Consider the following 116,337-nt stretch of genomic DNA (forward strand, 5'->3'; position numbering starts at 1 on the left):
GTTTTGGCCGAAACTAGAACAGAATCCGAAATTAGGTTTCGGTCGGTCTCTATTGTTTAAAGGGTCCAAAGTTCGAACCCCGCATTACGGCAATACCAGTTACCACAACTCACTGTCCATTAGAAATGAGTTATTTTAAAACTCTTAAAATGCCCCCTAAAATTTAATTATGTAAATAGGTACTTGGGTTTAACGTGAGCAGATTTTTTTTTTAAATTAACTTATTATGATAAACAAAAAAGCAATAACAATACGTTCTATTTTATGCAAGTACCCACAAGTTACAAGGTGATACTTACAATACTTTGTTGATAAGATAATTATTTGTGGCAATAATTTGTAAAATAAATACAACAGTGTGACATAGAAATAATAACAATGCATATGTGTGATAGGTACCTAAATACATTACAATATAATATAAACATGTTTTTTTCAAACCGATGAGTAATAAATGGGTAGGTACATACGTATTTTGTATTTTATTGTGCGCATGTGCGCGTACTTTCTGCGCGCTACCTACTTTTACGCACGCTACAAACTTTCCAAGAAAAAGATGACGGAAAGCGACGTTGCCAAGTTTCATCACCAACTATGGAAAACGAATAGAATGGAGTGACGGTTGATTTTATTGTCTATTTTGCATGGGAAATTTTGTACCTGCACCTGCCTATTATACTTTCATACTTAATATATTATGTATACCTCTTTCTACACAGTGAAGGGAGAATCAGACAAACCGTCAATCGTCATTCTCTCACAAAATTTACTTGTTGCAATTTATGCGATAAAATGATAAAACATTAATTTTAGCGGGGGGGGGGCGACTAGTGAATAATCGAAGAAGGTCGTGGCGATGGGTCGTGGGGATAACTAGGTGCAAATATTTATAGTTTTTATCGTAAGAATTTTTTTTTCAAATAAACAAACTTGCTGAAATAAAATAGATGGATAGGTAGGTACTGTAAATTTAACAAAGAAACCATTGACGTCTAACTATTGATTACTACTATATCATCGCTATCAAGAATGCATGAGTATTATTTGCAATGATTGTAAAATGGGAGTTTTAGCCCCAATACTTATGTATGGAAGTGAAACATGGAACTGGAAGAGGAAGAGTGAAAACCGAGTAACCGCGGTCGAAATGTGAAATCAATGTATGACAAGGTTCCGAATGATGAAATCAGGCGAGAGTGTAAATCTAAGTCAGGTATAATTTGATAAGATTGTTATGTACTTACATAGTACGTATTGTCATTTAGTTAGCTGGTGGTAGGAATTACGTTCTCCGCAGGATGAAATATACCTAGAGTTCTGATGCATTTGGCACTTAACCATCTGGTAAAGCCCCTAGGACCAATATTAACATCTTACGGAATGCAGAAATCATGTATTTTTATTGAAAAGGGTCGTTTATAGAAACCATATGCTTAAGTGCGTGAAAAATATACTTTGGCATGAATCTCAGGATGTCGCGTAGGAAGAATAAATGTACCAATTTTTTGTATCAAACCTACCCCTCCAAAGGATCAAAACTTATATTATATAAATCCATACTTCCTTTGAGGAGGAATTAGAAATGTAATCTCTCGTGGTTACTACGTCGCTTTGACGTAATACTTAGTTTTAATATACACGGTATATTTCAAGTGTAACAGTATAATGACTTTTTGTTATGTCTTTTAAATAATAAAATTAATATACAACATCTTCGTGACTTCTCAATTGATCTGTTGGACTTCGAATATTCATTCTCTGTGTGCTACACTACATCGACACAAAGGTAACACCATTACGAAAGTGTCTCTGAGATGGGTTTGGTCGTGTAGAAAGAATGGGAAAATAGGTATACATGTATGGCGAGAATGAACCGTAACGTTAGGCGAGGACGACCAAGGAAGGCATGGCATGATCAGATAAACCAAAATCATAAGTCTGGTCCTGTTAAAAGCAGGCAGAACAAAGGGCATGTGTGACAATATACATAATATATGAACGTGGAAGAAGCTAGTAATTTATGCCAGGATAGACGTCTGTGGAGGTCCGTTCTCTCTGCCTACCCCTGCAAGGAAATAGCATGATGGTAAGAGTAGGTAGCAATAATATGTTATGACAATGGAAGAATTAAAAATTTAACCGTGTTTTAGTTTAGTAAAATATCTATGTATTTTACTAGTCGTTTTTTACAAATAAATTCAATAGTAATAATAATTTTCAAGTTTCTTGACTTACATTTATCAACAATGTTTTGAGTTCGTCCAAATTTTTGTAGACAAGGACTGGATTCAACTCCCCAGGGAGCTGTTACTATTAACATATTACAACAGAGATGAAGAACATTTTAGAGAAAGGAATATAGAAGCCCAAGCATCCACAGGGCTTATGACCTGTCATTGGCTGGTTTAAGTGGCCACCTAGCACACAAATTATTAATTTTCGCTTCAATACCCATACATTCTATCTCTTTACCTAAACATTACCTATACATTGTCAATTTAAAAAATACTGTACCTATATGAGGGCTTGATTTATTACCGTTCATGCACATTTGTTGAAATATTAACTATACAGAGCCCTTGAGGTAATTTTTACAAAAAAAGCGCAGCAAAAACTATCAAAAATAATACTTTTTTTAAAAATGAATAAACCGCTAAGTCTCTATTTAGAGGCTTGTCAGCAGGTGGCATAGATAGGATATGGAAGGAGGTAATAAAAAATACACCAAAACACCCAGACCAATTGAGAAAAAATCTTTCTTGGATTTTTTCTTGCAACTGGCGAAAATCGAACCCGCGACGCCAGTTTCACAGTTGACCGTCAAACCAATTGCGCCACGTCCTATTAACTTAGATCTAAATTTGTTGCAACAGAAAGGGAATACATTTTTGAGAGGGGAATATGGAATTCTAGGCATTAAATTTAGAAATCCAACCGGAAACCGACAGTCTGCAAATATTTGAACATGCTCAAAAGACTGTTGAATTAACTAACTGGTAAAAGAAGTATAAAAATTGAAAAATCGTTTTCAGGAGTTGTCTAGTAGGTGAATTGGATCAGCCGGATGAATCTCACCTACATGACAAAGGTTTCAGCTCTTTTACTTCACAAAAGTCAACAGATGGAGGAGTTGAGGAAATGTCGTTGTTTTAACATAGGCAGAATGGTGAATGTTACATAGTGTGTAAAGTGGCCACTTAAACCAGCCAATGACAGGTCATAAACCCTGTAAATGCCGAGACTTCCATATTCCCTTCTCAAAAATGTTTTCGATCTGTGTTGCAACAAATTTATATCTAAACAACTCCCTAGGAAGGAAATCCAGCCAGTCTGCAAACATTCGGACAAACTCAAACATTGTTGGATAGTATGATAATACCTACTTATTTTAAATTTGCGCTAACGCAGACGAAAGGAAACAAAACAATTTTTAAAATTTGGTAATTTTTATAAATATGTATTATTTCTTTTGAACTCCATAAATAAGGTGGGATAAAAAGGCCTTCAGAAATAGTGACCTCCAATGAAGGTTTTTAGTTTTTGTAAAATGGAAATAATGCGGGAAAAAAGCGACTAAACGAAAAGAGCGATACCCTTGAATGGAATGGATATAACACCTCCACTACATGTTTTAGCAGCAACTATTTTTTACATGAATCATCATAATGTCCTTATCGGCAATCAATGGTAAATAGGCATTGAACCGATACTCCAACAAGGAAGATCAGTGCTGTGGAAAATTGGATATAAAAAATGATTTCTTACACACATTTAAAATTAACACATTTAACTGTATGAGTACAGCGAAGTTTCTCTAAAATGTATGAAAAAAATCAATCAATATGGTTTTTTTTGCACTACAACAGGCCAAGAGGCCCAATAATTACAATTGGTGAATTAGGTATAGGTAACTCAGCCTAAGTTGAGGCCATCACAGTACCCGCACAGATGTATAGCTTATATACAGAGTGTTACTTTTCTGTCCTAATAATATTACATTCTAAAATAACTTTGTTTTTAACCACTCTTTTTTTAAAATACTTTCTCTAGAGCTTATTATAATGAATAATTTGATTCAAATACTATTAATTAATTTTGAAAAAAAACGTTATTTTATGTCCAACTAGTGGTATAGTGGTTTGCGCGTTTGACTACCGTGCATGAGGTTAATGTAAAATATTTATTGATAGTGACTTTTCAGTGTTTTTGTTGGCAATGTTTCTTGTTTATGGAAATCTTTTTAATGTATTCTTTAGAACAATATACTTTCTGTGTTTTTTATCAATGTGAAGATTATTTATTTATTTTTATTTATTTATTTATTTAATTTTACAACACGCCCAAGGGGCATTTACAAAAAATATACAGTTAAGTACAAACATAGTGCGTAAAAATTTAAAAGATAAACAATGCTTTTTTGTATACATTTAGAAACAATAAGAAGCATACTGCCATGCAAAATAAAAAGTGAAACTTTACATAGTAAAAAAGAAAAAAATTATTTTATATGGATATAATAAAAGTAATTGAATTAAAAAGCAAATTGTAAATAACTTCTAAAGAATTCAAACAAAAAAATATATACATTTTCATATACTTATAAGTATAAAAAAAAATGGTATCAACAAATTATTGTTAAAAACAAATAATGAAAATTAGTTAACAGTAAGTATATATGTGAAAATAATATAATATACGGTACACAAAAATATTTGATAAATTAATATCAGAAAGAGATAAGATAATAATAATACACATCAAAAACAGAGAAAGAATTGTATGAAAAAGAAAGTTTTATTACGACATTAATAATTTGCTTCAAACAGTGCATTTAACAAGCAACAATAATAATAATAATAATGATAACAATAATAATTACTACCGGGCGGTTTATAGCAATGCGGTTTCTCCAGTTCTGCGTCGTAGTAAATATATTAGACATTTATAATAATGTCTATTTTTCATAAATTTTACAGCATTATAAAAATATTAAAAAATAAAGACTCATAGCAATTATAATTATCTGCAACTTATTTCAAAGACAGAAAAGATTTATTTACCATAAACATTTTCTTAGAATTACGTCAGCACTTCAACAAAGCGATTACTGTCAGATGAGAATTACCAGAGACCAGAGGGTTAATATGTAGGTAATATTGGACGAAAACTTATAAAAAAGAATTGCATTTAAACATAATGTATTCATAAAATCATTGCTTACTTAATTGTTTATTTACATAAATTGGTACTTGAATTACATCACAGAACAAGTTTGAGAAATATAACTTTTTTTAAATAATTTTTCGAGCTAGGAACCTTCCATGCGTGAGTCAAGCGTCTTGAACACTACACCACGGAGGCCGCATGGTTTGAACTACTTTGAAACGTCACAGGTTCTTGAGAATAATAACCAATCAATTATAGTTTTGTTATATTATGTTGTGAGAGATTTCCGGTTTCCGGGTGGCCATATTTTTCAACGTTTTGTTTATTTTGATAGCGACGGGGTTCTACTGTTAAATGTCAGTACAACTGAAAAAATGGCTAAGTTAAATGTATATGCTATATTAACATACATATTTTTTAAACCACTTCTTCAACTTGATAATTTTATATACACGATAGCAAGATAATCAGTCAAACGCTTCACTTCTATAAATCGATCCAGGCAAGTATTTTTGGTACCTACAGTAAAAATCAAGTTTAAGTATGCCGTGGTTTAGAAAGTAAAGAGCTTTTAAAAGCCCCGTTTTATAAACCGACGGCTTGCATGTAGACAACTTGTACGTGTCCAGGCAGATGGAGAATACAGTTCGGTGTGTGAAATAAAACCAGAATCCTAAAAGAGTATTTTTGTCTCGACGGCGTATTTCATTTTCCTTAGACTGGCACCTGAAACGTATGACTGATCACCATATAATTATAGTATATTATAATTTCACCACATTACCTTTCTGTGACGGACGATCGAGATACACTGCATTTGGTTTAACTATGCAGTGCCCTATGCATCATCGGGTACGGATAAGGATTTGATGATGATGATTTAGACAAACTAACAAACACATAGACAAAGTCACACCGTTTCTCCGTATGGATAGGAAAAGAGAATAAAACTCCACTTTAATGTCTTCGCGTAGGTACAGACCTCGCTTCCTCTACATTCATACATCTCATGCACGTACGAAGATTATTCCGATTGACTTCTCCGTCTCCGAGTATTTGTTGGATTCGTTCATGACATGTTTTTCTCAGTATTCTTCGTTTGCTGCATCCATCAACATTTGCATCGTAAATCCTCTATCCACATCTCGTGTCAAAATATGCCATTTGAAATTAGTTAACTACATCTTGGGGTTCGAACCGTCAGTAGGATCGCAGTGAGTCACATCTTGCTGGAGGGCGTGATTCTGCGAATGCCCAGTTGCATTCCACCGGCAACACTACTGACCAGTCCAACTTGTTAGCGTCCGCGTCGCGAACTCCAGGCAATGGGATCACACTCATAACGGTGCCGGTGTGATCACAGCAGATAACGAAAGGATGAAAGGCGAGTTTCTGGCGCCTCTAAACCAGAACCAACCAGCTAAGGGAAGGTAACCCCGGCAGAAAAATCCACCAGAGAAGGCAACGGGAAACCACTCTGGTCATCTTTTCCCAGGAACCACTATGGCGAGTACATCCAACTAGCAGTTGTCCTGGCCTCGGAGTAGCGCAGGACCGAGATGCTTTCGCTGTAGTGATCTCCAACGTCGGAAGGACCTGATAAGAAGACCTAAATACAGTTGTTATAAGAGCGGTGATTCTAATTTTTGAAATACGGATATCCTGTAAAATACGTCACAGTTGAGCTAAGCTGAGAATAATCAGCAATATAGCAACAGCCATGAGCCATGACACTCGTCCGAGGTTTCTAGTTCTATTTCACACACATAACTGTATTCTTCATCCACCCGGACACGAAACGTAATACAAACTTATTTTTCAGAACCTGATGGTGCATAGAGCACTCAGCACTGCACCGGTAGGTACACCAATCGCAGCGTGTCTTGACATTTTTGTTAGGATTCAGATGGAATGTCTTGGGACTATGAAATGTTTTAGTGTAAAAACAACTTTTAAAAAATGTTTTAACCGCGTCAGGAATCGAACCCGAGACCTCTTGGATGGCTAAATTGACCAAGAACCATTGACCAATGAATACACCCAGAACACTTTCAAACCAAAATAACGCGCACAGTGAAAGTTATTTATTTATGAAATAATTCTATTAAAATCTACGTATTTTTAGTTCAATGTAAAATTTATTTCAATTCTTGCACGTTTTTAAAATTATTTTATAAACTAACAACATATTTCATACCAGCACTTTTGCCGATTGGGAATATTTTGTACAAATAAAATATGTAATTTAATATGTTAAGAAAAACGATATATTTTGTTATAAATAAATGTAACTTGTATATTATGTTTTATTTTGTATTAGGTATGGTAAAATATGAAGGTACTGAGGTGAAATTATATTTTGCAATATAATAAATATTATAATTTAAATTGATGAATTTGCAACGTTGTCAGATCTAACACAGAGAAGTATTTTATTATAACAGCTGTCTGGTGGGTAACGATTTTCCTCGTTGCGGGTATTTTGCGGCCATTTTGACCTTCTTGGAATGGCGTCGTTTCTAGAATCTTTAGAGCGTGATGAAACGAACAGCTGGCATGATGTAATTGTATTACTGTTTTTTTTTTTAATATTTCAAATAATGATATTTCCTACATTTATGAAACTGATACGAATATTAATATCATAATCGATGATGTGCAATAAATGAGACGCGTTACAACCGTGGAGTAGATGGCATTTCAATTCGAAAGTTTGAATTTTGAATGCACCAAAAAAATAAAACTGATTGTTAGTGTTGTAGCTATGGCAACGAGTTACGCAGAAATATGGATCAAAGAAATATATCTCTTTCTGATGTAGTTATCTTAATTACGTATATCGTAATTTATTATTTCTTAACCTAAAACTTCTAATTGTATGAGTCAAAATGGCCCATACACAACTTATTTTTACAAACTATCCCATCAAACTATGAACATCAGTCTAATATTGTTGGCATTCCCAATTTATGCTAATAAGTCAAACGGGGTTAATATATTGCGAATGTTTTTTTTATAGTATCCGTAATAATGTTTATGATCATATTTTACTAATAAACAGTATCCAAGGACAAAAGCTCTGGGTCATTTTGACCAGTATATAGTATGAACGTTGGGCTTTTTTTGTATTTGTGTATAGTTAAAATGGAATATGATCAATGTGAAAGAATTCATAAGTGACCCGCTAAATGAAACGGTGATGATGAATATAATGACAACGAATCTGAACGCGAATGTTTGTAAAACTCACTTTGAAAATTAATAAAATGTAAGAAATGTACCGATAATTGTGATTTTTCACACTAATATAAGGCCTAAATAGACTATTAGTTTTTTGGTTTACAAATATATTTTAACGATTATTGCCTTTCTGTTTTATACCTTTTGATCGCAGAATAAAAGAAAACGTCAGATAAAAAATAATAATGCTGCAATTAATTAGCAATATGGTACGATCATGTCAGACTTTACATTGTTCAAAGTATTTTATTATTTTTCTTATTTTTTCAACATAGTTTATCAAATTTCATTGGTGTTCTGTACTTTCTTAAATAAATAAAGTTTAAAATGAGAAGGGAATTTATTCATGTTTCTACCATACACACTTACTAAACCACATAAAAATATATTATGAGAAAAACAAATAAAACCACATACAATTATTAATGTAAAAATGTCTGATATATTTGTATCATGCCAGCTGTGCATTTCATGACGTCATACACACGCAAAATTGATTTTCTATTATTTTGTAGAAAAATTGTATTTTTAGCGAATTTTGCGTAAATGTTTTGAATAAGTGTACGTTTTTTGTTTTTAAATGAAAAACTATTTTTTTAAATAATGTATTTAAACGTATTTTATTAGGCACTACTTTAAATACGTTCGCGGAGTAATTTGGGTGTGCGATGGTCACTATAAATACCGAAAAAGATGGCGGCGCCGCGTCATTCGCCTTCCAACCGAGCCCGAGTTAGTGAGACAGTTTGTGTATCTTATACTGATTTCTTTGTTCTTTGTGAAAGTTTTATCCAAGCCACTTTGGAGGAGCTGTTAAGGATACACAATTCAGGTGTGTTGAACTGTTTATAAGTTAAAATATTGAAAACGTGAAACTCATTCCCGCTTTTCAATCTTTAACTAACTGTGGCGCAGTTGCTATATGCGCATTTCTACTCTATTTGGTCCACTTTATATCCGGATCTAACACAAAGGATTCAATCTGCGTTCTAAATCTTCGATCGTCGGATATTACGACACGGAGAGGCCACGGGTCCGCGTTCACAAGATGGCGGCCGGAAGTAATGGCGCCCTCTCCACCGCGGACGCCTACGTCACTACCTCCCGCTCCAAGACAGAATCCCTCACCAAGTGGATTTCTAGCGTGCGAAGCAAGGCCGTGAAGGCCCGGAAACAGAAGAGGAGCGAGTTGAGGAGAGTGGCCATCCTGTCGCTGACCTTGCGGACTGCCGAGGACGAGCTGATGAGGAAGCAGAGGGCGCGCGCGCAGCGCTGGGCGCGGCTTCAGGCGTCACTCAAGGCGGACTCGACCAGCCCCGACGCCACATCCGGGACGCCCGACTCCGGCGACATGTGGGACGAGGAAATTAAGAACATAGATAATTTTTTTAACAATTTAAACAATGTAAAAATTCCCGAAGTTTCCAGCTAGACTCTCGATATTTTTCTAGTCACCTTTTAATAATTTTACTGGTATGTTGAATGCCAAATGACTGCGCTGTGAATTAAGAGACTATGTAGGATGTTTTTTTGGCTTCCAGTCTCTACCTCGGGGCCGGGTGGGCGCGAGAGACGCGGAGGGACCGCCGACAGGCGCCGACGACGGTTTGTAGCCAAAAGTATCATTCGCATTTATATTCTATCTGTTTCAGATAATTAGTTAATTTTGAAGTATGTTTTATGTACTTTAACCTTGATTCACATTGAATCCTTATTGTAAATATGTTAAAAAAGAATAAATTTTTATACTCTGAAAAATTGCCTCATTTATTATGAACACTTTTATCTGGTTGATTTTAAAACTTTTCATGGGTGATGATGGAGTATCACCGCCGACGCTGGTCTCCGGAACTTGGCCGGCCGCTGCGCACCTCCCACTGCCACCGCCTCGCCCGCACTGCCCGACAGAGCTGATAACGTGAGACAGATGATAAATTACGAATATGACCTTACTGTACACAAATTAGCTATGCTAAAAGAAAATGCATTTACTCGTAGCACAAATGAATATGTAAAATGGTTAGATGCAGGGGTTAGGGACCATAACATTATACGATCTGTTTAGAGTGGCGTCACGGCGGGCCTCGTGGTGCTGTACAGCACTGCCTCTCCTCGCCGCTACGCTGACCGCTCCACGCCCGGAGCCACGTACGCTTTGTCCGTTTCGTCGAGGTGGCTCTCACGATCAGAGTAATGTAAATAAGTCTGCAAGTATTCCTCTTTAATTTGCATATCTCGTAGATATCATTCGGGCATTTTGCCTATCAAGTCTGCCAGTCGCAGAATGTTTTTGTGATTCATTGCAGAGTCTCCGGATTGTTGCTGTACTTAGACTAAGTTCATTTGGACGGAAAACAAACACGCTCCAACTGACCGCCAGTAGTAAGCGACGGCCACCCCGCACGCTTCACCCGACTCACGGTTTACTAAATAAGTTGAGGTAAATGTTCTTGATGTGGTTGTTGCGGAATAATCTTTCGGTAGGGCTTATGTTTTTTGGTCGTAGGTCATAAACCATCCGATGGGGAAACCTAACCGGGTAGGCGGGACGGGACTCCCGCATCGTTGAGTACCAGGTGCGGGACTGTCAATCTCCGCGGGTCAAAGGTTTACACATTTTTAGTAGATTTAAAAATATAAGAAATATCTTAAATTAGCCAGCCCGCAGAGGCTGTTAGGTTTTTATATATTTTTATTCTCGACAGATGCGTGCCGTTTCCAGGAGCGATATCGTCTTTTGGTCGTGGCCCACCGGTTCGCGATGATCTGTGAATTAAATGGAATCTTACATTGTAATATTTCGTAAGTTACACAACATGGAAGCAATCTTATAACTATAATTTGATATAATTTTTAGAATTGCCTGTAGAGGCATGCTTTGAAATTCTTAATGACTCCTTTCAACAGGTTTCTGCGTAAAGCAAATTGTTAAGTGCGGCAAAGGAAAGTTTTATAAAATCTAACAGGAGGAATCAAAACGAGAAATAAAGTGTCGAAGTGGAATTAAAAGGGCTCCAATAATGCCAAATGGCGTCGATTAACGCGCACCAATAATACAATCACTTCAACCCCGGCAGTCCAGTTTTAGTAAGCTTTATTCCAGTGTTTTCGTGTTCCAAATCCCTTAAAAGGGACAGTATGTTCTGTTCTTAATTTCAGAGAAATAGTGCAGTATGGGGTTAACCATCCCGAGTACGTTCCAGTTGTAATTGACACAATCTGTGAAGGATTGAAAAACAAGGGAGAAAACATACGATATAGTAATGAGAAATTTTGGCCTCGGAGGCCCGTAAGAGATATTTATCATAGAAAAATGAATGGGTAATATGATGTGGATAGTAAGATTTTTTGTTTACATTTTCTATGGATACTTTTTTGTTCCACTAGGAACACGATGTGTTATGCTTTTTCATTACAGAAGCCACACGTTTCTACTATAATCTAAAACATAGACTGGATATCGCGTCGTTCCAGAAAAATATATTTTACCTTTTTGCCGAAGAGCACGTTAAATCGAGGACTGGCAAAATGCTGAGTGATTGTCTCTTTTCTGATGCGCTCACATTTAATCACTCGCTCCAGTAATTCTCAAGTTCGCATAGCAAATAATGACTCACGGGTGTAGCAGCTTGTCCGACATTGAGGTTTTGATGTTGTCCCCATTTTAAGCTTGCGGAGGCGGAAATCCTACAAACACTAGAACAAACTCTAATCTATGACCATTATGTAATATATACAACGGTACTCTTCCATAAGAAGTAAGTCTATAAATGTCAAATTTATGTACAGTTGTTTGACCATTACTGGCCTGAATATGTTAAATGCCCGTATTGGGCCATGTCTTTTAACAAAAATGCTTCCAGAAGGTGTTAAAATAGTCTAAAATGTGAGCGGAGTTGAACATAATTTTACGTACAAAGACCCTGCTGCAGTTTTTTTGATGGTCCGGTGTAGTACGAACGCTTCATCTCGGCCCAAATGCGGCACACTAATTCAAATTTGACAGATTGACTCGAATACTCTGGACTCCGTCGCTACATAATGGGGTTTATCCCCCGCGGATTGGATTATTCTCTTAATAGTTTACAGGTGCGGATATTACCCCAGTAAATCTATTGATGCGGAAACAAATATAAAGACTGATATATTTCCCAAGAAATAAGTTCATCATAGCGGGTAACAATCTATAGTGATCGAAAAAGCGGTCTGCCCCATATCTGATAGCAATTCAGCAAATGCCACATGGAACATAAAGAAAATATTTTTAAAAAAAAGGTTGTACAGTTTTCGTAATCTGAGTTATTTTATTTATTGTAATGCTAGGCGAGTAGAATTTGAAGTTGTCAGTCGCAGATTTTCCCGGTGTCTGCTTTGGGTGAAGTGCGGGTTGATACACGAATGTCTCCCCGTACCGTCTGCTCCCACGGACTTTCCTACACTCTGCTGCTCACCTGTCTGAGGGGTGCCTGCTGCGTACTTTGAGGTTATTGTATTAAGTATACACATTTATTTTTAAAGAATTTTGACCCCTTGCATGTGGGAAAAATGTATGCGTAATTGAGACATTTTTTATTCCCATACCAGTTTGTTTGGTTTGGTGTTAGGGCCCCCTAATACACTTTAACTGCAGATCGAGACAGTAGCGCCGCACTAATGCGACCAGCTGACATTACTAGCGAGAGAGAGGGTCACATGCCACATGTGTCCTGACACGTACTTAAGAGGGAGACGAGTCTTTTGGAGCCATTTGATTCCTGCACTCACCTCTTTGCGGAGAAGGGAAAACTTTACTCGATGCTAATAGGAATGGAGCCACTTCTACTGCGTGCTATTGAAATCAAATAGTGTTTATATATAAATGGGAATGCGGAAATCTTGCTATAACTGAATCCACGAATGATGCCTAAAAAAAATCTTTACAAAATTACTGGAACATGCTGTTAAACAATATACATACATCAAATAACTATATTTTCCCTTGGCGTTTTCTGAAAAGGATAGTACTATATTATCTAGAGGTAAGCTGTGGAATCTCACATTTCGTTGATGAATGTTCAAAATGGAAATCGATTTTAATTAGTGTGTTGTTGTTTCAGCATTATAAATACGTATTAATTGTTTTGAAAGAATATTACTTGCATTCATCACTTCATCCACACATAATGGGATCGTCAACAATATAAGATTAGTTAGCTGCGAGTTCAACTGTATAACTGCCGACAGGATGAGGGGGTATTAAGTGCGTGAAGCTGAGAAGGTTGTTCAATTACCGGGACACGCTTACTGTGCAGTATTGAATGGTGCAATTTTTGTTTGTGTTGAAAGTTAAAATGTGCAATCAAGTTGAGCTCTTTCCGATAGAAAGCAAAATGTATTTTCTAGGGTAAGACAAAACATTTTTTTAAAGTTCAGAGACAAAAAAATTATTAACTCAAAATTTTGTAGTGTACTTTTTAAAATTCATTTGTAAAAGTTTATGTACTAAAAATAATTGAAATAAATGATAACCGCTTGTTGCAAAAAAGAATGGCAACAAGCCTTTACAACTTGTGTTGAGCTACTCTGAATGTAGCTGTTTAATAAACAGTGTTAGGTCATGGGCAGCCCGGCTGCCTTTAGTGTTGTATTTTTTCAGTAAACCCTACAAAAAGTCATAAATATTACCTATAATCTACAGTGGTCAGTCAAAACACGTATGCCTTACACTGGTGCTTTAATAACCAATTCAAAATTACAAAGATAATGGAATTATAATTTTGATTTACTGATAATGAGTATACACATCAATATAATGAGAATACATATCACGATAATGAGAATACGTATCAAGCAAAGTGCACTCTTCTGTGAATTGGTGTTTTAAAAAGATGCAAGGATTCATGAAATTTGGTGCAAGGAATTATTGTCTGTCTCGTTATTGGAGGCATTAAGTGGTGTTGTAATTATCGAGAGGTGGCAGAGGTTGGGATATTTAGACCTTGAATAACCCTTTCCCCGGGAGATGACCATGATGGACCGTAGGAGAGAAGCTGGAACTGATACAATCGGTTATTTTTGCTTCGGCAAAGTATTAAAAAAAAAAAACCCTATGGCCGCAAAAAACTAGAGCGGCAATTAAATGTTGCAAAAAAAAAAAAATAGCGACCGTCACAAAAGAATTAGTGACCCATTGCAAAAGAAAAATAGCGATGGAATGAAGTTGCAAAAAAGCTGGCAACGGGTGTAGCATTCTTTTTACAGGAGTGGTCCGGATTCTCTAGGATGATCTTGCCGGGAGTGGAGAAGTAACAGCTTCGGGATGTGAGGGCTGTGGTATTCATTCAGCCGACCAGAGGTTATGAAGATGTAAATCTGAAAGCTTAAAGAAATCAATTTCACAAGCAGGTTAGATGGATATATCTTTCGGAAATTTAGGGATTTGTCAATATTTTGAGTTCTCACTGAAAACTCATTTTAGAATGGTTGTCAGAATTCGTTAAGAAAATGAAAGTTTTTTTTTCATTTTTCTTCCTTCTATTTAAGAATTTTAAGTTAGGAAATTGTAGGGCACCGGATACAGCCTTTTTAATTTACAGGATTCTGGTGAACAGTACCCGACCTTAGACAGCTTCCAGTAGTGGACCATCCTTATAAGGTGCAGTGGATAATTTTCAAGATACTGTTAGATTGGCATTAATGTATTTTATGAGGAAGCGATCATTGCAAAAGCGTTACTAAATGTTTTGGAAATGAACATTTTTTCTTGTGCTGTAATTATTGTGCGCTGCGTGGATAGCGATTTCGAAATGCAATTTACTGGGGGCAGTCATTTGGAAATGAAATGAAAAGGAAGATAAAACCAAAATCAAGAATTCCATATAGGGCAAGAAAAAACATGAAAGGGAATTCATTTTTACTTCACTTTTAAAGAAACAATTTTGAATCAAAATAGTCATGGTGTAATTATGTATATCCTGGTGATTGAAAGAAGACACTGGCTTGGAAAAGGTTTTTTTTAGAAGTTCTATTAATTTTATGTTCTTAAATTATTTTTCCTTATTACCGCTTTAGCGTGTTTAGGGTGAATTTGTTGTATTTTTCGGCCCATTTTAGGTTGTATAACATCGATTGAAAAACGGATATGCAAGCCTGGTTAGTGTATAATGTTTGCTTATGTAGTCTTAAAAAACAAGAGTGGAAATGAAATGCTGCTAAATGTAGTGCTTATGCGAGCATGGACCTTTGTGACTTGTGGTAAAAGAAAAGCTGCTTTTTATTTATATGGGAAGAAAAAAATAATTTCACTAACCCAACTGAATATTTGCATTGTGGTTGTACCTATACACTAAGAAGACTATTGGGATTTGGCTACACGTATGTTTGTAAGCATAAATATTGTAGTCAAAATAATGACGATTTTGCAACAAATAGAGGTTTGTTATGTTCTAGTACTGTTGGTATTAATGAATTAATTGGAATGGAATTGGACAAAATAACATTTGAACCATTAGCCCCAATCTTAAATGGATAATACTTCTCATTTGCTTATAGTGTGTGAACCCTCTTCCGCGTACATCTATGGAAGGTGGGCTTTGTTTGATCTTTCTGCTTTTAGGTAAAAATATCTCCTAACTAGAAACTATCTCATTTGGATGGCATTTAAGACTAGAAACTGGAACTGAACTGTTAACACTACTATTATTGTGCTTCCGATGCTTGTTGATGATTTAAGGCACTGCTAACCCTTATCTGGATTTATTAAATCGGGCTCCTCAGTGTAATAATTATGAATGTCTTAGACCTGTCAGTGGGCAGTGGATGGATTTTTATTTCTCAGGTGCGTCACAAATAGTAATGGCATTTTACAAGGAGACATGAGGTCATTAGCCTAAATGGACTCGGCTAACACAAAACTTCTTGGATGGCAGTGGGTGTATCTGTAGATGTATAGTAGATCATTGATGACTTGAAACAATTAAGTTAGTGGGGGAGAAGCTGCAATTCCCAGATGGCATGACGAATGACTAGCTTCTTGGGCGGTGACAGCAAAGTTGCATCATGGTGCTGGCGAATTTTGATTGCGATGTACTTTGCTGGATGACCTGAGCACCATTAATATAATGACAGATGACCTAAGCTTATTGAATGGTGACTGATAACTAAAGCTTCTTGGATGGCCATTGATGACCTGAGCTTCTTGATGGTGAATGATGACTTGACCTTGGATTGTGTATGATGACCAGAGCTTCTTAGATGGTGACTGATGACCCGAGCTTCTTGGATGACAACTGATAACTAGGGCTCCATGGATGGCGATTGATGACTAGGGTTTCACGGATGGCGATTGATGATAAGAGCTTAGATGGTGACTGTTGGACCTATGCTTAATGAACAGCAGCAGTATACCTCTTGACGGCGTCGACAGACCTAGGCCTCCTTATATTGTGCAAAGGCAGTATAAAATTCTTAGTGATTGTCTAAGCTATCTGAATGGCGATTCATTACGGATGGCAGTGGACTTTGATTACCTCTGACGATGGTAGCAAACTTTTTTCTGATGGCGGCGGACCTGTACCTCTAGATTACAATATCAGCCGTGTACCCAAACTTGCTTTGTAAGCGGCGGCGGACCTGGTCTACCTCTGACGGCGGTGAACCTCAACTATCTCAGATGTCGGCATACATCCACTAACTCGACGGCGGGCCTCTACTACCTCTGATGACGGCGATGGGCCTGGACTATCCCTGATGACAGCAGCGGACCTGGATTACCTCTGATGGCGACGGCGGACCTGGACCACCTCTGATGACAGCAGCGGACCTGGACCACCTCTCATGACGGCGGCGGCGGCGGACCTGGATGACCTCTGATGGCGGCGGCGACGGACCTGGACTACCTCCGATGATGGCGGCAGCGGCGGCGGACCTGGATTACCTCTGATGGTGGCGGCGGACCTGGACTACCTCTGATGACGGCGGCAGCGGCGGACCTGAACTACCTCTGATGGCGGCGGCAGCGGCGGCGGACCTGGACTACCTCTGAAGACAGCGGCGGCGGACCTGGATTACCTCTGATGGCGGCGGCGGACCAAATCTCTTTAGATGCAGCAGCGGACCTGGACTACTTCTGATGACGGTGGCGGCGGACCTGGACCTATTTAGATGATGGCAGCAGCGATAAATCTGAACTAAGTAAGCGGCGGTGGATCTAGATATCTTTAGATGCGGCAGTGGACCTTTACTACCTCTGATGACGGCGGCGGATCTGAACTACCTCTGATGACGGCGGCGACGGACCTGGACTACCTCTGATGGCGGCGTGCGGACCTGGACTACTTCTGATGACGGCGGCAGTGGATCTGGACTACCTCGGATGACGGCGGCGGCGGACCTGGACCTTTTTAGATGATGGCAGCAGTGATAAACCTGAACTTAGTAAGCGGCGGTGGATCTAGATATCTTTAGATGCGGCAGTGGACCTTTACTACCTCTGATGACGGCGGCGGACCTGAACTACCTCTGATGACGGCGGCGACGGACCTGGACTACCTCGGATGACTGCGGCGGCAGCGGACCTGGACTACCTCGGATGACTGCGGCGGCAGCGGACCTGGACTATCTCGGATGACTGCGGCGGCGGCGGACCTGGACTACCTCGGATGACTGCGGCGGCGGCGGACCTGGACTACCTCGGATGACTGCGGCGGCGGCGGACCTGGACTACCTCGGATGACTGCGGCGGCGGCGGACCTGGACTACCTCGGATGACTGCGGCGGCGGCGGACCTGGACTACCTCGGATGACTGCGGCGGCGGCGGACCTGGACTACCTCGGATGACTGCGGCGGCGGCGGACCTGGACTACCTCGGATGACTGCGGCGGCGGCGGACCTGGACTACCTCGGATGACTGCGGCGGCGGCGGACCTGGACTACCTCTGATGACAGCGGCGGCGGACCTGGACCACCTCAGATGGCGATGGCAGTATAATTGTTTTTACTGATGACCTTAATTAAACTCTTAATTAGTGGTGACAGACCTGGATCTCTTTGGAAGACTGCGGCGGGCCTGGATCACAACGGATGGTGGCTCTTACGTTTGCAGTGGAAATTACCGAGGTGGGAACAGCGGCGGCAACTTTCTGAGTAGCAATGGCACACATGGACTGTTCCAGTGGCAGCGACTGGTTTTTTTGGAGAGTCTGTTCATCTTGTCTACTGTTGATGACCTTCATCTATATAACCCAGATGTGTTGAACTACCCTTTTTAAGCTATATCTTGAGCTGATCTTCTGCATACTTAACTCCTAATGATGACCTAAAATTTTTAATCGAGACTTGGGCTATAATAGATTGTGACAATCAACGTTTTCGATTCTCATTGATGCCCTGAATACCAATAATACCACGGATTACCAATAATACACCGGATTGCCAATTGCCAACCTAAATGTTATAAAGATGACTAGGATTTACTTTTATGTCTTAATATTGATATGACCTGGATTTCTATAGGCGTGAATTCCCATTGATGCCTTGATTTTTTGTTGATGTCTTGGATTCTCAATGACTTGGATTTCATGGATGATGACATGGAGAAACAATGATATTTGGATTCCTACGATGACAAGGACGAACAATAATTGATGATGCCTTTTTCTGAACACTGGCTATTTTACTTGGCTTTGCTATTATGATCAGTTTGGGTCTTTCCTAAACAACCGATGATTACCACCCGGATACCTAAGGAGACTTGAATTTTCCCAGCGTTGAGGACTTTAATTCCCGATTCTGAACTGGATTTCCAAAAATGACTCGAGACAACCAATGATTGATTACCCGAATCGCTGTTTTCTCTGACATTGCTGAAGAAAACTTTTTTGATGACACAATTTTTTTATAACTTTTTATGATGACCTGGATGGTTTTGATGATCTCTATTCCCAATTGCGACTATTATGAAATTTTATGATGACTGTCTATTTTGATCACTATGGTCTGGACTACTTCTACTGATCTGAAGACCCCCCCGACTACTTTCGATGACTCGGATCAATTTATTGTGCACTACATACACACCTAGGTATTTGTGATACCTTCGACTCCCAATAAATGCCCCCTTCTACTTCTAAAAGCTCCAGAAGCCCTGGATTACGATGGATAAACTACCTATCTAAATCAATTTTAACATGAGAAACTATAAATATAAAGTCGTATATGTATTAAGCCTTATCACAATTGTTAAAAAATCCTTACTCTTCAATTTACAAAAATATATGCACCATGCTTTTAAATAAAACAAGTCTTATTATTGAATACACCTGTGTCGAACAACCTTGATTCGAATCTTGCTTTAATTGGAACAAAATATAAGATAATTCCTCAGGTTTCTGGCACGAGTTGGTAACTACAAATTGTAGAAAATTGAGATAATTTGGTAACTGGCATTGAATAATCTTTATTTTATAAAAACAGGAAAATTCAACTTGTGGTTTTATTTGAATCATTGATTTGGGTTGAGCTTCACTTAAAATCACGTTGACAACCAGTAAAATGGCTACCAACTCATAACGGGGACCTCATGATAAATGGACGTTCAAACATATGCTTAACTCGAATTCTATCAAAAGTCTATATATTAAGTCCTGGCTTTGCAAACAGGCAGGAAAAGGAAGCACAGAGGAGCTGTCCTGCACTACCCGCGCCAGAGATGTTAACTCCAGAGTGACAGTCGGCATTGGGTTGGAGAAGATATCTGGTTTTGACTTTCCCATGAACCCCTTTTGCAACCCCATTCTACTAGCTTAATTTATTCAATACTTGGAGTTAGTCCAAATGTTGGTAGACAAAGACTGGATTCACCCCCTGGGGCGTTATTTAGATTTAAATTTTGCAACAGACACTTAAACCAGCAAATGACATGTCATAACTGTAAATGCTCGGACTTCCATATTATGTTCTCTGTTATATGTTAGGCTTTTAATTTTTTATATAGATTTCTTCTTGCCAACCAATAAAATCAAAGGTAAGGTGGTTAGTCTGAGTGATGAAATGGATATTGGTTTGGCCGGATATCTGATATTCGGTGAGCCCCTATCCGGCTGCCAGATATGGAATTTCAAAGGCATTGTTGAAAACAAAACTTAATTGGCATAAAATAAAAAGGGGTTAAGCTATTTTTAAAGATAGCTTATCGATCGACGAGCCGCATGTTAACATGGTTCATAAGTTCATTAATGAAATAATAATTATAATAGTTTGACCCCCCTGCCCTTTATTTTTTTCATGCAATTATGTTTTCAAATAGTTTGTGATAAGCATTTTAATTTTATAATAGATAATTTGTATACTGAACACCAACAAACTTTTTCCATAAATAAAGTCAATTTTTCAACTAATGAGAGTTACTTCCCTTTTCCCAAACACAGTCGATATCAGTAAATCAATTTAGTGGCGTTGGTTTCATAAAACTTTTGCAGTTTAATGACTTTGGTATCTGTCTGGTAGTTACCGGTTATCCGTTTCATCTCTAGTTAGTTTACCTTCTAACAAGGTATTTTTTCTTCGTCTGATTATCGTCGTGTAAAATATAACACCACTTATATCAAAAAATATTTTTTAACCATTGTTTTTTCGAGTGATTAATATTATTTTTTTAATTTCTCAAGATTATGTTCCAAAAGTTTAATGTGACCTTATTTTTCAAAACTCTGACTTAACTTTTTTTTATTGAATTAGAGTTTTTTTCATTCCTCCTAAAAACTTGCATAATACAAAATATGCAATGTTATAATGTAAGCGATGACAGACAGAATGTCATGGTAATATGCAAGAATTATTTATTTGATTTAATGAATCACAATGAGGAAGTTCAGTGGTTTTTATATATATATATATATATATATATTTACTTCTTTGTTAATAAGACTATTGAACTAAGTCAAAATTATTTTTATGTATTGTTTTATTTTATCATCGCAATGATTTTTTAAGTTCTGTAATTTTGAAATTACTTTGCCCGTAACATCACAAAAGTTGTCATCGATGAGTTGTACTGCCATTTAAAAGTAGGAACCCCTAGCTGTCAAAACACACTAAATGTTGAAAATAAATGGCTACTGGGAAATTTGTCACAACACATAGCAACGCGATAATTGTTCACAAAAACTTATGACGTTTTAGAGTTGTTCATTTTAATTATTTTTTTCTTTGAAAAACTTTGCCATACAACTAAATGCCTTTATTTTTTTATAAAGGTATATTTGTTTAAGTTTCAAACATATTTAAGTATAATATATTTTTGTTTTTATTGCCCTCCAAGAACAAGAGAACCTCTTCTGCTTAGATAGAAATAAATATATTTTGTTATGTAAATTGTGTACCTAAATGTTTTTTTAAATATAGGGCCTTACTCATACATTTGGAATAAAGCTCTAGGCATTGTGATAGAATAAGGACAGTATTCCCACCCACTATGCTTTGGCATAACTTTATAGCAGGTTTATAAGTAAGGCCTCTTAGATAATGAATAAATAATGGACAATATGTTTGGAAGCAATCCGAAATGTCTTCGAGAATTCCTTAATGGTAAAATTAAAAACCGTTTTGAGATCGCACACAGAAGAAAAAAACAATTAAAATTATTTTTAATTGATTTAAATTTGAGACTGTAGAAATGCGAACATTTATCAAATTGTGTACATACATTTACCCTGTCAATTATTATTATTATATGGGAAAAGATGTGAATGATGAGTTACAAAAACCAAAACTTCTTCTTCTTCGTTTTTTAATGGCCTTTTCACCTCTCAACTCGGGTGTTCTGGCCAGTGTCGAGTTTTTTGTTTTTTTTTATTCATATTTACACATGTGTTACGAGTCGTAGTACTATAATATATACAAGTTAGTATTTAATATAATATATACATTTAATAATATAACATATTTACAGCTTATCACCATTAATAACTAGATATTTACATAAAATTTTAAATACACTTTTATTGGATGGGGCCAGGAGATTAAGAATATGAATAGGGAACGGGATGTTGCTATCGGAGAGGTCGGATAGGAACTCAGGATAACAATCATTAATGGGGTATCCAAAAAAAACATGATTTAGATCTTCCTCCTTAAGCTGACATTCCCACATAGCAGAGTCCCGGACATGGATTCTGAACATGTGAGAACCATTACAACAGCGACCAATACGCATTCTTCATATGGAAGATGTCTCAAGTTTGTTCAGAATCACTTTGGAAAACCAAGGCTTTTCTGTTACATTTGGATTCAATTAGAAAACCAAAACTTCAATTATAATTAACTTTACGACATGCCTTTATATCATAAACACAAAACACTTGTGCATAAATAAAAATATATCAAAACAGTGCCAAATATACAAATTGTCAAAAAAGAATCACATTTAAACCCATAACTTTAGTGTACATAAGTTGATTTGTTAAGTATTAATTTAAATATACATTTACAATAAGTTTATTTTGAAATAGACACGGCCTTATCATAAGTAAAAATTTCTGCCACTATGCCTTGGCATAACTTTATAACAGGTTTATAAGTAAGGCCCACAATATTTTTAAGAAGCCTTATTTTACAAAATTATAATAACTGAAACATCCCTTTTCTGTTCTTTTATCTAAGGGAAGTGTGCCACATGAGGGGCCTTACTTAAAAATGCCTAGACATAACTTGATGTAATTACGATACATTTATTGCACAATCTTGATTTATATGTTTTGTAGATGTGTGGATCAATAGTAATAGTCAATAATAATATTATGTAAGCATTCCAACCGTCTATGCACTCTGTAGCTGCAGGACGTATTGTAATCCAACCTTTGTATGTAAGTAATCAATTTTTTTTTTTTAAAGTGTGGTTAATTTAATATTGTCAGTATTTCTATTAAATCAGAATATAAATTTATCTAAAACACGTATCAGATTATTAATTACTTTCTATTGTTTTATGGTAACCATGGCAACAGAACACAATCACAAATAAAATCTGTAGTGATTGTAGAGTTCAACTGTTTGATTTCCTGTGATTTACAATATTTGCAGCTTTTGAAATGGATAATCCTGAAGAATCGGCATGGGTTTTTGATTCTTTGGTTGGATTTTTACATGGCCCAGTATGGAACGCACCTCTTCAGACATTTATCGAAGAAAAATCTTTAAGTAGGTAGTAAAATATAATTTCAATCGTAAATACAAAAAAATATACAAATACTTGAACAAAATTAAACTTATTTTTAAAATCATAGTCATTGAACACAGTATTTTTTTTTGTAGTTCTTTTAGAATTTGTTTTCAATGATTCCCATCTTGAGATCATTGATTTGATAGATTTTTTTTTCTAAACAAGTGAAAATCAACAAGTAATATAATTGAAATAAATTATTATTGTCAACTTGTAGATAGGAAAGTTTATTTTCCTTCTTTTAAAGTGGATTGAATAAAGACTTTTACCCATAAATCTTTTTAAAGAGTTATTTTTAAAATTTTGTTGGCCAGTTCCAAGCCAAGCCAGATCAAGTCTAACAAGCAATAAAATATTTTTAAAAAATCCAGAGCAACAAATTTTGGCTAAACAACGAAAGACAGTGATATTTTGTGGCTAGTTATGATCAAAATAGGAAAGGGAAACCACATCATCGGCGGATATTTAAAAAGCTTTAATCCCATCTAGCCTACATCTTAGATATAGCAAATATTATGTTGTCCTCAACAATTTGAAAAAAGAGAGAAAATCACGATATAAACACAAATCATGATATAAACAAGAGATAAAAAATGTTATTTTTTTCTAATATATTAACTAAAACAATAAAGATGATTTGTTTTCAACTTTCTTTTCCTTCTATAGAACAATTTACACTTAGTCCATTACTAAATTTCAAATTTCCACCGACGATACAATTTGTCTATTTTTTTGGCAGATTAAAGGTTTGTTTTTAGAGTGAGTCAAAATGAAATCATGTAGAAAATAATAATTATATATTATGTTCATAATGATTCTAGCATTTGAACCATTGGAGAATGGAGAAATTCCTAACAAACAAGAGTATACTGTCATCCATGAAGAGTATAAGAATTTAGTAAGTTATTTTAGTAAATCATTATTTCATATTTTAAGCTCACTTGTTTCAGTTCAGTATCCATGCATTTTTTGAAATATTGATATATATGAGTGATTTTATTTAACTTTGGCAGGAACCTGTTTTTAAGAGAATCACAATATCTACGTAATTGATTCTGTACTTATGTACCATATGTTATGATGCCACCAAATTTTCCACTTTCTTTTCTATGATTTATGTATTCAATCCTTCTTTCCAAGATATTATTAATGTAAAGAAATCATATTATTGTTGCTAAATTATTATGGACTCATTATTTATATCCTCATTAATCGGGTTGTGGTCCTGTGGCTAGTGTCTCGGACTCACGGACCGAAGGTCCGCGGTTCGAATCCCACTCTACCTCAACTCGATTCCATTTTCTAATAGTGAGTTATTTACAACTCGTTGAAAATGGCCCTCAAAATTAAATATTTGGGTAAATCATAAGAACGCAAATATTTCTTTTTATAAAAAAAAAAAAAAAAAAAAAAAAATTTAAAAACTTTAATTATATACATATCCAGATTACATTTCTATGAAATTTTTCATTTGATTGGCACCCAAGTAAACATAAACAGAGACGATGCACTTAAATTAAATACAAAGTGGTTCCTGGCACTACATTAATGTATTTACGGCCGACTTCGACACGGTTCAAACTACTAGTGCATTAACACATCATTTTCTACACAATACATAGTTTACCGTGAAGATGGCTTTGCAACAGTAGCCGAGACCTTAAAACGAATCATCTAAAAAAGACTATGCCGTACCAAAGATAACAGTAATCATGAAAATCTACCTGCCTGCAGACACATGCAGTTTTATGATAGTCAGATTTCGCAAGTTACTATGAGAAATGCTTAATTTTTGACGAATGTCACATTTTGCTGATTTAAAAAATTTAGTCTGTGAAATGTCGCTTGTTTCTACTCGATTTTTGACATTCCTCATTTGTTGCTGACATCTAGCCACCAGATACTCGACACATTTGACGATAGTCCTGGGGTGGTATTCCATAGCTCTCGCGATCGTATTATCTCGCGTATTTTGTATGTAAATACGCGAGAAATTCTGTATTCTCGTGCTGCGAGAGCGGTTCAGAATAGCAACCCTGTTCGGCAATAAAAATCGAGTGTGTTTGTAGGCACCTTTAAGTTTTACATTGCTTATCTACTTTTTCTTACTTATGTTTGAAGTGGTCTATGTTAAACATTTTTCTGTTTTGTTAATACTTAATTTGGTAATTTTAATGTGGTATTTCATTCAAATTAACTGCTTTGTCATAGATGAATGAATAAATAGATAACCATTAAGAATTTTGTCATGTATTTTTTTATTTTATCAGAGCCGGTATAGGTTGATTGGCACAAAAACCACACTTACTTACAAGGGACGGGAGAATAACTTGCTCGTAATAATGTTCTGTCTCCGGCCAAATGAAGAATAAAGTTCAGAGTGTGAAATAGAACCTTGGATGAGTGTATTTGACTCGATGGCTACTCCCAGGTAAAAATCCTGAAAAAGAAAATCGAGTGGAGATAAGTGCACCTCGGAGTGTAGTGGTTGGCGCATTCACCTACCATGCTTGAGGTCTAGATTAGATTCCTGTCAGGATGGACCTAAAATGTTGATTTTAAAGGTGGTTCTACACTACAATGTTTCATAGTTCTTGGATGGGCACCTGAAGCCTGATCATCTTTCCTTTTATGTTACAAAAAATATCAAGATACGTTGCAATTGGACTACCAATTCAGTGCTCTGTGCATTACTGAAATGATGATAGATTTCAGCAAGTTACGGGGCATTCTTGATCCCGTTATACCCAGCGCTGCATTCAATTTATCGAACGAATGATTTGAATATAGGTAGATCTCATGCTGGGTTCGTACATGGAGGACATGGGTATAACTCCAGAACAGTTTGAGGATGCTTGCCAGCTGTCCCGTGAGGGGGGCGGGCTGCCTCTCCACTTCCACCAGCGCCTTTTCCAGCAAATTTGGGCAGCTAATGACTACAATATATTTACAAGAATGATGGCCCAGAGAAATGTTGAGCTTCAAATTCAAGTAAATAAAATTCCATTCAATATGATTAAATTTATTTATAAAAAAATAGAACTATGATTTCAAAAAATTGAAATATTTTAAATCCTGCAACATTTACAAATGGCGGCCTCCGTGGTGTAGTGGTCAAGACGCTTGACTCACACACAGAAGGTTCCAGAAGGAAAAAAAAAAAAAAAAAATGCTTTTTCGTCAGTGTGTATTCAAAGACATTGGGATGATGAGGGTCTGAGCAACATTTTTTTCCACATTTAAGCCATAGATAATGGATTTATATTTTCAAAATCTTAACCTCCTAACTTATTATTTTATTTTTTAATGTTAAACATTAAATATAAATGATTTTGCTCGATGTTAACAATAATACAAAATGGAAAATAAGCTTTATTGGATTACAATATGTACTGTCGGTTTAGGCTCTCGAGCTGATTGAGCAACGCAATGGGTCAGTTCCTAATTCTTACACACATACCCGGAACTTAACTCCAGAAGAAGATGACCAAGACGCTGTCATCATGGAGCAAGTCAAACAGTAAAATATATCTTTATTATTTTTTTATGTTATTAAAATATTTAGGTAACACTCGTGTATGGAAGTAAAACATGGAACTGGCAGAGGAATGATGAAAGCAGAGTGGATGTGGTCGCTTAGACGAATGTCAGAAATCAACGAATGACAGTGCTACAAATGATGAAATCAGTCAAGAGTGCAAATCTAAGATTGAAAAAGGGTCACCAAGATGGTTTGGTCATGTAAAACGAATGGATAAAAATAATTTTGTGTACTATTCATCATAATAGGTAGTGACGTCTGAAAATAAGCTTTTTTCTGTACATACTGTTATAAAATAAAAGCCTTAAAAAAATATTTATTATTTATTTATTTTTTTATTCACAGCCCAATCCAAGTTGTTCAACTCTGTTCTACAGTACACCAATGAAGACATTTGTAAAGGTTTTTCTATATCAGCATATGAATAGGTTCCTCTTTCAAAGCAGAGTAACCATGCGACTCTTCTCAGAAAATGATACTGGACGAACATGAATATAATGTTGAAGGTATCTCATTTTAAAAAGAGTTAAGAACTCACTTAGATGGTTTGGTAATGCAGAACAAATGGATGACGAAAGAATAGTAAAACTCACTAGATAAATCAAAATATCAAGTCTGATCATGTCAAAAACAGACACAACCCAAGGATATATCCCAGCCCATATCACAAGATATATGAATGTGGATCAGGATAGACGTATGTGGCGGTCCATCCTCTTTGCCTACCCTTACGAAGAAATGGTGTGATGGAAGTAGTGGTAGATCAAAATCCAGCATAAAAAATAACTTCAGATTTATAGTAGAAATTCATTCACAAATTATTTATTTATTTATATTTATAGAGATACAGGTACGAACTCCATATGGGACTGAAGTTCGGTGTTGAATAGGGACAAATAATATGCAATAATAATATTAGAGTTTAAAAAAATGGATACAAAGTTGTGTTAGTGTGGAGTGAACTTTAGACTTCTGATCCGGAGAAAATTTAGCAACACAAACACGGGACCATAACTCAACTGTTGCATTTTTGGCGGATACATAAGTAAATTGCATTTTTATTTTATAAATTCATTATTTTGATTGTTTAAAGGTTGAGTTTGGACGAGGTGGAAGACAATGCAGCTTTAGAAGAAAATACCACAGAAGTTGAACCATCTATAGAGGACATTCATAAAGAAAAACAGTCACTAATGTCAGCACTAGATAACTTCCAGAAGCGAGTCGTCAGTAAAGAAACTGTGGAAAGCGATAAGTTTATTAAGTCGGAGCAAAAAATTAAACAAATTACAGAAACATCACATGAAAGTATTAGCAAACTTGCTGCAGTAGTTAAACCTCTGAAAGAAGTAAGTTTTAAATAAAATAATACAATGTGATTCTTTTTGACATCCACACCTTACCGCCTACTAATTTTCAAATAAAGATGCCTATTGTTGATGTAACGTACGCGTTACCACGTGTTTGTGCGCTGGTTCGTCACCCGCGTCTGCCGCAGTCAAGCTTCCCGGCGTAAGTGGGAAGCTGCCCTCCCAGACAGAGTCAAAGACAAAGTCGGAAGGTAGGAGCACAGCTGCGCCGACCGCAAGTCAACCTCAATAGCCCTGAAAAGGACTTTCCACCCGGTCCAAGTGGTGTAGAGAGGCGAAGGCAGTCAGCAGGCAGAGCGGAGCGAAGAGCGAGGTGCAGGAGGGCAAACAGGGCGGAGAACGGAATAAAACACGTCTGAACTGTTCAGAGTTAGGAACTCAACAATTTTTTTTTTTTTTTTTTCTGACTCTTAACTGACATGAATGTTTCCCAACCTGAAGGGCCACTGAATTTAGTTTGGTGTACCTGCACTATGTGCATTACCTCCATTACAAAACTGAAGTTAAATATTTCAAACTGAATTTATTTCAAAACTTATCACTTTCATAGGGAAAAAGACTAGAATTAAAAAACCCTATTCGAACTGTGAGACAAAAGAAAAACAAAAATTTATTCTGTCGGTCACACGCCTTATAAAGCGATGCGCGTCGGGCCCCGTGAGTCAGCCGTCCCACCCGCGCCGGCTGCCTGGGAGTGGTGGGGGTAGTTCTCCCCCGCCACTCACTACATGCCGCCGGCCGCAGGTGGCGTAAATACGGGCGCTTAACGCCCGTACGGGCTATTTCGTCGGCAGCCGCGACGCGCACAACATGATGATCATAATTTTTATTTTACATTACATTCTTTATATTTTACTAGCTATATTTTACCCCGGTAATACTGAGGCCAGGCTTGAAAGTGACTACTTTATCTTTATTGACAGCCTAGCACTCAGTTCTGTACATTTACCGGGGATTCTATCTAGTTATTTGATTATATATTTGCATTTTTTATTGTTCTATATTACGCGTCCGGAACAGTTGATATATATTTTTTTCATTGTAATTTTTTTTATTCAGGATAGAAAATAAGTATCCTATTTTACTTTGCACTCTCCGGCTATCCCCATTTTAAAAAAATATATCAATCAGTCGCTCCGTTGAGACGTGAAGGAAAAACAAACTTTTACATTTATAATTTGGATTTTATGCAGCGATATATTATATCCTCTATGATTTTATGTATACTCACCCTGCTTTCTAAAATAATAATTTATATTTTAGTTGGACAATAAAATTTCTACCATTGTCTGTTTTGGATGACTAGCAAGATTCATTCTGCACAAGTCTCGAATGAGGAAGTTCAGTGTGCTTTGGGATTGTATTAATTTTAATTGAATTGTACAGCGAAGTTTCTCTAAAATGTATGAAACATTTAATACAAATGAACCACTTTAAATGACGTCACAAGCTCTTCTAAATCAACCAGTAATAGAGTATTGTGTAGATTTCCGGTTTTCGGGAAGCTAACCCACAAATCAGGACAACTCACCGAAGAGAAAAAGAAGAGAACTAATGACATCACGCACAGAGTAATGGAAAAAAAACTTTTGAATATCATAGCGATGATAATTATTATGGTAAATAAAAATAAAAAACAAAAAATTTGGCGTTATTTTTGGATAAAAAAAAAACTACTGAACTTTCTCATTGTAAACAGCTCGTAATCTAGCACTAGCTAACATTAATGTAATAAACTCAATCTGGCAAACCTGGATTTTACGTTTTTCAAGAAACCCTTTTCATCAATGCCAAGCATGTACGCATAAAAATACAATGAATGTTTGGAGATGATATTTGAAATAATTAAAAAAATATATTAATCCGTTTATTTATTTTCTAATTGTATTTACTGATAGTAATTTTTTGTTTAAATTGTACAACTGTAGAGGAAGCGAGGTCCGTATATGAAGACGGAGAGATATGGCATTCTATCCAAACATTTTCAATAACTTAAATTCAGCAAGTTATTGAACTCATGTGTGTTTCAGGATGTTGAACAACGTCAGCAATATCTTAAACTTCAGAGAGACAAGCTTCTAGCACTCAAGAAACAAATCCGTGAAAAACAGCTAGCAGACTCCAGCGAGAATGAGTCTTCCAGTTCTTCGCGCCCTAAATCTTCTCATAGTGCCCGCTTAGTCCTATCAGGAGAGCAGCCTATGATGTCCCAAGATTCCTCGCTCCAGTTAAGAAAGGCTTTGGCTGAGCGTCTACGTTCCGAAGTGGTTGAAAAGTCTTAGGAGTACTAAGTTGTTCTGTTTGAGCATCATGGTTATTCATAATATAGCTTACACCGGTGTATATTGTATAATCATTTATGTAAATGCTTTATCAGTAGATATTAGAAGATATTAATTGTTTGAAATAAGCCAGTTATTAATATAAAGATTTATGTAATTTATTATTAGATGTGTTTTTAAAACTTAACTGAACGTAATGTGGCTTCTTCTATTCTATTTGTGGACTTATTTAATAATTATTTCCGCTGTAATAATAAACTTACTTTGCTCAACATGAAAATAATGTGATTGCCTTTACCATTCAGTCTAAAAAAAAATATTCAAAGTATAGTTCACTGCTAAGAGTTGTGATCCTTTGTTTGGAAATTTTACACTAAAAAGTTTGCAATCTTCCCAGACATTTTTATTCATTAGTATTCTTCTCCAACCCTACCTACTTATTAACAGTATATAGATTTTTTTATTTTATTTTTTTATTCTGAATATACCTTTTGGTACATAAATCCGTATCTCCAAATCTTCGCCAGACTTGTTATTGTTAGTTTGACTATTCAAATTGGTTATTTTATTTCTGGCTCTATTATTACAGAGAGCCATGGTAAATTAGATCACCGACCTTTGTGATCGTCAAAAATTATGTATTGCGTTCAATTTCATTTTGTCTTTCTAATTTCAACAGTCGCTCTATTTTCGTCTTTGGTGCTATATCATTAGTAAATCTAATATTAGAGGTAAAATCTTATTTTTATCATTTTCTTCTCCATAAATGTGGATTAATTTAGGAGATACATTGGCACACAACATGGGTGGTCATTATCATCGATCATGTGCTACAAACTCAAAATGCGAACATACTTCTTGTCTTGCTAAACATACTCGTATATGAAAATTTGTCTAAATCTAGAGACTATAAAAATAGAATGGAAATTTGGTTTTGTATTCTTACTAGAAATTTTATTGAATAAATTATCACAAATGACAAATTATCAGTCTTGTTTCATACTTTCCCAGATTATATCATTCAAATATACATTAGAAACATTATTTAAACAACTGACCTGCAATACCACTGCCAGTGTCATCCAAAATTAAAGAAAAGGGCAAGTTATAACCAGTGCTCAGTTGATTATCTCGGTGTGTAAAATTGAAAAGGTTTGGTCGAGATGTGGAAAGTGCAAAATGTGAAAAAAAAATGATCATAGGTAAAACACAAAATATTAAAAAAAACCGTGCCTATTATCATAATCATTCCCAAAATGAGTATTTTTTGGGTGATTCGTTCCGACGTTTTGGCTACCATTACAAGAGCCATCTTCAGGGTAAACTGTGCGTTTTCTTAGAAAAAAATATGTGTTTATGTACCAATAGTTTGTACCGTGTCGCAGTCGGCAGTAGGCACATACCGTGTCATTAACCATGTTGAGTTTAATTTCAGCCCATCGTTTTTGTTTGTGTTACTATCATCATTCATCTATTCGCACCCAATGGTGCACAGGGCACTGCACTGGTGTTCCAAATGCACCATATCAAAATCTGTTATATGAAGGTAAAATTATCAATCTTATGGCTCAGTTACCAGTCCAGAGACAGTAAAATATTAGTGTTGCAAACCACCTTTTAAACTAATATACATTGCTTGCCAGGAATCTAACCTGGGACCTCAAGTGTAATAGACGAGCACGTAAACCACGACACTACCGGGCGACTTGTCTCCACTCGATTTCCCTTCTCTGTTCTTCATCCATCCAGACACGGAAAAAACACCTAGCACTGATTGGTGATCTTGGTGATCTTCAGGAAATTGTCGACAAACTGCAGGAAAACTTTGCTCGTCTGGGTCTAAATATCAATACCAAAAATACCCAGATTATGTGCAAAAAATCGTGTCCTGACTCTGATCAGCCTCTCTATAATAATGGGTAGAAGATCGAGAAAGTTGACAGCTTTTAATACTTGGGAGTTCGCATAGCTGAGAGTGATAGCATGCACAAAGAGCACACAGTTGCTGGAACAACTTTTAACAGGATGCGTGTTGTCTGGAGCTCTAGTCTATACTCAATCAAAACGAAATTCCGATTATTCAACTCTTGTATATAGCCAGTACTCCCAGATGGGTGTTAATCTTGGCACTAAAATTCTAAACACCAAACTTCTGAGTTTTGAGAGTAAGTGCTTGAGGAGAATATCAGACATAAGGTGGTCTGGTTTCATAAAACTAACATTGAAATCTAAGAACAGATGCAGCAGCCTTCTATAACAAACGTTTTGAAGATGTGGCGGTGCACCTGACTTGGACACGTGCTATGCGTGCCTCAGAGGAACCTAAACCCTAGTTGCCTCTTCTTTACACCTACGGGCTCCCGTCGCCTGGAAGGCCTTTGATGATGATCTTTTGGCTTTATGCAGTGAAACTAAATGACGTGGGATCGACGTGGGAGGAGGTGAGAGTGCTGGCTGGTGGATGCCCACATGATCCACCTAGGAGCGAATGTGGTAAAAGAAAGAAGAAGCACTTTGATTCAAAATCAACAAACTAAGAGGTAATTATTAGATAAATTAAACTAATTACTCAGTAAATGGTTTAATTTAAAAACAGAAATAAAGCGACGAATAATGAAGTTCTAGAATATTTATTTTAAAACATATGTACACTTCATTACTGTTTCTATAACATAATTTAAACTATGTTATTGACCGTTAAGTTATCTACCTACTGATAACCCAAAAGTGTCAAGATATTATTGTAATCTTGGGAAAATACTTGATGTCGCACTTTTATTAGTTGGAATAACCCTGAAAAGTCCATACTTTTATGTATTAGTATCACCAGCAGTTAGAAATATTTGATGGGGTTTGAAATTATGAAAATTATATAAAAAACATAACAGAAAATAAAAAAAAAGAACAGAATTAAAATTGTGTTAGTACCTTCCTGAAGGAATTCTCAACATAATGAAATGTCAACATCCTTTCCACAGCATAAACATTGATATGTTGGCTCTCCGTCAAGGTACATTAAACAACCTGTGCTACAAGACATCTATCGTAGATAAATAGACCTAAATCAATCATCCAGAAGAAGCGGTCAAATAAATGTCTCTCCTTTTTCGATACCCACTGCTAGGGAAATAATGTTCTTTCTTATTATGCTAATAAAATTATAATTTCAACTGTGAAAAAGCTTTTAATGTATTTTAAATAAATTGTCAACATAATAAAGAAATTCAGTACTATTGGAAATTACACGTGGAAAAAAAAGTTGAGCATTTAATTGTACGGTAAAGTTTCTCTAAAATGTTCAAAAAAATCCATCAAAATGATTTTAAACTACGTGACAAGTTCTTAAGAATCAATCAACTCTAGAGTGTTGTGATAGATTTCCGGTTTCTGGGAAGCCAACTCACTAATCAGCATAATTCTCCGACTAAAACTCATGACGTTACGGGTGGAGTAATTAAAAAACACAAAACTTTAAAATATAGCACTGATAATACAATACAAATAGACTAAAGACAGTTATTATAAGCCCTGTAAATTCTTAAACTACCTTTTTGAAAAGGCTCTCCATCTCTGTTGAAATATCAACAAAAAATCTTTATAACTACCCTACTGAATTAAATCAAAGATTTGGATATAAAAATATATCATGTGCTTTAATTAAAAAATTTAACTAAAATTAATAATTAAAAAAAAAAAAAATTCATCATTAAACTTTATAACTGAATATGACTGTATGTTATATTGTGAGGACTCAAATGAATATTTTTATGTTCTTTACATTCTACTGAAGGTAACGATAACAAACTATTTCCGTCTTCAGTTCTGCTGTAGACATGCTGCTGAACAGTGTGCGTGGTTCAGGGAGTGGGCTCCAATTGGCCTTCATTCTTCTAGGATTTGTATTAGTTGAATCACGTAAGTTCTTTTTTATTATCACCTTTTAAAAATAATCATTTGAGTATACTTTAATATAAGTAGAACTTTGTTGATTTGAGTGAAGTTAAAGTTAAAAATCTGAAACCTTTATTGTTGTAAAGAGAAGAGAACAAATGGAAGAATTGAAGAAATATGGATGTTCAAACATAGGCAAAATGGTAAATGTTACACAGTGTGTAAAGTGGCCACTTAAACCAGCTAATGACAGCCCTGTAAATGCCTAGACTTCCAAATTTCCTTATTTAAGGTATTCTCCATCCCTGTTAATAAGCCATATTGATATGCAACTCATTGTCCTCATTGATCAATAAGACAATAAGTGATCATTCAAAATATTTTTGTCCTTTTTTATTTTATTTTGTTTTAAACTATGAGAGAAATTCAGTATCCGGTGGATATTCGGCTATCCGGCTTAGGGGCTTGTTGAATATCCGGTATCCGGCCAAACCACTATCAGTTTAATTACTAATAACTAATAATTAGTCATTTATTTTTGGATAGTATGGTGATCTTATTATTGTTAATAATAAGATATAATATACCCTCGCTTTTCAAATTCACAATAAATAAAAAAAACATCACATAGGTATACATAATGTCATATCCCCAATTGATGCCATTCTCTGGATAGAAAATATTTTAGTTTCTTCTTCTTCTTCTTGCCGTGCCTTGTCAGGTCCTCCTGATATTGGTGATCACTATAGCGAAAGCATCTGGGTCCTGCGCTACTTCCGCTGCTAGGACAACTGCTTATTGGCTGTACTCGCCATAGTAATTCCTAGGAAAAGATGACCAGAGTGGTGTTCGATTTCCTTCTCTGGTGAATTATTCTGTCGGGGTTACCTTCCCTAAGCTAGTTGGTTCTGGTTTGAAGGCGCCAGAAACTCGCCATTTATCCTCTCGTTATCTGCTGTGATCAGACTGTTATGAGTGTGATCCGATTGCCCAGGGTTCGCGACGTGAATGCTAACGAGTTGGACTAGTCAGTAGTGTTGCCGATGGAATGAAACTGGGCGTTTGCAGCATTTTATAGAATCACACCCTCCAGCAAGATGTGACTCACAGTTCGAACCCCATTTCAGTTTATGTATTTATTTATTTTTTATTAAATCTTTTAAATTAAGATTTGAAGAATTTCGTTGTTTACATTCATTGTTAATCACAATCATCATTCTCTTTGCACCTATTGGTGCATAAGGCACTGCATACACTTCGAATAGTCGTACGCTTCTAATAGGACTATAAAATAATAAAAACATATTTCATGTCAACCTATAACCTCTTGCAAAGTAGAGAAACGCGCTGACAACTAGACCATGAGCCAAACTTTTTTTGATCACTAAGTAAATGTCACAACAATAAACAGTTTACTTTGCATATCAAAAGCATTTATTATCTGCCTAGCAAACTGAATAGGAACAATAATGTTAAGGTCAGATTGATGAGTAAAGTGTTCATTAAAAATAATAAATAAAGCATTCAATAATTTTATAGATAAATAACATGTTCTACCACAACGTTTTCTGTTAATACAATATAATATTTATTTTTGTTTTGAACAGAAAGTCAGACTTGTACAAATCCTAACAATGAGCAGGGAAATTGTGTTGTGATTTCATTGTGTCCTGAGCTCTTGAATATACTCCAGAAAAAACCCCTTTCACCAGCGGATACAACGTTCCTTAGGCAATCTAAATGTGGGGAAGAAAATAGGAAACCTAAGGTAATAAACCACTTAAAAACAAAATATACTTTTGTTTTGATGTTGAGAAAAAATGGTTCATTTACACTATATATTTTTTCTGTTGAAGGTTTCGGTATTTTTTAATTAATTCATTATAAATATAAATAGTACAACGTCACATAAACATAATTATTTTTTAAATATTTAAAGCTGTAAACCAAAATTAAAATGATCTATTGTACATAAATGTATGTCACGACACCATATTTATTTCCTACAATTTATATGATAATATATTACTTTTGAATATTCTGTTTTATTTAACTCATTCAGGAGAGAAAAATTACACTAATATCTCAAAAATTTTCAAAATGCAATGAGCCCGCTTTAGCCTCAAATGCATTCAAAGTTTACTTTTTTTTTCTTTACAAAAAAACTTATGGCAAAACATGATAATATTGGCCGAAAACAAGTTTAATATTTGCAAATTACAACGAAATACCATCATCGGTGATACTGCAATACAGCTAACCTGTTTTTTTTTACAAAAATGTTTTACTCTAGTAAATTTTCTATATGGACTAAGAGCTGTTAGTTTTAAATTGTTGCTGTTTTTACTTCACGGGAGACTAAGTAGTCTGAGTAGAATAGATCTACAAGAAGAAAAAGAAGCTATTTTTGCTCAAAATAAATTCCTAGTACCACCCTAATACGATAGTGGATTTAATGAGTTATTGATTGCAAAAATAACTTATTCGCGATTGCGGTGAGAATATCAAAGCACATGCACACACGATCAGTTCAGTTGTTATTATGGGGCTGGAACAATATCGGTACCCATGGTAGGCATTGCAACATTTTAACCAGGACCCAGTAGGTAGCAAATAAATTTGAACGCCTCACCCTAGTATATGTGCTATTTATATATGTGTGTACACATAGAGTAAATGTGGCGTAACCATAAACATCAGGTAGTACTGGAATACATACAACAAAATTTAGTAAAGTATATTAAATGAATGTATGCTTTACACCATTGTTTATGTCATTATTTCCACTGAGAGATTATATTATTTTATTTTGTATGTTCAATTCCAGGTATGTTGCCCTAAAAAAAATTCGCCCATCCAGACTATTCCCAGCACTCCTAGTCCACTCATTCCCCAAACAAGAATATGTGGGGAGTATTTGGAACCTAAGATCAGTGGTGGGACAGCAACTGACTTGAATGAATTTACGTGGATGGCACTTCTAGAGTACACAAAGGGTAAGTGTCATTTCTTTTCCTATGCCTTCACGGGGAAGATATTATACATATGTGTAAGGGCCAAAAGTCAATAGAGATTACTGACATATTTAGGATATATGTATGTTGGAGAAAGTCTAAAGAAAAGCAACTAAGGTAGTAGTTTCTTTACGGAATAAAACATAGGAGCTTGGTTTGAGTGCGCTAGAACAGTGGAAGCACAGAGGATAGAACGCCATATCACTGTCTCTGCATTCAGACCTCGTTTCCCCTACATTCATACATCTTCTCAACAAACTGAGTTATGAAGCAATGGAACAACCTTCCCGAGAACCCTATCCTATCCTCGGTTGGTAAACAAAAACTGCCTGGACGAAAACATAAATTTATAATATTTTAAAATGTATATTTTACGTAATACAGTACATTAGAGGTACACGCATCAGCTTAATGCTGCTACTGTATATAACATGGGTGGCCAAAGTTTTGACCACTACTGGCGACCTGTTTTTGAAACTTTTGACAGTGGTCTACTAACACTGAAAATAATCATTTCAATCAAAATAAGTTTAAGTTGAAAATAAACATAGATAATACCAATACCAAATCAACATCAAGTTATTCTCTTAAATGTTATTAATGATGACTTCGCACAAACTTAAAAATAGTATACTAAAAAATACATTATTTTATTTGAGTTTTATTAACACACGCAATATGCTTATTATAAGCTTTAAAATTTGTAAATATTAACTATTTATGTATCATTATTATTTATGTATGCTGGAAACATGACATTGCATATTTTCAGAGGCTTATCACAATTTGGTTAATAGCTACTTATTTACATTTGTAAACATGCTGCCGAATGATTATCTGTCAATGCAGGCTATGTTTTGTTTAGACTACTTTCATTGTAGAAAATGTAGATTCACAGAGGAAAGTGGATCCAAAAAAAGCTGTCAAATACGCTGCACATCTCCAAACATGGCTATTTTTTTTCACAAAGTAAATTTCCACAAAAAAAAAAAAAGTGAGCGACTAGGAATAAATACGCAGTCAACTGGTCAGCTACGGTCGTCTCATTGGCCACCCATGATACATAATAATAATTATTTTAAAATATATAATGGATGATTATAATTTGTAGAAATTTTACGAAGAAAGGGAAGTTGAATAAACTTCCTTTCTGATGTGCCGATATTTAACTCATCTCTGTTTAGGTACATCTTCATCATCATATTGATTCTACCGCTACTTGAGGCTCTCAGTATCAAACATGGCCAAATGACCAACAATATTTTTCAGCATTTATTATGGCCAGTTTCAATTTAATTTTAAAATTCAATTTATGTCTTTGTTCTTAACAAGAATTGTTTATTTCTTTTACGTAATGGGAAACGTTAATGTAAATATATGTATTTGATTATTGTAAAAAATTGTATTTAGTTGTAATATTGTATTTTAATTTGTTATTAATAAAATAAAAAAAATGTTAGTTTTGGTACCTACTCATAATGTTACATATGAAATGGGGTCCCTGCTGTTAAAAGAAAATATCATAATATGGAAAATGCTGAAAAATGCCTTCTGCAAACTTTATTACTTGGGACCTAATTTATACCGACAGTTTTGGTTTACTGGGATTGTAATATTATTTATTAACTATTAATTGTGGATTGTGGGTAAAAAAATAATCATCAGGATTTGAATTTTTTTTAATCTAAACTAGGTTTTTTGCAATGCATAATTTTCCAAAATGTATTTTTTTAGGAAATGTCAAAAGCTTTAAATGTGGAGGTGCTTTGATATCTTCTCGATATGTCTTAACAGCAGCCCATTGCATTAGGGGATCCGGTATTACTCCAAATAATAAATTGTAAGTTATGATTCCTCGCTACATATTGTTTATTCATTATACATCAATTAGAAATATTACGTTGCAATATAATTAATGCAGGTTAAGTGATGCCTTAAGGGTTATAATATTCAAAGTTTATTACCAAAATAAAAAAAAAATGTAATATAATTATAATAAATAACAATGTACCCTAATTTGAATTAAAAATATTATTAATTTGTCCACCTCGTGGGTGGGTGTGGTGGTTATCACATTTTACTCCCATTCATGAGGTCTCTGGTTCATTAAGGTCGACATTAATATTTGTTTTAATGTTTTTTTTATTGAAATACTTCACATTCTGAAGCTTAAGACCAATGCCAGTAAGACTAATTTTGCTCTAATCGGTGATCCTAACAAAAATGAAAAAGAAGTCTAAATCTAGGTCTCAATGTGTCAAAATAATATTACAGAACAGGCGTACGGCTCGGAGAATGGAAAATTACTACCAATCCCGATTGTCTGGAGGGAGAATGCTCAACTGACCCGGAAAATATTCCAGTTGAGAGTGTGTTAGTGCATGATGGATATGTTCCCAGTTCAACTGACCAGCTGCACGACATTGCTCTTATAAGATTATCGCGTCCTGTCGTATACTCTGGTTTGTTCAGTTTCTAATCCCAACATTTTGGAGCGCATGTAATTACATGCACTGATCAACTACTAATGAACTAGGCAATGCAGACCATTTGTTCTTCCTGAATGCAGGACCAATTTACCATTGATGATGCCTGTGGGGAGGATGATTGGTCTGTTGAACAGCCTACCGAGAGAGGTGGATCTTTTCCATGCTGGGATTACCAGTTTAAGACTCTTCCTCTCTAACAATGTATATGTATTAGTGATTTAGTTGTTTGTGTTTATATTAGTTTTAATGGACTATATATTGTTGTGCACTTTTTTTCACATATTTTTGTAAATACCTACACTCATATGTACATCATTATGGGCAGTTGTGCTGTATTGTATATTTAAATAAATAAATCGAAATAATTAAAAAAATCTGGCATGTCCCATTAAAGGAGGCTTTGTATATTTCTGTACCTACTGCAATGGCATCTTTGGCAAGTAACAAACAATAACTTATTGCAATAAAGGAAGATAAATTATAGTTTCTTTTTTCTCTTTTACTACTCATTGAATTACTTTTGTTGGAATTGATTACAGTCAAACTCTAGATATCTGGATTAATAAGTTCCAGGCGTTATCAGGATGTGCAGAAAATCCAGATTATTGTAAACTATTCAAATTCAGGCAATATTTTGAAAGAAAACACAAAATTTACTCTCTTTTGAAAAAATACAGCGATTTGGAATCACATTAAAAACTTACTTAAAATGTCCAGCATAGTTGATTGCTATGACAAAGAAACTCGGTAACATCTTCTTTTTTTACTTTCTGATATTTGGCAATCTGATTGAATCATTCATTTAAATTATGGTAATCTGGAAGCATTCATTTATAATCATATCTAAATTGAGTTGGGATAAATGCAATTCTACTGTATATAATATATACAATACTTTTGATAATCTATTCAAGCTAGACGCATTTTACTCGTGACTCACAATAATTGTACTATTGGCATTGTATTAAACAAGGATATTATTTTCTAATATATAGAATCACTGCTAGACATTGAGCCATGATAGCAAAAACATTTATATAATTTTTCTTCTTAAATATTTATTTACATCATTTGAAAAGCAAGTTTTGTTTAGAACATGTATTAAATCAATATCAATAAAATAAACAGTCGAAACAGAGTTTGATTCTCCTTGTTAATTGAGGAGAAGAAGTGGTCTCCTGTAAAATATTATTTTTATCGGTTACAATGTTTTGGCGAGCATGGCTCGATTTGAAGCTCCCTATGATGCATGCATAAAACTAATAGATTGTTTGAATTTTCTAAAATGTTACCGCTTAAATATGCAAAACATATTTTTTTTTAGAATTCATCAATCCAGTTTGCCTCCCGCTGATTAAAGAATCTGTTGCCAACAAGGTTTTCACAAGATTAAATGCTACAGTGGTTGGATGGGGACAGACAGAAAGTAGTAAGATTTATTATTATTACTTTACAATTCATTATCATCATTTCCCTATCCGCACCAAGTGGTCCATAAGGCACTGCATTGGAACTAAAATTGCAGCGTATCCGGATTACTTTTGTAACTAAGAAGGTAAGATGATTTGTTTAACGCTTCAGTTGCCAGTCCAGGAATAAAGAGCAGGGTAGCATTTTAAAAATGAAAATCCCTTCCAGGACTGAAACATGACAGGAAAGTGTAACTACCACCAAACCAAAAAGTAGATTTATCTCTATTTGATTTTAGGAATTTTTCCTAAGAGTAGCCATTGAGTCTAAAACACTCTTAAGGGTTCTGCTTTATAGGGCTTCTGACCTATCATTGGTTGGTTTAAGTTGCAGTATAGAAGAATTTTACTCTAATTCCCATGCACAGTCAATATATTTTTTTCACGCTTAGGCTTGGAAAGGTTCACAAATTTTGGTAACCTAACTAAAATTTCAATCAAGAAATCAAACAACTACACACGCATTAATAAAGTAGTAGATAATATTACGTTTGTTAATAAACCATTATTATTATTATATCAAATATACAAACATGATAGTAGGTTAGTTGACAAAAATAAATTCAACTAAAAATAATTATATATCCTGTTTGTCTTGTTCCAGTGACATTCATAAGCTCAGAGTTGAATAAAACATAATATTATTACAAGTAATAGCCTCGTTATTGCTATTTATTTATTTATTAACGGACATTGTCCATTTATAAGGTTTAAATATTACAATAAAAGAACAGTTTAAAACATTTAAAAAAAGAAAAGAAGCATTGACAAACATAAGGGACATCGAGACAAGATCTGGACTATTTATTTAGTGCTCGTTTAAATCGTTGTAAACTTAAACCAAAAAAGTCCAGATCTTGTCTTGAGTTAACAATACGACAAAGGCGGGTCATTGGAGAATTTAGGCCATAGTTTGTTCTATGCTGATCGATGAACAGTACTTCATTGTTTCTCAATCTACGAGTCGGAATATTGAATTTTACTTGTACCAGTAATGATGGAACATCGATTATACCATTTAGTATGCCGAACATATACATGGCTATTATTGCTACAAAAATAAAAGGGTCAATAGCACCGAGTAATAAGTACTATTGATAAGAAGATAAATTGTGTTTATTCTATTTTTTTTAAATATGATATATTTTAGTTACATTTGATACACAAGTTATTACTATTTTGATATACATATGTACATTGAAATTTAAAGAAGTTCAAGCAATTTTTTTATCTAAATTGTTGCAACTGAGAGGGAAAACATTTTTGGGAAGAAGATATGGAATTATAGGAAGTATGAAATTTGAAGTAAGGTTCTAGGGCACAGAAGTCTGTCATGTTTTTTTTATAACCGTCACTCATTGGTTCTTTCATTTCGTTCATAAACTCAAATCATTGAATGTGTATGTGATTTATTTAAGTTTTTTTTTACAGCAACAGATTCTGATGTAAAACTCAAAGTGAATGTACCTGTGATAGACGGGTCTAAGTGCGCTAAGCTGTACAAGAGGGGAGGAGTGAACCTCGCCACCACGCAGCTGTGTGCTGGGGGAAGGGAGGGTAAGGACGCCTGCAGGGGAGATTCGGGAGGACCACTGCTGGTCTTGGAAGACAACAACTGGTACGTCCTTGGCATAGTCAGCTTTGGGCCTGATCCCTGCGGACAGAAGAACTGGCCCGGAGTGTACACAGATGTGTCCAAGTATGCAGATTGGATATCAAGAAACATCAGGGATTAGTAAAAATATTTTTTTAAGTATTAAATCTTTTTATCACCTGCTTGTATGTCAGCCAAAATATTTTGAAATAAATTTATTTTTTCAAAAACTTTGAATGTTATTGCGTTTTCTTTAATCATTCTATTTTGTTGCTGTAGTTAGTAAATCAATAAAGAGGAAATGGAATAAGTCATTAAATTTTTTAACCACTAATAGTTTTATGATTTAAAAAAAATAAATAATAATTGACCTGGAGGTCGGGTTCCCGGTTGGCAATCAATTTTTTCATGGGTGGACAGATTTAGGAAAAGTTTCAATGTACTACCAAGCCCACGAGTACGTCAGCGAACTGCCAGAACACCCGAAAATATTGATGAAGTGAGGCAGTCATTTTTTCATTCTCCCAGGCGTTCGGCAAGCAAACTTGCAGCTGCTTTGGGGATTTCCGACCTCTCTGTGTGACATATTCTTCACTCTGACCTTAAATTTCATCCCTATAAAATGGCTGTAGTGCAAGAGCTTTCTCCACACGATATTATTGAAAACCCGACCTACGGGTTCGACGGCAAACGCGCGCTGCTCACCGGTCCACTGCATGGCGGTTACTCTGCCATCATAAGAAAAAAGGACTCATCTAACATTTTTTTTTTAAATGAGTTTAATACACATTCGGAATCAGAAAAAACATATGCATCTACTAAAATAACCACAACCCTATTATTTTCACTAATAAATGAGACCTACCTGCAATAAGTCTTGAAGATTACTAAATATAAAAGGTTGTTCTGACTTATATAATTATAAAAGACTGATTAAATACTTGGTTTTGTAAAAGATAGGTAATTGACTTTTTTTTCTTCTATTCCGTTTTTAAAAACATCTGAAATTAATGTACCTACCAATTCAATTAAATTTAAGATGGGTCTACCAGGGATCTACTGGTAACTTCAAAGTTAACTGATTATTAGGTCGGCGTTACTAGTTTGAAAGGCAGTAAACGGCCAGTAACGTCTATTTTATTTAGTCGAGTAGAATCTATTGGCATATTAACACTAAGAAAGAAAGACATTTACTTAATTACTAAATAAAAAGCGTGTTTCTAGCCAGAAACGTCTTTTCATTGCAGTCATATTTTCTTGTATTTTTTTTACTAAAAAGAAAATGTTAATTTTTAAATATATAATGTAAGATTTATTAAAATTAATATATATATTCCTTTAGGGCAAACCATAATACATACTGTCGCATGACAATATACTTAATTTTTGTAGTATTTTTCACACAGCGAATTTTTCAATTTCTAAGTTACAAAATATTTATTTTCTCCGTTTTTTGTAGAAACGTCTTTCTTTATTATGACGACAGTACTGATGAGGTGGCAAACAAAACTTCATAACCCCCTTTTTTAATGAAACCAATTTCACTCTTCTACAACCCCCTCTCAAGGCTTGGCGCTAAATACCAGCAAAGTTAGCTGCCGCACCCCGCAATTATGTACTTATTTCATAAATTGGATTGTAATTAGGAATAAAATGATAAATCAGTTCCGTTTTTCACAGTTTCACCCTTTCTCCTCTGCAAACACGAGAATATTCTCCATCATAAATGGATACTTCAGACATAATGTGAATATGCTCTTGAATTGGTCATGTCTTCTGTCGCCCAATGCCGAACAGCAAATAAAACAATAATATTCCAGTAAAACAAAGTTTATTATTAATTCTTATTAATATAATCTACATATTTATAACATCAAATCAATTTTACATTAAAATTCATTCAATAGTGACTAATAAATATTTCACGTTGAAATATTTAAATACAATTTAGTGGTGACCGAAGCATCCTTTTCACTAAAATACTAACTAATAAAATAAGAAATAATTTAAATTACAACTTTCCAACTCAGAGAAGAGACATAACTGCACTTAATCCAGCAAATGATTTGATATCGGATATGTAGTGAACGTAGGTACATATTACAATAAGCGGTATACATATGAAATAGCTATAAAAATATTATTTAAAAAATAAACTGTATTCATATACATAAAGCTAAAATATTCACCGAATCGACATTTTTGAGAATTATTAAGTAAAGGGTAGATCAGGAATACGAAGGTTCTTTGCAAAAGGTAAAAAAATATCCCTCTAATTAGAAAAATTAAAATAATAATATATGCAGCCATAAAGGGAGTGGAAATATATCTTCAAATTAATTATTCAAAAGTGTTATTCTATTTTGGGATTTCTCCATATAAAACTCCGCGGCAGGGTGAATACAAAACTTGTCATAAAACTGACACATACTTCAAATTTATATTTTTTAAATAAACATTTAAATTGACAACTTAAGTGTGATTTTTCCCATTCCCAACTGTTGCAAATATTTTCTAACTTACATAAGACAGCTTTGCAGGAGGTTTTTGACCATAAAATGTTAAATATGTGCAATGAATGTATTTCATGTGAATGTAGAATAATTCGTCCACCTTTCAAATAGATTTTTCTAGACCTCAAAACACGAAAACAATAATATATAAGTAGTATTGTTTATAACTACATAATGTCTAGCAGTTTTGAAAAACTGAATTATTCTAAAGAGAAATGTGTTTGATGTTAGATGCCTCTATTAAATTATAAATAACTTTCTCGCTTAAAATATATACATAATATTAGAATTATCCTTAGTCGCATACAAAAACAGATGAAACTCGAGCCACTTCCAAATTTTAGCACCAATGAGTAAACTTAGTAATTACCTATATGTATTGATTTCAGGGCTGGTATTCCGAACGCTCTCTCGCAGGGGTAGAGAACACGGTGCTAGCGCGATTTTTACACATTAATTACGTGCTAGTAATGCTTTCTCTACCCCTGGGAGCGCTGAGAATTGCACTGCTGGACTATTCTAAAATGATAGATGCATATAGCGACAGCCGATAAACATTGAGATGTGAAAATTGTTTATGCAATCTGATTAAGAATTAAATACAATAATGGAAAAAATTTAAGCGGAATAAAAATTGTTTTATTTAATAAGGTTTTTTAGAGATTAAACAATAATATATTAAACAATTGTTCACTACTTGATGAAATCATGTTTTTATTGATCAAATATGGTGATTCATACTGTAGTCACAGTTCGAAAGTTTTGTTCTGATTATTTGTCTCCTGCTTTTTACAAAAGTTAGGTTAGATAGAAAATCACGTATAGAATAGCGTAGACATTACTAAATAAAAAATATAACAAGTTTTTATTGCAAATATCCCAAATATCGTAAATAATTGTATGGACTTTAGCTTTAGCTAAAACAATAAAGAAAAGAAAAATGAACAAAATCCTCAATGTCATAAGCAAAAGTTGAATGGTGAATTTAGTGATAGTAAATATTTTTGGAACATTTCTTGCGAAATGATAAATGAAAACTCTTTCTGTTGAGATGTCACCTAACCAAAATACGCACGTATCTGCAAAAGCAAATAGTGATTTAATGTGAAAGATTTTGACAATCTTGCAAGTCAAAACATCGAAGTCAGTTATGTTACGAGAATAAAAAAATAAAAAAAGAGTGCATAAATAAAACAGTTGTTTTCTTTACCATAAACTAACGATTCTTTTTTTTTGACTCACGAGATTATGAAATCTTTTTGCTTAAAAAATATTATGCCAATTATACTGCCGAAAAAATACATCATACAAAATACAGAATTTTCCGCAGGCTTCTGTGTCTTAGGGTCAGCTGCGCATAAGTTTTTAATCAATGTGAATAATTGTAGCGTTTTCGTAAAAATGGGCAAAACGTGTTGTTTTATCTTACTTTTTTCAGGAAAACCATTTTGTCCATTTTGCCAAATACACCTCAGGAACCTCTTTTTACATGAGGGATACGTTCCACACAACACCGTGTGAAAAAAGAATATTAAAAAGAGTAACAATGCTCAATAGGTTTGCTCTTATAAAAATTAATTCAGGATTTTAAAAAAATGTTTACTATTTATTGTACTTCAACTTTTTTTTTATGTGACATCAAAATACTTTGAAAAAATAGTCATAAATATAATAACTATCATATATCATATGCCAAGTAAAAGAGCAATGTAGGGCATTACAATAACTTATTATTACACATTGTTAAATTAATGTTCAAAAAAAGGTTCTAACAAAATTTTTGGGTCGTGTTATTTCAAAACTGTAAAACGACGTTCCAGTATATTTAACTTAAAACTTTTTTTAGTGTAGCTGGCCCTAGGACAAAGATATGTAAATTAGAATAGTATTAATGAGTAAATATTAGTAATTCCACCATATCCCGGTTAGAACATTGTGCCGTATTAAAAATGCCATAGCTGTTTGTAAAAGAACGGATACAATTGCAAATTCCGGACTGATTATGGAGATAGAGGTCCAGAGATCCAGAGTGATATAATACAATATTCACACAATTTTCGTCATTTGATAAGTTTAATGTCTAAATTAAGAAAAATTTCATTGTTACTGTGTTTTGAGGTCGAGCATCTAAAATTTAAATAAATTCATCCTTAAGATAGGCATACTTTATATATATATACTGCGGCCATACTAAACATGGTTCTGCGGGGAAAATCCCATTTAATATGTCATCCCATTAGAATATCATGCATCTTAAAATGAATACAACAGTAAAACCTCATTTTTACATTCCTCAATTTGAAATATTCCCACTTTTTATGCCAAAATGTTTGTGTTCCATTTATCTACTTACATTCTAAAAAAAATATTCCCGCCAAATTATCAAATTTTTACATTTTTCATCACCCCAGTTTTACGTTGAAATTTTTTTGAAATTCATTCTGTGTCAAAAAATCTAATTAAGTCGAGGTAAAACCAGTACCACATGTGGCGTGTACATAAACTTTAAAAAAGCAAATAAATAAAACTTTTATTGCCCGCATAATTGTTGCGTGTACCGTCAAATTGTCTTAACCCCTCGAATGCCGAACTAGCATGACGCGAAATTTACCTCAATGCCGAGCATTCCACGTGCGATTTTAGAGAGAGTTAGTAGAAACTATCGAAATACTTGCGCTGTAGTGATTGTATTACTCGGATCTATCCGTCAATACAACCAATAATGAAAAAATACTTATATTTATTATTTTATTCCTGGAAAAACACTTTTTACAGCACAAAATCAAAGGGGGCTAGGCAGTAAAGTCGCCATCAGTTGTACGAGGTTTTTATCATTGTAATCCCGCCAATAAAGCTATTTGATGACTGGTATTCATTTGTCGTGCAATCAAATATCAGCCTTAAAATCCATAAAAACAAGGAAAATAAGGCAAACTTTTTTGAAGATTTCCATGTACTGATCTCAGCTCCGGCAGTCAACGGGAATCAATATTTATCGCTGAGATCCGAGCTTTGACATTCTAGCGGTTACAGACTATTTTTAAATAAATTCACTCTTAATGTTGTTTTATTAGTGACTTTTATAACCCAATGTCCTTTAGGGTTAGTTTCCATTAAATCCTTATTGGTTTTTTGAACAAAAAATGACATATTGACACTGTCTATATCAATAAATTGGAATGCAAAGTATTTTAAAAAGTGGGAATAGAAGCATTATCAGAGGTTATAAACAAACTGCGAAAAGTAAAAAAGCTCTTATAAAAGAGTGAAAAGATTTGCCCAAATCAGAATGACAATTCAATTTAAATTTTAGGGTTTTCTGTGATGCCATAGTAAAAAAGTAAAACAATATAAATAAAAAACATAGAATGTATTTTATGCAAATTCAAAAAGCATTACGCATTACAATATTAAATTTCAATGCAATTGATCAATTATGTGTTTACGTAATATTATGTTATAAAAAATAACTAATTAGATTTTAATCAAATCATTAAAAACAGAGAATAATATTTATTATCTCCAATTTTGTCAGTTTTAACAATAATTGCAATTTTCCTAGCAGTATTTACAATCTTTTCACATTTTCCCACTACAGTGGTATGTTCCTTAGTGTAGAAAATTCATTTAGACTTTTTATAATTCCATTTGTTTAACTCATTTTTCATTTCATTACTTCGAGGTTTTTCTCAGTTTTATACTTTTTTGTTGCTCCCTTGAAAAACGTGAAAAAGGGGTTTTACTGTATATGTTAAAGAATTGAAAATTTGCTACACGCGGACAATACATGGCGCATCTAAAGAATTAAGGGAAAGTTAAAAATAAAAAATTCATACAAGAATATCTTAACAGTACACAAGTGTTTAATTTCTTTCAATTAAGTGAAATCTATGTTAGCTGGTTTAACTGAAGTGACTATTGCCAAAATTGTAAAGCCAACTCGAGACTTATACTCGCTTCAGTATTTAGAGATTGGACAAATAATAAATATCAGTCAAGCGCTGATGGGAAAATATGCCAAGGGTATGCTTCTAAACTATGTGCCATCAAAGTCAGCGTCCAAAAATAATTCCAGCAATGAAAATAAACCAATTAATTTACCATTGAACAAAAAAGTGTTCTGATTTAGTCTTTCGAAAATAAATACAAAAAAATAGAACTGTGAACAGTTACGACAAGGCAATATAAATAAGAGCGCAAGATTTAAAACGCTTCTTTCGTCATTCAGTTCATTTTATAAAACGATAATACGCAACACAAACATATTTAAGAGTGAACGATTCGATACTATTTACAAGTAAATAAAATCCGATAAGGGGACATGGATACACATTAGGATTATTCACTACCGTATGGAAACAGATATAGAATATTATATTTACAAAGATAGATTCAACACGTGACACTCTATTACCGTTGAATTTGACAGTCTCAAATAATTGGTATATCAGCGAACACTATTCTAGAACCAGATCCGCAGAATGTTTATATTACAGAACTGTAGCAGTAAGTATTACAAAGTCCTTATAAAAATAACTTACTCTTTTAAGCCTTCGCAAAAGTTAGGAGGGATATAAACATTAAATAAACGTCCAAATTAATAATAAGCAGCCTCGTCATCTTAGCGTGTATTCACATGTCTATTTCAAATTACCCATCCGTCACTTCGCTGGCGGTACTTGGGTGCGGCCAACCGACGGCAGCTATTTAACCGTTTCACAGGCTAGATAGTTTTGTAGTGAAATTACCGTTTTAACGTGTCTTGGATATGCAGAAAACGGTGCAAAATACAAATTAGACGACTGTTAAATAATGGATAAAGCTATTGAAGATGTCCATTACTAGAATAACGCATTGATAATTTATTGTGCTGCAATTTATCTAAATCTGCGAGACAATTCTCGCACCGTGTAGTAACTAAATATACATTACACTCTGATCATTCATACGAAAACTAGATTATAAATTAGGATTTCGAATGATTTTTTTGTGGATGGAAAATCAAACACAGTTTTGTGATTCAGTATGATTGGCTTTAATTCTAGTGACGGCTGATTCATGTAAAAAGCGGGGACGAAATTCGCCATGGAAATAAAAGTCACTACACCGATGATGCGTGAGGCTTGAGTTGACATTCAGGGATGATTTTTTTAGATTATTTAAACATAGGTGCTTATGAAGATGCAAAATAAATATTAGATTTGTAAATTTGTTGGAAGCGAAAGAATACGGGAAACGTTGCGAGGAGATCCAAAGATGATAGATCAGTGCTTCCCTTTGGACGCACAGTATACTCTTGTATGTAACACGGAGACATTCGAGTCCTAACACAGACTCAGTTTCTGCATTACTCGTGCTGGGTCTGTACAAAGCTTTCCTCGGAGGAAACGATTTACGGGGAGTTTCATTCCAGTTAGGAGAGGCGAGGCCGCTTGGCATCGGGGCGTGGGGGGCTGTCGGCGTCATCGGGGGGCGTGGGTGCGTCTTCAGCGCTCGGCGGGGGCTCGTCCGGCCCACCCGGGGGCTCGCTGTCCCCTGACACGGACAGCTCCTCCTCGGAGTCAGAGTCGCCCTCGTAGTCAACCAAACCCTGGAAATAAAGCAACTGTATAACTGTACTGCTGTCTTTCCATGATTAAAAGATAATATTTAATTTATCGATAGACTATCAATCTTAGCCAAAAAAAAAGTTTTTATGTATCGTACTGTGTCTATCATAGCTATGATTTTGTACTGTAATTTTTAAATCCCCACAGATTTGAAATAATGCAAAAAAATTTTTTTTTTTAATTTTGGCTTAGTTAAAGTCTTTTAACAAATAAATAAAAACCAATGAACTTCCTTATTACATACTGTAATTTTTACCATGTGTAAGAAAACATTTTTATATCCAATTAATAATTTAGAATATTCACATAAATAAAAGTATACGAAAATTAAATGAAATATGAAACCAAGTTGAAATATTATTGAACAAAACCATATGAAAATTGAAAAAAAATCTAATTGCCTAGTTAAAACAAAATATATTTCCATCATGTGATGTGATTCTGTTCTGTAATATAGCTGAGAAAATTGAGTCAGTGTAGAAATGACGTAACCCACAAATAGGTATAAAGGGGTCCATATGTATGACTGTATGTTTTCTGAATAAAATAAAATAAAAATAAATAAAAAAATACCGAGATGTGGTTTGGCGCACGTTAACTGTTCATAAATAAATTTAAACAAACTATATATATATACATGGCTAAACACACTCTATATATATACATGGATAAACTTTGAGTGTGATTATCTTAGTTCCAGATGTTTGTGGATTTTGTTACTTCTGCACTGAATGACTCAATTGAGAAGTTCAGTGGTTCTTTTCATTTTATTTTTAAGTATCGGTGCTACGATTTTTTTATATTTGTGACGTCACAAGTTCTAGTTGGAGAGTTCTGCTGATTGGTAGAGTTGGCTTTCCGGAAACCGGAAATCTATTACAGCACTCTATCATTGGATGATTCTTAAGAACTTGTGATGTAGTTCAAAGCAGTTTATTTTTATTTGAATTTTTTTTTTTAAATTTCAAACATTCAAGAAACTTTTCTATACATTATTATACATCAAATTCCCCATAGCACTGAATTTATTTATTGTAAATATTGTTACGAGATTAGTTATTCCAACTTCATAATATTTCAGTATTTCCATGTATACTAAAAATGTGATTTTTACTACAAAGCTTACACCCTGTTTTGTGTAATGAGCAGTCTTTTCAAATACATATTTTTTTAACATTTATGAAGGATTCAATTGAAAAGTTTGTATTTAATTTTGCATTATTACTAATAGTTTGTTGTCTCTTTTTCAATATCATCCCTTTCTACGCCCAGTAGCGCAGCATTGGTAAACCAAAATATTACAACCACCTGTTACATGAATGTAAAGTGATCAGTCTTACGCCTCAGACTACCCTGCCGGAATCAAACCCGGGACTTCAAGAATGGTAGACAAACGCGTCAATCACTAAACAATGAGGAAAACTTATCTCTACTCGATTGACTTATTCAGAGTTTTTACCTGAGAGCAGCCATCGAGTCGAAAATACTTGTGCATATGGTTATGGGTCTATTTCACACACAGGACTGTGTGTGATGCCTGGACAGAGAATAAATATTACCTTATTGAATATTTTAGGATCCGGTAACTGAACCTCGGGGGTAGTAGTGACAGGAGGTAAAGTGGGTCCATTCACACTGCTAACCACTTCACTCTTCTTATCTATTAGTTTACCTGAAACACAAATCGACATTCATTATACATTGTTGTTTAAACCTTTTGAACCCACGGGGTCCAATACAGACTACCTATAATGACAGTTACAATGACATCGACATATTACACTGTAAATACTGTAGTTTTATCAAGTCTGTTACAGACATTTTAAATTTATCTTTTGCTTAGCTTTACATACCTACTACCTGTATCTAATGAATTGTTGGTTATGAAATTTTAGTTATAAATATAATGTTAGTGGAAACAGAGGAAGATTAGAGGAGAGTAGGGACAGCACTATATTATGTCTACTCTCTTTTATATATATATTTTTCTTTAATTTTTTATTATTTTCCCTCACCTTCTATATTCATAATGAATGTGAAATCTGTAATTGTCTTCTTACCTAGTATTTTATCAAAAAACCTGTACGATTTTTATAACGAATAATAAATAAATAATACAAGGATTAGACGATAATAGATACATAATAAATATTTTTGAACAAGATAAATTTGTAAACGGCGTGTTTAGATTTGTTGTTCCTCTGTGTGTAGGTTCCAGTGCATTAGATGCATATTTTGGTAAATATGCAGAGCTACCCACAGAGGCTATATAAGACGGTGAAATAATATCTCTTCCCCTTTGCTGCTCTTACTTCTCCCGCTACTGAAAGCTTCCGAAACAACAGTTGTGTCCCTGCACCTTGAGTAACCTTAAATCTTCCAAGAATAAATTTCTACATAGAAGTGACGCCTTTCATTATTCGGTTCACAGCTACAGAAACAAAAGAAGGAACCTTTACACGGCGCATTCACCGATTTTCATCAACCTAAGTGATTAAAAAGGTGAGTAGATTTTCACGATCACTGTTATAAACATGAATATTTTTTGGATGATCCCGAGAAGATTGGACTCATTCATCTTAAACATTCAGAGTAAACTTTTACCAAAGTTAAAACTGAAGATGGCTTGTGCAACTGTCTCCAAACATAGGAATGAGTCCAACCTACAGAGGACCACTCAAAAAAACTATACATATGAGGCATGTTAAAATAAAGACGGCGTATACTTTTACATTTCGAGTAATATGTAATAAATGTTTTTTTAGTACTTTTCCCAGACTGCAAGGACAATGTATTATTCTAGGGTGTTTAATATGGTTATTGGTCTATAATTTATTATTTCCCGCTTTGAATATTGGTACAATAGATCCTATTTTTAGATTATCTGGAAATTTACCCTCTTTAATACATTTGTTTATTAAAAAGCAGAGGGGGTGTAGTATGTCAACTTAAATAGATAGTAAGATTCTGCTAGTTCTTCCATCAGGACCGGATGAGCTTGTAGATTTTAAGGAGTTTAATATTGATTCTAACTCTTTGATGTTTGTGGGGTTAAATTTTAACGTGTTTGGTGATTTAATCATAAACGTATTTACATTGAATATCCCTTTGAATTTTTTTGCATGACAGTTACATTCGAAGAGTTCTAAATTGATGGAAGAACACTTGACAGGTGGTTGGGTCTGAATAAAAACATGTGGTGACTTTGTGAGATCCCTGTCTTTCGGCTCGCCTCTCGTAAGTGAGTTCCGGAGCATTCTTACACAGACTTAAAAAATCTTAAGTACTTAAAGGCCAGTCCTTGGTTCATACCTTTGACAAAATTTTTCATCAAACTCAGCTTTGTATGAAGGGGTGGAAAAAAGCATGTGAGACTCGGCAATTAAGTTTTTCTAGCAAGAGTTAAGATTTCTTGCAGGCCAGTTCTTTCTTATCCCTACTGTCCCACACATGTATTTACATAAAAAGTATCAGTTTTCAGTTTACCCCAGTTGCATTCCTAAGATAATGGCGATGACTTGGATAGCCACAGATTTTGCACTTTAATTCAGCATATTTGAAGGAGTCGAGGAGGGCGGTCATGTTTGCATAAGTCTTCTTCATGTGAACTTATTTATTTATTTGACACTTTATATACAATATATATACATGTAAGGGCGGGCATATTGCCTTAAGGCAATTTCTTCCTACCTACCCAAACGGTTCAGTTTGAGAAAATTATAAATACATGGACATATTGATTCTTACAATTTTATACAAAAATTAAAAACAAAGATTAACAAAATAAAAAAAATAATTATATATACTATGAAGAGAGGAGAGGGGATGGGAAGGAAAGAAGAAGGATAAAGGAACAATTTAAATATTTAGATAGTGACATTTCAATCTTGACTTAAATGTCTCTAACATTAGTGGGTAGATTATTCCGCAATCGAGCGGCTACTACTGTGAAAGAGGAGGCAAGAAAATTAGAGCTATGACAGGGTATTAAAAGGGTTCTCTCGTTACTAGAACGAAGAGATAGTCCGTGTTGTGAAAGAGGTTGGATGAGCTCTCTCAGATAAACAGGCGAAGTGGGATTATTTAAAATATTGAGAAGAAGTGATAAAGCCTGATACTGAGCCAGTGTAGTTGCGTGCGATACTCGGTTATGTGGTCAAATTTCCGAAGATCAAAGATATAACGAATACAAATATTCTGCAATCGTTCCAACTTATCAAGTAATTCAGAGTTAGCATCTGGATAACATACATCCGCATAGTCAAGGAGTGGAAGAAGTAAGCTCTGGACTAATGTTTGCTTAACATTAATTGGCAAGAAATTCTGTAATCTTTTAAGTGAGTGCAAACTGCTATAAAGTTTACGACTAACTTTGTTAACCTGAACTGTATGACAAACGGGAATAGGAAGACAATGATTGCCGTTGTGTAGTTATGCAGCTTATAAAATAAGTCTGGAGGAGTCTAAGAATAGCCTCCCCCAAACTGACAATGTAAACTCTAAAAAATGACCTATCGCTGTAAAGCAAGAGCTAATCGGCCATTTTCGTGGTGATTTTTTAACTCAGCAGGTGAAAATAAGAATAAGCTATTTTTGAGCCCGAAATATTTTCATTACTGGGCAGTGTATTGACTTATTTTAAATTAACTGTTTTTTTTTCTGTAACGTAAAGGAGACTGCCGTTCTTGTTGCGAAACTTTTGTCAAAAATGAATGAGATACTGCCATTTATGCTCCAAAACCTCAGCTCAAATACAGGTTGACGGGTTACCTATAGAGTCTAGCTGCGTAGAGCAGTCCTGGGTGGTCATGAAGGAGTCCTCCTCCTGGAACCAGAGCTCCTCCTCCTCCTCCAGCTGCCGGGCGTCCCTCCGCCCCCGGCCCCCGCTCGCTCCGCGCAGGATACTGGGCACCACGCCCTCACCGGGCCCCCCTGCGCACACAACACACGATATAATAATGAAAGTCAATATAATGGAAAAATAAAAGAGCATTATATTGAGAGTAGCAACATACCTCTGTCTCTATCTTTGAGTTTATCTTGGAGTTGGTCGTACTTGTCTTTGAGGGATTTAAACGTTTGAACGTAATCCACATCATCTAGGATCTTGCCGAAATTCTCCACAACGTGCGAACACAGGGCCTTTATATCTTCTCCTTTGATAAACTCAAACAGTTCTAAAATTGCCGAATCTAATAAATTATACCTGGAACAGGAAATTCAAAGTTATCGATAAATATTAGTTGAGAAAAAGTATTATGCTAAATATAGATATACGGTATTATGGTCTGTGTAATCCGAACCCACTATAAACTGAACCTCCAGTAATCGGAACCATGGCATCCGGTGAAGGGGGAGGGAATGAAATAACTAAAGCTGCCTCCAAAAACTTGATGGTATTTCGATAATGCTCCTGGCTTCCAAATTGCACCCATTTGGTAAGTGATAATGGACGAATTACAGTTACGTTTCTTTCTACTAGCCATAATAATTATACTCCACGCAATGTGGAACTTCATCAGATTATGGTTTTGCCCCAATTGAGTGAATTTCGTATCAGAATCATGCAGAAGGTGTTCGTTCTTTTTTCCAGATTTTTAAATCATAATTAACACATGTAATATTATAGAGATGCCCTTTAGCTCTATTGCACAGAACAATAGCATTCCAGATTTTAGGTTGTGGTTTGCGCTTGCAATTCTCGACCTAAGTACCAACGGCTGTATTGCTGTAAACTGTAGCTAACTTCATGATTAATAATTTACCGTAGTTATGCAGAAAGCAGCCAATCCACAGTTTTGAAAAAAGTATATATTAGTGTTATCGAGTGCAGTAAGGTCGATTCTATGTTCTGCTAAAAACAGCCAGACCGCTTTCATATAAATAACTGTAATAATCCACCTTCTGAAATAAATATCGATCACAAAAACGGCATTTCTCAATTTGCAGAACACACCCACAAAACTAAAATAAAATCTTACGCTACTTTAAAAATCATTAAAACCGGTCAAATACATAAACTAATGTATTCATTGTTTATCATTTGTCAAAGTCAAAAACATTCCAACTGTTGTGTGGATTTGATTATTCACTATTTTCATAAAGGTGCTATTATCTCAGTTTCAGTTTTCCATGGCTGGCTGCTTTCTGCAAAACTACGTTCAATTATATAATGGTTTTTGTCCAGGTGGGAGACTCTATAAGCTGGTGGCATATTATTACTCTGAGATCACAACAGAGTTGGAAGATGTTTTAGAGAAGGGAATATGGAAGCCAAGACTAACAGGCCACAGGGCCAAAGCGGCTATTGGAACCAGCCAAAGACAGGTCATAAGCCCATATCCCTTTCTCTTCAATGTTCTCTATCTCTGTAGTAATACATATCAAGAATAAAGATGTAATGTATCCTTACCGTCCATTATTTCTAAGGAAAGCATCTATAACAGGTGCGAAGAGATTTCCCTTAATAATGTATCGGTTGTAGAAATCATCCTTCAGGGCGATAATTTTCCTCATGAAGCGAAGCGCTCCGAGCACCAGGAAGGTATGCGTGGACCTCATCAGCACCAATATCCGCCGCAACAAATCCTGAAACAAAACTGCTTTAGTAATACTAGGACAAACATACTGAGTACTGAGACTGGACCACGGTGTGATTTAATATTACTGACCCATTTCACACCGTGGCAAAAATTCACATTCACGCCATGATGAAATAACAGAGGGTGGAATGACATTGTGTTATAATTATTTATTTTATACCAGGCAAAACATGAAGCCGATTAACCTACTCGATTTTCTTTTTGGAGAATTTTTACCTGAGAGTAGCCGCTGAATAAATTAAAAATAAATACAAAAGAATATAAGAAAAGTCAATCCACCTTAATTTAAGTGTAGCATGTGGAAATGGGCCATTCTCTGACAGATATCATGCAGCTGGTTTTTTTATTTGGAAATTCTAGTAATAATGAACAGACATGAAAACATCGTTGAATTGACTAACTGGTAAAAGAAGAAGTATAAAATTTGGAAAATTGTTTTCAGGCGTTGCCTAGTAGGTGAATTGGTTCAGCTGGATGAATCTCAACCACATGATAAGATTTCAGCTCCTTTACTTCACAAAAGTCAACGGACGGAGGAGTTGAGGAAATGTGGATGTTTGACTATAGGCAGAATGGTGAATGTTACACAGTGTGTAAAGTGGCCACTTAAACCAGCCAATGAAAGGTCATAAGACCTGTAAATGCTTAGACTTCCATATTTCCTTCTCAAAGTTTTCCCTCTGTTTTAAATTCCCTCTGTAAGAAATTTAGATCTGAATAACTCCCTAGGGAGGAAATCTAACATTTCTGTCTGCAAACATTTGGACATACTCAAAACATTGTTGGAGACAGTAGCCCTGCAAATACTGTCATAAAGTATATATGAATGTTTTGTTTTATTACTAGGTTTAACTAAATAAATTTTCAGTCAAAATGTCCTCCCTAAGTGTGAGGGCTAATAGTCGATGGCAGCACCTACATAGGAGAACTGGCCACCGTTTTCTTCAAACTCTCCAAATATGGATCTCGTCTGCTACAGGCCCATGTTCTCCATTACTGATTACAATTTGTACTCCAAGGTATTCAAACCTGGGCTTCCGGAGGGCAATCTTCAGCTCTAATAAACTCAGGTATGAGAGTTTTCTTCTTTCGATGTTAACAGCTCGCCAGGATTAATCCAGGAATGTTTGGGTTTAGGATTGTTGTAGAGATTAAGGCAAGCTTCAATACGGCCATCTTTGTTTTTTTTGGCTAAGGTTATGTGGGACCCTTCCTTTCTTTTGAATCTTTTACATCTCACATAAACAATCGGAAATTCTTTTTTAACACTCCTAGCTGCTCAGCTAGTTATTTTTGCATGTGCCGAATTCTACAATACTAAACTTTCACTGAGAGTAGTTGAATCAAGTTACACCCTTAGTTGCATTTTTTCCTGATTCAAATTCCTACAAAATGTAGTATCGGATATGCTCTTTAGTTGGTGCCATTTTCGCAGCTACTGAATTAATAAATATTAAGCGCCTGTCAATTCGAGCTGTCAAATTTGAAAGACCTACAAGTACATAACCCCCCAAAGAGCGCGGAAATATTTAAAATTTAAATATCTTAACGGCATTTAAAAAATATTGGAAAACTCCTTATTACATCTATTACAAAAATTAAATATTTACATTACTCGGATCTGAATAAATGATCAATATACTAGCACGATTCAAATAATAATAATAAAGGTGTTAGTTGGCTTACCTTGTTGAGGATGCAGTTCTTGATGTGGAATGAATGGTGCTCCACACAGAAGGAGAGGAGTTCCAGCACCAGCCCTAGTAATTGTACCGTGTGGTACTCTTCTCCCAACGGCTTCTCTCCGCACGTATTGGACAGGAGAGGCGCTGCAATTACAGAGTAGTTTCTTGAATGTTAATATATTGACAGAGATGGAAAATATTGTTTAGTGGGGAATAAATATGAAGTTAGGGGAATTGAAAGCACCCGTGTATTGTGCACACCCCTGACTGTCAAATCAAGTCATCGAAAGGGTCGAGAGTATTTAGTATCTGGTAGTACACATAATGGAAAATATCAGCTTTTAAAAAGAGCTGGAAGTGTTGCTAGGATTAGCAGGCACCGCTTTTAACAGTATGGAGACTGCCTGGCAATTAAATATTTACTCAGTGAATGCCGCCTATTTTACGCGTACTTAACACCTATTCTCCTCTACAGATGTAAATTGTAACACAAAAATAGGGCCTAAAACAGCAAAATTTTGTGTTACGAGAATATGTCTGAAATTTTTTTTTGGTGTGAATGAAAAAATATGGATCCAGCAACTTGCCGTGACAACTGTCATCTAACAGGAGCAATATGTTTGGCTGGGCTGGTTTACTCCAGATGCCTAATACGCGCCTACTTTACAAGGCATCAGCTTCTCTAGTCCTGAAAGTCCACGACTAACTGTTCGTCGGTAGTTCATGTCAGACCTACAGGGCGCAAACCTGACGGAACAATGCGCAGGAGTCGGCCGGGGGCAGTTTTTGGACACCATATGCTCTAACTAGGGAGCAGACATGAAAATAAGAAGACATTTACAGGGCTTATGACCTGTCATTGGTTGATTTGGTAGATTTTTTAGTAAACCCGAGTAAACTTTCTTCACACACTGTGTAATGAGATTTACACATAAACTTAAACCAGTCATGTCAATGGCGAATCATAAAACCTGTAAATACTTAGACTTCCATTTTCCTTTTTCAAAAAGGTTTCTAATCCCTGTTGAAATATCTATCAATCTTTATTTATTTATTTATTTTTGCACCACAACAGGCCAGGAAGCCCAATTACAGTGGTGAATTACATTACAGTGGTGAATTACATTACAGAACACCCAGGCTTGAGAAAAATCACATTTTAATTTTTGTGTTCTCACCGGGAATTGAACCCGGAACCTTTTGTGTGTGAGTCAAGCGTCTTGACCACTACACCACGGAGGCCGCCGATAATCTTAAAAATAACATTTAGTTATGGTGATTTTAACGGGAGTTGGACAAAGAAGACCCATGTGCGTAGCAAGAGTCAAGGCCTTTACACTATGAGGGTTGCCAAGTAACTCAAAATTAGTTTAGCAACCTAAAATTTTCTCTCTGTCAAAACATCAGATGATCGAATTACATAGATTTAAATAAAATTATGTTATATATATATAATAATAGTTGAAACGTTGGTCTTCAGTACAGAAATTAATATATAATGTCACACTGATCATTTTACTCCTACTCGATCCAGATATAACTTACCGATTAGTGTCTGAACACCGTGCATGTAAAAGAAGTTAAGGAAGTCTGTTTTCTCTGACTTGTTGGCTGCCGAGAGCATGTTCTCAGGATCCAGAAGGATCCGGAGTACTCCCATGAGCTGAACAGCGCCTCCGAGTTCCGGATCCCGGTCTCGGAGCATTTGCTCGATTATTATATTCATTAATAAGTGATCCTGAAATAATAAGAAAAAAAAACACATTTTTACAAATAGGACAATAATACAATTAAAATTAGTTGAATCATGTATAACTATAAAAAATATACATAAAGAAGTAGAAAAACTTAACAGTACATTCAGGCGCTTCCTGGTAGGTGAATCTCACCCGCACCAATAAAGCCAAAAATCAATGGATAAATGAATGAATCAAAGAAATGTGGATTTTCGAAAATGAGCAGAATGATGAATGTTACACAGTGCGTAAAGTAGCCACTCAAAACAGACGGATTGTGGTCCAGTGAGTAGGGTTGTGGACTCCTGATCAGGAGGTCCGGGGTTCGAACACCGCTCTACCACAACTTGTTTGACATTTTCTAACACTGTTATTTATGCATTGGCAAAAATGCCAATAAAATTGTAATATTTTGATGATCATGAGAATGGAAATATGTATTTAATATATTAATACCCGTATGCAGAGACAAACCTTAAGCCGAGGAAAGTACATTCTAATTTCAAATGCAGAAAATAACCCGAAGGTGAAGACAATAGAATGTACTTTCCTCACCTTAAGGTTTGTCTCTGCATACGGGTATAAGACTAATGAACGATAATATCGTCGCCGTTCAGGCAAAAGCCACTGACCCAAAAAAAAATATTTTGAGAAATTGCAATTTGACGGTTTGGGAGACCGAGGAAAAATCCGATTTTTGTGTTTTGGAGGTTTTATGTACAGAACATAATTCATTCGTGTCTTTAATAAATTTCATTGGTAACTTTTTCCTTCTGATACAGTTTATAACACCCGGGAGGTTTTTAATGAGGCGAGGAGGCTAAACTTTGGTTAAGTGACTTGCTCGGTTTATAATCCGGACGATGCAAACTATAAGAATAAGAGTTAGTGAAAGGCAGGAAATCAAGAAGAACACCTCTGTTTTTCACTAACAAAAGAACATCATTTTAAGCTTCGTTAACTAAAAACTGGAATTTTTAGGGTTAGTGACTCGACAATATGTCCTGTAAAGGCCTAGACTTCCATTTTCCCCTCCCAAAAAAAGTTCTCTATCTCTGTTGAAATATCTATTAATCAAACATAATTTGTAATCCAGGATTTGGAATAAATGTAAAATTTCACTTTACCGGAGAGAGGGTAAAAATCCACAGAAAAATAATTTTCCTTATTAAATTATAATGGAATGAAAACCGGTATTATAATGACACTTAAAACAGAATAATCTTTATTCATATAATTGGTACATTGTTTTATTTTGTAAAATATTAATACCTCTTGTACCTATTACGCAATAAGGTATCCCTACCTACATGAGACCTTCCATATATTATGTATTCGTAAAAAAAAAAAAAAAACATGATGTCCCTAGCTATTATTCTCATTTTAATATTGGGATCCCGAGTCGGAAATACCAAACACGTATATTTATTATTACCGCCTTGGATAAACAATATTAATACCTATTAAAATATTGCAAAAAATAGTTAATCACAGGCCAATTAAAATCTCCCAAGTCGACGATTACATCTGGGATTATATTTCTATTGTATTAACCCTTTCGTCACGGTTTGGCCTCCTGGCCTGTTGTGGGGCAATTTTTTTTATATAAATGTAAAAATTTACTCTAAAAAATATAAAATGGTGCATTTTATGCATTTAATATAAATATGTGATGACTGCAAACGATTTACCGTAAACGAATATTTTATACAGTATTTTCCCACACCACATTAATGAACAATCTTTAGATGCCATCAATCTCAGTGTACAATGGAAACAATCTTAATTTGACCATTGTTTGAGAATAAATCAAATAAAAAAAAGGGGGTTTTTACCTCATCTGTATTGTTCGCTTGCTGTAAAGTGTGATCCCTGATAACCGACGGAGAAAATTCCACAATGTAGGTCAGGATGTCTATGGAAGCCGTCTTGGTTTTTTGGTCCTCGATGCCGAGGGTGATTTCAAGAGCGGGCAGGATCCCGAGTGTTACTAGGGTCTTGTAGAATGTTTCCTTATCTTGCGGTTGCAAATTCTGAGAAAAATTACAGAATTCTTTCAAAAAGAGCACGAGATCTCTCCGCTTCGTGTCCGGAGTGCCCTCATCCCGCAAGAGTTTGAATACATCGGTGAGGAATCTCTCGTCTTCTTCTATAATCTTTACAATTTCTACTTTATTGAAAAATATAAAACTGGAAAGGTTGCTCAGTAAGTTTTCTTCGAACACCGAGGGCGTGGGGAGAACTATATCGTGGATATACTGCACTCGGTAGGTTTGGTGGATCTTGGCCAACAGCTCGGGATTCTTGATGGGGATGGCTTCCCGAAATTTAGCGAGCTCGCGTAGGTACTCGCGGTGACGCTTGGGCTGCGCTACTCCGGGGTCATACTCCAGGCAGCCCACCACGTCTAGGATCGTGTCCTCGGCGAACATGGTCTCCAGGAGAGTGTTTTGGTTGAGAAGAAAGATGCTTTTGAAGATTTCGTACAGGTGATGCAGGCCTTCGGTGTTGTCGAGGTCTTCACACATGTGGAAGAGGTTTAGGAGTTTGCGGATGTAGTTATCAGCCTCGAGCGCCACAGTGAGTTTGTCTTTGCGAGGTGCGGAGTGCAGGTTGTCGCTGATGACCTTGCTGATGTCCTCCAGTCGGGAGAGTTCGGCAGCTGGTAATTCTACAGGAGGGCAGTTGTCGGACATGTCCTCCAACCGTTCATCCTCTGACTCGTCCACAATGTCCTGTGTGACCTCTACAGTCGGGTCCTTTCCCTGAACCTGTTGACATTTAAAAAAAATGATTTTTTACTTATTTTAAATTTTAAAAACCCATTATAGTTTTACATTCAATCATAAGGTCAAGTCATGTTATGTCTCCAATATAAATTTTGAAGTAGTCAGGTAAGCCATTGTAATGTAGTCCCAAAATAGTATGCATACGCGACAATAGTACAGACATAAATAATAAGTTCATTCAAACAAAAAATTATGTCAAACTATATGGTATTTTAGCCATTTTTAGTGGAATAATTATAATTTAAAAGCAATTAATGAAAAGAAAAAAAAAATTCTCAAGTTATCTTAATCTTAAAATAAATAAGGAAGGCTGTGAGAATGCCTGAAGTCAGAACACAATGTGCAATTTTGTAACTAAAAAAACAAATGCATATTAAACAAGATGTGGAGATTACAAGTGTCTAGAATGTGCCAATTATTTCAATTAAAAATCATCGATTTTAAGAAAATATAGAAATGATGTTTTACAGTCATAGACGGTAAACACACCACTGATGACTTACAATATTCAAATAAAAAAATCAGTTGGATATTCTAAAAGTATACAATTTAACCATGTACAAACTCCTAGGCTTGACATATGGTTGGATCAACCAAATATGTGTATTTTACTAAAACATCCAATGTTTAAGTACTCTCAAACACCAACAATGATTTGGATGTGTGCAAATTTTTAGATAAAGGTCGCCTTTTAACTCCATAAAAATCAACAGATGGAAGAAATGTGGATGTTCAAACAAAGGCAGAATGGTGAATGTTAAAGTGGCCACTTTAACCGGGCAATGACAGGACATAAGTCCTGCAAACACTTAGACATTCATATCCCCCTTCTCTAAAAATGTTCTCCATCTCTGTTGTAGTATGTTAATTTATCGCTTGATAGCAGGGGCGAAAATTTTGGTCTACTATGTGGTAAACAAATTATAGCTGAATTGCTACTGAGTTCAATAAAATTAAATATCCCAACTAGAAACCTCAGACAAAATTTACTCTTTCATATCGATAACGATAGAACTAACTATGGTTTTCATTACCCTATGCCCAGAATTCGTAGGTCTGACAACAAACATACCAGTCTTGATTTCTTTGATAACAAGTTGTCTTATTTCATACGATCACTGAATCATATTCAATGAGGAACTTCAGCCCTACGGGAAATTGGATACAAAAAATGTTTTCTTACGCGGGATAAAAATTAGAGCATTAAATTGTACGGCAAAGTTTCTTGAAAATGTACAGAAAAAATAATAATAAATATTTTGATAAAAACGCACTACTTTAAATGACGTCACTGGTTCATGTGAATCAACCTATAATCTAAGAGCTATGGAAGATTTCAGGTCTGCTTGTCGCTTCTGGACCAATGGGAAGAACTGAATGACAATAAGCGGAAATGAACCTCTGACGTTACACGCGGAGTTATTTCAGAAATACAAAACTTTGAAAAATCGTAGCGCCGATAATACGATATATAAAAATTAAAAAAAAAAAAATTGACTTAGTTTAACAGTCTATTAACAAATATTTTTTTTTTAAAAACCACTGAACTTCCTCATTATAAACACCTCTCTCCCGCTTCCACTCCCACCAAGGCTACTTACTATATACCATTGTCTTTCTACTTTCTTTTATAATAATTTTCTATGTATACATATGTTATTTCATTTAAATACAGTATACATATGTCCTTAAAAATGCTCATTGGGCATATATATAAATAAATAAAGTCCTGCGCCGCGATTATGAACGCTATCTTCATCGGTACAAACTAACATCGATATGTATGTACGAAATTGTGTATATTTGTATGGAAATTCAAAGTATTCTCGTCAGTTACATGTAATTGAACATGTTTAGAAAAAAAAAGTAAACATAAAATATTTTTTATACAGAAAACTTAATTTTACTTAGTCGATAAAATTAAAGATAAATTTTAACTTGCCATTAGAATACGGACCCTGGCCACAGCCAGTGAAACGGGGAAACAGTGTGATGATTGTTTGTTTGTTTGAAATTAAAATAATGATCAAAGGAGTATAAAAATGAAACATGATTTTGAATAATTACCATTAGGTGAGAGAAATTACTAATAATAAAGAAATTACATGATTAGTGTGTAAAGAAAGGTGGCCTCCATGGTGTAGTGGTTAAGACGCTTGACTCACACACGGAAGGTTCCGAGTTCGATTCCCGGAGAGAACATCAAAATTGTAATGTGATTTTTCTCAAGCCTGGGTATTCTGCTCTGTAATTCACCACTGTAATCGGGCCTCCTGGCCTGCTATGGTGCAAAAAAAAAAGAAATCCTATGAAAAGTCAATGTAAGACAGGAGTCAGGGCATATCGTCGTTGCGCCAGCAATATCTGTTAAAAATTTTATGGTGATATTTTAAACAATGTACTTTTTGATGATAAATTCTATTTTTTTATAATGAAAACAAAAAGTAAAAATAAGAAATTTTATTTTAAAAAAATATTTAAGTATAAATCGTCTAAACAAAATTGTGTAATCTTAATAAGGAATTAAAAATGCTTTTAAAAATTAAAAATAACTTAACAGATTTTGCTGGTGCAATGACGATATTGTCTATATATATGTACCCTTAGAAACCTTGAATATGCTTTTTGTATAATTCGGGAAAGGGGTTTTTACTAAAAATATTGTATCAACGATAATTCACAAACTGAAGATGGGGAAGCATGGTAATTCATACGATATTTTTTTTTTTAATACGAATTTATTAGACTGTTTTTTCAAGATGGTATTCCATTATGTTATATAATAGTATTATTGATGGCATTTAAAAATTATTGTGCATGTTTATAGTATTAACACATTTTTTCAATTACCCAAGTTTATAAAGTCTGCCTTATAGTCCCTAGTGCAGACATGGGGAAAAATGGAGCATCTCATTGGGTTAACCCGCCTGTTCCTGTGATATAACTGGTGTCGTAAATTGCACTAAATTAACCTCGGCAACTACTATAAATATGACCACATTTTTTGTAATCTTCCAGTAAACCTCAACGTGTAAGAAAAATATAACATATTTAGATATATTAGATAATTTTAAATAAAATATCTTGTTCATCGGGATCTCCGAAAATGACAAAATATTGAGTACCCTAAAGACAAATATTATTTAACATTCATTTGAGAGAAAGAGATGCAATGTAATTATATCACTAAGCAAGACACACATATGATTTTAATAAGATGAAAAGAGACAGTAATTACCAGGCAATCATTTCCTGACCTCAGGTACAGTGACCCGAGGGTATTTTTTCACAGTATTTTAAAGGTTGGTGCGGCTCCCAATGTCTCTAGATAAAAATATGGAAACTTTATTTCCCTATTATATTTGAATTTTTGTAAGTTTTCCATTTTTAATGTATATTGTTTTTAAAAAAACAAATAGATGAAGAAAAAAATAAATTTTTGGATAAGTATATTTTGGATAGGTAAATTTTTGAGACAAATTTTGAACTAATATTTTGTGTTTTTTTTTTTTTAAATTTTATACTTTATATAGCAAATGCTGGGCATTTCATTGAGACTGATGGAACATTTGATTCCAGAATTTAACCAACTTTGAGTTGTAACTATGTCATCAGAATTCATACAATAGTAAAATATTTTTTTAAAACAAGATAAAGAACCATTTTATTGTACCGCTTTCAAGAAAAAGACAAACAGCGTAATTATTATATGGTGACTGAAGGGAAACTGGGAAATCCCGTTAATAAAATAAATTTATAAAATACCTTTGTGCATTTGAAGACAAATTTATGCCGAACTACTTAATATTAATGAGAGATTTTTTTGTGTTGTAACATGTTGTAGCATGTAACATTGAATACATATGTTATGTTTAAAAAAAATAGGAGTCTAGTAACGGTTGTAGAAAAAACTAAATTGTGATTGGTGGGACATAGCTTTATCTGGCGGGATTTATAAATAGTAAATATCTGTAAAGCAATAGTTTCCATAGACAAATAAGTTATTATTTATTACTTTGAAAAATATTTTTGTATAGATTTCTTTTTGAAAAAATGTTGAGCAATGTTATTATGAATTGGAAGTGATAAATGGAAATTCAAAATTTACATCATTTCACTTTACGTGGAATGCCTTGTATAGAATACGTATATAAATAAGAATTTGTGGCTTTCGTTGACCTCATGTATGCCCACACCACGTCTAGTGGTTGGTGCGTTTGTTTTTACCATGCATGGGGTCTCGGGTGCAATGCTATTCAAAGTTGACACGAAATATTAATTTAAAAATGTGTTTATACTTAGACCGCCAAAGTGTTAAGATTAATCTCACGTGGCAAATGATCTAGATACGCTGCGACTGGTGTACCTAAATCCAGTGCCGTAGGGAATGGTGATGATGATGATTTAAGTTCATAATTGAAAATAGAGTAAGCACAGCAAAATAAGCACCAGCTCAATAATGATTGAATATACTTAATGCGTCAGTATTGGGTGAAGTTAGCTGCCCAAGGCCAACAAGTCAGGAACGATTGCCAACATTATAACGTATGTATCCTAGAGCTCATTATAGGTTATTAAAATTTTACATAATATTTTACTGTACACAGATTTGCTACTGATTGAGTAATACTTAATAATTCTTGAATGCATTTTTAATTGGATTGATATAAACAATATATTGAGTATGTCCAAATGTTTGTAGACAAGGTTGGATTTCACTCCCTGGAGAATTATTAAGATTGAAACTTATTGCAACAGAGGGAAAACATTTGAAGAAGGGAATATGGAAGTATTAACTTAAAAATGCTGAATTTCACTCCCTGGGGAGTTCGGCGGGAGTTAAAGGCCTCAGTGGTGTAGTGGTTAAGACGCTTGACTCACACACGAAAGGTTCCGGATTCGATTCCCGATTAGAACACAAGAAAATTAAATATGATTTTTCTCAAGCCTGGGTATTCTGCGCGGTAATTCACCACTGTAATCAGGCCTCCTGACCTGTTGTAGTGCAAATAAAAAATATTTTCTAAAAATACCTACACAAAATTTTAAAAATATACATATAAAGCCACAGGAAGTGAATTCCAACAAATAAACATTTGGATATCCTCAAAATATTGTTGATCCAACTAACTGGCGTTAAAGAAGTATAAAAAAAAAAATATTTTCACATCACACAAACATTTGGATATACTCAAAATATCGTTAAATAAATTGGGCTTAATGATGGGCAAATAATTATCAATTAGTAAAAAAAAAAAAACAAATAATTATGACGAAAATTTGTCATATTCTTATGTAAGAATGGAGTAATTTTAGCTGAAGTTAATGTCTGGCTTGCAGCAGTTCTTAGGTGTCAAATTAATGTTTGGCAGAAATACGATTTTCATAATATTTATATCAATACTCATTTGTTACATATACATAAAAGGTTAGTTCTAGTAGAGATAATCAAATATGTGGGCAAGATTACACAAAGAAACATTAGACAACAGCCAAAGTATTTCAAATAAATAAAAAAATATATATATAATTGACTGTATTAATTTATTGTTATTCTAGTTTAAGTTATTTGTTTAAAAATATTTTATTGGTGGCAACATTATTTAAGGAAGATCTCTTTGCCAGCGCAGTACAGTTGTTTTAAATTAATTTGTCAAGACAACAAAAACTATTTTTTATTTACTTTGATTATATGAGTTGATAAATATTAGTATGTCCACCAAATTTTTTTTTTTTGTAATTTGTTCTACAAAATGTAGAGAAAAAACATATGATCATTTCAGTACTGTTCAAATTAAAATATATCCTCATTATTACAATAAAACTCACTTCAGAAGCTAGTAGGTCCACATGGACCCTGTGGTTGATCGTTGTGGACATACCTGTGTTTGATATTTATCAACTCATATATAAGTTACCATGAGATGAAAGTTATAATATTATATTGTCATATTAATCTATTTTTAAACCAGGAAAAAGGGCATCAATAAAAATTATGTCCAATTCATTGTTACGTTGCAATATTAAAATTGTTTTGTCACCAATTATTGCGGTTGTTTTGATTGAAATAAACACATAATCTCGGTGAATTTGAATTCAGATGAAGAAAGTATAATCAATACAATAAATTGTTTTTTTATATACCAATTGTTTGGTTCCGAGAACAGCAACAAAATGAGTTATTTTTGTGAATTGCACAATCTAGAAATATACAAATAGGATATTGTAATCCAAAAGAGTAGATAACAGATCTATAGCTGTGTACTGTAGGCCGATGTTTGAGGTTAAATTAAACAATCATGTTTACATACAAACTAGAGCTAGGCATACTGTCCATAGTAAAACAAAACTTCACCTTGAGAATAGTGTAGTATTTGATAAGCGATGTAAAGCGTAACCTCTAGCGCGCCTGGTGTTCGGCGGCGGAAGGGAACATTGCGCAATGTACTAACCTGGCAAATCTTCAGCCAGATCTCGTCGCAGCCCGCCTTCTCCTGGAAGCTGAGCGCCAGGTCGAAGTTATCCCCCTCGGACCACACGATGAGCGTGTCCTGCTGCTTCTGGTACGCCGTGTCCTGCTGGATCTTGCTCTCCAGCAGGATGCTGCCGTCCGCCTCGGCGCGCACCAGCAGCGACATCCCGCGCAGCCTGTCGACGAAGCACGACGACACATGCCCCGTGCCCCTGTCGTCCCACTGGCGCTCCGCGTTCAGCGCGTACAACTTCACTCTGCGTCGCGTATCCGTCATATTTCTATTCACTTTATCAGAGGCCGATAGAACTGACGAAGGATCACCTGATCACCATCACATTCGCGCTCGCTTCGTGAAACGATATCTGTTCGTTATTAACGCTTCTGTCATAGCAGTTTGGGGAGACGTATACAACGCCGCGGCGTTATTGCACACAATGGAACATTACGATAAACGGAGACGTATACATTTTACTATCGCGATCGCGCCGTTCCGCGAAATTTCGTTTGATTATATTTTCTTATTTACATAATGATACAGACCCGATTTATAAAATCGACGTGATTTTCCACACAACTAGACAGCGAAAATCTGAGATTAATTATCGCGAATCACAAACACTTCCAGAATTGGCACAACATCCCGGTAAAGCGGTTTAGCGGGTTTAAAGAGGGTGCCGCGGATACGGTGAAAGGGTGGACGATTGAGTATTTTAATTTTGCGATTGTCAATCGGGTTTTTATTATTACAATCGTCAAATTGACGTACCTTCAGCGAAGTACAACATCAATTATCGCCATATTTGATTCACAACAACGCTTGATGTGCGGGGTTCACGAGTCTTTTGACAAAATTGCAGTGGCGATGGAGGGAAATTTAAAAAACTCATTTTTGTTTCCTGCTTTTTTTATTATAATATTCACGTAAAAATAATAAAAAAAATTGAATATATACTATTAAATATACTTTCGATTTATTCGCATACGGTTTTTTTAATAAGATATTGACAAAATGCACAAATTTCTTCAAAATACAAAAGTTGTCAATTCGCGAATCATAGACAATAAGACATACCTTTGAAAAAATTACGCAGACGAATAAAGACTAAAAAATCAAAAAATATATATTTTCCGATTAACAAATATTTTAAGTCCTTACTTACTATATGGGGCTAATGATAATTTGATAAACCCCTTCTAATATTGTCGCAAAAATAAGACTTATTATGGTACGGACATAATGAAAAACAAGAAACAAAACGAAAATTGAGTTATATTTATAAATATTATAAATAATATGAGTGAACTTTAATAAAATTAACATCGTAATTTTTTGAACAATTTAGATGCAGTTATGAACAGAATTATTTTTACGCTCAACAACTATAACATAAATGAAACGTGCATCATTAGTTTCTGGAAACATAAAAAATCAATCGCTTCCTAAGGAACAAAACAAGTAGGTAATCTTAAATAGGTGCGAAGGTTTTCACGGTCACAGTTATCAAAATATTTCTATTTTGGGTGATACCATGTGTGTTGGATTTGTTCCGACGTTTCGGCTACCATTGCAGGAGCTAGGAGGAAGTTGCCATCTTCAGGGTTCCTGCAATGGTAGCTGAAACGTCCAAACAAATCCAACACACACGGAATCACCGAAAAAAAAACATATAGGTAATCTTACACAGCATAAGAGAAAATGTTCTTTTTCCATGTGATCGTTAGCTCTGATAGTAATTTAATGAATACAACTACATATTTTTCAATAAGTTGTAAATATATTTGTGAAACCATATATTTAATTTAATCTTTTTAAAATAAATGTTTGTTTCGGCCGAGTTATATTACAATCAACACAACGAGTGTTACAATTGATACCACTTGGGTGTCAAAATAAAGATATATAATAAAGATGTATTTTTGAAAAACTTTATATTTGATTTTTTAAGCATTTTAAATTCCCCTAGAAGAAATTATGTTTTAAGTAGAAACCTAAAGTGCAGTGCATTATTTGATTTTTTATTTAACTGCATAATAATAGTAAATACCGCACATCTGATAAAAATAGAGTAGTAACTATAAAAAACAGAATTTTAGTCAAGTATTCAGAATAAATTAGGTACAAGAATTTTAAATGGTAAAAATTGACACAATCACAATTTAATTACTAAATAGCTGTACGACAAACGTACACTAACACTATTTTAATGCCACCGTTTGCAAACATTTGTTCTTGAGTTATGATGTTATTTTACCGGTTATGCGCTGTGTATAAATTATTCAAACTATTAATTTCAGTTATCTTATTTTTCTGCCCCGGTTTTCTAAAGCATACTTACCTACTTCTTACGAGCCGTGTAGAAAAAAAATGCACAGCCATAAAAACGTCGCTTTATTCGGCTGCCATTTGCTGCATTCTGTCATTTGTCTAATGTTATTGAATAAGTGTTTTATTATTTTTCAAAATTTTTGTGCATTTAATTGTAAATATTTAATAAGATATAGTTAGTTAAAGGATCCATTTACTAATTTATGATGAGTGAACAACGATTTGTAGCGTATTTTTGAAAATGTGGGTGATGTTTTTGGCTTATATTTTATGGTTCTAATGTACTTTCTTTTCAGATTTGTGTGAATTATCATGGCTGTCGTACAGTTTTTAGTGAGTTTTAAGCTAATGAATCGTTCGCACAGATTTATTTTCTTTACTAACCACCGCAAGCTTTCCAAATCTCAAAAACGACCTCTCACAATGACAGATCTGTCATGTCAGGCTAGATATTGCTGATTGTAGTAAAAAAATAAGTTTTACGTCGTTATTTGCATCTAAATATCACGCTTAAGGATGCATCGAACCTTAAGAATCAATAAAAATCAATAGGTAGAAATTTTATTTGCGTGTGGTCATTGAGTCAATATGTTAAATTAGAATAGGTAACTCCAATTTAAACAACTGCGGAAACCGTTGTAATTCTTTAAATATTATTGTATCGAATAAATGTTATTGTTTATATTTAGTATATTTTTTTTAGTTTCAAAAGTGAAATGAGTAAGGATGAGTACATTGTGCTTCAATTACTGACAGGCTTGATCGGCCTCATGGTTTCCTTATAGGTTTTTATAATGGATACATCGGATTCCCGTTTTACCTACATGTTTAATCGTTCGACGCCATACCGCTTAAAAAACGTATCTGAAGGAAATGTGGATAGATTTCCTTGTATAAAAAACAATTCAAGATAACAAATAAAATTTTATTGTTGTTTATTGTACCTTAATTTTGTTTTAAACATTTCTTTACAAAAATGGTAACATGTGTTATGTATTCTTATCAGACAACTAGGCGTACTCGTTTACGCATATTTTGTACAACATTGTTCTCATCATTTGCGATATACCGAGCCTTTCTTGCATTCCGAGTAGTAAGTACATTCAAGAGGTGAAGGAAAGACCAAAAATGAATACATGCTACTTTTGAACATAGTTATGCAGAAAGCTGCCAGCCATAGAAAAGTGAAACTGAAATAATAGCACTTTTGTGAAAAGAGTGAATGAACAGTTGGAATGTTTTTTACTTTGACAAGTAATTAATAACGCTTACATTGTTTTTTTATAATACAAAAAAAAATACTATGTATTTGATTAGTGTTAATGATTTTTAAAGTCTAAGATGTGTATTTTGCCGAAAACAGCCAGCCCTAGTAAAACTCCCATGTATGTTGTGTTATTATGCATTAAACACATTATTTTATATTCATATTACGGCACTTCATTGCAAAGAATCACTTATAATATGTGTAAAAGGAATACAATATTGAATGATACTTAATTCAAACTTTAAATGTATGAGGTGACATTCTATATTAAAACATGTTTTATATTACAGGTATTTAAAAAAAAATACATTTATAAAATTAAAATACTTATGCATTTATCCACTTGAATTTATTTTAGAGAATTATATCTCTAGTGGCATTAATCTTCTCGTCAGTATATATACCTTAAGATTTTCCTAGTGCTGTTTTGAGAAATGTTGCTTTTGTGATCTTTTTTGATGTATGGGAGCGAAGTATGGAATCGGAAAAATAATGATTAAAGTAGGTTGAATGCTGTCAAAATGCGATCCCTCAGGCGAATTTGTGGTAAAACGATGTATGATAGGTGCACAAATGTCGAGATCCGTGAAGTGTGTAAGGCTGAGACATGCATTATTGACAGAATCAAGAAAGGGGTGGTGCGTTGGTTTGGACATGTAGAGCGAATGGACAGCGAAAGAACGGCTAAAAGGATCTACGATGCAAATGTTGATGGATGCAGAAAATGAGGAAGACCGAGAAAGACATGGCACGATCAAGTCCATCAAATACTTGAAGATGGACATGTCAAAAGTAGGAATAATCGGCGTGCGTGCATGAGATGTATGAATGTAGAGGAAGCGAGGTCTGTATGCCAAGATAGAGTGTTATGGCGTTCTATCCTCTCTGCCTACCCCTACGGGGAAACGGCGTGATGGTTTGTTGTTGTTGTGGTTGTTGTGATCTAAACCATTTTCAGGTGATTATTACTGTTTTTTTGTACAAAAGCGGCGTGTTTTTTTTTTAGAGAATTTACATTTCTGCATATGATAACAGCAATATCTTATTGTTTAAATATAATGGACTGGCTGCTTTCTGCATAACTATGTTATATAGTTACACATTATTAAATTCATATTTTGCAACAGGGATGGACTAGGATAGGAATTTCGGAAGTCTAGGTAATCTAGGCATATATACATGCCATAGGCTGGTTTAAGTGCATTGTTAAATTAATGTTTGAAAAAAAATGCACTGTTTTATTTGGAAACTGTGTAACGCAAAAGTCCAGTGTAATGTTTTTGATGTCATCAAAAATAAATCTTCAAGTATTTGATGGACTTGATCGTGCCATGTCTTTCTCGGTCTTCCTCGTTTTCTGCATCCATCAACATTTGCATCGTAGATCCTTTTAGTCGTTCTTTCGCTGTTCATTCGCTCTACATGTCCAAACCAACGCAGCACCCCTTTCTTAATTCTGTCAATAATGCATGTCTCAGCCTTACACACTTCACGGATCTCGACATTTGTGCACCTATCATACATCGTTTTACCACACATTCGCCTGTGGGACCGCATTTCGACAGCATTTAACCTACTTTCATCATTATTTTTCCAATTCCATACTTCGCTCCCATACATTAGAGTCTGAAAACCATAGGTGCATATATAATATTATTGAGACAGCTAAGGGTACTACAACACATTGAATTTAGTGCTCTGCTTATTCAGACTAAGAATAGGTCATAAGAGAAGTTGTAATAGTAGAATCATGCATTGAAATATGAGCTACTAGTTATGAAATTACTTTGTAGTAATCTTGCGCTGTTATTTTCCAACCCATTATGATTTTTGTAATTTTTATAGGAAACTCTGTCTTCTTCGTACTTCCCACCTTCGTTTTCAATTTTTCTCTTATTACTAAATTGAATTAATGAATTTTTTTTTTCAGAATGGATGATTGGGGCCAAATACTAATATCATTAAGTAGTAATTATAAACCAGTCCACTGCCAGCTCTCTACGCGTTTTAGGAAATAATGAACAATATTGCATTATGTTTAACCTGAGCACACCTGGAAACTTAGGGTGAGTTACATAAACAAACTGCTCTTGATATTCATTGCCCTGCGATTCTTTCACACTTAACAATTATTTAATTACTTGCAGGTACAATGGCATCTCCCAACTGTCTGATGTTCGCTGTACCCCTCAGTTTGAAGGTGGAGTGGAGCGCCCACTTTCCTCTCCCGGGGGCAAGTTGCGAGCCTTCCTTCACAGTGAGGCGCAAGCCAAAGTCGGAGACAGAAGTGCCAAGAAACCCACTACTCCTCGATTGCACGGCGAAGACATATACACGTTCCGAGAATCAGACAGCATAAACGCCTCTAATCGACTGAGAACGTCGGACAAACTAGATCCAGTTATCATTAAAAAATCAGATTTGCACAGATCCTCTATCAAAATGAACGGATCTATGAGATCCAATAATCTTCTGCATAACGGCGTACACGGTTCTGATAAAGTGGACAGTAATATGCAACCAGCGAGAGTAACAGTGCGGCAGAATAAAGACCTGTTCGCCAACTACCCCTCTCGTGATCTCAAGGGCTTTCTGGATGAAAAGCGGCCAGATGCTCAGGAAGATACCAAACACAGTATTATTAATAGTTTAAGTACGGGAACTTACAGTGGGAAGGGAGGGTCATATCAGGACTGCCGGATAAATGAAGCCGTTGTCAAGAAAGAAGTGGTATGGGCAGAAGAAACTCCAGTGCCATTATTCAGTACTCCGCCCAAATTTATACCAAATGTTCTTCCTAGGAAATTGCCCTCAGGTGAGATATTTGACTCCATAATCTATTTATACGTGGAACTTTCTTAATTTATTAATTTAAGAGGAAACGCAGTCTCGCTTTCCTTCTTACAGACGTGTTCACGTATTTTCTCCCTGGATTATGGCACTAGAGCAATGATTTTTTTATACACTATAGATATTTAGTGTTGCCGTGTTTCTATTGTTTTTTTTTTTTTGATAAATTGTTTACTATGTAAACTAGAACCATCCAAAAACCCTTAAAAGCGCCCAGTTTATCTGCTTTCTCCGTACGTACGGTATACAAATATGATATTTTTTTAAAACGCAAAAGGTACCAACACAGAAAATTTCTTTCTAAAAATAAAACAAAAACTATTTATTTATTTGATGCACAAAATACACAATTTTATCATAGAGCACAATTATAATTTTTCATGTCCCGACTTGTTAGAAAATTCCGTGTTAAGTCGGGACTCTTCTATATATAAATCATAAACACTTATTAACATATTAAACAATATACAAAATAATCAAAGCAATATACAAAATAATAATAGAAAAATATAAATAATAAAAATTTATACATGTCCAAAAATAAAATGCAGAAAAGTTATATAATAATACATGGCAATATGTTATTAAGAATTTATAGTAATTTTATAATTCAATTCGGTAATTAATTGATAGTAAAAATAAATACAAAATAATACAATAAAGTATAACATCAGTTCAGTTTTGAGATGCGGAATATGAGACAGCGAAACATTGATTTTGTCAATTTTAGTAAGCATTATCAGGCTGACGTTTAGTTGTCTTTTTCGCATTGTATTGGGTAGGCATTTGCGAGCGAGTGACAGATACATGTATTGTAGATTCCTAATCAATAAGAAATAATAATAATAATAATAGTTGTAATGTATATTATTATATTACAATGTGCAACTGTGTGACCAATTTCAAAAGTAGATTTATTTTCGATATATGTATTTCATTTACATTTTTAGTATGAAATATTATAAGTTGTGTATGATTAGTCATTTTATGTTATGTATAATTTTTATGTGACAACATTTACAACAACAGTATTATGTGGAAGCCTCTAACTGGACTTCTGATATGTATTTATAAAATAATTGTATAGTATAAATTTATAAATGTCTGTTGGCTTTCCAATGAAATATTTTTATTTTTTTTTAAAAGAATGCTTTATGACAAATTTAGCTACGTTAGTAAATAATTGTATGTGACCACTTACCGTTTTTTTATGTCTACCGGTTTCGAGACGTTCCCTCTTTGTCAGGACCCTAATTACACTAATACGCAAATCCCACTATACACCTTCACCATAGTAGCAGTTGCACAAAAAAAGAATAGTCAGTAAATACAAATATTTACTAACATTTAATGAAAAAAGTTTTGACACAAAGTTAATGCTTTAAATATGAGTAGTAGTTGTTAACATACCTATATGTAAATATTTTTCTGTCCCAAAATGAGTTTGTTGTAACTCCTGGGAGTACAAAAAAAAAATTTGTATGATTTAATAAATAAATAAATAGTTATGTTATTTTAATTTAATATTACTGAAAAAAGACTAAAATTACGATAGTAAATTGTAACCTAGGCTTAAAAAAATAAATTTATAATGAATTTCACAATTTTGCCTTAAAATCATAAAGAAAAAAATATTTAAGATAAAACCTTGTATAAAAACTTTAAGGTTGATGATCGAACCTGTGGGATCGAAAGAATTCATGACAGTGAATGTAGAGTTTCTTGTTATTTTTTTCTTCAGGCAAACCACCTCCGAGTACGTCGCGCAGTCGCCGCGGGCGTGGCCCCGCTCTGCATGAGGCCCTGCAGAGGATAAGGCCGGCGGAGTGGGCGGCGCCCGGCAGCGCGCTGTTCGCGTGCGGGACGCTGGAGGAGGCGGCGTCGCAGCCCTGGTCGGGGGGCGCGGCGCTGCAGCCCTGGTTGGAGGGCGGCGGCGCGGAGGCGGGCACGGGCCGCGCCGAGCGCCTGGCCGCGCGCCGCGCCGCGCTGCGCCGCCGCACCACGCAGCTCACGCACTTCGCCGCCTCCCAGCAGGCAGACTTCTTGCTCCATCACGGTGCTAAGGTAGCTATGGCTGCACTCTTGTGAGGAACCCGTTAGACAATTGAACATATCTTTTTTTATTTGTTAATAGACTTTCAAAATTAGCCAAAAATTTTTATTTAAGCATTGTAATTTTGAAAATCCCCAGCTAAACTTTGAAATTATGCCGCCCACGACGTCACGAGTTTAAGTCGGTGAGTGTTTACGACATTTAAAAGGTGAATCATGTACAATTCTAAAAACAAATTATTTCTACCTGCTAAACGCCAAAACACACTAAACGTCAAAAAACATGGCTACCTCGGAGACTGGAAATCCGTTGCCGGTTGCCACAACAACATGATATCACTACTGTAATTGATTGGTTGTTGTATACACGTCGTCACATGAAGCTGTGATGTACATTTTTATTGAATTTTTTATACATTTTTAAAAATTATGTTGTATCCCAACTCAACACAGGGCTGTTGGCCTCGTGGAGTTAGGGATATGTTGTTTTAGATTTTTTTAATATGTATCTTTGTATGATGAACTGAGCTCTTGTCTGTCTGTGTTATTATTGTCCCATCAAAGGTTGGTGGAAACTTGCAAATCTAAATAGTAAACTTACTACAACTATGCTCTAGGACCCGCTTCATCTGCTTTAAGATCTGAGAGCTTGTCAGGGACAAATGGTGTTAAGAGGATTAGAGTTTTTGCATATGATTGTACCTACTGTGTATTATGACAAAAGGGAATTCCGCGTGAGTTTAATTGGGTCATGTTAGGATCAGTGTTAGGACTTCGCCAGTATTGTCTTGATAATTTGATGATGATGTGCTTTGGAATGTGACTTGTTTTTCTTTCGTTGTTTGAGTGCGTGTCGTATTAGGCGAATTCGTGAATGTTTCCTAGATGTATAGGAGTTTTTTGTGGTTGTTTATTTTGTAATAAATACAATCCATTTAACAAAATAAAAATTTGACAGATGATGGATCGCGGGTTTATTCCAGCGCTTTTCCATCTTGGACCCAGGTATAAGCGTGGAATAAGTAACTATGGTCGCTATCACAGCTTTATACTAAGTATAACTTTATGCGAGGTTTAAGAATTTTTATTATACCATCCTTATTCTACCACTATGCCTAGGTATAATTTTATACCTGGTCTATAAATAAGACCCTACATGTCTTTTATCAATATTATTATTATGGATAACGTATATAGTGCCATTTTTGTGATGTAATCCCTCAAGGGTGATTTACATAGATTTATAAAAAATATTTTTTTGTATTATGGATAACTTATACAGCGCACCTGAGATCCAAATAGTCAAGGCCTTTGCAACAAATTCATTCAGGCCCGCAGGGCTGATTATATGAGAATTAACTAGCATGCAAATAGTCATGTTATTATTTTAAATTACAGATTCTTCGCTGTTCAATGTTAATCACTTATGTAACCAAACTTTTTGTGTAGATATTGAATACATTATATCTGTTAATTTTGTGCGGTTTTGGTAGCATTATTCTAAGTGACAAATTCTTCTTTATCGCATTTAGATTGCTCTGAACAAAACAAAAATTGTGAGGCCCAAATGGGTGATATTTCAAGGTGCTCAAGATCCTAACCAACCGAGGCTCGAGGCCCATCAACTGAGGCTCAAAGGGCCGAATTCCCTCGGATGGAACAGTTGGCAATAATATGGATAGATACTCAAAAATTCTGGTTTTTTTCATTATAGAAACAGCAAACAAGGTCGAAGAATGACAATTTCCGCATTGGAGGTCCGTTACTAGATCGAATATTATCTTCCCGCGGCAACACCACTCTCCTCAGCGCTGCAGACCGCAAAAAGATCAGGTAATCAAGATGTGGTGTTATATTCAACAATGAGCATACATAGACAAGTGCTGTATTAATCCATTACACTCGAATGCCGCCATAGAAGCGGCGAGCGTGGTAAGCCCCATTACTCGAGTGCAGAAATCTTATTTCTCAATATTTTTCACGTATAAGGTTTTGCAGTTTACAATATTATTTAAGCGAGGATCATTTAAGCACAATGAAATAATAAAAAGAAAAGAGAAACAAGTTTTTCAAATCTGGCATATTGTTTTACTTTGAATCCTGCTCTATCACTTCTTGAGTCCCATTTTCTAATAGCGAGTTATTTACAACTCATTGAAAATGGTGTCAAAATTTTAATATTTTGGGTGAATCGTAAGAATGCGAAATCTTTTTCTTTAAAATAAAAATTATTATGGAGCACCCCTGAGAGTTCCATTTCTCAACCTTGTCACGTTTGCCAGGACGGGCTGCAAGCTGGTGGGGGGCGCGGGTTGCTGCAGCCCCGGCTGCGGGGCCCCCAGCCTGGCTTGCGCCGCCTACTGCCCGGAGCACATCGCGGCCAGCCCCGACCAGCGCCTGTTCTCGCGCTGCACGGCCAAGTTCAGCGACAACACGCAGTGCCGGCTGCCCGTAGTCAACGTTACGAGCCACCTGCCCCTGTGTCCGGAGCACGCCTGGAAGAGGGTATGAAAAAATAAACTATTGTGTTACATTTATTAATCATTAAAAGATATTTTATTTTTGGTTGGCTGGAAGGTATATCTTTTAGCAGTAAGCCCCACCAAATTGCACCTATTTTTGTACTTTAAGTTTCAAATAAATAAATAAGTTTTATTTTTGGGGTTTTTTTATCAATTATTAATTTTTTTCTTTTTAAGAAAATCTCTTTAAAAAAACTAGTGACTATAGTCCTTAAAATGTAACATGATTAGAATGACAGTTGTCTATCAACATTAATATATAAAATCAGCTTTAAAACTAAAATAAACCTAATTATTAACGACGTTCTTACAAGGTTACATCATTTTGCAAAAATGTTAGAGATGGGACAAATTGATCAATGTAAATTGATTGAATAAAAAAATAATTCATTTGATGTTGTTCATGAAAAAAGTATGAATGTCTCGGTTTTTAATGAATAATTGTGTAAAACACACTATAATAGGCTTTTTTTTGCGTTTTTTATATCAATTTTCGGAAACGGAGTTTTATGATTGCGTGAAATAACTGATAAAATCTATTTGATCAGTGATCAGTAATTTCCCATCACTTATGAAATTAGTTTGACAGCTGTCATTCTAATCAAGCTATATTTTAAGGACTATAGTGACTAATATTTGTATATATAAATTTGAGATTTTTCGAGCCGATGTGAAGAGCTGTGGATTTATTGAGTGCGAGAAGCCATTTATTTATATAATAATGATTGATTTTTTAGGATAACTACAATAAAATAAGCCAAGAGTTAAAACCCAAGAAAGCACCCCGCAAGAGACCCAAGCCATCAGCCATGATCCGACCGCAAAAGAGAAATCGCAAAAAAAAGAAGCCACCGCCTCCCGAAATAACGCACCCGCCCGTTCTACAAACACAGGGTAATTCCTTCTTCCTCTTACTCTTATCCACACTAACGCAGTTATCTGATTGCAGAGTATTTTGGCAAAATCATCAATCCAGCGAAACTATATTTGATGTAATAGTGAAAAAGACTTTCAGTATACCTTAATTCTGAATCTTCTGAAAATGCAAAATATTAAGACGAAAATTAGTTAATAATATCGCAATTCAAAGTTCGTTCTCTAAAATACTAAAAGTAACGTATTTACAAAATCAAACCCTAAATATAATGTGAGCATTCAATAAATAATACCTAACTGTGTATATGGCGCGTTTGGTTAGACGGCCAACTGTGAAACTGGCGTCGCGGGTTCGATTCTCGCCAGTTGGAAGAAAAAAATCCAAGAAAGGTTTTTTTTCTTAATTGATCTGGGTGTTTCGGTGTATTTTTCATAACTCCCTTCCATATCTTCTCTTTCCCACCTGCTGACAAGCTTCTAAATTAGAAGCTTAGCGGGTTATTCCTTAAAATAATTATAAAAGCAATTTTAACTTACAGTTATATGTCGACTGGTTTCGAGGTTACTATCATAGTCATCATCAAGACTAAACTAACTTAGTGACATGGGTAATTCTATGTTCATATAAATCCTGATGATAAGGTAACCTTGAAACCGGTTGACATATTGTTGCTTTAGTTCATTTTTGTCCACCAGACCATTTTCAACAAAATTTAGATAAGTGTACAGGAGTTCAGAGAAAGCCTCCATTTATAAAATTTAAATATATATATATTTTTTTTTTAATTTAAGGGGTTTTTTACCGAATTTTATCTTAAGCTGTGGTCATTATTTGTGCCTATTTTGTAAAAATAAAACTTTAAGCCCCATTTCTGCAGATTTGTGTTTTGGTCTGTTAGACAAAAACGAATTGAAGTGACAATATAACTCTTAATTAAAGTGGTTCGTACAATTTTATAAACAAAAAAGTGTAAAATGTCCTGTCACAAAGTGTAAAATGTCATGCCACAGAGTGTAAAATGTCATGCCATAAAGTGTAAAATGTCATACCACACAATGTAAAATGTCATGCCACAAAGCATAAAATGTCATGCCACAAAGTGTAAAATATCATGCCACAGAGTGTAAAATGTCACGCCACAAAGTATAAAATGTCACACTACTAAGTGCAAAATGTCATACCACAAAGTGTAAAATGTCATGCCACAGAGTGTAAAATGTCATCCCACAAGGTGTAAAATGTGATGCCACACAATGTAAAATGTCATGCCACAAAGTGTAAAATATCGTGCCACAAAGTGTAAACTGCCATGCGCAAAGTATAAAATGTTGTGCTGCAAAGTGTAAACTGCCCATTCTCCTTTAAGTTCTTATTTGAAAAAAATATTTCTTAGGTTCGACATCATCAGCCTGTGAAGAGAGTACTGAGGAAACTGCCATGGGTCTACCCGAGGAATTCATTGGTGCTACCACCACACAACATATTGGTATTTAATTTATTACATCCAAAAAATTGTATCCTTAAAGTGCTCTCCTTCCCTTTAATTTTATCATGATCTTAGTCAAAATGTGTCTTCGAATAAAAAAAAATCCAAAATTGGTTCCTGAAAAACAAGGTTTTAAATTTTCGCAATTATAACAATTCTGAAGTTGTTATACTTTTAGACCTGAATTAATTCTTGTGGAATAAAAAATATTTTGCGTTGTATTATTTACTAAAGGAATTATAAGAATTTTAAAAATATATCGACGGTGGAACAGAAAAAGTTCCTAAGCAACATGTAGCCAACTTTACAGAAGAGCCAGTGAAAGTTTTTTTTAAAAGAAAAAAAAAGGTTTCAGTTTTAAAATTTTTATCTAATCGAATTTTAACAAATTTAATGAATCGTACCAAAATAATAGAGGAAAACTCTAAAGTGAGCAAATAAAAAACTGCACAAAAATTGTAAAAACTGTCATAATTGGGAACTATTCATATTTACCTATGATTTCATTAAAAATATTTTGTATTTTTTCAATCAACATCACAATTGTGTTTTTTTTATTGAATTAAAAAGAAACTTTTTGAAATAATTTTATTTAGGTACTTAACCTTAAAAACAAGAAAATAAAAATTTGAATTAGCATAAAATGCATAAAAAATCTTTTTCCTAAATATTAGGAAATTTTATTTACAGCAAAACCCCCTTTTTACGTTTTTCAAGGGAGCAAGAAAAAAAAGTGCATAACCGAGAAAAACGCTTAAGTGAGGAAATTAAAAATGTATGGAAAAAATAGAAATTATATAAAAATAAAATTGATTTGCTACACTTTAGTACACTTCCAGAAAAATTGTAAAAACGGTGTTAAGTGGAAATTGACAATATTTTTTTTTTCCTATTTTCAATGATTTCACTAAAAATAATTTTATATTTTTTCAAACAATATTATGTAATCTGTTTTTTTATTCAATTTAAAAATAGCATGTTAAAATTATTTTGTGTTTAAAAAAAAAATGAAAAAAGTATTTTGAATTTGCATAAAATAACATATAATAATTTTTCCCCTAAATGTTGGAAAATTTATTTATACGGCATCACTTTTTTTTCTATGGCATTACTAAAAACAACTGTCATATGACAAAATTGATCTCAGCAAAATAGTTTCCACTTTTATGACAACTTTTTAAACCATATTTTTTTTTAAACTTTAAATATTTCTATTGTTGTGATTTAATCATTGCATTTTAATGATATCAAAACTTTGTTGTTTCTAAACGTTTGTCAACTGCGTATCATGATTTGTACAAGTCAATGTTATACACATTTTTTTTATTTACCGTGATTTTATTCACCATTTTGGGCAAACGTGGTGGCGGGCGGCTTTTGACAGGTCGAATGAGTTTTGAAAAATTTTCAATGTAAAACCGGGGTTATGAAAAAAGTAAAAAATGTTAATTGGGGGGATATTTTAATGAGAATGTATGGTATGAAATGGGACCTAAACATTTCGGCGTAAAAAGCAGGAAAACATAAAATTGAGGAACGGAAAAACGAGGTTTAACTGTATTTAAAAAAATCTTTTATGCTTGAGAAATTATTTAATGGTTATTTATAATGGACACTGTATAGCTCTCAAACTGATAATAAATCCACTGGCGGCCTCCGTAGTGTAATGGTCAAATCTCTTGACTCACGCGCGGAAGGTTCCAGGTTTGATTCCCGGTGAGGACACATAAATTTAATCAGATTTTTCTCAAGCCTGGGTGTTCTGCGCGGTAATTCACCACTGTAATTGGGTCTCCCGGCCTGTTGTGCAAAAAAAAAATCATGACAAAGTTATGTTAACAATGAAACAAGTATTATCTTACAATAAATTATGTGTTTCCAATTAATTAAGTTTAATTTATTGAAAACTTGCTTAAAATATAATTTAGAAAGACGACAGGAATTCGCTCGAAAACAAACATACCAGCCAGAAGCCAGCTGTCAAACAAAAAAAAAAAAATTCTGTGCGATGCGAACTACTTACAAAGGTAGAAAAAAATTACGAGACGGTATAAACTAACATCGATATTTATGTACGAAAATGTGTGTATTTGTATGAAAATGAAAGTATCTTCATCGGTAACCTGTAATTAAACATGTTTGAAAAACAAATAGTAAACATATTCTAATTTTCATACAGAAAACTTAATTTTGCTTTGTAGATACAATTGAAGATAAATTTTAACTTCCTCTTTAGAATACGTATCCTGGGCTGAACGGTTTAATAAATAAACTAAAATGTAATATTGTGTAAGTAAAACTGAGTATTATGTATCGTTCGTTCGTACTCGTTCAGTCCATTTAGTTGCAATAGTATTACTTATTTTATGTTATATGGTAATGCATGGAAAAAGTCTGCGAGGAACTTGTATGAATCATTCTTAGTCCATGCTCTTCTCATATATTTATTTGTTTACAAGATCAAATCAATGATATATATTCCTGTTTCAAAAATTAAATATTTTATGTACCAAAAAAAATCATGTTTATTAGTGAAAATTCTTGGTGGAAGTTCATCGTAATTTACTATAGAAATAAACAATGAGTGATACTTGATTCCACAAATTTGGAATAAACTAGTAGATAAAAGAAGAGCCGAGAGTTTGAGTGTCGCCAATAATTTGTTATTGTTAAAAAAATAAACATTTATTGAATTATCTTTTGAATCGTCATTTGCTTCGTGGAATAACATGATTAAATATAATTAAATTAAACACTTTGTTATGAGACCACTATTTTGAAGCACTACTAGGTATAGTTTCGGTAAGCGCAGATCTTTAAGCGTAGTTATAAACTATTTTTAAAATTTATTTTTTTATTTATTTTCTTTTATCGAGGAAACATACAGTACAATTTCCATCTTAGAACAGGCTGTGCCATGTTAGATGGAGACTATCATAAACAGAGAACACTCCGTGTTCATTTTACATTAATTGGTTTGATATAGATTCCCTGTTATTAAGTATGTATATTATTTTTTTGCAATAAATTTATAAATAAATAATTACATAGTTTTATAGAATATACAGTTCGGCTTAATTCTAATGGACCAGTGATGTTTCCATATTAGGTTTATTACCATATCTAATCTTAATTCTATGATCTAAGGTTATCAATTAACTATTTTTAGTGCAAAAAAGAAAGAAAAAAAACATAAATGAAAGTAGATTATAAATTAAAATCAAAGTAAAAAAAGTTTTTTTAATGTTTGTATATCTACTACTAACATATTTACATAAATGGAAATAATATAAAAGTAATTAAAAGGTAAGAATTAAATAAATAAGAATAAAAAAAAACATGCTCAAATGCAAAAAAAAAACATTTTCAAAAAGGAAAAACATATATTTGTATACATACATATTTTAAGAGATTCAAAGAAGAAACTTTAAAATAAATAAATTTAAGTTAATTTAAAAAACATCTTTGACACATTATAGTAAGAAAAACAATATAATTTTTAGAAGTAATTCTAAAAGTAATTAAAAGTAGTTTAAAAGTATAAAAACATGTCAAGCATAGCTGAGAAAAAAGAAAGAATAAGAAGTATATGAAGTAATTTTAAATTTTAATTAATTTAAATTTTATTTATGTACAGTTTATAACTACACACGTAGATGGAAGGACCTGTTTCCGAAACTATGCATTTATTATTTTGGGTTGAGGTTTTAAATTTTAAATTGCTCTTGTTTCCAGTTGACGAAGAAGTGGTGGCACAGGTCCTCGGGCTGCAGGAAGAGGTGGCTCCCGCCCCTTCGCAGGAAGCCCAGATAGACCTGTCCACTGTCTTCAACGATATCTTTACAGGTAACTAATTGACATATCAATATACAGATAATTCTATAGCTCAGCTTTACTTGTATGTAGTATGTATTGAGAAGTTTAGCAGTCTCCTATATAACGTCCCTTTTCTCTTCCTTCTCATCTCTCCTCCTATCCTCTTTCCTCTTTGTCCCCTTTTCCCATTGAGAAATAGTATTGATTTAAGGTAATTTATATACAAATACAGTTATTTCTATTTTTATACATCGTACAATGTACAATTACACTATGTACAAAAAGTTCAATAAATAAAATAAATAAACAAATACGTACATTTATTTTATGGTATGTCCAAACAGTATTCCTATTTTCCATAACTGTACACTACGATGCGGTAGGTTTTTAAACTTGGGGTATAAACAATTATTTGCGCGGTGCAATGATCCAAATGACTTATTGCGAACACTTATATATTTTAGAAGTACCCGCGCTGTGATACAAAAATCAAATGCACTTACGTTGACAGTTTGCACTGCGTTTCCAGAGAAAAATTGATGTTTTCCGACAGAGAGAATTGTAATATTCTTATTAGAGTATCTTTTGTTTTTTAAATGAAAAATAAATATTCATATTCCTATGATGTACCAAAATATTTCAATTAAAGGTCAGTTTTCATTTAGTTGTAAATAACTCAATGAAATATGATGGGAATTAAGTTATGATAGAGCAGGGTTCGAACCACGGATTTCTGATCTGTGGGTCCGCAACACTACCACGGAACCACAACCCAGTTTCAAGAAGAATCTTACTTTATTTCTAAAAAGAAACAACAAGTTTAGTACCAAATAGATTAAGAAAGATTGTTTTTGACGTTGTGAATAGAGCTTTGCTTTTGTCAGTAAATATAAAGATTATTTGAGAAATGTCGGTAGAAATCTTTGGATTTTACAATATAAATTTCAGAACTTTACTCGGAAAAATTATTGCGCCAATATGAACTCTTTCATAAATGACTTGTTCAATTGTTTCTATTAAACTTATTTAGTTTCTTCTGATTAATAACATCTCAATCTATAATTTCCAATAATGTGATTTCTTATAGCTGAACAAAATGAAGAATACATCCCCACCCGAGAAGAGACGGAGGAATTAGAGCGCGCCTTGGAGGCTGTCAACCAGGATGTCAAGTCTCTGGAAAAGATGACGGCCTCGCAGGGCTCCGCCCTTCTCCTCGATGCCCTGTTGGACGAGAGAGCTCTCGCTGAGACTCTGGCCAGCCTCCCTGATGTGTTCAGCCCGTCGCCCAACTGCACTGCGTAACTGCAACATGAAAGGAACAAAGAGATAAAAAAACTTATCTGTAGAATTGAGGCTATTCGAATGCCATAGATCGAATGAAAAAAAAAAACAAATAATGTTCTGTTTTGCTTCCGTTTATGTCTTCATTACAATTCTTCCTCATTATCTTGGCCGTTGCTAAGCGTTGTGGTCTTACCAGACACTAGGTGTGTGATATGGCTCCATTCCTTCTGCGGTAGCGTTTAATGAGGACCCGTTAATTCCTTTATTTGTTTGGTTTTGTAGGAGACCATCCCCATACTCGCTTACTCCATTGTCCTTATTACTGCCAGGTTTTTGAAACTAGACTCGAGTAGTAATGAATATAATTGTAAGCCTTCATACAAAGTGCCGAATTTTTATTAAAGGGGGCAATGAAATAAATTTCAATTTATAAAATTTGGAAAAATTTATTTTTTCAGTTGAGCATATGCCACAGGATTTTCTTTATGTTTTCTCAAATAAAAAACAGAACGTAAATTAGTAGATATAGTTACTCATTTATTTTTTATGTTGCGCTGCATTTTTTAGTATTTTCTTTAAAAATACTCTCATATTTGAATTGTAAATAGGGGAATCCATCAACCCTTACAAATGAACAGAATCTGACAGAGTTCTACAGATAAGTTTGTTATTCGACCTAACTGACCACAAAAAATAAATCTACGGGTGTAGAAAACGTATTATATACGTGTATAAAATTATCTGCGAAAAACATTTAGTACAAAATTAAAGTTGATCGTTTTAAATAATATTTTCTGTCGTAATTTGTCAAATCGTTGATAGCTTATTCGGTCTCCTGCTGTAAGGAATTTGGTGTTATGTAATAGATGTTATAATAAGGATTAGGAATCGGTAATAACCATCGTACGAGAAGCGTCTCACTAATAATTATTAGTTATTCAGACTTCGAAACGGGATATGGCAATGAATTGAGTCACAAATATAATCGTAAAATATTTTTAAAAGGTTTGTTTTACGCTACTTATAATTCTTCATCAAACTAGTTTATATCTATTTTCCTATTAGTTTATAATTTGAGTGAAGTGAGAAAATAAGATTGTGATTTTTTATGTTTATTCTGACAAATATTCGATTAACTTATTAACAACTTTTCCACATAAATATTTTAATTCGACGATAAATATGTTTAATTCGTATTTATAATGTTGCGACAGAGCACTTCGTGTTCGGGAGTTTATATTAATAGCTTAGGTAAAAATTTAATTGTTGTTTTAATGATTACGTTTTTCACTGACTGAATCGATAACGTAAGTAATTTTTTCAGTTTATTTGTTTGTTACAAATGCATTTTATTGCTGCATTATTATTTCTAATTCCGATAAATGAAAACCTACAATAGTTTGTGTACTGTGGTAACAAAACGCATGTAAATACACACACAGTTTGAATTGTCATGAAAAATAAAATATTGAAGATGGAAAGCAAAAAGTCTGAAGTGTCATTAATTACAGCAATGTGAAGTGAAGTCGATCAATAAATCAAATGTTTTTTGTTTACCCCGTTTAATGGTTGCATGAAAAATTTGAAGAAATAGTAACATTCATCTTTCAAACAAGTTAGAATTTTTTTTGCTGTTATCACTGAAATTTTTAAGATTAAAATATTTTTATTTTTTTTATTTATTATAATTTTTCTTTGCATTTTACAATTGGTATACATAAGTTACCAATACAAAAAAAACTATTACATTAACACAAAAAAATTTCCACAAAGGCATGCCCTGTGTGTGGGTATACATTTATTTTTAATTAAAATATAGTCTTCTGGAAGAATACAATAGATATCAAAAAGTTAAAAAATGAATGCTAATATTAGAACACAATTTTTTTGTTGCTAATAATGTGAAAATTATAATAAAAGCATATTCTATTCATTAAAAAAGAAGCTTTTTAAATCTGCTTTTTTCTATCCATAATTTAAAAAAATAAATAAATTGATGTAATTGATTTCACTACCGTGGGTAGGTGAGGCGGGGTTGGGCGATTTCATTACGTTTTTTTTTTTGGAATTTAAGATGGCTTAATAAGGCGTAAAAATAAAAGTAAAGGACGTTTATTTATGTATTTTTTTTTTAAAGAAAAATGTTCAAAGTTATTCAATTTTGGAAAGATCAAAATTAGGTAATACATATCTGCCTCTCCTGACTACAACCTTAGTTATTATTGGTCCAAATGGTATTACACGAATGTCTGACATATCTGAATAAATAAAATAGATATCTTTGACGCTTTCTCTTTTCCAGAGGAATGATATTTTATATTGTTTAATATTTTTTTAACAAATTTTTCCATTGTGTCTATCGCGTATTTCTGTTGGAAATCGGACCAAAATTTATTTATTTATTTTGTAATCTGTTATTCCTCACATCATGCCTAGTTAAAGGAAATCACCACTCTCTAGATTTAACTAAACCAGGGGGGTAATTGCAAATGCTCTCTTCATCGGTACATATCGAGACGGTATAAAGTAAAATCAATATTTATGTACGGCAATGTGTATATTTGTACATTTTTTTTAATTATCTTCATTGGAAACATGTAAGTGATAAACATGTTAAGAAAAAAAAAATGTAAACATATTCTAATCTTCATACAGAAAACCTAATTTTACTTTGTAGATAAAATTGAAAATAAACGTCAACTTGGGCCCTGCTGCTAAGAAATCCCCACCCTCAATATACAGAGCTTGTTGTCTGCCATTAGATTTGGTGATTTAAAAAAAAAAAAAATTTAAATAAACGACTTCACCCCACCCGATCAATTTCACCTCACATTATGGTAATCATAAACATCTATAAATAAAAAAAAACACTTTTTTGAACACGTCAATTTAGACTTTTTGCTTTCCAGTGTTTATTAGCTGATGTAACATTGCTATACATATTGGATTTAGGAGTGCAATATACCAGATGGCGAGCATAATCAAGTTTGAATACATCAATACGTGTATAATATCATTTTTAATATCTTTGAAATAGAAAACTATAATTTAGTCGACATGACTTGTAATTTTTGAAATAATTCACAAATGTTATAAATTAATAGGTTTTTAAAATTAAAAATAGCTATATACATGTATGTCTTAAACCTGTCATAGTGAAACAATTCACTGGTTTAAGTATTTATATTCAATAGAATGAAGCAGCTATCATGTGATCACCGAGTAAGAACCATGGAAATAATTAACTTCAAAATATTTATGATCTTTACCGATGAATAATGTTTTGTGTAGTTGTTTAGTCGCAATATAAGCTTTAATTCTGACCATGAAATAATTTAAACATTTAAAAAATAGCTTATTCTAAATGGTTACAGTATAACAAAAATCAATGTGAGATACGCTTAGTTTCTAGTTAGGAACCATTTTGTAATTCAATGTTTTGTAAGTTGTTATCGTGTTGGTAATTCTCGTACTGCATTTCTATGTCTAGGAATATTAAATTTTGAATAATATAACTTTTCAAGGTTATCTGTATGGGTGTAGATGTCGCTGCTGAAGATATTAATCCCTTTAATCCCACAGAGATGATCATCGGCTTCAAAGTTGGTTGTTTTTAAAGTAAAAAAGGGGGCTGTATTGAAATGTTATTTCATTATTTATTTAAGATGTAATATTTTTTAATTTAATTTATATCGACAGTGGAAAGGTAAAAATTACTAAGCGACGTGTAGCCAACTTTACAGAAGAGTAAATTAAATTAGTTTTATCAATTAAATTAGTTCTAATAAAAAAATCTCATATTTACCCATTCTGTTGTCGTGATTCCTGGATAACTGAAATAAAAATTTAAATATTTGATTTTTTATTAAAAAAAAAAAACTTTGATTGGCTCTACTGTAAAGTTAGCTTCATTCCTCTTAGGGCCGGTTGCATCAAAGTTGGTATAAATTTAGTTTAAAGTTAAATATTTAAACTTTGTTGAGGCTCAAAATCTGGTAACTGAAAAATTCCGTTGCATCAACATTATTTTAGTTAAGTTAAAGTTAAGAACGTTGCCACTGTAAAGGTTCAAGTTTCACCCTAAAAATTGTTGGGATTTTTGCACAAGCACGTACTTCTTTATTTACATGTAGCAATACACATGCCCCGCGACGCGTCTTTGGGCACAGACGTTTAAATTTCGTTCCAATTTTTAGTGTGTGCGAAAGGGCGAAGCAAAACTGCGCATTCGGAGAAGAAAAGAACAAAAGGGACATCGTCCTTTTTGAACTAGATAAAAAATTAAAAGAGCAAAAGCTAAAACAAAATGAAGAACTTTTTACTCTAGAAGTAGAGCAAAAAAATTACATTTTTCGGGCAACTATGGCAGCCTTAAATGCCCAAAAAGAGTTAGCTGAGCTCAATCTAGCTCTATTTAAAAATAAATAAACAGCATTTCAATACAGTCATGATTTAGATTTATTTTACACCACGCCGCTGATGATCAAGTCCCGTGTTTTGAAAAATAATTATTAGTTCTTCACTTTTTTGACATTCGAAATCTTGCGATAAAGTCGGACTCTTCCCACAAAAAATGGTCCGTTCGTGGTTTGAACAGTTTTTTTTTTCGGTTTAGAATATACTCGATAATAAATTCGTCATCGGAAGACGAAAAATCAGATAAAATTGACATTTTGTGCAACTTTTCACTTATCGATCAATAGATTTTAACACTCACGACGCTTTTTTGACAGATGGCAGATCACATTTAACTTTAAACTTAACTTTAAACGGTCCCCCGGCGGCCGGTCAAATAAAAGTAACTTTTTTGTTAATATTTAGTTAACTTTTTTTTATGCAACGCATTTTGACATAAAAGTAACTTTTATTTGACTTTAGCCCTGACTTAAACTTAACTTTTGTCGATGCAACCGGCCCTTAGTAATTTTTACCTTCCCTTTGTCCATATATTTTTTATTTCAGTCACTAGCCTTCAAAGCATTTATTAAATATTGAAGATCTGCAAGTAACTCGTGCTTACATGTGGTTAATTTATGCTTCCCAAAAACGGTCATATTGATTGACAAAAGCAGATACAGTGCGTTCATATCTTTAATAAGCCGATGTTAATGTGTTAGTGCCTGTTGGTGAACCGAGTAAACATAAAAAAATATTATAGAAATAAAAGAAGAGTGATACTTCAATCCACAAATTTGGAATATCCAGTGACAGGTTTCATCGCTTTTGCGACATCTTCGAGACTGGTATATTTATTAAGGAGTTCAGTGTATTTATACAAGACAGAGGTAAGGATAGAAAATAAAATATAAACGATGCTTAAACTCATTAAAATAGCATCATTAGTTAACCCGAAAAAAAATTGTTAAGGTCCTTAAGATAAAAATAATTTTATTTAATTTACTTTCATACAATTTTGAATTTTCTATCCTAACCTCTGCCTTGTATAAATACACTGAACTCCTTAATAAAGATACCAGTCTGGAAGATGTCGCAAAAGCGATGAAACCGGTCACTGGATATTCCAAATTTGTGGATTAAAGTATCACTCGTCTTTTATTTCTATAATAAATTACAATGAACTTCCATCAAGAATTTTCACTTACAAGCTTAAATGTTTTTCATAAAAAAATTGTTTGTGTTAGTAGGCACACCAGAATATTTTATTTGGAAACGTTTGGTCATGCACATATAAGAAAAGGCTTATTAAAGATTTGAATAGACGACTTGTAATTTTTCATTAACTTTTCACTACTTTGAACATAATTTTTTTTGAAGAATTTCATAGTAATTTTTTAAACTTGCTAACCTAACTCGATTCACCAAAAGTAAGTATAAACTGAGAAAATAAATAAAATTTAAACTAATGTAAATTGCTTAGGATTTTTTGCGCATTCTATGCAAAAGTTGGGATTAAAGGGGTTAAAGTATTGCAGTTAATTAAATTACATGAAGGCCTCGTTAGTTCCTCTTTCGCCCACATGCACAAATAATTATGTAAAAGTTTAGCAAATTTCAATCCCATCCCCGGTACTGCCAATCTTAATTGAAGAGAGTTTTTTGGAATCTTAACTTAAGTTTCTTCAGACATGACACATTTTGTTTGAGGATTTAAAAAATATGTTTATAATTTGCCATTTTCATCAAAGAAATTAAAAAATCAGATTATTAAACTACTCTACTCTTTGGTTTCCTTTTTTAAAATATGTGATTACGAACAAAATATTCTAAAAACCCAATGTGTGTTATTTGTAGAAACTTATGTTTAGTTCAGAAAAAAGCTGTAAATATGAATTTTATTTAGTATGTAAAATTGTGCTAAAATAGCTACAGCTATTCTAAATTTTCATCATCTTGTAAAAAAAATTGTTGTGTGACTGTAACCAAAATGACACCATTTTTTTTATCCTCTTAATGATTGAGAATGATTTATAAGTAATCAAAATATTAATCAGTTCAGCTTATTTGAAAAAGGATGTCCTTTCAAATGTTATAAGAGTCCTTAACACCGAAATATTAATGTGTCTTAAATATATCCCGTACCTACCTCAAAAATAATTAGTCTTGCCAGCTTAAATGATATTTGTTTGAATGGCATCCGAGCTCTCAAATTCTGTTTGAATTAGGAACCAAACAGCAATATATATCCTTTGTCTATGCCAAACAGTTGAGAGTTGAATCTGAATCTAAAACTGAACTGTCATCCTTTTTAAATACATATTTTCATATTTAGTAAAACAAATTAATCACAACAGCAGACTGCGTTTTTATACATGAAATAAAAGTCAAATTAATTAACTAACTATGGTTTGTAGCGAATTGATGTATTGTTAATGTAAATTGTCTCAAACGGCTACTTAATGTGCTTTTTTAACACCGAGATAAAAGACTTAAACTGAAAAAAAAAACAGCATTTTAATTTTAAGTTAATTTTGTTAATTGCAAACACTAACAACATATTGCAGACATGAAACTAGGATACTCAACTCTGTTTCATACAGTCTTGGATTTAATGATTCCAGTGAATTTTAGTTTTATTGTTCTTCTAGCGACATAATATTTTATTTATTTATTATTTTTTAATAGACAAAAATGTTAGACATTTTAGGTTATCAAATGGGATATGAAAACATCTGAAAAGGAACATTAAACTTTAATCAATGAATTCTAAATATATTCTTAAAAAATAAATGAATTGTGAACCAAAAAACTTTATACTTCTGTAAAATTCATTAAGAAAAATCCACAAAGAAATAATGTATTAGTTTTAAGTATTTACATATTAATACATAGACATGCCCTATAGAGTAAAATATCTGTAAAATTAGTGACATGAAAAGTTTGTTTATTTATACTAAGGCTACAACTCGTTTTTGGTACACAAAAAGATTTGTATTTTGACGTTAACAATCAACATTCGTTTTTGGTGGATCCCAATTAGATTCTTCCCTTAAATTCCTTATAATTTTGACCCCTTAATATCTTTTCACCCGATTTTGGGGAATGAAAAAATAATATTAACAATCGTATTAATATCAGTGCACCCCTGTAACTAAGAACTTCACAATTGCGCCGCTAGGTGTAGTTTGACATTCACAAAAAATAATATGTATATTTTAATATTAATTGTTTTAAGCTTTGTTAATTATTCATGAACAAATATTTACCTATGAAAAGTTACACAGTCTTTTTTACAATGTTTCCCCGAAAGGTTTTTACACACTTTCATGACACAAGCAGCGTTTTGGTTTCGATTCTAAACGTCACGCTTGGCTGGAGGTCGAAGAATGACTAAACGCGCATCAGGCATGAGTTAAGTGTCATAATTTTTAAGGCCTCCGGACATGTCTGTGTATTAATATTTGAATGGTTTAAAAATACGAATTTACCACATAAATTGATCGGAGTATGATAGTTATAGTTCAAGCCATAGTAATAGTCTATTAGCTGGCCATCTTAAGATCTAAATAATTATTTTGGTGGGTTCAACTAATAGTTAGTGTCTGGTATTTATTATCTTCAGTTTTTATATCAAATTAAAAAAAATAAAAGCAATGAAATATCTTTTTTTTTTTTGAGTTCTTGTTAAATTTATCGACATCACCCCCTGATAGCCCCCAATGGTGCACACGGCACAACATTGGTATACTCGGTATGCTGGCCTCGTGATGTAATGGTCAGTGCGTTTGCCTACCACGCAAGAGGTTTCTGGTTCGATTCCCAACATAGTTGACATGAGATATTTATTTAAAAGGGTGTTTTTACACTAGAATATTTCATAGTCCCTGGGGTAATATTCCAAACGCTCTCGCAGCCATAGAAAAAGCTTTTATCTCGCGTATTTTGTATGTAGATACACAAGATAAAAGTGTTTTCTACGGCTGCGAGAGCGGTTCAGAATAACACCGCTTGGCTGGTATTCTGAATGGAACTGCGCGCGAAGAGATCGCACTGTTTGGGTGTATTCCGTATATAAATATGCACTAAAATATGTGTTTTCTACGTGCGCTTTTGCGTTCAGAATACCACCCCTGGACTTGGTACCTGAAGCGTAAGACTGATCATCTTATCCTTATGTAACAAAAATGATCAAGATTGGTGTACCAATGCAGTGCCCTATGCACCATTAGATGCGGAAAGGGAATGATTATGATCATGATGTTACATGGAAATAATGGGATCAGCCTTACGCTTCAAGTCCCAGTCCAGGAACATGAAATATTGCAGTGTGGAACCACCTTTTTAATCAACATTTCATGTCAACGAATCAAATTTGCGACTTCCAGTATGGCAGGCGAACGCGCCAACCACTACACTACTAGGGGGACTTATCTCCATTCGATTTCCTTATTCAAGATTTTTATCTGAGAGTAGCTATCGAATTCTGTGAATCGGCCAGGATTCTGTTCTATTTTTACACACAGAATTGTATTCTTAATTTGCTGAACACAGAAAATATGGACACAGGACACATCTATCTCTAAAATCTCTTCTTCCACAGTATCGGTGTCAAATGCCTACATTTGACACCGATAGGTCTGATAATTGTTATATCTGTCAGTGACTTAGTCCTTCCATTTTGTTGGCTGGTGCCTTCTCAACCTTGTCTCTTTGACCATGCATTTGAATATGCCTTAAAAAACGTAAAACTCTTCTGCATATAGACAGGAGTCTCTATTAGATCTGATCCCAGAGGGGCGATTTCAAACTCTGACTTCACCAGTACATATTGAGATGGTATGCCTAACTTTTCTGCTATATCTATCTTCTACATTATCACAAATCTGGCTCTACCGACATGTCGATACATGTTTTCAGGAAGAAATGGCTTTCGATGATAAAAATGTAATATTTATTTTTATAGTCGCAACAACTATTCTGCAATGTTACTATTGCTTCGTATGATATATTTTTGTCATAACTATCTATTGGGTATAACATTGGTTGTGTCTGTTTTTTTTCAAATTTTAACCAGAAGTAAAACAAAATGGTAATGGTATAAATCAATCAGTTAGACTTAACTCTAATGGACCAGTGAAGTTTCCATATTATAAAATTATATTTTCATAATCGCTCTGAGGAATTTATCTTCAACTATACTGTCACTGCGAAGATATGGCTTCTGTATCTTCCTATTGTAATTACTCCCCTAAAGTCCGGATGGGTTTGTGAGTTTGGCCATCCAAAAAATTAGTTGCAAAATGCTTATACAACATAACAAAATTACTGCAATTTGAGAATATCCTCATAATTCCCTTATACCGGTACTGCAATTGCAATGTAATACGTATACATGAAGTCGAGATATTCAGTCTCATGCTTCAGGTACCAGTCCCCCTTTCAATGCAGTACATCGATACGCATAGGTAGGAATATCAGTCTTACGCTTTAGGAGCCAGTCCGGGTACCAAGAAAAACCGTTCCAAAGACTGTGGGTCTTTCTATCAATTTCGCTCATACAAAAATGTTTTTTTTTTGTCTATAAATGTCAATTTAAAATTTTCAATTTTGTAAATCGCGATTTTAATTGAATTAACTCTACTACATTCATTGAACCTTTCACTGTAAGTTTAGCAAATTATATGAAGGCTCTTTGTGGAATATTGTCATTCTTCCTCACGACCATATTGCAAACACGAATGGCAGCAAGAACTGTTTTTACTTGTATCAAATTCAGTTATGAAAGTCTAGGTCCATTATAGTATTTAAAAAAATTCAATAACATCAATTAAGATTGTTATTATAATTATTTTAAAAATTACTTAACTCCGACGCCCTTCATACAAGTCACCAAAAGATGAATTCCATAATCGTGCATGAGGCACAGCTTATTTCAAGGTTATTTACCTAGTCAACAGTTTAAGGATTTTTAGTAGGTACTGCGTTTGACAATTTCAACACAAAGGGTTAGAAAGGGAACACCACTTCCCCTTGATGGGAAAGAATGGCCCAAAATATTTGTTACACTGGGCTCCTTTGACACTATACATATTACCAGCCATTCTGCACATTCTCTCAAAGACGAGAACTCCACGAACATCGTTCAACAAATTATGGGGCACCCCTAAAAATCTCCCATTTCTCAACCCAAGAGCAGTGTAAAACTACTTTTCAAACAAGTATTTCATGTCGACCTTGCCAGGAATCAAACCCGGGACCTCAAGCATGATAGGAAAATTACATTACGAGGCAGACTTATCTACCCTCTATTTCCTTTTTCAGGATTTTTACTTGAGAACAGCCACCGAGTCAAAAACACTCGCCAGGGTTTCAGTTCTATTTCACACTCAGAACTGTTTTCTTCATTTCGCTAGGATGCGAAGAATATGTCCGAGATAAATGCTGACATATTAAAATGAATGTTGTATCCATTGATATACACTAGATGCGGCACTAACCACTCGTCTTGTGTTCCACTCATTGAGATTTCTACACTTGACTGGTATTAAGCGGGAATTAGTATTTTCCGCGCAGCGGTAAGTAAATGTGAAGGAGCGTAAAATGGCGCGACATACAGCTTTGAATTCATTGTAAATTGGCATAGACAGTTTGCCTATTTTAGTGTATTATGCGTTTTTCACGGCAGTGTTGATCCGGCATGACGCGACAACGCTCATTTTTAGAACATAACTTGAACCTGGCGTTGTATAAAGCGTCATCTCAAATTACACCTCAGCGGTTGTATCCACCATTTTACATTTGTTTAGATCCTTATAAAATGTACCACCAAATTGCAGATTATTTACAATACATGTTTCTTTGTTGTCGCGCAACATTAAATATCCTGTATGCGGTTTTAAACAAAGTAATTAAAATATTTAACTATTAAAATCCAATACTAAAGACTGTTTTCAATTTTCAAAACGTAAATGTTTTTTTAAATAAAAGAAAAATGTTCCAATATTCCTTTATTCACAATAGTATGTATGTAGGGTCATAATTATTAAGAAGGTACATATTAGATCTATGATTTAAAATGTCTTTGAAGAATATGAATATTTATGTTTTTCCAAGAATTAGTTTAAAAAATGATAGTACCATGTATTTAAATTGCGGGGTAATTTCTACAACTAGGTAACTTTAAAATCATCATTAGAGAGTTACCCACTGAAAACACATTTTTTATCCTCCATGAATGCTACAAATAGGCAAGTCGTAATTCATTAAAATCATATTACGATGATTTGAATACACGACTTGTCTATTTGTAGCATTCATGGTAGAAGAGATAAATAGTCAGTGTCATCGCTTTCGCAACATCTTCTTAATTGGTGTTTTACTATAAAATGAAATCAGTTTATCCAAAATAATTAAAGTATTAATAAATAACAGGTAAATTTACTTTTTATTTTATAATACTTTACTTTTCAGACATCCTAATTGACAATCATAAGGTCTTTTGAGATGCGATAATTAAGAACACGAAAGAAGAGCCTCTAAACTCTTTTATTTGCCCAGTAATATTTTGAAAAAACTCCTTCTGACAAAAATAATCAAATTCAATTATTATTATATAATTTTTGGTTCTTTAACCTTACTGATTTTGCAGAAATGCATTGAATTTTATAATAAAGATGCAGTCAACCCTCCTATAACGTGGTACAAATTAATTGCAATATAGAAGGGTTGACTGTGTTTATTTAGTAGATGTCGCGAAAGTGATGAAACCGGTTGCTGTTTATTCCAAATTTGTGGATCACTCGTCTTTTATTTCTATAATATTTTTATTTTATTAATGTCAGGATGATACTTTCATCCGCTTAGTTCCAATAACCAGTTTCATCGTTCTCGTGACATCGTCTATATATCGTTATAAAATTATAATAAACTTCCAAGGAGAATTTTCATCAACTGATTTTGATATGAACTTAATTCTCTCGCATAATTTCTTCGAAGACATTTTTTCTAGGTTAAAAAACTGAATACGCTTGCTCTAGGTAATAAGTTTATTCTAAATTAATAATTATTTCGCACTGACTACAGAAATTCTACTCTGTGATGATCTGTTACAGTATGTAGTATGAATGTTAACCTAAGTTATAATAAATGTATGTATTAATGTTTCGTCAATAATGTTTTGAATGAGATTATAGCGTGTATTAAATTAGTACTAATTCGTGACATTCAGACCAACAGGTTTTGGGTGAAATATATCACAAGAAACTTATTATCGGATTTCATTCTTACCGTTTTAGATTTGACTAACTAATCTAATAACATATGATTAAAATAAAAATATATACCTTAAAAATACAGTTATCAACTATATGCTGATATCATAATAAGTTATTTCCATGAAATTTTTTTTTTTTTTACTTGTAGACCATCGTATATAAAATTGTAACGTTTTCTCTTTTTTTTTTACCTTTTTAACCAATGTTGGGTAATTACGTATATTGGCAATATGTCTGCTTTATTTGAAGGACATTTTGAAAGTTTTTTAAATGACTAAAGCAATAATACCATTTGATTCTGTAGAAATTTTTTCAGCATTATAGTGGCATTTTGTAATTATCTGAGTAGTGAATCAAATAGAGAGATAATTTTTGCATCAAACTTCATGCTTCTTGTGAAGTGACTAATGAACTGGATGATCGATTGTGAATATGACAAAAAAATCATTAGACCCGTGGTGAGTTTTTATTAGAGATAAAACGGATAGTGGTTTAGCCGGATAGCGCAAGGTGTGTTTGTTTTGCGCATCTGAATTCCTGAAACCTGAATTCATTCCTGTGGATGTAAACAATCTTTTTTATTCTGTATGTACAAAAGGAATTATTTGAAATTTTTTGGTATTTTTTTTTATACAACTATTTTTAACAAACACTGGATCTCAAACTGATAATTAATAGACAAAATTCACGAAACATGTATTGTCTTAAAATTTATATTTATTTAATGAAATGTGTTTAATTTTAGTGAAATATATTTCAAAAATGCCTTAAATAATATAATTTTGAATTTAGAAGAACAACAGGAATTCATTCAAACACAAATAAACCAGCCAGAAACATATTTTTCTATGTAATGTCGACTACCAACATAAACAGAAATAGACGTACATAGGGATACCAGTAATGAATGAATAATCTCGCCGCTTTTTAATTTCGCTAGGTATGTTAGTAAATAAATCAAAATTTTGTGTATGTTTGGGAATATGCACCCAATTGAACTTGTCACTCCTTGATGAAATCCCTCTCGAGTTGACGAAGTCGCAACAGACAAAACCAAAACTGAACCATATGATGAACAGAAAAAGCGGAATTGTTTACTGCTATCAAGTACTGAAAAATTTATCTGTTTATCCCAATTTACCTAAAATTTTATTGTTAGATTTGCATTGTATTTTTATTCCACATTTCGTTGTTGTGCCGGAAATATCTGTTAAGTATTTTTTATTGATAACAAAAAGAAAATCATGTAACTTTATTTAGAAAAAATATTTAAGTTTGTTCTGTCGAGACAAAATTATGTAATCTCAATGAGAAATTAAAAATACTTTTAAAAAATAAAGTTACTTCGGTGCAACGACGATTTGTAATTAAAATGACGTTTTGTTTTCTTAATTAAGTATCTGGTCAGATACTCAAAAAGAGGCCGGATACTAGATAGTAACCAGATATCCGTTTCATCTCTAGTTTTTATAGGCTTTTCACATTCAAAGAAAGGATGACTTCAAAAATGTTCATTTGTATGAATGTGCTTGTATTATCTTACTTTTTAACTAAGTAATAATTTAAAACAGCATACCGAATAACAAATATCTCAATGAGGAAAACAAAAGCTTTATTTTTATCAGTTTAGTACATAATGTTTTTCACTATATTTGTTACTTTTTGTAGGTTAAAAAAGTCATAATTCTCTGTAATAAAATTTTAACAAAAAATTACATTTGACCTTATTTTTATTTTTAAATTTTCGTAACAAAATCATCTTTGGTTATCATCCAATCCAGGGTAACATTTTGCTAGAATAATCGTATCCCCCTAAACTCACCTTTAAAGATTAATCTTCGACTTAATAATAATACGGAAATTTGATTATTGAAAAAAATATCAAATTATATTTTAATGCCATTTATATATATTGTCTTTTGAAAAATTCCTACAATATTTTGCTTACAATTGGTTACTTGGGTCTATTACTTACAGGACTACGAATGTTTCTTTAAAAACTTAGTCTAAAATTTATATGTATTACGCAATGAACAGTTCGTCTGTCTATTCGATTGTGAATCTAATTCCTAGTATGTTTATATAATATGATCAAATTTCAGAAAATACGGTATTGACGTGTTTTAATTTATTTCTTTCCACTAAATAAATGAAGTGGCGAATGTTGTGTAAATATAATACGAAATAAACTATTTTTGGTGGTAGGAAATACATGTAAGTGGATCTGTAGCATAAATTTCCTTTAAGTATGTGTATTTTGTTGCCCGGCACCATTTCTAGTAAAATTGTACACAAACTTTCTATATAAATAATGGATTCTGTGATTTTTAGACAACTTACGTTATAAGTTAGCCCTAAGCTAGATCCCCAATTGTATCTCGTTTAGCGAATGTTTCCTTCTTTACTATTTAACTTGCTCCGCTTCTCTGTAAGTCCTCAGTACACAGGAACTAAGTTACGAACTATTATATTACTATGTAATGAATGCGAGGTTTCCATATTATTTCAATGTCTCCAAGATACAATTTTAATTATTAAATACATTATTATATATGGAAATGTATAAATTATATCATTAACGAATTTCGAAGAATAATTAGAATATTCGATGGGTGTTAATTATGAATTAAAGTAATAATTGCTCGAGGTGTTCCATCAACGAAATGTTGTGTAATATATGCACCGAGTTTGAATGGATTGTACATAACGTTAAATGTTCCGAGTAGACGATTGGAAAAAGTGTCCGAGTGTTAAACTAACCTAACTTATTAATTCACTTCGACAATGAATAGCCAATTTTGTTTATTTTTTTATAATGAGAGTGTGTGTTTTATTTTTGTGTAAATACGTTCTGTATTCTTGTTTCGTAACTTGGTAATAGTGATAGCTAAATGAACACTTAGTTAGAAGTAAGCTATGTAAAACATAGGTTAGGTTGGCATGCTATAATTGCCCAGCATTTTAAGTTAATCTCGCCATGCCCTCGGTCCCGTTGTTCTGTATGTCAAGCTATCATTTAAATGATGAAAATATTAACCAAACATAGCTAAGATTGTATTGTTTTTAGAAATACTGTTTCAGACCAAGGAAGGCATCTTTGTAATTACGCAGAATGATGGTTGCACACAGAGTAATGGGACTGTTGTGAATCGTGAATTTGTTTCACTTATAATCTGAATGTCTATATGGAGAAAAGAACAATAATCTATAATATTTTTGCTAGTATACTGTTTTTTACAATCTTTTTTGTTGCCACACTTCTGTTTCACATACCGTAGTAACTGAATGGCAATACTGTTGTGGGGGGATGATAAAAGTACCTAATTATATAAATATTGTATTTAAACTTTAGCGTTTAGTGTTTAGTGACTGTAATGTCTTGTTAGATACATACCACCATTCTGTATAAAATTTATTTAAACAATGTGAATGTTTTTAATTGAATAATAAATTTGTATAAAGAATCATGACTTTTTTTTTCTGTGAAATACAATAAAAATATACAATTGAAGGGTATACGGCTAAAACGGGTTCATTGCAGAATGGGTTCAATAAAATGAAATATTCAAAACCATCAAAATGTGGCTCCCTGTTTTGTGAATTGTAGAAAACAAAGATGAGGTCACGGCAGCCAAAAAAACAGTCAACATGTGACATGTGACTGTAACAGAAATGATGTGCGCACAGAGGAGGAAAGGGCAAGAATGCACAAGTGCGACATGGAATATAAGGGGACGCATAAGTGAAAAAATGAACGAATTGTGTGATGTTATGAAAAATAAATGTTTAGATGTATTATGTATAACGGAAAGTTAGAGAAAGGGAAGCGGCTCAAAAGAACACAGTGATGCCCTGGTTCTCTGGTCAGGGGTCCCAGATACAGACAGGAATTATTTTAATAATAGGATATGCTCCTGTGAATTCCGACTGATTGTATCAAGAGTAATCTTGTTTCAAGGATGGCGGTCAAAGACCCGAGGCGCCTTCTAGGGTCAAAGTTGGAAAACTTCAAAATGATTGCATAAAAGATAATTTTGAAAGGGCCGCAAATCGCAGACTGATAGATGAATGTGTGGAAAATATGAGTATTGGTGTTATGTGGAAATGTTTGAAAAACAGTATGTGTGAATCAGCGATGAAAGTATGCGGTATAACGAAACAGGGAAGAAAGAAGGGGGATGCTTGGTGAGACAATGGTATAAAAAAATAGTGCAAGAAAAGAAGGAAGCATGGTTAAATCTGCTGACGGTGAATAAAGCGGTTGGTAGTAGGTACGTCGAATGTTCAAGTGTGGAATGCGGAAATTATAGAGCAATCAGCCTTTTTAGCGCTGTTGGCAAAATGTATGGGAGAATACTGATTGAGAGAGTATGAACAGTTACAAGAGATAGAGTGTGGGATATATACAGAGGGGATTTATAAATGCAAGAGGATGTATGGATCAAATATTTGCTTTACGAAACATGACATAATAATTTCTTGCTAAAAACCAGAAACTTTTCTGCGCATTTGTCGATCTGCAAAAAGCGTTTGATAGCATTGACAGAAAAATTATGAAAGGTGTTTTCAGAGTATGGAGTGAGCGGAAACCTGACACAGGTTATTGCTTCTCTGTATAAAGACAGAACAGCATGTGTTAGAATAAATGCATCATACACATCGTGGTTTAACATTCATAAAGGAGTCAAATAGGGATGTGTGATGTCACCATGGCTGTTCAACGTGTATATCGATAACTGTATGAAAGAACTGAAAGGCTTAAGAATGGGAGCAAAAATTGGTGATTTAACTGACAATTGTCTTTTGTATGCTGATGATGCCTGCTTCTTGCTAACTACAAAAAGGAACTGCAATTCTTGGTAACAAAGGTCTACGATGTATGCAAGGGAAGCTATTTGCTGATGAATGTTGATAAATCGAATGTGATGGTTTTTGAAAGAAATGAAAGTATGACTAAATGTGAAATTACTGTGAATGGGGTTATACTAAAACGGGTAGAGGAATTTGTGTATCTGGGAAGTACGTTTACTAAGGACGGAATGACTGAGAAAGATATTGAAAGGGTGAGTGCTGGGAACAGAGTGAACGGTACACTTAAATCAACCTTGGCAAATAAATGTTCGTCGCTAGAGGCAAAATTAGCAGTTCACAATAAAGTCCTGGTCCTGACCTTGATGTATGGGAGTGAAGTATGGCCTCGGAAAAACAGGGATGAAAGTAGGCTGAATGCTGTCAAAATGCGATCTCTCAGGCGAATGTGTGGTAAAACTATGTACGATAGATGCACAAATGTTGAGATCCGTACAATATGTGAGGCTGAGATAAGCATTTTAGACAAAATCAAGAAAAGAATTCTGCATTGGTTTGAACATGTAGAGCGAATAGACAGCGAAAGAACGGCTAAAAATGTTGATGGATGCAGAAATAGAGGAAGACTGAGAAATACATGGCATGACCAAATCCAACAAATACCTGAAGATGGACACAAAGATTGAGTGATGTGGCGTTCTATCCTCTCTGTCTATCCTTACGGGGAAACCGCATGATTTTGTGTGTGTGTGTGTGTAAAAATAGTCATAAAATGTATGCCTGTTACAGTAAGATACGAATTCATTTTTTTTTTAAAAGAGAGGTTATTATTAATATTTAAAGCATTAACTTTGTGGTCAAACATTTTACTAAATGTTATTAAATATTTATAATTAACCACTTACCGACTTTTCAATGTCTACCGGTTCCGAGACGTACCTGTCTCTTCGTCAGGACACCAATTAAACCAACATGCAAACCCCACTATACACCTTCGCCATAGCTGTTGCAAGAAAATATAAAACCAACACGACATGCATTTTAATAAGCAACCGTTAAATGCACTGATAAGGTTATGAAAATATTTTATGTTGTTAACAATTTCTATGAATTCGCAAATCACCTAATCAATTTTAATCATGACTTTAATAAAAATACAGGAGTTAAAATCTTACATACAAATAATAGAGGGTTAAAAGTAAATAATATGAAAATATTTCACATTAGGAAAGCTTTAAAAAATAATGTTCCTTTGATCAATAATCAAACAACCTTTCAATATAGCCTGTTATACGATGTTCCATTGTAATGGTCACCTTAAACCTATTAAACTCAAGCTCCTCCTTCCATCCCCTCTCCCTTTTTCTACTATTTCTCAAACAACATGGAATATTTTCATAATTTAATCAGTGCATGTGCTTATTAAAATGCATGTCGTGTTGGTTTTTTACTTTTGTGCAACAACTATGGTGAAGGTGTATAGTGGGTTTTGCATGTTGGTTTAATTGGTGTCCTGACGAAGAGACGGGTACGTCTCGAAACCGGTAGACATAGAAAAGTCGATAAGTGGTTATATACAAATATTTAATAGCATGTATACAGGGTGTTTGTTAAACCCTGTCACATCCGAAACCACGACGATCGGTACAAGCAAGAAAACACAAATGGGGATTCCTTAACCCGGCCGTAAGGGTTGCGACGCCAGCCCCACCTTGAGATCGTCGTGAGAAATAATTGCTAATATGTGACGAGTTCGCGTGTATTGTTGTTAGTTTTTTGAAGACAGAAGGAAAATTATATCAGATCTTTATTTTTCCGTTTTAAGTTTAACTTTCAATTTTCTACTATGTTTTTAGCACATAATGTGCATAGCTTATAATGTAACAATCGGTTCAAATCAGTGAATTTTGTTGAAGTTGATGGGCGTCAATCGTAACTGATTATCGTAATCACAATGAAACGACTACGTAGGATTACTGGCAAATTAATAATGAATTATTCAATAAGTTGTAAGTGAAATATATAGGTACTTACAAGTAAATTACTCCCATAAGATAGATGTGGTATTTATTTTATTTTATTTTATTTAACGAAGATACATACTAGAAAACATATAATTTGAAAGCATTCGTCGATACAATTTTACATGCATATTCATATTCATTTATCTTCAATTATAGAATTACACAAAATAGATTTATGTTTTAAGATGTAATACATATTTTTGAATATTTTTTTATACAGGATACGATGCAATAAAAAATAACTTGTACGTGCGTACTTATTAAATAAGATTTATTCCTAAGAGATTATTCGCAAAAGCTGAGAGAGTATCATGAAAAATGACAATTTTATTGTTTCGGCAGTGTATATTATATTCCCGACACATGCGGGCCATAGGTGTGTGATATGTAGCATTATTTGAAAACAAAGGCAGTTTAAATATTTCCCGATGTCTGAGTGTCCTCAATCCCGCATTTGTTTATATTTTATTTAGGAGGTTAGTATCTACTTTATAGTTTCACAGAAATTTTATATCGAAAACAACGCGGTTTTTTATCAGAGAATTAAAATAAAAAAGAGTTAGAAGTTGCTCGTAATTTGAATTTAAAGGTGAGTTAGAAATTTGGAAGTTATGGGAAAGGTACTTTAAGAACTTTTTTGAACAGATTCTATTGAATTTATATGATTTTGATATTGCGGACTCCACACGCATGAGGCATACTCAAGATTACTGGGAATTCAAACTCATATATAGACATATGACAGTTTCCGGTTTTTTAAAGGGTTCGGTTACTCTCTTGAGGAACCCCAGTAGCTTAAGTGACTTACGAGTTATGTAATCTATATGATGTTTAAAATTTAATTTTGTGACAAAATGAATGTTGAATGGAAGTAAAATCTTATAGCCTAGCACTGTCACAGTGGAATACAATGCTTGTAAATCGGACCGCATTGTGGCGTTGTTAATGTTTTAATTGAATAGTGTGTGTTTTATAAATTAAATATATGTACATTGTAATTATTAGAGCACACAAGAATATGTTGATGTGTGCCCTATTTCACGATTCAAAATAAATAAATTAAAAAGGTGAAATATTCGTAAATCAACGTGCAATTTCTTTTTATTGTTGAAATCGTGCTAAACTCGTATAAATGTGAATCGGGAACGTTTACGATAGTTTTGTTGCTCGGATTTCGGAGCGGGAAAGAGGGGAGCGCGGTGTGTGACACATTTGACTTCCCCCTCCGCACTCCCGGTTTCACCCCTGCAGAAGTAAGCAACTTTTTGGTTTTTTTTTTTACATTATAATTTAAAAAGGATTGATTTAGTCTTATTTTTTTTAATATTCCAATATGTCTATACAAGCTCATTAGCCCAGGAATATTAGACCGAAAATAGCCATAAACATCAAATGTTTCATAACCAGCTGATTTTCTGCACATGTGTTCTAGATGTGGTACTTAATTGTTGCTTAATACTCCCCACCCTTCCCCCGCTTGCGTCTTGAGATATTTCATTATACAGGGTGTCCGGTTGTATATTATATACTTAAAACCGTTATAACTTTTAAACGCAAGCAGCCAGAATAATTTAGAGAATGACGCTTTATTTGCAAATTTACGTTTTTAGTTATTACAAAAAAATATTAGTTGAAAGAGCGGCATGCTTTTGCTATCGGCGGTTGACATTTATCGATTTTTCAATACCGAATTACTTCCGCACTGGACCTTTTCAGCAGACGCAGACAATATAGATGAAGCTAGGCTTTGGCCACGACTGTTTACTGCTGTTTCTGCAGCCTTTTATCTGTCAACTCAATTTCGCATTTATTTTCATCAATAAATCAGCTGGTTAATAAACATTTGATGTTTAAAACCTAAAATTCCAGGGCTACATATCGATATTTGTGGTTTCGGATGTGACATGGTTTTAACAAACACGCTGTATGTAGTGTGACATCAAGGGATAAAATGTTTTTTTTTGTTTTCTTGTCCTTTGAATCGCTTATCTTTTTCCAATTCAAATCGGGTTGTGGTCCCGTAGCCTAGTGTTGCGAACTCACGGATCAGAGGTCCGAGGTTCGAATTTCACTCTACCCCAACTTGATTCACATTTATTTTGTAGAACATTCTGTGTCCGGCGGACGAAAAATACAGTTCTGTGTGCGAAATAGAATCAGAATCTTGCACGGCTGTTTTCCACTCGATGACTACTCCCGGGTAAAAATCCTAAAAACGAAATCGAGTAGGGATAAGTCCGTCTCGTAGTGTAGTGTTTATTTATGCTTTATTAAGTTAGTTCATAACACCCTTAAAACTAATAGAAACTTTTAATAACACTACATTTTTTTAATCAAAGTTTCTCAATAACATATTTTTACAAATTAATTAAAAATATTTCAATTTTTTCTATCTCCTTTATTCCTTCAGGTAACTCATTGTACAGCTTCAATCCCTTGTACCATGAGTTTTGAGATTCTGTTTTTCTCCTCATTGGTAATCTTATCTTTTTTTATTCCTTGTTTCATATGTATGACATTGTTGGTTAAATTTTATTGTTGTTTTTATTTTATTCATCCCCTTAATTATTTTATATATAAAATTTGCAACATAATATTTAATTTGCTGCTTTATATTGTGAGCAAGCCAATTTCTTTGTGCATTCTTTCTACATTAGAATATATATATTTTTTAGTATAATCCTCATCGCCTTGGTGTCTTTGCCTACCTTTTTGAGGTCCTGGGTTCAATTCCTGGCAGAGTAAACGTGGAATATTGATTTTACAGGCTTGTTTAAACTGCAATATGTTTTTCATTGTTCCTGGACTGACACCTGAAGCGTAAGCCGATCACTTTACCTTCATTTGACAGATTATTGAAATACGTTGCATTTGGTTTACCAATGCAGTTCTTTATACATTATACACCATGGATTAGCTTGGCATGGTTTAGCTCGAAGACTTATACGTTGATCGTTTTTTTGAATATATTGTATATTATTATTTTATTGCCCTTGTTTGTCTTTGCTACATAGTTTTATGTTATTTTGAATCAATTAAAACCATAACTAAATTTTCACTTTCTTGATGTCCTAATTATTATTTTTAGCACACATAAAATTTAAGAGCACATCCTGATTATTATTTTTAAGATTTGTGCTTTTTGGGAAGGTTTTCCATATATTATGAAAATGTTATAATAATAATAATAAAAATAAATTTTATTCCAGTAAAATGGCATATTAAACAAAACATATTTAATTATCATATAACAACTTAGAGATAACTTACAAAATACCTGTGTACAACATCTCAAAATTAAAAATTCTAAATCTCGCAACTTGTATCATGTTGGGTATGAGCTTTCTCCATAAAATTGTTGATAACCTAATCGATAGATCAGAAATTGTTAGAAGCATTTCATATCGAGTCCCTGTCCGTAGAACTCGTCGTTCTGTACTCTTCGACATTCCGAGCTCACAGATTGATTATATGAAGAATAGCACTCTTCGAAGAATACAGACTACCTATAGTGATAGTTTCAGTGACATCGACATATTACACTGTAAATACCATATTTTCATCAAATCTGTTAGACATTTTAAATTTATCTCCTGCTAAACTTTTAATTTTTACGTTTACAAACATCTACTACCTGTATCTAATGAATGATTGTTGGTTGTGAATTTTTAGTAATAAATATAAACGTCCATGGAAGCAGAAAGAGAGGGGAAGAAAGTAGAGTTGGGACTATACCATGTCTTCTTCCTTTTATGTAGGTACTTCTTATTTTTTATTTTTTAAAGTATTTAAATTTTATCCCCTCTCCTTCTGTAATCATAATAAATTAATGTGTAATCTGTAATTGGTCTTATTTAAAAAAAATCTCTTGTACCTTGTATTTATAAAAAAGACTATGATTTCCATAATAAATACATATTAATAAAAAATTCAAAATATGAAAATTTCCTTAAACATTTAAACTTAAGTACAAAACAAAAATTAATAAAAATTATCAACTTGTAAGGACAGAAAGGAAAAAAAATATGATAAAAATAAAATAATAATTGAATGACTTTTTGCATAAGAGAGGTAAAATAAAGTAAATGTAAGATAACATTATGTCATTATGCTGGTCTCAGCATTTCCAGCCATCGCTTGAACAGGGGAGAATGTATCCACCCTGCAGTGGCTTAGAGAAGCGTGTTAGCATCGTGTTGGAGCTTTTCAGGCGTTCCCATAGACTCCAGGCTCTTTGGCGAAATAGGGCTGCGAAGGTGTTTACCCGTCCAGCTGTAAACATTTCGGAGGCACTGCAGTACCTAGGCAGTCCAAATAATTGTAATCAATGACCATTTTTTTTTCTCGGGACTGTAGTGGATATTTCGTCTAAAAAAGGCATAATTCTGCATGTTTCAATGTCAAGTACGAGAACATCTCAGAATATGCTTTTTTAAGCCAAAATATTCCTGTTCGTACGTGTAGCTTGTGGTTTTACAAAAAATAATATTAATGTTACACTGCAAATAATATTACAATTATTATAAGATACATAAATTATGAAACACTCTCACCACCCGCTGACAGACTTTTTGTCACTGTCACGTTGTGTCACTGTGGGTGCGCTCACTACTCACTACTGGTGACAAAATGTTCATTTAGCGATGGATTTCGAAGAGGTCGCAGTGAGTTGCGCTCTTGAATTACGCAGAATGAAAATCAAACGAAAGAAACACTACTGGGTACATCCCATATATAATGAACGATCATTAAAAGGAAAATTTTACTCCCTGTATTCTGAATTACGTCAATATCCTCTCAAGTTTAAAAAAATATTTTCGTATGTCAATAAACAGTTTTGAAATAATTGAATTCAAATCGCGTCCCACAATTTCCTTTTCAAATGAATATCAGAGAATCCCTTAATTTTTTTAGTATCCAATGCTGGTCTTTTCTTTATGTCTTCAATTAACAATTCGTTGTCAATATCATCTTCTTGCAGAGAAGCAGCCATCTTAAATCTCGCCCGCATAAATAAAGGTTTCAGCTCTACTTCACAAACATCAACAAATGAAAGGGTTGTAGGAATATGGATGTTCAAATATGGGTAGAATGGCGAATTTTTTACAGTGTATTAAGTGGCCACTTAAACCAGCCAATGAACTAAATGCCTAGACTTCTATATTATCTTGTCTAAAATGTTCTTCATCACTGGTGTAATAATATGTTAATCTTAAATATAATTGCAAAATTTACAACACACGTCCGTTCGGTAGGCGTCTGCCGGTGAGTGACAAAAGGTTCCTGGTGAGCGCACTGCCATGTCATGGCAATGCACAGGCCGGGGCCGGGTGACAGTCACGTCACGCTGGAACTTTTTGTCACCGTATTGCCATGTCGCCACAGTGAGCGCACTCTCATATAACTCCATACCACTTGACACTGTGGCATAAAGTCACCGTGACTTTTTGTCACAATCAGCGGGAGCTCTATATGTGTAACATTTTTACATTTTACATTTTTTTTTTTGCACCACAACAGGCCAGGAGGCCTAATTACAGTGGTGAATTACATCACAGAGCACCCAGGCTTGAGAAAAATCACATTTTCATTTTTGTGTTCTCACCGGGAATCGAACCCGGAACCTTCCGTGCGTGAGTCAAGCGTCTTGACTACTACACCACGGAGGCCGCCGTTGTACTGTCTTATACCTACTAGTAGATACCTGCTACTGGTAATAATAATAATAATTATGGATAACTTATGTAGCGCCACTTTCGTAATATAATACCTCAAGGGCGCTTTACAAAGTGATTATATAAAGATATAAATTTAATTTAAACTTTATAATTTAAGAAAAATAATGTAGGTGCTTTGTCACCACATGCTAAGAATTTATTCAAATGATTTAGAGAACAAGTGGGTTTTAAGTTTCTTCCGAAACATCACTTCACTCTCACAGTTTCGGACCTCTGCTGGGAGAGCATTCCATGCCGTCGGGCCTGCGACCGCAAATGCGCGTTCGCCAAATTTAGTGCGCTGTTTGCGTAGAGGTATAATAACTTTTCCTTTCGACGTTGATGTAGCTGATCTAAGCGTAAGACGTCTGTCAGCTAGTTCATCTGGAACGCAAAGTTCCCTTAGATATTCTGGAGCAGAGTTGTGCAGTGACTTATACATAAGCCAACAGAGTTTGTATTCCACCCTCTGTGGTAAACGTAGCCAGTGTAATTCCCGAAGTAGTGGAGTAATATGACTGAACTTAGAGATTCCAAAAATAAGTCTCGCCGCGGCATTCAATACAGACTGTAAGCGAGTCATTTATTCATTGGTAGATCTGCGTAAGTAGATATAACCAATTACATAATTTACAGTTTGTCAAAAAGGTAAATTTATTTATGGTAACATTTTAAATACAGTAATACTTTGTGACCTTGTAACAAGCCAATAACTGAAGGTTACAGGATAAAGAGGATGAATATGAAAAAAGGGAGTTTTGAGGTAGAACATTTTCATGTTTTAAACCTCTTGTACATTTAAATAAACTTAAGGAACCTGCTTAACGTACTATAAATAGTCTATACTGTTTTATATAATCTAACATAGTTTTCATTTATATTAAATTATCGTTTTTTTTAACCACAACAGGTCAGGGGGCTAAATTACAGTGGTCAATTACAGCACAGAACTTCTCACCGGGAATCGAACTCGGAACCTTCCGTGCGTGAGTCAATCGCCTTAACCGCTACACTACGGAGGCCGCCTGTATTTATTTCCAGAATTTAACTGACATCTTCATTCCATGTCCGCTCTCTAGTTGGAGCATATGGTATTCACAAAGAGCCTCCATGCATCTCATCATCGGCTGCCAGCTCCTGTGCGTCCTCCCAGGTCAGGTTCTCGTCCCGAAGTTCTGACATAAACTGCTGACAAACAGTCAGCAGTGGACGTCCAGGTCGTTGATAACCCGATGCCTCTCAGGAGGCATCCGCAGTATATGGCCCAGCCAAACGTATCGCCTCCGCTTGATGACAGTTGTCACCGGAGTTTACTGCGTCCGTTATCTTATTACTTCGTTCCTCACAAAGCCAAACCACCGCACACCCGAGATTCTTCTGAGACACCTATTCTCAAAACTCAGTATTTCGCTGATTTGGGTCCTAGTGAGGTGCCACGATTCGCATCCGCAGAGGAGAATAGGTGTTATGCAGACGTTATATAGGCGGCATTTGGTTTTCACTGCGTAAATATCCGATCTCCAGACAGCCTTCATACTGTTGATTGTGGCGCCTGCGACTCGTAGCCGCACTCCCAGTTATTTTTGAAAGCTGCCATTTTCTGTAACATATACTCCCAGGTATTTGAAACGCTCAACCCTTTCGATGGTTTGGTTTGACAGAGTCAGGGGATTTCGGGCATCAAGGCACGAAGTGTTACACAGTACATGAGTTTTTGCAAAATTGTTTTTTATGACAGCATCATCGCATCGGCATACTCTAGGTCGCTGAGTTTTTGGGGGGGGGGGAGGTGGACTCTTTATCCCCTCTGCGCTTTTTTGTTTTTTGTCCAATTATTTCAGAAAATAGATCTTTGTGTAGATAGATCATGTTAATTGCTGTCAGATGCCATTATTAGTTTACAACGCATAAAAATTTACATCCTTATTTTATATCCGGTAGTACCTACCGTTCAACTTATAAACAATCACA

The 116,337-nt window shown here is 34.1% G+C and overlaps 5 protein-coding genes and 2 long non-coding RNA genes across 11 annotated transcripts; 6 read left to right on the forward strand and 1 right to left on the reverse strand.

Annotated features, from left to right (window-relative positions):
- The first annotated feature begins 5,154 nt into the window (after window positions 1-5,154).
- Window positions 5,155-7,516, forward strand: LOC148282652 (uncharacterized). Its single transcript, XR_015822041.1, has 2 exons — window positions 5,155-6,909; window positions 6,989-7,516. It is a non-coding gene; the product is annotated as an uncharacterized LOC148282652 (long non-coding RNA).
- A 1,596-nt stretch (window positions 7,517-9,112) lies between these two features.
- On the forward strand, window positions 9,113-10,025 carry LOC148282653 (uncharacterized). The gene has a single exon (XM_088224710.1). It carries the CDS (start codon window positions 9,455-9,457, stop codon window positions 9,836-9,838), a length of 384 nt encoding a protein of 127 aa, XP_088080836.1. The 5' UTR covers window positions 9,113-9,454; the 3' UTR covers window positions 9,839-10,025.
- Window positions 9,113-19,682, forward strand: LOC148282654 (uncharacterized). Its single transcript, XR_015822031.1, has 5 exons — window positions 9,113-9,238; window positions 9,948-11,013; window positions 11,112-13,424; window positions 13,503-14,790; window positions 14,982-19,682. It is a non-coding gene; the product is annotated as an uncharacterized LOC148282654 (long non-coding RNA).
- Window positions 19,683-22,289: 2,607 nt separating this feature from the next.
- Window positions 22,290-31,782, forward strand: LOC148282655 (cilia- and flagella-associated protein 36). Of its 5 annotated transcripts, XM_088224712.1 has the most exons (7): window positions 22,290-23,247; window positions 23,465-23,581; window positions 24,425-24,501; window positions 26,394-26,594; window positions 27,008-27,123; window positions 28,238-28,493; window positions 30,545-31,782. In XM_088224712.1, the coding sequence occupies exons 2-7, from the start codon at window positions 23,473-23,475 to the stop codon at window positions 30,794-30,796; spliced, it is 1,011 nt and encodes a 336-aa protein (XP_088080838.1). In that variant the 5' UTR covers window positions 22,290-23,247; window positions 23,465-23,472; the 3' UTR covers window positions 30,797-31,782. The 5 variants fall into 5 exon arrangements, with proteins under 5 accessions (XP_088080838.1, XP_088080837.1, XP_088080840.1 ...); XM_088224711.1 differs by having other exon boundaries at window positions 22,290-23,581; XM_088224713.1 differs by lacking the exon at window positions 22,290-23,247 and having other exon boundaries at window positions 23,465-23,585.
- A 2,779-nt stretch (window positions 31,783-34,561) lies between these two features.
- LOC148282656 (serine protease ea-like) lies at window positions 34,562-43,490 on the forward strand. Its single transcript, XM_088224716.1, has 7 exons — window positions 34,562-34,711; window positions 36,295-36,455; window positions 37,515-37,683; window positions 39,436-39,541; window positions 39,976-40,163; window positions 41,515-41,619; window positions 43,091-43,490. Exons 1-7 carry the CDS (start codon window positions 34,630-34,632, stop codon window positions 43,393-43,395), a joined length of 1,116 nt encoding a protein of 371 aa, XP_088080842.1. The 5' UTR covers window positions 34,562-34,629; the 3' UTR covers window positions 43,396-43,490.
- A 5,631-nt stretch (window positions 43,491-49,121) lies between these two features.
- On the reverse strand, window positions 49,122-71,488 carry flfl (serine/threonine-protein phosphatase 4 regulatory subunit 3 flfl). Its single transcript, XM_088224717.1, has 9 exons — window positions 70,640-71,488; window positions 63,234-64,169; window positions 61,208-61,400; window positions 59,664-59,806; window positions 57,788-57,963; window positions 56,391-56,581; window positions 56,146-56,307; window positions 52,935-53,047; window positions 49,122-51,356 (listed from the first exon to the last, which is right to left on the reverse strand). Exons 1-9 carry the CDS (start codon window positions 70,934-70,936, stop codon window positions 51,180-51,182), a joined length of 2,388 nt encoding a protein of 795 aa, XP_088080843.1. The 5' UTR covers window positions 70,937-71,488; the 3' UTR covers window positions 49,122-51,179.
- A 1,560-nt stretch (window positions 71,489-73,048) lies between these two features.
- On the forward strand, window positions 73,049-89,843 carry l(3)L1231 (zf-C3Hc3H domain-containing lethal (3) L1231). Its single transcript, XM_088224718.1, has 10 exons — window positions 73,049-73,231; window positions 76,186-76,321; window positions 76,403-77,070; window positions 78,847-79,169; window positions 80,872-80,990; window positions 81,440-81,662; window positions 82,417-82,573; window positions 83,950-84,042; window positions 87,778-87,888; window positions 88,946-89,843. Exons 2-10 carry the CDS (start codon window positions 76,290-76,292, stop codon window positions 89,161-89,163), a joined length of 1,944 nt encoding a protein of 647 aa, XP_088080844.1. The 5' UTR covers window positions 73,049-73,231; window positions 76,186-76,289; the 3' UTR covers window positions 89,164-89,843.
- The last annotated feature ends 26,494 nt before the right edge of the window (window positions 89,844-116,337 follow it).

This window comes from Micrasema longulum, unplaced genomic scaffold (genome assembly GCF_059751315.1).
Source record: "Micrasema longulum isolate JH-2025_06_02 unplaced genomic scaffold, ASM5975131v1 h1tg000306l, whole genome shotgun sequence".
Lineage (NCBI taxonomy): Eukaryota > Metazoa > Arthropoda > Insecta > Trichoptera > Brachycentridae > Micrasema > Micrasema longulum.

Excerpts from the sequence above, each read along its gene's own strand:
- LOC148282653 (XM_088224710.1), top strand. The coding sequence starts at position 9,455 with ATGGCGGCCGGAAGTAATGGCGCCCTCTCCACCGCGGACGCCTACGTC.
- LOC148282655 (XM_088224711.1), top strand. The coding sequence starts at position 23,473 with ATGGATAATCCTGAAGAATCGGCATGGGTTTTTGATTCTTTGGTTGGA. Across the intron at positions 24,502-26,393 it reads ATGAAGAGTATAAGAATTTA|GTAGATCTCATGCTGGGTTC; the intron begins GTAAGTTATTTT and ends ATTTGAATATAG. Across the intron at positions 27,124-28,237 it reads ATCATGGAGCAAGTCAAACA|GTTGAGTTTGGACGAGGTGG; the intron begins GTAAAATATATC and ends GATTGTTTAAAG.
- LOC148282656 (XM_088224716.1), top strand. The coding sequence starts at position 34,630 with ATGCTGCTGAACAGTGTGCGTGGTTCAGGGAGTGGGCTCCAATTGGCC. Across the intron at positions 39,542-39,975 it reads ATTACTCCAAATAATAAATT|AACAGGCGTACGGCTCGGAG; the intron begins GTAAGTTATGAT and ends ATAATATTACAG. Across the intron at positions 41,620-43,090 it reads ATGGGGACAGACAGAAAGTA|CAACAGATTCTGATGTAAAA; the intron begins GTAAGATTTATT and ends TTTTTTTTACAG.
- flfl (XM_088224717.1), bottom strand. The coding sequence starts at position 70,936 with ATGACGGATACGCGACGCAGAGTGAAGTTGTACGCGCTGAACGCGGAG. Across the intron at positions 59,807-61,207 it reads CGGTGTTCAGACACTAATCG|CGCCTCTCCTGTCCAATACG; the intron begins GTAAGTTATATC and ends CTGTAATTGCAG. Across the intron at positions 57,964-59,663 it reads AGAACTGCATCCTCAACAAG|GATTTGTTGCGGCGGATATT; the intron begins GTAAGCCAACTA and ends GTTTTGTTTCAG.